This window comes from Poecile atricapillus, chromosome 10 (genome assembly GCF_030490865.1).
Source record: "Poecile atricapillus isolate bPoeAtr1 chromosome 10, bPoeAtr1.hap1, whole genome shotgun sequence".
NCBI classification, from domain to species: Eukaryota; Metazoa; Chordata; class Aves; order Passeriformes; family Paridae; genus Poecile; species Poecile atricapillus.
This window is the reverse complement of record NC_081258.1, coordinates 942,691-1,070,000: the sequence shown is the minus strand read 5'-3', so window position 1 is coordinate 1,070,000 and position 127,310 is coordinate 942,691. Positions and strand designations below refer to the sequence as shown.

Here is a 127,310-nt window from a genome sequence, read left to right as displayed (position 1 = left end):
TTATATTAATCTCCATGAAGATATAGGGACTGCATGCACATTTAGATGGCTGTGGTCTGTTTATTCAGGTCTTAGAAACCACAGAAAATTGAGTTTGCAATGGGGCAGGCAGCGTGTGTGGGTGGAGAGTGGATGGGAGTGAAAGGCGAAGTGGGAGAGCGCTGGTTGCATTATAAATGTTTCAGCAGGAGGTATTTGGAATGGCTCCCTCACTTGCATGTTGTGAAATCAGGAGGGAGTTCTGCTGCATCCCAAATGAGTGCTAATGAAACCTTTATTCCCAGCTCCATCGTGGATTCTGCATATGCTACATATGAGGTGGGGAAAAGCTCAAATTAAAATTGAGGGAGAGGGGGAACATGCGAGAGAGAGGCAGAAAGGTTTTATCAGCATGGGGTTGGGAGGGGGTGCCTTACTCACAAAGGCAAAACTGAATTTATTAATTCACATTTTTTTCTCTCCCTTTGAGCCCTCAGTCTTGGCACTCACTGGAGAACAGGGGCTTATGGGCACAGGCTGCAAAAATAGTCTACATAATCTATTTTAAAACTCCTTTTAATCTTTCAATAAATACTTTTTTTGACAGAATATATGAGATGGTTCAGGGTACAAAACTCTTACCATCACTTGTTTGGAATTTTCTGTATTTCTCACCCCTAATTTTCCAGTCTTTTGAATACTTTTGAACTCTCATATCTGAGCCTTGGCCTTTAATCAAGCCAATGGAAACAAAAACCTCCTAAGAAGGAATACTTCTTTCTCCACCTTCCCTTCTCCACCACTAAACGCTTTTTCCCTTTCCCTGGATGTATCATTTGCTCTTCCCCCCAAAGCTCCAGCAGCTGGACACTGTGCAGTTGTGGGATGGTGAGTTTGGGGTTGTGTTCCTGGGGTGATCCAAGGCTGCAGGGGCTCTCCCAGGTTCATGGAATGCTCCTGGAGCTATTGCAGCTCATTTGGTAAAAAGACGAAGATTTCTGCCTTCTCAGCCTTTCCAAGGTCAGCACAATTTCCAGTCATGCTGCCTTACAAATCAATAAGCATTTAAAATACTTTAAAAAACAGGCTAAAATCTATAATTATGAATCATTTGCCTGGTTTAATGATAGAGCCACGCACACTGTGAGGTACCTGTGCCATCCTGAAGTCCCTGTCTTCAGCTCCACTTTGGGAGATACTTGTGCTCCCCTCTCCCTCTGTCTGGGTCATTCTGCTTCGCCTGTCTGTGGCTGTAGGAGCAGAACAAACAGCAGTAGTGGGATCTTTTAATGCAGTGGCTGAATTCTGATTTTCCAACTAGAAATAGGCAGAAATAGTCTTTAATAAAGGTGACCTTGGTTACACTGCAAGATAAGCAGTGCCAGAGGGAGAGAGAGGACACCAGAGCATGAAGGGTTTGTAATATTAGTGACAGGAAAAACAGTGCAAGTGCTTTACTCCTCATTAAGGTCATGTGGTCATTATGTTCTTGCATCTATTGACTTGGAGCCTTGGAAGAAGAAAATCTTTCAGATTCCACAAGGAGGGGTCAGGTGGCGTGGAGGAGGATTTTTCCTCCCATGTCTTCTTCTCTTCCTGACCTGATGCTTTCTCTCAGCAGGAGAAATTCCTCATCTCACTTTCTCCTGTGTGCCCAAAATGAGGGTTCTAATTCCATACCCTTCCCCCCCACCCCAAACCATACTTTATTTACAAAGAAAAAAATAAAAAGCTGATAGGAAGTCCAGAAGATTTGTTCCTGTACCCAAAAAAGCTTCACCTTTTTTTTTTGTTGTTGGTCTTTTTTTTAGTGGTTGTGCTATTTAAATATATTTTCTCTGATACATGGATAATAGGGAGAAAAAATATCAAATCATGGAAAAAGAAATGGAAAAATGGAAACTATTCTTGCCATAAATCTTCCCTTTTTCTCTATTTACTTGAACAGAAAATTGGCTGAGAGTTGAAATGCAGTCTGTATATGTGTTTGTGTGTCTCTAAACCTCCCTTTCCAGTGTAGGAAGTGACATTTTCCTAATTTCAGTTTATATAAAAAAGGCTTTGCATGACTTTGATTTTCATAAGATGAAGGTCAAATAATTCAGAATAGAAACAATAATATTCTTTAGAAATTGACCCATGAAAATGTGTTTAAGTTGGGTCTGGAAAACTGCCCTTCAAAGCTCCTTCCCAAGTAAAGTTACAATGACATTTGAAAAACAGAACATGGACACCAGTAACTGTGGGCAATTTTTGGATTGTTTCTGCTAATTTGGCAACCCCACACAAAATACCTGTTACACAAATCAAACTCCAGTGATTTACTATCCAGGTGCTTGATCTTGCAACAGCCAACATGCTGAGAAACATTTGAGGATATTCAACTCAGTTTTATATATGTTCTGTATTGCTTTTTCTATTACTTTGATTGCTGATCTTACTTCCCAAGGTCTTCAGCAATGAGAGACATAAAGCTGCTGCCCTATTAAGGCACAAGGAATTGAAATATCAGAGTAATTTGATGTCAAAGGGGTCATTCAGTTAAGAATTAAGGTTTCATCATGGTTTGATATAATTTTTTTTATTATTATTTTTCATTAAGAAACAAAGTGTGGTGTTACCTGGCTGGGCTCAAGTGTCTGGGCAAGATAAATGTCCTGCCTGGGTGGATACAAGAGCCGTGTCTGCAGCAATAACGTGGCCAGGAAGGATGGTGACACTGGAAAATCACGGGGCTGCAGGGGCAGGGGTCAGCTCTGGCTTTATCTCTGCCAGGCCCCATAAATGAGGGGTGAGCACTGCTCATTCTTGTGCTGCAGAGCAGCTCAGGATGCTCAGGAGCCACAGCACAGCTGCCCCCAGAGCCCTCCTGGGGCCTGGCACAGAGGATTCGTGTGCCAGGTTCACCCTCAGCTTTCCTGGAATGTATAAAATCATTGGTTATTTATTATAGGTGTGGGTGAGGGGGAACGGGGTGTGATAGAAAATGGGAAAGAAATAAGTCTTTAATTAACTGTCTTTGGATGTTATTTGGCCTTTGTCTTGAGCTCTTTTTTCTCTTGTAGAGTATTACCTGATAATTAGGTAGTATATAAATATAAAGAATACTTTCTGAATATATTAAATAATGTGTTGGGAAAATGCAAATCCCTAGAGGGATGGAGATCTGGTGAGGGGTAAAAATCCCTATTTCTGATGGACTGAGCAGGGGTGTGGAGGGACTCACATGCAGAGAAAACTGTGCTGACAGCACAGGGAACCCAAAATACCCAATTTCTGGGGGAATTTTGCTTCATGGCAAAGTGGTTTTGCCTAGTACTGACCTAGTGATTCTGTGTGTGCAGTGCCTGAGTTCTGGGGAGGAATTACTTGGCATCAGCTCTCATTAGTAATTATCTTCCTGCTTCATGCTAGATAAAAATTGAAGAAGCTCTGTCGAATATCTGGTGGATTGTTATTTAATATATATATATATATGTATTTAAAGGCAAAGTGTAGCTGTGAGTGAATCCCCTGGCCTTTCAAAGCCATATCCATGTTCATACCACCCCACAGCTGTCCCCATGTAATCTTTAGCATTTTGGGAGTGATTTCACCATGAATCTCTTCTGCTTGTTTCTCTCTGGATTGGGTTCTTTAAATACAGGCCTGACTAAATTTATTTTCTTTTCACCCCTTCTGCATTTCTAAATATTTTCAGACTGAAACCCTTATGCCATGATTTCTAGAGGAAATACCATGTATTGATCTGGAGTCATGTGCTCTGTTGTGGCTGACATTGTTTTATTGCATGGGTTTAATGGTTTTTATTGGTTAAAGCTTTTAGTCTCAAGGCCCAGCAGTTACAGGGGAGCAGTGAGTGTCTCGTGGCTGTAGGAAGGGTATTAACCTGTCTGCTTTAGCTGCCAGCTCATTCCTCTGGGGGCATCATGTTTGTCAGATCATTTTTCAGCTGTGCCACACTGGCCTGGGTGTGATATTTATTCTCCCGTAACAAGTTCTTTAATTAATTTATAGACAGGACACTGAGGAGTTCCATGTTGTTGCTTACTATTGTTATTACCTTTAAAATCAATTTTGGTTAAGTGTTCATTTTGCAAATGTTTGTTTTTTTCATGGGAGGGTCTGTTCTGCACTGGGTAAAATCTTGTTATGATGACTCTGAGGGTTGCAGGGCTCTGCTCTGGTTTAGGTGTGAGCACAGCAGGACTGGAGGGATGGTAGGAGCCAGTGGAATTTCTTTTGCTGTTACTGACTACCAACTCAGCTTCCAGTCGCTTCCAAGACTTCTTGGAGTCAAGGCAATCCCAGAGTTATCCCATGGATTGTGAGAAGACCTCGGAATTTCCAAGGTTCCAGTTTCCCAAACTTGGGGCTGTTCAGCCTGGAGAAGGTTGTGTGGAGACCTCACAGCACCTTCCAGAGGGAAGTTGAAAAGGGACTTTTCATCAGGAACTGGAGTGACAGGACAAGGGGGAATGGGTTCACACTGACAGAAAATAGGGTCAGATGGGATATTGGGCAGGAATTGCTCCCTGGCAGGGTGGGCAGGCCCTGGCACAGGGTGCCCAGAGCAGCTGGGGCTGCCCCTGGATCCCTGGCAGTGCCCAAGGCCAGGCTGGACATTGGGGCTGGAGCACCTGGGACAGTGGGAGGTGTCCCTGCCATGGCTGGGGTGGCACTGGGTGGGCTTTGAGGTCCCTCCCAACCCAAACCACTCTGTGATCCTATCCTCAGGTAATTTTGCCTCTCCTCCAGACTGAAGTTCCTGGCTCTGGCTCTGTCCCTGAGCTGGGTCTCCATGGCACAGATGGAACCCCTGGAGCCCCAGCTGTGCTGGATCACCTGAAGAACCAGCCCTGCCAAGGGCAGCTCCTGTCCCTGGGAAACATTGCTGAGGTGAAGAGCAGGGGAGGACTTCTTCATCATTGGTTTTCTTCCTCCCTTCAGCTCCTGTCAGTCACCTTTATCAGTCCAGGGTATTCATAAGGCACAGATCACCTCAGGATCTAAACGACACACCTCCCATGGTTAGATAAAATAACTTTGTGGAATAATGAACTGACAGTCTGCAGAGTGTCCCCAGATGGGAATTAAATGCTGTGGGATGTATCCATTGTCCCAGTTGAACCGCTAATATATAAACTCAATTGTAAATATTTATACTCTACAGTATAACACAGAGTTTTGGCACATTGTCCATAAAATCTTGATATTTTGAGACAAGTAGAATTTAATTTTCATATATTTCATGCAACTATATTTTTAATCAGTTTTCTACTGAATTATGTCCTGAACTGCAGCAGGAGTAAAGTAAATATTAATGAAAACACATTTGAAATAGTATTTTAATTATTAAGATGTGCTGGAATAGTATATATACAGAAATATTCATGACTAAATCCTAAACTAATACTGCAAGATAAATGTCCAGAGCCTCAATTAGCAGATGACCAGTGGAAGAATGATAGGTTTGGGAAAGTAAATGTTTTTCTGTTGCTATGAGGTGTGATGGGTAGAAGCATTTTTGAGAATGCTGCTGGGGTATTACTGAAATGTTGCTTTCTGCAGCACTAGAATTCATCACCAGAATTCTATTGCTCTTTTACACTTAGCTTGAGTTACAGGGAGAAGTATTTCAATTTATCTCTAATATCTGGCAATCATTTTAGTGGAAACCGGAATTATTCAGAAGACGGAGGTTGCTTTAAGAGGAATATGGTATGGTTAAATTAAAGAACTCTTACCATATTATAGTGAAATTGCTCAAAAAAAACCCTAAATCTGTGCTTTTTAACCAGAAATTCTGGCTCACAGCCCTTAATTGTGCTCAAAGCTGTTCCCAGAAGTGCTGATTGATGTATCTGTAATGAATATACAAATAAGAAATAGGTGCAATTTATTTAGTTAAAATCTAGAAATTAAGAGAATTGAAAACAAGTTAGAAATTTCCTGGGTTGCCTGTTACTAGAAAAGCAAAAACTCTGGGGCTTGGGGGAGGTTTTCAGTTGCTTAGAATGAGTCCATTTCATATATTTGGGTGTTCTGCAGGTAAAAATACTGCCAGTCTCTGAGAGAGCTTCAATTTATTCCATCTCATGAGCTCTAAATCTGAAAAGGTGACAAAAATGGCTGTTTCAATGAGTTCTTTCAGTGTCATGCCAGCCCTAAAATTGAGAGTATCTATTACACATGCACCATGCTTTGAGCAAGGAGGAAACATGTTCTGATCCTAAAAAAAGTTCAATATTTTTCATCTGGACTTGGTTTTCTACTGTCAGCAAAACAGCCAAAACAAAAACAAAAACCCAACCATGGATGCAGTTGTGTATTTATGAGCAAGTTTTATCTCTAAACAGATTTGTAACTAAAAACAGAAATATCTTTTTATGGGAGACAGCTGGTTGGGAGATTAAAGGAACCCAGCAAGGGTGGGGAGTTCAAATTAACAAACATTCCTAGAGAAGGAATGCCTGTAAGCATTAGCAAGCTTTTAGCTTGCGACCTAAAAACATATCTAATCTGATCCATGGGGCTGCACTGAAGGGTTTCACTTGGTCATTTGCTGATAAAGAAATGTTTGAAAAGCCCAGCATGGAGCCATAACTCTTGGACTTCTTTAAGTATCAGACAGACCTTAAAAATCTGTGTCAGCCTAAAAACTTCCAGTTATGCCATGGGTGTCAAAGAGTTAAACCTTAGAGAGTTTTGCTGCTAGTTTTTGTTGGGACACACTCCTCTGAGTCTTTAGCAGCTTCCCTGAAAACTTCCAGATCCTGGAGCAGAGCATTGTCACCAGAGATGGTTTTTTTTCCTAGAGAAAACAAAATTGTCTCCCTGAAGAGTCAAATATCTGAAGATGGGCAGGCAGGAAGCAGTTTGTGCACAGCCTGCTCAGTGTGGAACTCAGAATGGCACATCAGAAACTGAACCCCCTTTTTGTCACAGTGTAATAAATTATTGTTTGTATTAAAAATTCGAAGTATATAAATAAGACAAATGTGTTTTGCAATGACATGAAAATATGAAATGTAAAAAGGCCTCTCCTCAGAGCGGAACGGGGCTCTCTCCGAAAAGCCACTGATTGCCAACAACACCCAGATAAACGAACTCAGGCAGGCCCATCAACTCGAACAAACAGACAGGACACGGACCATCAGGAAGACAATGGAGCTGGCTCGGGAAATTATCTGCCTCCCGACCCGAGCAACGCCCTGCAGATTCCTGTAGAAAAAAACTGATCAACGAAAGAAAGACAAACTCCAAAAGATAGGCTTCGCCAGACCTGAACATCCCGGTGTTGAAAAGGCAATCAGGAAAGACAAAGGGGAAAAGCACGGCCGAGATATCCATCGGCACCAGCCCGGATTCCACCGCCCTGCCATGAAAACCTAACGTTGCAATACATACAGAATCTCCTTTACATATGAGGAGATTCTGTCCGGACACTGGTTAATGTCATTATTCCATGTCAGGAAATCCATTCACTGGACAATCAAGGACACTTGGTGAATGGAACCTGCTTGGAATTTTCGCCTAAGGACAGAAAATCCCTATAAAAACCGAGGCTTGGGAACCCTCGATCGTGGATTTGGGAAACCTATACCTCTGGTGTAGACCCTGTCCACCCAGCGCTGCGCTGATCTTTTTATTGTGGGTTTTTATCGCTGTTTCGCTTGTTGTTGTTTATTAATAAATTTCTCTTTTTCAATTCATATCACGAAATTGCCTTTGCATTTATAACAACAGGAACTGCAGGACAATGTGTGTGATGTTCCTGTGGGTACCAAGGTGCCCCCTGGGACTGGAGCTCCTCAGCACATTTCTAACGGGATAAAGAAAGGCAGCTCTGCAAAATGAGGCCATTGCTCTGTGCAGAGAGGTCTGAATAGCCAGATCTTGAGTTATTTGACAAATCTCGTTGAACTTTCCTCAGAAAGTATACAGTAATATGTCAGTTAAAAATAGTTGGAGCATGCCTGTGAGTATTGTATTCTGTCTTTGCTTGTTTAAATATTATTATTGGGAATGCTGCCAGTTTCTAACAGAACTATTGTTTGTTTTTAAATCAGTATTGTTACATTTGGAATTGTGTTCCTCCTTCAGTCTGGGATGGTTTTTATATGATTTTTCAAGTTTGTCTTATAAGGGCACATCTACTGCTGGAGGAATCCAGCTCAGATTTACTGTCTCCCAGTTGCACCAGGACAGAGTCTTATCTATGCTCGGAAAATTCCCAGAAATATTTAGGCCAAGGAGGGAAGCAAAGTACCAGCTTTCTTAATACCAACTGCTTTGAAGCCTTTTTTTTATTATTATTATTTTTTAAGCTTTACCCAACGCAAAGACTATGTTTTTGTGCTGTGTCTCATAAATATCCCCTAAAAATTGAAGGGTGGAAAATCCTGTCCTCAGCACAGTTAGTTAAATCCAAGTTTCCCAGTATCCATGTTTTCACTTCTTCTTCTTGACTTGTTTACAAATCACAAGTTTGTGCAGGAAGAATGAAGAGAATAAGGCAGATTAAAACTAACTCTGATAATTAATATGTGTATGAAAGGAGCAAAATGGCCAGGATGGGACTTTTTTATGCTACAGGGAAGAACTTGGAGAAAAATTTGAAGGAAATTTGTATTTGACCCCAGCTCCCTCAAAGAGCTTCTGAGTACTGATATTTGGCCACAAAATGTGGCTCAGTGCAGGGGATGCAAGTGGAGATGAACAGAAATGAGGTGAGATACTCAGTTCCCTGATTTCTTATCTGTTTCATTTCTGTGATGTTATTTCACCCGCTCCACTCAGATTCCAGGTGCTACATGGAGAATAATTTACGTCTGACTTCCATATTTCTCAGCAGAGATCTCTTTGAAGACTTGCAAGATCAAATCTTCCTAAAAATTATTAGAACTAATTTGGGTGTTGTCCTCAACACAAATAGGCTCTGGGCCATTTCTGGTTCCTGTCTTTTAGCTAGAATAATAAAATGTGTGACTGGTGAAAAACATGTAAATTAAATTTTAAAGGGAAAGAGTGTTAAAACTGTTTAAACTGTTTAAACTGTGTTTTAGAGAATCAGAAATCCAATGGAGACTTTTTTTGTGTGTTTGTATTGGGATTTTTTAAACAAATTATTAAAAAATATTTAGCTACTTAGATATATTTTAAAGATATTTTGTTCCCTGCAAGATTAGGATTTAAACATTTTAGGGGTTAAATATGGAATTTTAGAGCTCTTCTATTTGCTTTTTAAAGTGGATTGAGTGCAGGTGCCTGTAGCAATTTATGCTTTCACCTTCCTAGTTGCAATTATGTACATACATTACCAAATCAGAATCCTGCCTCTGACAATCTGTTTCTTTCAGTGCTTTGTGAAAGTATCACCAGTTTAGATCTTTCTCACACATGTTCCTGATTATATCCTAAAGAGGAAACATTTTTCAAATTCATAAGTTAAAAAAAAAAAAAGGGGAAACTGTATCTGATTCTTGAACCCAAGAAAGTAACATGAGAATCATTCTATTTTGACTGGAATTCTTCCTTCATTATGTGCAACTCTAATCCAGAACACATTTTTATTGCCCTCAAAGTGACATTCTTTCAGCATGTGCTTGGGGGGAGAACTACAAAAACACTCAAATACATTCTGACGGCACAGATTTTTTTTACATAAAAATAATATTGGTGATTATCTATTCCATATATTTATGCTGGGAATATTGACTCCTTCCTGTCAGTTTTCCAGCCATAAAAATTGGGGTGGAAGGGATCCATGCATTGTTTTATGCATTTTTTTGCTGCACAAAGATATTCAGTGGATGTTTAGAAATTAGATTTGTTGGTGTGGTGAGTTTTTTTCTGGGTGTTGTTTTGTTGATTTCATTTCTTTCATTTGTATTTATGCCATATTAAGTAATCTTGGCAAGTCAAATCTTAGAGATTTCTGTAGACAGCACATAACTCCTGGTTTTATTAATTGTAAGAATTCACCTTGAATGCATGCTGGTCCATTCTTTTGTTCAGAAATAAAGATATTTTGGATTAGAAAAAAAGTAAAAATGGGTTATTTTTCATAAAAAAACATAAACTAAACCTTTCCTCTAAGCAGCATTCAGCATTCACCTTTGCAGTGGGAATGGCCTCTGACCAACTACTCCATTCACCCCTTTGCTGGAATATTCATATTGAAAATATCAGCCATAAATCCATAAGGGAGGATATGTAATATGGATTCAAATATATTATATTTTTTAAAAAAAATAATAGACCTCTTTTCCCTCCTGTTTCTTCTCCATTAGAAAAAAGAAAAAGGCAAGTAAAGGAGCACATGAAGGAAATTCCTCCTGCAGCACAGGCATTTATGAAGATATGTGTGTGTGTATAGAGCTCAGAGAGCAAGTAAATAAAAGTGTTTTTAATTTCAGGATTGGCTGGAACCATTAGATTATCTGTTTGACCTTTTATGTGCAATAACTCTTGCCCTTTTCCTTTTCTATGCTGGGCCCATGATATGAGGGATGCAATTGCACTTGAACAGGAGCAGCACCTCGATGGGAGTGGATGAAGGTTGTTTTCCTTAATTACTGCTGTGTTCAATTAGCCAGCACAAACCCATGCCTGGCTGGGATTTGTTTGATTTCAGCATGGTTTGTGCCAGGTATGTTTAGGATTTCCCCAGGAAAGTTTTCTGTCTGTGAGTCCACCATGTTTGCCAGACAATTTACGCTGTAAAATCCAGCATTTGTTCGTCACATCCTCCAGCTGTCACTGGAAGTCCCCGTTGTCACTGTGACATGAAGAGCAGTTGGTTGGTGCAGTTCTAGCTACAAACCAACCCCTAAATTCCAGTGTTGCTTTCCCTGTTGTTTCCCTGTTTGTGCAGGGGCTGGTCAGGATAAAGATTCCCAAGTCACCTCTTTGTGCTGTCTCCTCTTCTGGGGCTCACACCGTTTTCAGCAAGCACAGTCAGCTTAATTTAATTTCCTAATAGCATTCCTGCAAGTGAAATTCATGGATTTCCTTAAAATGAAGAGCCAGCAGAAAGACTCTTATTTAATTTCAGTTTGATTTCTCTGCAGCTGGTTTTAAATGTTAATGTTAATATCTTTAATGCTTTCCAGCATTTTTGCTGGTACTTTCTTAGCAGCCTTAATACTTAGAGTTATTAATTCTGTTAAGGTGATGTTTATACTCTACAGAACTGAATTCATGAAAGTCTTTGGTAATAGGTAATATAATAGGATATCCAGAATTACAACAAAACTGAGAAGTAGGTGTGTTATTTTTTAATTTAAGCTTGTACTCGTTCCCCTCTGCCAGGGCTACATCAGCTCCAGTGTTCTTGTACCTTGGTGTCACCTTAACAGAGAGAGGCCCAAGGACTTTTATGGAATTCTTATTTATTTGTTGAGGGATACAGTGGACTGAAGAGTTGCTGTCATGCAACCAGGTCTAGAGATCTGCATAAATCCAAAATAAGTCTTTGGCAGGAAGATGGAAATAAGCTGAGAGTCTCACTGCCTGGCACTGAAGTGTTTTTCAAATTTTGGGAAATAATTAGTACCAGGAGAAAGCAATTCAAATAGCAGAAGATACATCCATATCATGCTGGAAACACTAAGAAGTGATGTTAAAAAGAAGAAAACCTCCTGAGATTAATGTCAAAAGCAAGAAGATTATAGAGCACACTATAAAATTATTACTGCTGCTCAATGGTTACTTTAATGATGAGCTGAAGGTTAAATAAGAGTAGTAGTAAAGTGGAAAGAAAGAAAGAAGGAAAAGAAACTGAGACAAAGATGAAAAGATAAAGTGGAATTATTTTATTGATAGCATGGGTCAATTTTTTTCCCCAGGAGACTTTTTGAGATATCCTGTTATTCTCCATAATTATCTCCTGCTACTGGAACAGCTTTTTCTCTCCTCTCACAGCCAGTTCTGCATCTACAATATGCAATCCAACTTATTCTCTGTCCTATTCTTCACTGGAGGCATAACAAAATGGAAACATTTTGTTTTTTCATAGCATTTGCATTCCCAGTGAATTTTCCCAGATGGAAGCACTGTCCCATCCAGCAGAAGTCCTAGATGTGGAGGCTGTGCATGGTTTGGGTTTGGGTTGGTCAATGCTGCTGTATTGTGGTAAGCAAGTCAACACCAACACATCACAGATGGAGTCAGACTGACAGGAGATTTTAATCTGAATGTATAAACCAAACATTCCTGCACTGGATGTTTGAGTGTGTTCTGGTGGATATTTTAGTCCTTATAAATCTCTTAGCGCTGTCAAAGTTTGAGGAGTTTTTGGCTTCCTCTGGGGAATCTGTGCTAAGATTTTAACAAGTACAAACCCTCAAGATGCTGTAGGTTTGAATCATGACTTGTGGGGCTATTTATTCTCATAAATGAGTCCTTTTATACCAGAGAATTCAGAGTAGGAAAGTGGCCATGGCACAGCTTTTCCAGCTCCACAGGCTGTGTGTAATTCATGTCCCAGCATGGCCTGGACAAAAGGATGGAGTAAAAATGGAATTCTGTAACCCTGGATAAGTGCCTTAAACTTACCTGGTTTGGAATAAGTATTTCAGCTGAAATGGGATTGACATTTCAAGGTGAAGAACAGTTCCTTCAGTATTCCTGAAGCAGGAAAATTGGGTGGAAAACCCAAAACAGAGCCCAGTATCCCCACCTTTTACATTGTGGAGAGCTCAGTAAAAGTTAGAACAAAAGGGTTAGTGGCTTTGTAAGAATTTATCCCAAAATCTTGTGAAATACTGACAGAAACAAATGCTACAAGGATCTGGTGTTTATTTCTGCATTCCACACCACATTACTTTATTTTCCACATAGGGAAAAACAGCACAGACATGATTGTGTTATTTACTAATGCAGATTATTAATTCTGCTGGCCTTGACCTATTGGAATGGTTGACTTTAAACATCATCCAAATGTACTCTTGCCATGTTCAAAGCATCCATGGGGGGAAAGCAGAGCCAGGACTCTGCTAGATGAGGTTGGAGTGTGTGAGCACTGGGAAGAGCCTGGTGGGGTGGAGTTACTCCTGCTCCACAGCCCCCCAAAACCTTCCCCAAGGAGCCACCAATAGTGAACTCTAGCCAGTGTTTTCTGAGACAAAGGAGCAATTTCAGCCACTTCAGTTTGGGCTCTAAAGGTAGAGAAAGAGCACTGAATCTTCCACATGATCCATATTTCCATGGCTGGAATATATTCAGTTGTACAGCTCTACATATCCTTGGAAATTTCTGTTGACTAAGTGAACATGATACATAAAAATCAAGCAGAAAGTGCATTCTGATGTGTTTGATTTAACAGTAAATATAAACCCTATTTAAAAGCAAACTTTTCTGTTTCATAGTGATAGTTAAAGGTGAACCAGAACAGAACAGGCCCTGGGAGTCTTTAAACAGTATTTTCTGTATCTGAGATGATTGTGCTAAATGATACAAATAATCATGTTAACCTCCTCACTAAGTCATTACTGACAGGATGCTGCAATGATTAAACACTGAGGTGGGTTCTCATGTTTTGCTTTTACAAATCAGTGAGTTTTGGTGCAATTTGTGCAGAATATTCTGGGGGAATTGTTTTCTTACTTGAGGTTTGAGGCAGGTGATTTTGCTTTGTATTTGAAGTGTTCTACCTGAAATGTTGTTCTTTCATCTAACAGGAAGATGAGGGCTAGTTACAGTGCCTTGGAAAATTGCCTACTTTTAAGATGAATGGCAATTAGCACCTTTTTGTTTTAGCATTTTTGTAATGTCTCTCTTCTTTCACCTTTGTACATTGCCTTGTAGCTATTACTCTCTGCTGTTTTTTACTGTATTTGATGTCTTACCTAGGTTTCTTCTCTTTTGTGATTCAAACATCAAGTGTTTATGGTTTCTGTAGGTCACTTCAATGTTATATTCATACTGGATTCTTTCAGGCAGTCTGGGCTTTGAAGAGAAGCAGCAATATGCAGCTTCCCCCTCTGCCTTTCTTTTCACTTTATATTGTTTCCTTGGGCTCCCTGGACAATGTTTCAGATGAAGTTTTATTGGAGGATCAGCACTTATTTACACTGATTTTTTATAATCAACTTGTGAACTGGAGAGGGACAAGGATCAACATAGAAAGAACCAGAACATTTCTCTTTGCTGAGGGCAAAAATGCAAATGAGTTAAGTGGTGACTTGAAGAACAGCAGCACAGGAAGAGAAATTGTGTTCTGAACCAGGAGAATGATCCAAACGAGTAGCCAGGGAGAGCAAATGGTGCTCTAAGCCACATTATTTTCCCTGTGAACCCTGTGGCCTTTCCATAGAGGGCTGGTGGTCTGCAAGCCAAGAACCCAGCGTGGTTCTTATTCCTGGGCACAAGGATGGGAATTACAAGGCACTGTTGAGTTGGCACCTCTGGCAGAGCTTCCCAAAAGTGATGGTGTGGTCTCCTCTGATCCTGAGTGTGCCCCAGGTGCTGTGCACTGGCCTCGTGGGATGGGAGCAGAGTTTGCACTGCAGGGCTGGAGATGGATCTGTTCTCTGATTTGCCCTGATTTGAGGGAGGCAGGGCATAGATTGATTTTAGGTGTGTTTAAATTTTTGCATTGTCTTTGGGAATCATGTTTAGAAAGCTTTACCCCAGAGCCTTCCTGTCAGCAGAGCCTTCAGCAGGCCAGCAGAGGCAGACTGTGGCAGACAGGTGCTGTCTGCACTGTGGAGCTGTGGAACTGAATGACCCCAGGAGCACAATCCTCGATTTCCTCCATCTGAGGGGTTTAGCACGGTGATCACCACCTGGCAAACAGGATTAGCACCATGCTAATCATCCCTCAGGATGATGAGCAGCTCTGCTCGGTTTGCTCTGCTGGCAGGGCAGGGTCAGGAGGAAGAGCAGCTCCCCACCCTTTGTTCATGGTTTACTGTCCTTTGGTTTCCACAAACCATCCTCTGCTGAGACCTGAGAATGCTGATCATTATTTCCCAAGCCATCAAAAAAAGCAAAAGGAAAAGAAACTGCTCCCAAACTACTCTGTTAGTCTATTAAAAGTAACAAATGTGTTGGTTTCCAGTGTGCTCTTATGGAAAGCTTCTCTGAATATCTGATATGTTGTTTCCACCAAGAATTACTGACACCTTGAATGTTATCAAGGCAAAATGAACCCATCATTCCTTAGAGGAATTTACATCAAAAAGAACCTCTTCCACCCCCCTATTGTAAGTAATACAGTAATCTACTTTTTCTACTCCCTTGGCTTTTAAAGCCTTTTTTAAAGAGTTGTACAATACAATACACTCGATTTAAATAAACTTTCTTGATAAAAACAAGGAGCCTGGTAGAGCTGTTCTGTAATTGTGTGATGTCAGAAATAACAGGCAGAATATTCTGCACATGAAAACTGGCACAGTTCCATTAACTTCAAAACTGTTCTGTGAGCTAACAGCAGAATTAACAGCCAGAGGTGTAATTTGGGACAAGCCCCACATGTGACTGGTCAGCTGCAGAAGTTTGCAGACTGGTTTGGGTTTAACTGGAGAAAGACAAGGACAGCTTGATCCTCTCCAAGCAGGAACAAATTCCATCAGCAGCAATCAATAAAAGTTACTTTTTTTCCAGGAGACTTCCAAAATCTTTAATAGACATATTTTTTCTCTTCCCCAAAACTGTAACAAACAAATGCAAAGCAATTCAAGAGAGAAACAAAAAAGAAAAAAAGTTAATTATGATTTATAAATGTATTCACTTGTTGAATATTCTAATGAACCAAAGCGGGAATTTAATTTCAGGGCAATTCCACTGAGGTGTGCTGCCAAAAACAGCACCTATGGAAAGAAAATAGCATCTGTCAGATCGTGGCTTAAGATCAATAAAAAATGTAACCTTTTAACCATTGATGTCATTTGCTTACTCATAGATAAGTGAGTAAAAGTGACAGATTACCAGCACGGCACAGCCAAACCTTGCAAAGAATCATTAATATTTCATCAGCAGGAACAGCAGTGGCAAAAGGCAGAGCTTGTGAGGCTCCTGCAAAGCTCCTTACAAATTCCTCCGCCTGGGCAGGTGCTGATGTGGAAATCCTGCTGCTGTGTCATGGGGGATGAGTTGGTGTTGATGTATGGAACCGCAGTCTCTCCTTCAATAGCAGTACAGCCCTGTTATTTTAATGACATGGATGTCAAAGTGAGCCTGTGTTGCTGCCTAGAATGGCAAAAATAATCCCCAATCCTCAGCTAATACTGAAGAAATTTTGTGCAACTCTAAACTACTTGCTGTATTCAGGGGGTTGTTAAAATAAAAGCGATAATATATTATAATAATAATAAATATAAAAGAAAGGAACTTTCTCTTTTGCATATTAGGCATTTGCATATATTTTTATTTTGTCACTCACTGTGCAGTATTCTGCAGAACAGCATTTGCATGATCTCAAAAGAGGCAGACGATTTTCTGCCGTGTCCTGGAAGAGAAGAGCTCCAGAGCTGGAGCTGCTGCCCATGGAGGTGGATGCTGAAGAGATGCAGCACCCTGCTAAGCTCTAATTCAGATCCAATTGTCTGTTTAGCAGTCTTGGGGCTGGGAGTGAACCATTTATTCCTGACAGTTTCACTCCCTAGATGCAGGTTTGGATGTGATGGCAGCAGTGGCTTCCCGTTGGAATAAGTGAGGATTAAAATCCCCAAAGGAGTGCTGTGGAAAGTGCCCTTTCCTGAGGCGCTGTGTTTGATGGCAATGATAACACCCCTCCGGATCATCAGGGCGATGCTTTGCATGTCTTTGACACCTTTCATCTCAGGGTTTCAAAGGTTTTACAAAAGTAATGAACCACATTTTGTGTGAAGGGGATGAATGAAAAGTCTCATTAGAACTGCCTTGTTTTCAAGGCAAATTTTGAGCACTTTTGTTTAATGGAGTTGTGGCATTTTTTTTGGTTGAGGTGGCAATGCATAAGTTTTAATACATTGGCAAGCCTGTACATTCATTAGATTAAGTTTAATTTAAAATAGTAATTTTTTCCCTTTCCGTGATGTTGATCATTCTGTAGATTAAAATGTCTGGGAATCTGATAAGACTTGTAAGCTTTTTTTCCACTTGCCACTGCTAGTATTCTAAAATATTTCAAAAAATACTTTGAAATGATTTTTTTCTTTGGACAAAAAATCTTCATCTTTAGAAAGAAGATTTTTAACTCTTAGTGTCACAGAACCACAGAATGGTTTGGGTTAGGAGGGACCTCAGTGCCACCCCTGCCATGGCAGGGACACCTCCCACTGTCCCAGGTGCTCCAGCCCCAATGTCCAGCCTGGCCTTGGGCACTGCCAGGGATCCAGGGGCAGCCCCAGCTGCTCTGGGCACCCTGTGCCAGGGCCTGCCCACCCTGCCAGGGAGGAATTCCTGCCCAAGATCCAATCTACACTTCCACTTTCAGTTTCTCTTCCATGCACTGAGATGTCTCTTTCCAGATCTCAGCCACCATCAGCACACTCAGGTCATCCCTGTATTTAATGGCTGTTCTGCGTTTTGCCCCAGAAATCCCTATTTCTGTCATTGGGGAAATCTCTGGTTTGGACAAATGAATCAATTCTTTTTTTTTCGGAGTGCAGCTGGTGGATAAAAGCACAAACCAAGGCAGTGCTTTTATTTTCTGTGGGAGAACCATACTGTGTAGTTATGAACAACTCTTACTACTCAAATTTTCGTCTTATTTTTACACATTTTTCTAATTTTCTTTTTATACAGTATTTTATAAAAATGGATTATCTAACCCCTCTCTTTGCCATTTGAATGCACAGGTTCTCAAAGAGCTGCTTCCAAGGACTTTGATTGCAATACAGCATTTTGATCCTTGATGAGTTTTTCTGTTAATTCCATCCCAAAAGTGCAAAATGGAGTGATGACCTCGTTATCTTGAACATGGCACTGCTTTTGATAGACCCTCATATTGCCATCTTCATCAATCCTCAGGTGCCTTGTAATCTGCACCATGAATAGGGTGACATTTGTGCTCAGTCTTGATGATATCTTTATAAATATTTGGTTTTACACATTTTAACTGCTGTCTTATCACATTTCATTGCCTTTTAGTTGTTTAATATGTATGGAGATAGGTAAAAATAGACTGGTTTGGATTTTTGGGTTTTTTTGGGGGGGAGTATGTAAATTATAAAAATATATTGATGCTGAGTAAATTGACATGAGAGCCTATCCATAAGATCCTGGGGAACAAAGGTCATGGAAAGACTTTTTTTATCAAACCAGTGAACTTCATCATTTACAAGTTCAGTGGAATATTTCTGTGCATGTCATTATCATATTACTTGTTACCAACATTTATAGGTGTTCCCTTAAAACTTATTTAAACTGAAAACTATTTTTTTCCACTTTGGACACTCAATAGAACAATTTAAACATTTTTTTTTCATTTTTTTTTGTCTCAATCCCATTTGCACCCTGGATTTAATGTCAATTTACCAATAATTTGTTGTTAAAATTTCAGTTTAATATTTTAACTAGCCACAAAGAAAACTTCAAGTAAATCTATTACGGAAATGAACAATTTAAACAGAGGCTGATAAAAAAACATGTAAATTCAGACCCAAATTGCACAAAGCACTGAATATTTTGTGCTGAAAAGAAACATCCCTGTCATTAATTGGGGTTTTAATTGGAAAAGCTGAGGTGGCAAATGCTTTGAGAGGTGAGACTTTGGGTGCCACAAGGACTGTTTGATTTAGGCAGGGAGGTGGAATGCATGGAGGTCGTGGATATAACTGCAAATAATGCAGAAATAATGGCATTTAATGGGTTACTCAGGAATGTCATGTGGGACATGCTTCAGTACCTGCCATACTCTTGTTGGGACTTTTATTATAACAAATGAAAAATTCCATTTTCTATTTCCTAGTGGCAGTTTTGTTTCTAGAGAATGAAGTTATATTGACATCTGAATACTTTCTTTGGTCTTTTACAGCAGGTTCTGCCCTCTTTTTGTCTGATTCCACGCTGCAATTGCTCTGGGCAATAAAATTAAACTATTTTACTTGTATGTGTATTTCAATTCCATTTTATTCCAGAAAAAGCACTACATAATTGTATATAAAATATGAACTAGGTCACTGTTGCATCATAAAACACAAACCATAAAAAAAAAATATCACTTGTGAATTAGAGAAGATGCTTTCTTTAAGGATTTTCCTCATCCAAATTTGAGGCCAGTAGAATTCAGGGATTTCTTCTAATTAGCCCATTATATAATGTTTCATGTTTAATGTATCATGTCTGTATGTACTTTAGATTATTTAAAATTATTCTCTTGGTATCTTTAAAATCTGCATACTTTAGTTACTACAGCACATCCCTGAAGAGAATGATTTACAGTGCTTGATTTTCAGGGTTAAAGGTACAAAAAAATTTGTATGTCTGCATTGTGTGTGTTTTGTTCAGTTCTTTGGTGTACAGAACCATTACAGTTGGGCTCAAAAAAGCATCTGTAGATCTTCTCAACTTGATTTCTGGTCAGTTTGCACATGGCTACATAAGGAAATTTAAAGGACACGTGATGCTCAGAACTGCACACATAGTTTGAGAGTGGAGCATTAATTTTTTCTTATATCTCTTACCCCATAAACCATCACCAAACCAGGCTTCACTCTTTGTTTATCAGTTCTTTGTGGTTCTCATTTATTCAGGAAAATTTACCAACCGAGCCTGTATCAAAGTATCAGAAGATGAATATGGTGTTCTCTTATGGCAGATGAGAAATTAATTTGAATGAAATGAAACTCATCCTCTGTTTCAAGAATTACAGATTGGATTGTTGCACTCCTCTTGCTGATGCTCTGAGAGCTCCCTGCAAATTGCAGCTCCAGAGACCCAAGCACACAGAGAATCGTTTCCAGACAAAAATTGGCTTTTCCACTAAATTCTGTAGAAATCCTCTTTAATGAATGAAGAAAAAGCTAGATGAGGCATCAAGACTGAAATCAGACATGTAAATGCTGAATATTAGTCTTGTGCCTGGGAAAAAGCAAAGCAACTCAGACCAAAGTATTTAAAAGTTTTCTGAGTTCTTTCAGCATGAGTCTGTCTTGAACAGGAGTCAGGAAGCTGAATGATATCAAAATCTGATTTAAACCTGTGCTTTAAACCTAGACTCAAAGTGTTACTGAATAAGTGACCAGAGCATGAACCTATCCAATAACTGAGTAGAGTTAATCCAGGAACACCCATGTGCTCCCAGAAATGCTCTCGGACCTCCCTTCCCTCACAGCCTCCCTTGTTGTGTTACACTCTCCCAGGATGTTCAGCTCCTCTGCCAACTTCCAGGTCCTTAAAACAGGTTCTTTTGGCAGCTGCAAATGCTCTTATCAGCAACTGCATTTGAAATTTATCCAACTCTCAGACAGTTGTAAAATCTTGCAAATTGAAAATCCTTGGATCTCCTGGGAAATCGCTGTTTAAGATCATGTTTAATCTCCTTTTAATATCCTCTCAGCAGTTTGATCCTGATCCTACAGTGATGTAAATTCAAAGTAACTCTCCCGAAGTCAATGTAAAATCTAAGTAAGCCAATGGTGTTATTTTGGATTTATGACACTAGAACAGAATCTGGCATGGCTTCCTTATATTTTAGCTCATTGAGGAAGCAAGTGGGAAAGTTTCTGAATCCTGTGCTCTTGTTTCTTCATCTTTACCAGCCAAAAGGTTTGTTTTCTTTTTTTTTTGAGCTTGACATGAAGACTTGTGACATGAATAATTAATCAATCATGTTCTCTAACTTGTTTGCCTCTTTTTTTTTTGCCTCTTTATTTTGCAATTCTGCTACAGAGTCTTTTTCAGTTACCTTTTTAACAGAACAGGTGCCAAAATGGTATGGGGACAGTATTAATTTAATTGCATGAATCACTACAATGAAAGAAAATTAATCTCTCTTTTCACTGCATGATCAGGAGTTTCAAACATTCAGGCATATTTTTCTAACCTTGGTTTTGCTGGACAATTGTAACCATCATTAGAACTAATTTTAATATTACAATTAAAAGTCTAAAATGTCCCTAGATCCAGGCTTTAAATGTGAAAACATGTGTAATTCCTGGGGACACAGGGGTGTTATTTATCAATATTTTATTTAAATTCTGTTTCTGGTATCCTTGAGTCAAACTTTCAAATACTGTGTTCTACCACAAGCAGTGCAGTCCCATTAGATCTTCAAAACAATGCCAAGCTACATTATCAAACCAAAAAAGGAAACATGTAGGCCTATAATATAGTTTTGTGTACTTTATTATGAAACCATAAAAATCATGGACTGGTAGAATGGTTTGGGTTGGGAAGGACCTCAAAGCCCATCCAGTGCCACCCCTGCCATGGCAGGGACACCTCCCACTGTCCCAGGCTGCTCCAGCCCCAATGTCCAGCCTGGCCTTGGGCACTGCCAGGGATCCAGGGGCAGCCCCAGCTGCTCTGGGCACCCTGTGCCAGGGCCTGCCCACCCTGCCAGGGAACAATTCCTGCCCAAGATCCCATCTGACCCTACCCTCTGGCACTGGGAGCCATTCCCTGTGTCCTGTCCCTCCATCCCTTGGCAATTGTCTCTCTCCATCTTTCCTGCAGCTCCTTCAGGCCCTGCAAGGCCACCCTGAGCTCAGCCCAAAGCTTCTCCTGTCCAGGCTGAACCATCCCAGCTGTGGCAGCCTTTCCTGCCAGCAGAGCTGCTCCATCCCTCTGCTCATCCTGGAGCCTCCTCTGGGCTCTGTGCAGCAGCTGCAGCTCCTTGCTGTGCTGGGCCCAGGCTGGGGCAGCTCTGCAGGTGGGGTCTCACCTGAGGGCCAGAGGGGCACAATCCCCTCCCCTGCTGCCCACGCTGGCTCAGCTCAGGGCATGCTGCCAGGTCCATGACTCTATTGCAGAAGTCCAGATGGGACTACATTGAAATAACAGACTTTTAAAAGCTTAGGAAAGTAGGTGCTGGCTCATTTTAACATCTTGTCGGTATGTTCTTGAAATCGGGCCATTATCTGGGTCCCTTCAGGACAGGTCTCTGTGCCTGGTGTGAAACACTGAGCAGGCAGCAGTGGCAGAGAGCATCCACTCGATTCTGAAAGCTGCAGGACGCCACCCCTCTCCAAGAAGATGCTTAGGAAAGCTACGGAGAGTCAAAGTAATCAATACATCCCTAAAAGCAGAGGCAACTACAGAGAATCTCTTAGAGGTTTCTACATGGGAGAGCATTGCAGGTGCTGCTTTCCATGGAAATGAGTTCATCTAGATGCTAAACAGTTTAGTGAGGGCTCCTTGCACATTCCTGCACGGCAGTGGTGGAAAATGGAGAAAGATGAGGCTTTCTCTGAGTAGGTCTTATGGAAATGAAAGCATTTTCCATGGATTAAGGGCTCTGCAGATCCAGAACATATGTAATTTTCTCCAATGCTCCTAGGAAAGAGCCATTCCACTCTGTTAAATTGTATGAAATGCTTCTGTGAAGCGTTGCTTCGTGTTGTATAACCTGAACGGAGGCCGAAGAGGCCTAGTCCATGTGGAAATTCCCATTTGTTTCTTTTCTAAATACGTAGTTTTGCTTCCTTTGTTGATTAAATTAGCAGGAAGGGTGCATTGGATTCTCAGATGGAACGTGTTTGTCTCCTGGTTGCATTTGACAGTGTGGCAGCACTGTTTGGGCATGTTTTTCACGATTTCTTCGAACCTGCAATATTTCACTTGGAAAAAACCCTGACATTGTTTGATGCATTAAGCATCTGTGTTAATCTACCTCCTGATTTTGAAAAATGGAAGGCAAATAGCAACACAACTCCTCTGTGGAATAGACAGAAGATTTTTAGTTGTTTTTTTTGTTTTTTTTTTTTCTTAAAAACTAAAAACCATCACCACATATACGTAACAAATAAACAAAACCAGCAAATGACCAAGCAAAAGAAAGGCATTCTCATGATTTCTTATAGATGCCTAAAGGACACCACATTTTTCCACAGAAACATGTTAGATGATCTATCTAGGTGGGAATTAAAGGCTGAGCTTCCTGCCTGTCATTTTCAGGCATCCCTTCTCTGAGTGGGATTTATGACCCCTGACTTGCTTGTACATGGAACTACAAATGCTATTCAATATTTCATTTATATTATTGGAAAATAAGGGGAAAAAATCAGCAAACTCTTCAAATAATTATCTGGGCTCAAGCAAAATGATACCATATTATACACAGGATTTTAAAAAGATTGCACTGTGTGATCAATGAGATTTTAAACCCCATGGCAGATTTATAGTAAAGAGGTGCCATTTCTTTTTTTTTTTAACAAGTTTAATAACTGAGATTGTTTTCTTGTTTTGTGATTGATTATTGTGTGAATCATCTGATGTTTTGAGTTGTGACTAATCTGACAAATTCCAAAGTCTGTTACATTTTTATCTCCTGATAAAATCAATAATAAAGAATTATAATCTTGTGGACTTTAAATAGTGAAGCGAACATATTTCTTCTATAACTTTTTTACTCCATTAAAGCCACTGTGGTTTTTTTCCTGTAGCAGATAGATGTGCAAGTAGTGACAGCATGTGATTTATGGATAAAACTTTATAATTTTGCCATTAATTTGCTAGTCTATGCACAGTTTATAGCCATTTCCTGAACTTGAGAGTGGTTGGTCTCTTGGATCATGGCTATTCATGTACACATGTGAAAATGCCTTTGATTATGGCCTTGTGGAGAGATTAGCTCCCAGCTCCTGGTGCCTGGAATAGCGAGGGGACATGGACAGAAATCACCAGAAACAATCTGAAATGCTTGAGGCACATGCTGGGCAAGATTGACTATCTCAAGCTGCAGGCATTAAATGAAGAAAGATCTTTGTGCTAGATAAGCATGACTGCCTGGTGTTCATCAGCACAGGAGGGTGAGCAGGGAGATTCCAGGGACAGCACTCTCCTCTAAATCTTCCTGGGCACAGCCAGGGCTGTTCACAAACTGATGGCTGGTGTGCCCCATACACACGGAAAGAATATTCCCAGCAGCAGTACATGCTAACCAATCAAACATGATTTCTCCAGACAAAACAGGAAAATGGACAAAAATGAAACATAGTGAAGGTGATATATTTTTTCTTAGATTTTGGGAGAAATAGTCAATCATTAATTGTACAGCACATCCTGCACAAAATAACTGACATTCAGACCTGGAATGAAAAGACACGGTTATTAGCAGCTATTTAGCTGTGCTATATCTTACTGTCAGATGATGTGTGTACAAGCTGTGCATGCTCTCTAGGAAGATGCAGTGATTTTTTTAAACTTGTTTTCTAACAAGATAAATTAATAAGCTATCAGTTGACTACATTAGAGGAATATATTCAGAGGTGTTATCCTGCTTGGCAGCCTGTGCAGACAGTGCCTTACACATGGTTGGAATCACAGAGCCATGGAATTATGGAATATCCTGGGTTGGAAGAGACCCACAAGGATGATTTGTCCCTCCACTGCTGACTCAGATTCACCTGGCCATCCACCAGGACTACCAGGTCCCTTCTCATGGCTTCTCCCCAGCCTCTCATTTCCAGCCTGTCCTTTATTGTATGTTCATACACATTAAAAAAATGCATTTCTTTCTTTTAATGCACAGCATCAGAAACAAATGAGCCTCAAGTTTCTAACTAAATAATACCTTGTCTAAATGAGAAATTTAATTTTAGTGTCTGCATTTCTAAAGAACTTATTAGCAGAAGACATTGATACATTAAAAAGCTTATGAGGTCAGTCTGACTCACCCATGCAGGCCTTTTTTCCTCCTGGATTCTTCGTGTTGTAATTTTTGGATACTGGGTTGAAGCTATGAATAGTTAATAGCTGTGAATCTACACTGGGCAGCAGACCCTTTGTATAGAGCATTTTGGAATTACTGTCCTTACAAGTAATGTTCTCTGTGATAATCTACTTCAGTGTGGTCAAAATCACCCAGCTGGGGCTTGATCCCTGCATGAGCCAAGTGTGTAACTCAAGGCAACCAGAAGTGTCCCAGTGCTTCTGAAGACCTCCCAGGCTTGAGAGAGCTCCTCAGGACAAAAAAGCTGACCAGCTGAGTCTTGCCTGGCCTTTACTGCCTCCCAGCAGAGCTGAGGAAATGGGATGATGGCCAGAATGCTGCTGCACTCACAACAGTCACTTACCACATCATAAAACTGAATAAAATAGGCTCAAAAGATTCAGAGGATTGTATGAGGGTAAGATGATCTCAAAGCTCAGTGACAGCAATGTTTCAGTGTCCATACATTGCCAAACATCATCAGATTTTATAAAACCAAGTCATGAGGGAAGCTCTCCCACCAAAGCCTTAATGCAAACAGACATAGCTTTAAAAGGTCTCTGAACACTGGAGAAAAATAAGCTTTATTCTTCTGCAGCCTATATGAAACTGGACTCCATTCTGTTGTCCCCTGTGGACAGGAAGGTGCTGGTTCTGTGGCCTGACTCTGGATGCCTGGGTTTGGCTGACAAGAGGGATTTTCATCTCCATGGAATAACTTCCAGTTGGGATAGGTGTTTCCAGCTGATGGTTTTTCAGTGTAGCCTGTGCCCTGACAAGAAGCTCCATGTGCATGTCTGGAATTTAAAACCACCCCGAAATATTCTGTTTATGACTGTACTATTTCCATAGTTCAGTTTGTTTTTACTGTGATCCTTTTCCCACTTCTTCCCACTTCAAAATTTCCTTTTCCATCCAGGTTTCAATGCTTCAAATCTAGATAATCAAATCAAATATACATCTAACCCCCAGAAAATGTTTGCATTGCTAACTTTGTGGAGATTCTGTATCAGCTGTTTTGTGTATATTTGTTTTAACCTCAGTGGTTTTGCCTTTGTTCTAACCTTCTTCAAGTAAACATATGTTGTTGTATTCTTATATTTCTACAAAGAAGACATTTGTTATTGGAAGAAATGGCTTTAGGTAGCAGTTGCTTTGAGCTGTTCATTATTTATGGTTTAAAAGCCTTGCTGCCTTGCCACAAGAAAAACACTTTTGTTAGTTATACTCTTTTTACACACTTGTCTTCTCACTGGGCTGGCATTGTGGCTTTAATTAGTTTTCCTTTTTTTGGCATTATTAAGTATAAGGTTTTTTCTCTCCTTCAATCCTGGCCACCTTGCATTTTACATAAGATTCAAGTTTTGCTTTATTCATTAGTAAAATAACACAGAAATTGAAGGACATTTTGAATTTTGTTCTGACTTTGTAGAATATCCTTTCCTATAAACCTCTGCTTCTCCTGCTCCTTCCTGAGCTCCCAGCTCCTGCAGATAGCAATATGCTACTCATGTGCCTCTTAAATCTCTAATATTTTCCAGGTGAGAAGAAAAGTGAAGGAAATTGCAGGTCTGTTAAAGGGAGCTGAGAGGGAAGAGCATGTGTTGGAGAAGCCAAACAGGGCAAGGGAGGCTGTAGGAAACAGGGTTAAGAGATGGAAAGAAGTCACTCATTTCCTACTCCTTGTGTAAATGTGCTCAAGCTGGTGAGTAAATGGGGTACTGGTAAATTCTTTTGCATTGCTAAAGGCTTTTTGAAGTTCAGTTCCTGAAGTTCACAGTTCAAGCTTTTCCGTGCAACCCAATGCAAATGTCCAACTTAAGCTTGCAACTTTCTTACCCTTGTTTTCTAAACTCACCATTTCCTAGAACAATGATTCAATTAGAAGAAGTGCATGTATTCCTCCAGATGCTTGGAAAACAAAGCAGCCAGCTTCTTTCCAAATAAGAAATGGGTTAACTTACCCAGTAATAAGCATAATTTTTAAAAACTTCAGATTCTGTAAACTCAGTAAAAAAGAAACCTCTTTTTTTGTTTGTTTCACAGATCTGTTATCACAGATGTTCTTAACCTAAATATATGGATATGCAAAAACAAATACTGTTAAAAATATGTATAAACTTCCTTTATTTATGTCTGACACTGATTTCATTCTGACTCCAGGTTTCAAGCAGCTGGAAATGCTAACTGCAGGGCTCAATGTGCTCTCCTGCTGCTTCCCATACCTTCCTTGAGAGCAGGAGAGACCAGCCTGGTTTTTGGGGGTGAATCTAACATTTTGTGAAGAGAGATTACTGCTGTATTTAGAAAGATTTCCCAGCAGTGAGTGTGACACTGAGTTTAGCTTGGTTCAACGTGCCATTCATGGAGTGACCACCAGCTCAGGGCTGTGGAGGTGAGGAGTCACCAAAGGCAGAAATGGGGAGAGGCAGATCCTCTCTTCCCTGACTTTGCATGTGTTGGGAATATGAGGGTGTCCCTGGGCAGGCTGTGAACTCACAAGCACTGTCAGAAATCAGTGGGGCAGCTCTGCCAGGCTGCCCTTCGTCCCTGCCCATTCCTCCTCCGTGTGACTGCTGTCATTCCCTGTGCAGTGCTCTCCTGGAAGGATGGCAGGGCAGTTCAGTGCTGCCAGAATGGGAACTGCACTAGCTGAAGGGAATATTCCAAATGTCGCCATTTATCAGCATCATGGGCTGATTTTGGTCTGAGCACTTCTTCTTTTCTGTGTCCAACAGAAAAAGCAGGTCCTGCCTCATCTCCTCCAGCTGGCAGATGGCTGGAGATAGGATTTTAGCGAGGAAGTTGTCTTTGAGATACATAGAGGCATCTTCAGCTAATGGCCTGTCCCAGTTAGAGGGACTGTTTATTGACATTAACTGAACTTTTTCTACAGACAGCCTGTTAGAGACTCAATTTTAAAATGTCTTAAGGTAGGTGAAATTAATTCCACAGTGGTTATTCAGGTAATCAGTCTTGGGACTTTGCCAGAGGTGCAAACACAGATTCCAGCGGGAGTTCTGCTTCAATTTTGTTTGCAGATAAGGCTCATCTATCCATAGATCCTATGGGAAGATGAACAAATGAGAAAAATAATAGCAGAATCTGATTACTTTATGCTGAGATTTCAATGCAGAAAGAAGGGACCATACAAAGCTCTCTCCAGATCAGATGTTTCTGCACTCATTTGTTAACGGGCATCCTTGAATGGAATTAATGAAACCTTTCATTATAGATCAATATGCTCTTTGACTAGAGAATATTATGGGTACCTATTGTATATGCTTAATTAGATTAAAATTGCTTTCACATTTCCTTTATAGTCAAAAATATTTGATCTCAGCCATTTAAATAGGGAATTACAAAAGTCATCCCCTCCACCATGGTGCCTAGAGTCAGCAAGAATGAGAAAAGGGGAAAAACTCCTAAGGCAGCTCTCAGGTCTCAGTTTGGTGGCAGTTATGGCAGAGCCCACTAGTACTGTACTCATGACAAAGCCAAATGGTAATTCTTTCACCATCACCAGAAGATTAACATGTGTCCATTGAAGGCAACAGGTTTGGACTGGGTCTATATAATCAATTTTGAGACATACTTGACTTTCCTATTTTCTGTCCAAAACCAATTTCATTACAAAACTGATACAAATTAATCTGCACTACTCTCCTTCCTCATTCACATCTCCCTAAAGACATTCCTGAGGAACCCTTTCCATGTTTCATTTCTTGATGGCCTTTATTGCTCCTTGAAATGTCTCTCAAAACTCACTCTTGAAACATGTTGTCTTAGTCCCACAGCCATATTCTTAACAAAATTAAGCCCTTAGAACTTCAGGACTAATTACTCTGCTTTGCTGTTACCTCATGCTTTCAGCTCAGTCCCTGGGGTGTTTCTGGGTTTATTCCTGGCTATCCCAACCATGGCCACTGCCCTTGTTTCTCACCCTGTTCAGCTACCCGGCTCCCCAGGAGCGGTCCTGGGGCTGTGTCTGTGCTCCAGTCCCATCCTCCCCCCTTGTGGCACACCCAGGTCTGTCCCTGGGCCTTTCTGAACTGAAATGTCAACTCTCAACCATACTCTGAAGCAGATTTGTCCTTAATTCCAAGCCCCAGCTCTGCAGCCAGAAGGCTCCTGTTATTTTCCCAGGGCTCCCATCGGGCAGGGTTGGGGTTATTTAGCCTGGAGAAAAGGAGGCTCCCACTCCTCAGAACTCTCTACAATTCCCTGACAGGAGGTTGTAGCCAGGTGAGGGTCAGGCTCTGTTAAACAGGACAAGGGAAAATGGTCTCAGGCTGCATCAAGGGAGGTTTAGATTGGCTATTAGAGAAAATTTCTTCGCTGAAAGGCTTGTCAAGGACCTGTCCAGGGAAGTGGTGACTCAAGCACTCAAAGTCATGTGGATGTGGCATTTGGGGACAGCACGTAGTGGTGGATTTGGCAGTGCTGGGAGAGCAGTTGGACTTGATGGTCTTACAGGGCTTTTCCACTAAACAATTCTATGACTTAGTGCTCCACTGTGCTACGTTCAGCGCCCCTTGGGCTCCTGAGGATGCATTGTTTATCAGCTTTCCTCCCTCCAAATTCTTTGTTTGTACAGTGGCAGCTTTTGCGCCAATTTTTTTTTTTTTTTTTTTTTTTTTTTTTCCCTTTGCCTGGAGTTATTGGCAGAGCTAATTAACCACAGAATATAAAAGCCTTGTTCTCCAGGGCCGGGTGGTGAGGTCCCAGAGCAGCACCAGTGCTGCCTTGGGGCCTGGGGAACGAGCAGAGGGATGGGCTGCCTGAGGGTGGGCAGAATATCTTCACAAAGAGGTATCAGGTTTATTCCAGCACTGAATGCAATCCTTATTCTGGAGGCCCCACGTGTTGCATCCTTCCCTGCCCTGCTCCACAGGCACCCGGGTGGCACCGGCTGCGCTCACAGGCTCACACGGGTGGGGCCCGATGGTGCTGCTGGATCAGAGGGGGTTCGCAGGCCCCCCTGTGCCCGTGTGGGAGTGAGGGGGCTGCGAGCTGCCGCGGGGTGTGCGGGGGTGCCCGGGCTCGGGGAGCTCAGCCACAGCTGGGAATCACTGCAGGTGAGGAGAACGGGGAGTGGGAGAGGGGCAGCCGAGACGGGAAGAGACCCAGAGACCCCCCTCCACCTCCAGGCCTGGCCTCAGCCTCTGGCTGTGAGCCGAGAGACCAAGATTTTTCCACATTCAGAAATGCCTGAGGAACTTTCTCTTTTTTCTTTTTTTTGTCTTTTTTTTTTTTTGTCTTTTTTTTTATTCCTGGACAAATGTCTGCTCCTGACAGGAAACATGACTGGATTGAGTATAAAACGCTGGCGCTGTCCGTGCCGCCCAGCCGAGCCCCGTGTCTGTGTCCCCACGCACGGAGCTCTGGCGCGGCTCAGCCCAGCAGCCCCGGGCAGCTGCAGAGAGCCCACAGGAGGGGACCCGCGGCCCCAGAGCCCACAGGAGGGGACCCACAGCCCCTCGGGGCAGCTCGCCGCACCATGAGGGTCCCCGGCCCCCTCGCAGCCGTGACCGAGAGGGTGCGGAACGAGCCGTGGGGAGGGGACACCCGCCCCTGGCCGGGCACGGGTCCAGGGCTGCCCTGGGCTCCTTCCCCCGCCCGTTTCGCCCCTCAGGCCCAGCCTGTCCCCGCGGGCAGCGGCGCCGGGAGCGGGGCCCGGCGGGAGGGCAGGGCCGGGGGCTGCGCTCCCCCTGGGCTGGGGGGAAGGGACAGGAAAATCGAGACGAAGCAACAGCCTCCAGCTTTTCCCTTCCTCTAATCTTGCTTCACTCCCCTTGCTCCCTCTCCCTCCCTCTCCCCTTTCCCCTCCCTCCCTCCCTCTTTCTAATTCCTGCCACTAGCTCGGAGCCTCATTCAGCAGCCGCTGCCGCTGGAGTGTAATAGGCTGAAGATGCTGCCGAGCCCGCTCCGCGGCCACTTGTGAATGGGACTTGCCCGGTGTCCCCGCTCCGCAGGCGGCCGAGGGACGCTGCCAGCCCCGCCGGAGCCGCAGGTGAGCGGGGACAGCGCGGGGAGCGGCGGGGACAGCGCGGGGAGCGGCGGGGACAGCGCTGCGAGCCCCGCCGGGGAAGGGACCGGCGGCGGGAAGGGAAGGGAAGCGGCGGGGCTGAGCGTGTGTCGGCTCGGGAAGGACGGGGGGAGCGGGGGGTGCTCGCGGGCCCCCCGAAGTTGGCGGGGCCGGGCAGTGTGCGGAGGGGAGCCGAGCGGGGCCGGGCGCTGTGCGGGAGCTGCGGCGGACGCGGGGGCCCCGGGGCGCGCTCGGCTCTCCGGAGGGAGAAGGAAAACGCTCTGGTACGCGCTGCTTTTTATTATTACTATTATTATTATTTTTATTATTTTAATTTTTTTTCCTCACTTCATTTTTTGCTCGGGGGCGGGGAGGGGGAGGGCGACCGTTTGGCCGTTTAAAAATGTTCCTCCGGAGAAGCAGATGCTGAAAGCCCCGAACTGAAAATCTTTTACTTACGCCGTAGCTCCCAGGCACGAAATGGATATGCAGGCATTAGGAGTGCATGAAATGAAGAATACTCTAGCCAGAATGAAAAAGGCAAAGACTTTGATTTATATCCTTCCCCCCCACACCCCTTATTTATTTATTTAATTATTTTGCTGGCTTTCAAACGCATTACTATTCACAAGGTACCAAAATGGTATCTGTCTCTAACACGGGCTGGTCCAAAAAGCGTTAGACTCCTGGGTGATGCATGCATAAGCACATCCCCTAGGATGATAAAATAGATCAGGCTGCGGGTCCCCATAAATACCATTAAGTTTAGAATAAAAGTGCTTCCTGTGCAGCCCTTCGGGAGCACATATAGCAGTCTGACATCATGATACAAATGCCTTCACCTTCTATAGAAGTCCCCCTTTATTGTCTACTCTTTTAAATATTCATTTGGTGAGGAGAGAACCAGTATATGCTGGGAGAGCTTCTTTGTACCGCTGCTACAAAGGACAGAGTGGCTGTGTAACACAGTATTTACCTACCCAGATATCTGTGACAAAGGAACCTCTTTAGCAAATGAGGTCACTAATTCAGAAATTGGCCCTTTATGAGGAGAATGCTCATTTCTTTTTCACGTTCCAATTACTAGCAACTCCCTGGGAAAGACTTTCTTCCTGTTGATTTGTGATGGTGATACGATAAGGTTTTCACAGACTCTGTGCCTCTCTATTAAGAAATTAAATGTTTTGAATTATTTAATAATGGAACTGTTGAATAAGAGAGGCACCACCGGGCTCAAGAGCAGGGAAGCAGCACTCAGGCGCTGCTGAATGTCCATCTCTTTTCCCCCTCCCTTGCTCTTTCGTCTGCCTCAGTGTTTCCAAAGTCTGTATGGTTCTCCAGGTAAATACTTTGTTCTCTTTTTCCATGCTGGCTAACGGATTCCAATGAATAAATTGCCTTTCAGTGTAGAAGTCCTGCAATAATTAACCTGACATCTGCCTCAGCCAGGTCTGTCCGCTGAGGTTTGGAGCACAAATCGATGCTTGTGTTCAGTCCTTTGGCTGGTTTTATAAGCAGAGATATGTGCGAGTCCATGGCAGGGGAGCTGCAGATGTCTCAGGAGCAGCAGATCCCTGGCAGAGCTGCACAGTTCCTGTGGTTGGGAGAGGGGCAGTGAGAGCAGGGGGAGATTGGGAGCAGGAGGTCTGCTCTGATCTTCATGCCTTAACACACAAGGCATTCTTGGAGCATGTTTCTGAATCCAGAAGAGGCTGTACTCTAGAACACAGAAGTTCCTGGCTGCAGTTCAGAAGCAGTTCTCCTGCTTCTTGCAGAAGAACAAAATAAAGTTACAGAACTAAGAACAAGATATTTAGTAAAAGAATTGGAAATCCTTTAGGAAAATTTTACCTAAAGAACATCTTTCTTTGACAGGCTCTTGTTCTTAGGCCCAGAAATAGGATTTTTTTTTTCACCTCAGTCTTGTACATCAGAATGAGCATGGACAGAGTATGCTATTTATAGGCTTCTCCACATCAGCTTTAACTTTGCTACAATTATAAGTGTTGCCTGTCCAAAGAAATCAGTAGGAGCTAGATTACTTCATTAGCAGAAATGGTGCTACAATAGGACATGCCAGGGGATAAGTCATTGCAATTTATCAGCAGCAGTTTCAGAGGAAAATATGTATAGAAATGTTGATTGAGAGATAGGACAGCTAAATTAATTTTTCTTCTGCATAAAAATATCAGGAAACTGCAAAGATTGGAGTGATTTCTGTGATTTATCAGATAAAATGCTTTAAAGTATATCATGTGATTTCAGCTTCAATTAATATGCTATTCTGACAACATCTGACATATTTAATTTAGTGTAAGGAACATATGTGAAGTTCAGAGTTACAGTAGACTGAGACTAACATTCTTATTTTTTGCAATTATTGTAACATAACAGCATAACTTGACAAACAAACAATTGAGTGATGGGAATTCCACAATAGAAGCTATTTCCAGCTCAGCCATCATAGAGATTTCAAGTCATCTCACACAACTGGCATCTCTTCTTTTTGGTGAACCACCTAACTGAATTTTGAATTCATTTTGTGAGCTGGATGTTTAGCGAAATATTTTCAGTATGTGTGAAGCAGAGGTCTCATCTGGAATCAATTAATTTAAAACAGTTCAGCAACATACTTCCTGGACTTTGTATGTGTGTGTGTGTGTGAGTTCTTCTACAAGCATTTTAAGCTAAAATCTGTGTATAATTTCCTATGCCATGCCCATTTTTATGTTTTTAATGGCCCTTCAGCTTTCGTTGTTTCTTTGCTGGGGCCAGCCCAAGGTTTGTGGACAGAAACGGCGAGGTGGCCATTGATTTAAATGGAGGTTGGGTCGGGCACTTTGGGTGAACTAAGAGGACTTTATGGTCATTTTAGGCCATCTGTGTCTTTGTACGTCAGATACGCTATCTCTTACAGGTCAAGGAGCACTGTACCCATCTGCTTAGTTACATACCGGACTCGGAGTAAAACCTTTGATGGTATTTTAGGAGGAAATGCAGCAGCCGTGTGTGGGGTTTAGGGCTGAGGTTTAGTCTGGGATGAGCGGTGCGCGGAGTGCGTTCTCGGGCGGCCGGCAGGGGGCAGCGCTGCCCCGCGGGATGCGGGGATGCGGGCCCGGAGCGTTCCCGGAGCGGGTTCCGTGTAAAACCCCGGAGCCGGTTCCGTGTAAAAGCCCGGAGCCCGGGGTTCAGCAGCCCTCCAGGCCTTGCACCGCCTCACCTGCGGCCGAGCGGCACCGTCTTGGCTCTGGCGGAGGATTTTTGGCATGCTGGAAGTGCGGCTTGTCTGCAGACAAGCTGACTCCGCAGCTGGAGGCTGGGTGTGGAATAACAGCGCGGGCCCCTCTAGGAGGGGTTTTTGCTCGCTCCTTCGTCTCTTTCAAAGGAAGTGTCGGTTCATGCCTATGCCAAGAGTTTAAAAGCGGGAAAAAATGATACAGTGAAACAAAATGTATTTCTTTCAGTGATGTTTTCGGGCTTGAGAGATCCTAGACATCCTTGATTGGAGAAAAAAAAAATCATATTAGGCCAAATTGGACTAATTTTATCTGTTCACATCCAGGTCAGTGGAGCTTACAGCTGAAGGAATGAGAAAAGCAGATTGGTCCAAATTACTTCCATATATCCTGCAGCACACTGGAACACAAAAGATGTTGTTACTACCCACAAAATCAGTGAGTTGTTTGGGTTGGAATGGACCGTAAAGCTCATTTCCTTCCACCCCCTTCCACTATCCCAGGCTGCTCCAAAGCCTGTCCGTGCTGGATGCTGACCAGCAAGGATGTACGTGATCATATAGATTTGAAATGGTTGCAGGCATGGAAAGAGGCTTACTCCAGCTGCCTTCTGCTGATGTTCTTCTAGACATCCCCTTTGGGCTGTTCCTGCAGACTTGGTCTTTGATTTGACTCAGACCAACCACATTGCTGTGTATAAGAAGGATATTCCATAACAGTGCAGAACTCTACAATATTGCTGCTGCAGCCAGAGAAGTTCATTCACACACCTCATCCAGTTGCCTACAACTGATGCCAAACCCAGGCAGCACTCTGCCATGCTAGCTGTACAGTTTTCTATCTACGGCCTGAGAGAGGCTATTAATTAAGAATTATGTTGGAGGAACAACCCTTGGGGAGAGCATCAGTGGTTCCTGCACAGGCAAAAGGGCACGGGAGCCCTGTCAGTGCCCATCCTCTGCTGCAGGGCAGGGACCAGCCCTCTGCTGCTCCTTGTGCTCAGGCTGGGACGGAACCTCGAGCTGCCAGTGCTGCTCAGGCCGTCCCGAGAAGATCCCGCAGGGCTGGGACATCAGCGGGGACATCAGCGGTGCCTCGAGCCGGAATTCAGAGACAGTGAATGCAGCTCAGCGCTGAGCGGTGGCCAGGGGAAGGCGACACTAAGGCTCTTTTTGCTTTACAGAGGCATCGGGGCTCCTTCCTTCACTGCTTGGGTGGTGCCGTGGCTCGCAGGCATCCCTGTCCCACCGAGCTCTGCTGGCTCCACCAGCTCCACCAGCTCCCCGGTTTGGAAGTGCTGGTTTAAGAGAATTCTAAGTAGGTTTTGTGTGTGTGGTTGTTTTTTTTTCACTCCAAAATTTGGCAGTGAGTGAGAGACCTCTCCCTTCTGAATCAGGAAGAGTTCATCAGAATTCTTAATTGGAATGCAATGGCAGGCAGAGTTGGAATAGTAGAAATCAATGTAAATGGATTAAAAGAAAAGGACCAAGTAACCAAATGTAAAAAAGGAGCCAGGATTTTCCAGAGTGATTGGTGAACAGTGCAGCAAGAGGTTTCCAAATATAATTCATTATTATAATGATGTTTAATTGTTCATCAACAGGTAGACTGTAGCCACATTATAGATACACTAACAGAAATTGCGGATCATGGAGCATGATAATGCAGACAAAATTGGACAGGACTTTGATATGTGAATGGCAGCTGTAGGAAATGCCTGTCTAGACATTAATTATGTTTTTTTATTTTAAGGTTTCATTAAATGGTGTTGGTGCAGACTGACACTGTTGTGATGAGCCCCCAGTGATACTGTGAGGACACCTGCCTGTGCAGGGGAACACTGGAGAGATGAGCAGGAGGAATTTTATTCAAAAACCCTTGAAAACAGAGTTTTTGTGTTTGTGAGCTGCACAGCACCGAGCACTGAACTCCCCTGTCTTTGTATGATGTACCTGGTGCAGGTTTTCTTGCCCTATGAGCAAGGCCAGCTGGAGCTCAGCCTGGCTGGGTCAGGTTTGTCCCTGCATCCTGTCCTCCAAACCAGGACTGGGGGTGAATCAGTGCTGTGCCCTCTCACAGCCCCCACTCCCTTCCAGTGAGCCCCTCATCGCTCAGTCTGTGCTAGCCTGGGAAACCAAAAACTTCCTTAGCTCCCTGCCAATCCCACTGAAGGGCTGCTGCTTCTGCACATGTTTCAGTGCTCTTCCTTTTACATCAGATACTCCAAGGCAGGGAGTCACACTTAAGGTTAAACTGCTGCCATATAAACTCTGGTTCAACATAATTTTGATCCCAGTGAGGCTGCTGATATATACTTTTAAATAAAATCAAACTTCAGAAACACATTAATTGGTCTCAGTGGTTAAGTTAAATAGTTAAATACATGCATACATATCATTCTGCCAAGGCTAAGTCATTAGTTCAGTGGAAAGCAGAAATGATGGCTCTATTGGAATCAGGAGACTAAACCCTATTTTCATTAATGCTAACTGTTTTATTAATACATGCATGTGTCGGCATTAAGTCATAAATTTAAATGGTCTGCCCCTTCTTGATTTTAAGTAATTATCTCACAGATCTTGGCTGCTGAGTGAATAACTCTCTTACTCCTTTCATCTTTTATCAACTAAGTTTTTAATTTTTTTATGTGTATAGACATTGTAAGGCAAACAAAAGAAATAGAGTTTATGCAAAGTTGGCTGGCATTTAAACCAAAAATAAATGTATTTTCATTGCCCAAGCAAAATACCTTATTATTGCCAGCCCCCAAACAAGGGTTTCCAGACCTTTTTAGTCACAGACCTGCCTGCACCTTATGTGCATTTTGTACACTCATTTATAAAGGTGACTGGAGAACTTTGATGGAAGCAACAAGTAAAAATTGCAACCTCAAGGAAAATATAATTCAAAAAGTTTATTCCTAGTTTTTGGACGTAGTTTAATTTGATAAAGAGAGATCCTGAGGCAAATACAGGACTTTGAATGGCATTTAGAAATTAAGAAAAGTCTCATTAGAATAGAAAACACAGTTGAAATGTTGGGATTCAAGTCTAGGATTCAACCTCACCCTCCTCAGAGCAATGCTTCCTTCAGAGACCTGACCACACACTGGTGCAGTTGAGGATTTCTCAGCATCACTCAGCTCATGGTAGATCACCATTGAAGACAAGGTTTAGTGCATCTCTTGCTTTCAGAGCACTTCCTGGTCAGGCAGGAATGGCTGTGAGTTGTTTTCCAGGAAGGAATGCTCTTAGAGCAACTGAATGCTGCCAGATGAATTCAGCACATCCAGATCACTGATCAGACCTTCCCATTACATATTGCACGAGCCACAGGGATCAGCAGCCTGGTGGAACTGAGAATTACTCCAGCATTTATCCAGTGCACACAGACAACAGGTATTTTTTATGATAATGGCTCCTTCCCATTCTCTTTCATGATATTTTTCTTGCAATTGAAATTCCAGAGATCTTCAATATTTCACATTAGTGAAAAGTCTCTGTTCATTCAGTTTCAAACTCAATTTCTCCAAATGTAAGAGGTTCCAAAATTTTGAAAAGCAGCTGAATAATAATTTTACTTGGAGTCTGATTCAAATAGAAAATTTGGTCCAGTGCTGATTGTTGCCTTTTTATTTGTTACTGTTCCAATTATAGCTGGTATATCTGGGAGAATATGGCTGATTAGTATGCATTTCAATTCTTTTTAGCACAGGGGCAATTTCCATAGCATTTCTTTTTCTAAAGCAAGAAGAAAACAGAGCAGGCAGTGGCATTTGCATGCAAACAATTTGTCATTTACATAAAAAAGGGCTGATTAGGTAGCAATACATGTGGCTGTAGGTCAGACAGGATGGTCATAATTGTTCTTTCTGTCCTTAAAATTATGAATCTTGTAATATTTATATGAAAAAAATTAATAGTAATAAATTCATTATGTTTCAAGTGTTGAGTTACAAATCCTCTTAGCGATCTCTGGTTTTCTGTGGTGCTTTGGCTACAGCCCTGCAAGTGAAACTGGTTTTAGCTGATCCCTTCCTCAGTGCTGCAGGTCACAGTCCACTGCCCTGGACAAACAAAACTGATTTGGAGCATTCTGAGCTAATTGGGGCATCTGCATGACCTGGCTGACAACAAACCATGTACAACAGCTGAGATGTTGATGTCTCTGTGCCCTTGGAATCCTGCCTGTGCTCCTGGGCTTGCCTCAGGGTCTCAGGTTCCTACACTTCAGCTGCAGTTCTCTCACCTTGCTGAGGTGTGGATGAGATTCCTTGCCCCTCAGTTTGTCAGATCCTTCTCTCCCTGTGCAGCTCCAAATCTCCAAATTCAGTGAACATTTCACCCCCAGACTTGCTCACTTTGCAGTGCAAACTTTGCTCTGCCCTTCCATACCCTTACATCAACCTCTTCTGCCCATTCTTTTTTTATTCTCATATTTCTCCTTTACTCAGCCAGCTCTACTTCTGTTCAAAAGTGGAAACATTCTTCTTAGCTTCCTTGGGTCAGGCTTATCCAAGACTTGCCTTCTCCTCTGACTCTTGCTACTTCCTGAATTAAGCAAGGTTTTCATGTCCAGCCTGCAGGGCAATCACACTCCTCACTACAAGCTTGGAGCTGATGTCCAGTGACTTTCTGCTGACGTTATTTCACTTTTTAGATCCAACAGCAAAAACTCATTTATCTGTGTATTTTTCTCAGTAGATATCAAAGTGCTGGGGGGAGCTAAAATTAATTCTTGGTACATTCAATTACTTCAATAATTATTTACTTCATAACAAAGAAAACCCCAGATTTAAATGAGGCAAGAGAAATCTGAGAAATACTGAGCACTCTTCTGAAAGAGGAAGTGAGAACCAGCCCTGCTGCATCGACAGAGAAGTGCAATGTGCAGCTATAACATGGTACTAGGACATGATGAAATCCATGGAAAAGGTAGCACAAGGATTCACTCCAGGCTGCAGTGATGTGCTGTCATTCTGGAGCATCACAAATTACCAAGGGGCTGCTGGCTTGGGCTTTAAAGGAGCAGTCAAAACACGTGAGGAAAATCAAAAGTCAAAAGTCTAATTGCTGCTTTTTTTTTCCTCATGGCATGGACTTGACATTGAATTCCACCTTACTGTGCCCTTCAGTGCCCTTCAGTGTGGATTTGTACTTTTGGAAGGCACAGGGAATGTGCCTTGGTTAATACATGCTCAGAACTTTGTTACTGTGGTTAGCAGCCTTTTAAAATGATTTTTACTAGCAGTCAAATTTCAGCTGTTTATCTGATGTTTGAACTTTCCTGGTTAAATTCAGACTGGTGAACCTGATCTAAAGCAGAGAAGTGCTGGAGTTCATGGGGTTATTCCTTGGGATTATTGAGCAGCACCCTCTTGAGTTTTACACTGGGATTATTGAGCAGCACCTTTGATGTGACATTTCAGGGAGTTTTGGTAGTTACACTGAATTTGTGTTTGAGTTTAGATTGAGTCGTGCATCACAGGGCTCAGCCAGGTTTTGATCCTACCAGTTGTTAGGGATGCTGTCAATGCTCCATCAAGTGAATGAAATTGCACTAATATGTGTTTAATTATCCAATCAAGTTGAACACCAAATGAGTTGGGTTGAAATAACCAAGTCTGCAGAGGAAGCCAGCTCTCAGATTTACTGAGATTTGCAGTTGCTCCTTGTCATGACCTTGGCTTTTTTGGGATGAGCTGGAGGTCAGGGAGGGTGCTTCTGGAATTTCTGCTTTCCTGGCATCCTAAGGGCACTGACCAGACTGTGCACATCTCCCATCCCTGATGCACTGGATGCAATTCTGAATTTTGTTCAAAGAGCTGTGAAATACTGCTTATGACTATCCCCACAAACAGTCTGGGGAACAGCTCAGCCTTTATGGTATTTCCCTTCAGAAATTACTAACCAGCAAGTCATTTCTTGGAAGTTGTGTGTTATAGGCAAACTACCAAAACTCAGGGCTTTTTACTTCTATTTACTTTTTGTTCTCCCAAAATTCACACAAGGTCATTGATACTTTATTAAGAAAATAATGTAAATGAAATTAATAATGAATACAAAAGGCTTCTCCATTGGTATTTAGTCATTTTGCCTACTGGAGAAGGAGAATGTTTTTGCCCATGGGTATCTCCCATCTGGAAACCACATCCCTTTTTACTAGAAATGAAATAATTCAAAATAAACTGGAGTAAAGCTTATGTTTTAACTGTTTCCATGTTCTTTAAAGTATACTGTATTTAATCCATAAGTGCTTTGGGCATTTTATTACTTTAATGAGTGCTAATTGCTTGTTGAATTTGAGATTAGCAGCTCCTCCTTTAACGCTTTCACTGGTGTTACCAGAAGTGCTTGCTTGCTCAAAGAGGAAGGTTTCCCATTTCTCATGTTAGTTATATATGCAGATCATTTGGCTTTATGGAAAATGCATAAAATTATGCATACATTGACTTCTTTTCTCATTCTTACCAATTCATTATACACATTTCCTCTCTGGGCTTTACAGAAGGCCCCAAGTTTTATTTTCCAACAAATCAGAAACATCCCAACTTTTTAATAAATTATCAAGCATTTTAATGTAAATACATGAATTTCCATCTACATCCTCATGCCCCAAAATAATTTGCTTGTTATCTAGGGGAAGGCAGGCATGCTCATTATGCTTTTTGCAGCCTGTATCCCTGTGAATTGAGATGTCACTCTGCATGACAGGGATCCTTTCCCCAGCTGTGCTGTGAAGGACAGATGCCTTTCTGCTGTGAATGAGACCAGAAAAAGTCCTGTTGCAGAACTGTTTTTGCCACATCTCAGTAGTCTGGTGAGGTCATTTTCATAATCCATGGAACTGCTGCTAAAATTAGGGGTGTATCCATGGCTGTGTTGTTGGAGCTGTGCAGAGAACTGAGATCGCTATATATTAATTATGCCTTCTAATTATGTCTTTTTAGAACCCTCCCCATGTCCCAAAAGAATCTTAGAATGAATGAAGAGGAGCCTAATTCCTCATTTATGTGGAGGAATTCTCTCAGTAATCATATTCAGAAAGGCAAATCAGCTGAGAGCACAATGTCTGCATTGACTTTAGTTTCTGGTTTTCTGCAGGCACCACGACCGGGGCTTTGACTTGGTCATGACACAGATTAATTCATCCAGGTGCTTGTCTGTGAGGAGAGGGAATGCTTAAATCTACTTGATTTTGCTATTTGAGGAGTTCTTTCACCTGACTAGAGGAGTCCCACTAGAGTGTGCCCACTTCCATTTCTTTTGAGGGAAATAGTTGAGAAGCAGAGATGTGATGAAATCTCTCGTACTGCCAAGGCAAACCCCTTTGTTTCTCAGCAGTATTGTTATGTCTCAGTGTCTTGCCATCTAAAGAGCAGCTCCCAAAAATGCTTTTAAGACAGGTTGACTCGACTAGGAAATCATTTTAGCTTGTTTAGAAGAGGTTCAGCCTTTCAATGAACATCTCGTCAAGTGTGGTAGAGGGCTCCTCCTGGACCTGCCCTGCCTGCTGTGCTCCTCCTGGAGCAGCATTCCCAAATGATGCACTGGGGCTCGCTTGGCCAGAGCGCTGCTGCTGGTGCCGAAGGGGTTAAACCCCTGTGGGCCAGAGATCTGTGTGGAGCCTCAAACAGCCCAATCCACATCAAAAAGGGACTGCAGCGACTCCTTGATTAAAGCTCAGGTAATTGAATTATTTGCCTTCATGAATCAAGGGGTCCTTGAACAAGCTCGGGAAGCCTGGATATTAGAATATAGGAAATTTATTGTTTCACTCCTTCTAATGTTCCAACATCAAAGAGAGCCTGTTCCTATAAACAAAGCAGTGGGAAGTCAAAGAATTCAAGTAGAAGCTAATGTGGAGAGACTCAGTTTTCTAAGGTCTTTTTGAGCTGGAAATTAAGATGATTCTTGCGGGGTGAGATATTTACCACTGTGATCCTTTGTGTCTGTTTTATGTAAGAAAACATCTGTCCCACGCTAAATGCTCCCGCTGCCGGACAGCCACTTAGTTGTTGTTTTCCCTGATCCTCAGTTTTGGGCGATGTTTCGCATTTTGGGTTGCAAATGTGTCTGTGCCAAGTTCTGAGTGGCTCTCTGGCCACGTCACGCTTTGAGATTTTAATTAGCATGGTGCAATTAGACTGGGCATCGTTGTGCGGGGGCGGCGGCTCCCGCAGCATCCCGGCCAAAAGCCGGGATAAATTCCGGGAGGGGAGGGAAGCTCCCGGTGCCTCTCACAGCGGCAGCGATATTCACAATTCATGAGGCGAAATGGATCGGCATTTTTAAACCCCAGCCGTAGCAGAGAAGCGTGTGCTGCCACCAGAATGGATCCTCTGCCCGCAAAACTAAATGTCGCTTTATTTCTAGGAGAGATGAATTCTTTTGTCTCTTTCCCTTCTCTTTTCATTTGTACATTCTCTTTTCTCGGCCTGCCAAATTTTCTTTCGCAGCCGGGACCTGACCCCTGTTGTTTCCTTGTTCATGGAGCAAACACAAAATACTAGAATTTCTTCTGGTAAGTGCCAGCCTTGATGTGTGTCTTGTGTGTTTATGTCCTACGGCATTTCTGCATAAAAGCTCTCTCCTTGCCTGTGCCGCCCTGGTTTTGGATGTGGTTTTGGGTGCCTTTAATTCACAACCTGCACCAGTCCTGTGTGTGAAGCTGCTGCTGAAGGCACTGAGATGTCTCTGTGCTTCCTCATGTCTCAGCAGGAGCCAAAATAAATTAGTGGGAGACAAATAAGCAGAGAGAGGAAACAAATGCAGTCACTACATGCAGTGACAAATGTTTCTGAGAATGAGATAAAAGTTATCTAAATAGAAAAGAAAACAGTGGCTCATTCCACCGGCTCATATTTACCTGTGAGATAACAGCCACAAATTTCTAATAATGCAGGTCCTTTTGCAAATGAAATTTTTTTCTTTAAAAATGCAATGGAAATATTTTAGAGGAAGGGCTGCAAATATGATAAATAAACTACTTAATTATTTTATACAACATAGTGAATAATTAAGATAGCAATGCCGTATTCTGCAGCACCTTGGTGATGAGCTCTGTGGAGTATTTTGTTTAAAATGGTGAGAGGATGTTTGGAAAGATGTTCCTCTACTTGGTGTAAAGAAGGCATAACCTTCACCTATTGATTAATTGTAGAACAGCTCTATCAGATCTGTTCATATCAGGTCCCTACAGATGACGGAATTTAATCAAGTGAACTCCGTTTTAGAGACATTCCAAATTCCTACAACAACCCCAGGCAACTGTTATTGGACGAATGTTTCATTTGAAACTTTTAAAACTGTTGAGTCCCATTTTTCTGTTTCTTTAATTTGGACAGGGAACTTTTAAGCCCAAAAGACCTTGCTTTTAATTTCCATGAACTAAACATGGTCAATTTATTACCGGGTGAAAATCTAACTTATTTTAGGAGAAGTCATTCACAGAAAGGTGATTTCTCACCTTTCGCTTAAGGGGAAGTTGCTTGGTTAGGATTTCCAGTAGCATCCAAGATACCCAGGCAGGATTGCCAAAAAGTTTTCCAGTCCCAGTTGGATGGGGTTTGGAGAAACCTGATCTTGTGGAAGGTGTCCCTGCCCATGGCAGGGGGTCATTTTTAGGATCCTTTCCACCCAGACCCTTCCATGATCCCGTACGAGAACATGAATCCCTCCTGGGTGTGGGTCACAGAGTTCTGTGAATTCCTGGTGCAAACAGGAGTTCCTGGCAGCCTCAGTGTGTGCCCCAGAGCTCAGCAGCTCTGTGGGCAGTGGGTGATGCAGCCATTACCAGAGGAGGAGGAATTGATTAGCAATAACACACTTCATTAACGCTGCACTTTCTCAATCATTGTAATTGTGGCACTTCCCCCAAAATATCAAGTGGAGCAGGTTTTGTTTCAACCAAATCAATCTAATGTGTTAGAATTTACATAATTTCCTCTCATTTCGTTTATGGAGCAGCAGGAATTTTAATTTGCATTGTCTGTATAGACTATAATCAAAGTGTTAAGAGCACAAGGTTTATTCATTATGTATGGCATGTGGTGACAAATTTGCATAATGGGCCACATCTTGCTGAAATGTTCTTTCTTTCCCCACACCCACCTTGGCAATTTTGTCTATAACTGATTTTCTATAAACCTGGTAATTCAATTACACAGGACTTTGAGTCCCTTGGAATATTCAGTGGGGAGAAGTACCCCTATAAAAATTAAAAACTGAATAAAATATCATACTGAAGGATGAGAAGGGCTAAGGGAAAGCCTTGAAACCTGGGCTGTGTTCCTTGATTTAGGGAGAAAGCTGGTATAAACCCATTATTGCTCTTGCTGTAGAGTGAAGGTGAACATTGAGAGGATGAATGGAAAGGTGCCTTTTATGTTTCTTTAGTAGAAATTCCTGCATAGACTCTCTTCTATGAAAATTTTCAGGACTAAGTTAGGGACTAACTTAATTAAGGTGCTGTAAATGAAAACCTCCATCATAGACTGTTGTCTGCCAATGCCAACATTTGCTTTATGAAAATGAAGTACTTAGCACAATTTAATTTTTTTAATAGAAAATTATTATATTTTAGTGCATAGAGAAAAAAAATGTGGGGGCTAAAAATATTATCTAAATGAGGGATGTACTGCATCCTTTGGTTTGGCTATCCAGGCCCTCCATGGAACATCTCAGAGCACAAGATTTATGATTTAGATCTTCAGTTGGTGAGTTTTGGATGTGGCACAGTTTCATTCTCTCTTTTGCTGCCCAAGGATAGTCAGACTAAAACGTAAAAATTTATACTTACTTTTATTTCATCCAGATATCTTACAATCCAACAGTATAAACAATATCTTCTATGTACTAACATGAACAGAAATTCAGGTAGTACAAGATTCATCTACCTTGATCAAAGCAAAACTCCTGACAGAAATACAGAACATCTTTAGATGTTGACAGCCATGCTCTTTGTAAGAGAGTACATGGGCAGGTGTTTCAGTCTCTTTAGAAAACATTCATATAGATAATTTTATTAACACATCCTTAAATCCTCATCTGAGGTGAAGAGTTTAAAACTCCCAAAGTGCATTGTATTATTTTAGCTAAGAAAAGGGGCTGTGGGTGTAGTACATGCATGATGACTTGTGTTTGCAAGTTATGTAAGGAGAGGAGCAGACACAAATCTGACATTTGTGAATCTTTCAATCTCCGCTTGAAACTGGAATGAAACTTTGACAAGGCTGTTGGCACCCAAAGTCTGCCAAAAGGCGTTTAAACAGAGTTCAGTCACTGTGGATGCAAAAACTGCACACAGGAAAAGGCAAGGGAGCACTCTGAGCTCACATTACCAAGGTTTTAAGATTGACTACAGAGAGGGTTGCTCAGTTGGTTTAGAGAGGTGCAGGAGACAAATGTAAAGCCACTTAGCCTTTGAGAGAGAAAGAAAATCCCAGGAAAGGGGAGTCTCATTTTGCATGGGGCTCACCACTAAAAGGTCCTGTTAAGGTGATGAAGCTGTGACACCCTCAAGCCCTAACAGTGGTCACTTTTTTTCTCAGCTTTTTACACAAGTTGCTGCATGTGCTGCATGGCCTTTGGAAATGCCATCTCCCTCTGCTCTCCACCTCCTCTGGCAAGATCTCTCTTGCCTACTTTCCATCTTTTTACTTTCTTACTTGTTTTCCTACCATTTCTCCATGTCCATTAAATGCTGTTTAAAAATCTGAAAGGATCTCCCAAGGTTCAAAGAGAGAGAGACACAGAAAGGGCAAGTCAGTCTTGGTTGTCTCTTTGCCCAGCCATATTCTTTGGCTTAAACAATTGTGTGCTCAGGGTTAACATCCTTGGAGTGCTCTTGGATGAACTGCAGAGGTGGAGGTGAGAGGTGTGCAGTTTTTTTTAATTGCTTCCCCTCTATACCCATTATGGACAGCTGCAGGCACACCAAACTTATCCTGGGAGCTTTGCAGAATATTCTTGTCAAATTGAAATCTCTCTTGAACTACATCAGGTTCTGGAATTTGCTCAAGCATCAGCACATCTTGCTGGTGATTTAGCACCAGCTGAAAAACACCCAGAAATTGAAGTGTCCCCAGAGCTCCTCCTGCAAGAAGCCAGCCTGTCCAGGTGACCATGGCTGTTTCCAAGATGCCAAGAAAAAACAGGGTAAAGTTGAAACATGTGAAGATACATTAGGGGCAATACCAGTTCATCCCATCCAAGGATGTGCCCTCTCTGGGAGCTGCAGCTGGAGGCTGGGGGAACCAGGAGCAGCTCTGCATTTGTAGTAGTAACACAGGGAATTGAATCAGGGGGAACAGGAGCACTCCTGTATTTGTATTAACACAGGGAATGAAAGCAGCCAGGTCCGTTTGGGTAATGTCAGTGTGCAGCAGCACCTCTGAACTGGCTTTGTCCTGCTCTTTCTGGGGGAATCAGAGCTGCTGAAATCTGAACGCTGCACTTAGCCTGCTACTGCCATGAGAATAAAATGCAATAGTCAGGCAATATATCTCAACCCGGCTCAGCAGCTCCTGGCTGCTGCAGGTGCTATCGCTCCCAGCCTGCTCCCTGCAATTTCAGATACAGTTTTTCTTGTCCGTGACTTCAGCAGCTGTCATGTAGATCAGGCTCCAGCCCAAATCTCTGTCTGTGGTACTCTTTGTGAATAAGAAAAATGTGTTTTACAACTCAGTGTGAGAGATGAAAGCGAAATCAGATAAAGTTAAAATGCTTTACAAGTTTAGCGAGTTGTCTCTTGAAATGGCTGCAGAACTTGGGCAGCCGCTAAAATAGAATGTACATGAATCAGTTGAAATAACAGGAATTTGTTTTAAGTGCTGTTATGTACTATTAAACGGGACCACTTTTATACCTGTAAAAGGCTATAGCTAATCAAATTAGAGAAGTGCCTAGATTAGGGTACTTAAAAGTACCTAAAAGTGCCTCCTTTCTAACCCGGGGGAGGGGGAGGGGGGAGAGTCTGGCACCCAGGCAGGAGAGCAAGGGGATGGTTCATCTGTAACACAGATGCTGTGGTTTGGACAGGACTTAGACAGGCTTGGGTCACTCGCTGGGGTTGTTTTCCAGCTTCTACTCTTCTTCTCTTGGAACATGGAATTCTTATATATTTTAAAATTAGTATTATCCAGGGCATCCATTGCAAACATGTTCCTCTTTCAGAGCCCATGCTTGATTTCTCAAGCTCTGTTCTTATGGCACTTTAGGTTTTTCATCTTCTAGTGCACATCTGCAATTTCCTACACTCCAACCTGTATGCTGCTTACATATGATGGTGTTTTAGGAGCTGCACCTTTTCAATGTCCTTTGCCTGCCTGAGTCAAAGTCTAGAAATTCCAGGTGTTCCTTTTTTATTCAGTAGAGCTTAGAGGCAATTTCTTTGATAATTTACATGGTAAGACAGAAGTGAAAGTAGAAATTCCTTGTTTTAAGTGCCATTATTTATAGGGTGCTTTGAAACTCTTAAAAACATTGGTGTTGATAGCTTTCAAAGAAAATAGATCTGCTGCAAATAGACAAAACATTCCACTAATCGTTCTTTCTCTCCTTGATCCTGTTTCAATCCAGGGACTATACAAAAAATCCAGTAGGTTTTGACATATTAAAACCTATTTAATAGGTTTTTGGAGACTTAGTTTTAAATCAGGGAAAGATCAGCAACATGACACTGCCGGCTTGAGAGAAAAAATGAGATGTCTTGTACCTGAAATAAGTGCTACAAGTCTTTGTGAGGCAATGGCTGTATTTTTTCCCCTGCATGATTAGATTTTATAAATATCCTGCCGTGTTCAGGTGTGCTCTCATCTGCCCATCAGCAGTGCAGAGCTGCGCTCCTCTCGCAGCTGACAAGCAGCCAGAAGCTGTTAATGACAGCACTGGGATTTTTGGCACCTTTTTTACACCGCACTGACTCCGTGCTCACAGGGTAATTATCTCTCGGCTCTGTTCTGTTACACTGAGCACAGCGTGTGCATCACCGCTCCTTCCAGAAATTTCCCAATAATTTCTTAAGATTTGTGGGGAAAAGGACCCTTCACTCCAAATATGATTTATGCAGGGGTGTTACCAATAGCTGTTCCTTGTTCCTCTTTTCTGAAATGCTTTCAGTGAATTTTGGGCAGGTTATGGCGTTGGGATAGGGGATGATAAGCAGCTTTGTATATTCTTGGATATCAAAGGAGTCCTGGCACGTATTTGTGTGGAAGACATCAGAACTTTTGAGGATGGTTAATAGTGTTAAATGCAGGGAAAGGTAAGGTCATGGAGATGTACCTAAAATCTTTATTTCATGTAAAGTTTGTCCCTGCACTAAGCTCTCCATCATAAGAGCTGAAATATAAAATAAACTGAGCGGTGCCAGAGGCAAGAAGAACATGGATCCTCTTTGCTCCACATGCACTCTGTCAGATAAAAGACAGATATAAATTAATTCTTATTTATAAATTTTCATCCCAATGTTGCTTTATCTTTCACCTTTTCAGTGCCCGGATCTTTTAACTTATGTCTCTACTGCCTATTTTTCAATATCCTCATACCATGGATTCCCTTTTCACATTCTTGATCTCCTTCAGCTCCGTGAGATTCTTCCTGCTGAGCTGGCTCAGGTCTGAGGGTTCACAGTGCCACATGCAGTGGATTCCCAGCCTCAGTTCAGGTTTTCCAGCACACTTACTCCAGGGATCCACAGAGATCCCCCTTTTGCTCTCCTTCCGTTGTTGGGTTTGCATTTCTTTTCTTTCTATTTTTTTTTTTTTTTTAACTGTGATTCTAATTATTTCAAGCATAATTACGTACTTCAACATTTTGAGAGTTATAAATGTTGTACAAAACACTAGAACAGCCAGTTTAAATCCTCAGAACCAAAGGGTGTCAGCAGGATTTTGAAGAGGCTGTGGATTGCCCAAGGCAGCTGAGTGAGGAGTGTTGGATTTCTGCTGCCACAACCTTCAGGTGGCACCAGCCAAAGTGCTCATCAGAGGAATTTCTCCAGTTTCTTCTGAGGAATGGTCAAAGTGAAGTCGGCACAGCTCAGGTGCACAAGCTTTAATTACCTGAACCAGCACTGTCCCATCCAAACCAGGCTGTCCTGAGCCCCACCTGAAATAACATCCTGGGTGAGTTGTTCTGTCCAAAGTCACTTGGAGGAAACACCACTGGAATGGAGACCTTTGAGTGAAGGAATACCAAAACTTATCTTAAAAGATTCTGATAAAAGAATCAGATGAAGAGTGGAATTAATTTTTTATAATTACCCTTTTCAGATTTATTTGCGGTCCTTTGGATCAGAGAAGGCAAATTCTATTTGCAGTGTTTTTTCTGTATAAAATATCTGTTGTGCTCTTTCAAATGAAATATTTCATTTTTGTTAAATTCTTAAAGAGCCTGGGAAAACCAAGGGGTGTATATTGGATTAGTGGACCTCTAGTGAAATCCATAGTCTTGTCCTTATCATTTGAAAATACATTTTGTAAAAATTCTTCAAAGTGTATCTGTTCACAAGATGTTCCCTATCTTTCATTTGTTCTTTTCCGACTACTTCAATATGACTATTTCAGTTCTGATTATGTGTTTCTTCATTTTAAACAGAGGAAATGTAAAGATTTTATTCCTTTAGTATAATGTTCCTTGAGAAGGTATGAGAGTACCACAGAATGAGACAAAATTAAGATAAAACTCTGTAATAATATCTCAAGGAATCATTAAGGTCTTCAAAAGAAAGAACATTAAATTAATACAGGGTAGTAATTTATTTCAAGTATTTTCTTCAGATACTATGGTACAGAATTTCAATATTTAATTTTTTTATTCTTGACCTGTTATTATTTTCTCCAGTTTCTTTTAGGATAATGTTTTCAGTTATCTATTTCACTCATAAATTTAATAGTTGTAATCCTTTATGCAGAAAATAAAGGACATTTACTACCTTGAAGCGATGGTTTCTCAGATGCTAAAACAGGCAAAACTCATAAAGCGACAGACTTGCTGTAATTTTAGCTACTTATTTCCTGGAAGAAGAAAACCTTGAATTTTTAATTCAGAGGAAAATTAATTCCATCCCTTAGTATTCTTAGTAAATGACTCATGTAACAGTTTTCAGGCAGTAGCAAATCTGTCTTTGGGTAAGACAGAAGATTGAACTTCAGAGGAACTGCTGGCGCCCACATGGTGTCAGTTGGACTCAGCTGACACCACTTGCCAAATTTATTTCTTTGTCTGCCTCTTGTTTCTCTGTAGGAGAATATGTGGGTATCTTGGAGCATGGAATGTACACGCATTGATGGGAGAGCCTTTCCTTGGTGGAACAGCAGTAGTAGCTCTGTTCAGAGGGATGGGAACAGGGAAAATCCACTAGCACAGACTCATGGAGCAAGTCAGAGGTCTGAAATTATTCCTTTTTTAATATTATGATCTGTAATTAGTTTTAGGACAGTGGCAGGAAACAAAATTCTTTTCAAATGCAGATATTATCTCTTAAAGAAATTTACTCTCACCAAATCATTTGCTCCAGGTTTGGCGGGTCTTTTGTGCTTCAAACTTTAAAAAGAAAAAAAAGTTCTCGAGAAGAAGATATGTTTTGGGTCCTGTTCTGCAGCAGAAAGTGTTTGCTGATAGGGTTCTGCTAGGATAGCTGTACCAACAACGCTCCTTATTTTAAGCACAGTGTGTGCTGGCAAAGAAATGCTTTTATCTGTTCGTAGATAAAATTCATATGGCAGAAATGGCTCAGGTTCTGCTAGCTGAAAAACTTTTCAGGTTTTTGTCTTACACTGTCAGGAGGGGCTGAGGCATCTCTGATGTAAGCTGGACCCAAATTTTCAGGCAGCCAGAGAAAGTGAGACATTGCTAATTTAGACATCTCTGAAGTTTCTGCTATTTTTTTAGACATTATTTCTAGAGTCGCAATTTTAAAGAAACACTGTTACCAGCAACACATAGAGGTGTCAGTGCAAATGGATTTAAGGTCTTGTAAAAACTGACAGAAAGGATTGATAGACTGTATGGTTAATGTCACATTTGCTAATCTAGAGACATCTGAGTAAAAAATGTGGGTTTTTTTCCTACCACCGTGGATTCTTTTAGTGACTTGTTTTATGGCCTTTATACAGGGCCATCCCAGGTGGCTATGCACACTTCTTGGAATATGTTTGCACATGGTTTTAGAAATCTAGAGGCTTTAGGGAGATAGGTCCTTCTGTCAAACCAGGAAGTTTCCATCTAAGTAATCTAAAACAGATTAAGACTTCTTTTACATATGAGTTTGCTAACCCAAAAACCTGTGGATGTTAACAGTGACCAGCAGTGCCCTCTAGTTCAGAACCTGCAGGAGCTGTAGCTCACTACCTACATCACTATTAAATTAGCAAAATTAAGCACTTAGTTTGGAAATGCAGGTAATTCATTGCTGGTGAACAGCGTGTCATTCATGCACAGTGCGACACAGTCCCCGGCACAAAGCTCCATTTCCATTTTCCTCTGTATAAGCTTATAAATGCAGAATGTATTTACTCCAGGCCAGTGGTGTTTTTCTGAAGGCAGGACTGTTTATGGAGAGGTAGGACAAAAAATAAAACCTCTGTCCCAGATGTGTGTCTGGGTCTGCCCACAGCAGTTACACGAGGGTACTGCTGCACCCTCTTGCTTCTTGCCCACCAAGAAGTTTTCCAGCAGCACACATGGCTCTCAAGCTCTGCTCTACACAGCTCTCAGCTGCGCCCAAAGCCCTTCATTATTGCTGGGAACTGAGGGAACTGCCAGGGCCAGCTCCTGCTTCCTTCAGACTCAGTTGCCTGACTTGTCCTTAGGTCAGAGCTGTGACTTGGCTGGTGCTGTGGGTGAGGATGGGCTCGAGCTGCTGCTGAGACACTGAAGGAGATGTTCAAGGGGAGAAGAGATGCAAGGGCTAGGAGATAAAAATGTCAGGAGCATTCATTTCCATGAGAGCCTTTGTGGGGTTATTTCCTTTTCAGCATTTTTGGTTTGTAAGCAATGAAACTGTAAGTTTATACTGCTGGGGTAGAGTACAAATACAGGATGAGGATCTGCTGGCACCAGATAATTTCTTTGTTGGTAGGTTGAGAAAAGGGCTTGATAAACACATGATTTATATCATAAGATATTGTATATGTTACTGTATAGTATGTATAGTAATACATACTCTTTTGGCGGTATTGCCTTTACCACAATTTTCTGTGCTGTTCTTTTTGTTTGTCCTACTTTGTCCAAAAGTTACATTTAATGAAAATGGGCTGCAGTTTTGGTTTCTACTTTATGTATATAGGAGAGAGATCTGACTCAATGTTTTAGGTTCTATATTTTTTTTACTGCTCTGTATTTCATAGATTGCTTTGGATTTTATTAGTTTATCAGCTTCTCAACATACAAAAGTCACATGAATTAAGAAAACGTGTTCTATGCTTTTGGGATTTAGGACTTTGAAAGTGAGTTAGGTCAAAACAAAAGAGTTACCAGTGCAGATGTACAGAAGATACTTTAGGCTATGAAAATTAAAAGAACATGAAAATTTTAAGGCATTTAAAACTTGCTGAGATTGGGATTGAAGGCAGGTGATGCCTTGGCACAGCAGCTGTACTGAGGAGATCCTGGCAATGGCATTTTGGCCATCCAGAAAAAGCTGTGCTCTTCCTAAAGACACTGTGAACCCCATCCTGCCTTTTCTCCAGCTGGAGCTGGTTCATCCAGAGCCCTGCTTAAACAGGGAGAAGTTACAGGATTTTTTACCTCCTGGTAAAAATCTGACCTGAAACTGGTACTGAAAACATATTTAATGCATGGCAGGAAAAATGTTAATATCAATTTATTGAATTGGAGTTCTTCCTTCCCAAGAACAGGAAGAATTTACTCTTTAGCTGTGTACTGTTTATTTGGAGAGGTACTAAATGGTGATGAAGGAGGTTGGAGTGCTTGCTAAATACTGTAGAGATCTCCAGCAGCAACCTGAGCTTCTGCTCACATCTTACCAGGAGTGCAGAATAATACACCAGCATGGCTTCAGCTCTTAATAATTCTTCTAATGAGTTGAACTTGTGCTCAGCTTGTCTCCTTTTCCCTAATTTTGTGTGCCTACAATCTGAGTATAAATCAGAAGTCACCTGATTGCCTCTCATGATGATGTTTCTTGTTTCTGTGCAGCAAAGCCATTTATTTTGTTGGATAATAAAAATAATGCATGAGGTGATATAAGGCTTCATATCAATGGAAGTAATCATGACCAGACCTGCATTTCAGCCCAAGTGGGGAGAATTACAAACCCTCACTGTGCTGTTTGTGATCGAGGCAGCCATCATGTTTGCTAATTGGAGCTAATGATTACGGTAAATTGGGATACAATTAGTTTGGATTTGACAGCAGAAGTGTTGGGTGTTCAACTGGATGGAGCTAATGTGAAATTCTAACTGTGATTATTACTGTTTATCCAAACAGATGCTCCTGTCTTGCCATAAAATCATGGTCATGCGTTCTCTATTCCTTAGCATTTATGAGTTAAAATTAAACAGGTGGATGTAACAGGACACAGGGAACAGCTCCCAGTGGCAGAGGGCAGGGATAGATGGGATATTGGGCAGGAATTGTTCCCTGGCACAGGGTGCCCAGAGCAGCTGGGGCTGCCCCTGGATCCCTGGCAGTGCCCAAGGCCAGGCTGGACATTGGGGCTGGAGCAGCCTGGGACAGTGGGAGGTGTCCCTGCCATGGCAGGGGTGGCACTGGGTGGGCTTTGAGGTCCCCCCCGACCCAAACCATTCTGTGAGTTATGACTAAGAAAAATATGCTTATTTGGTGTAGTTAAGAACTTAAAGTAATTCTTTTTAGATTATTTTAATAATGTTACTTAATTTTGTTATAAGAATTCATTTAATGAAGGTCATCTTGCTTTTTCATTTGCAGTATGTTCATGCAATAATTACATACTAACATTGTAATTGAAAATTAGTTAATCTCAGCAAAATACTCAGCAAAGACTTGTGTATGTCGTCAGCTTTCCTCACCTGACTTAACCATTTGCCCTGGCATGCACTGTTGGTGGAATTCTGTTTATTTGTGGGGTTTTTTGTGGGCTGTTTGGTGCATTTTGAGCTGGGCTGATGATCAAGCAATGTGTGATTACGTTCAGGTTCCTAAATGGATCTGTAGTTCTTGGAGTTTGGATCCTGACAGAGATATAAGAAATGACAACTTAAAAGGTAGCTGTGAATAGTTACACAAAATATGCTGTTTCAGCAAATGCACTTGAAAATCTGGATTCAGGGAAGCATTTGCAGATATAGGATCTGAAAGTACATGAATTTGATCAGAATGTTTTAATGAAATGAATATTTATAGTGTTTTGGCAATATTTGCATAGCTTTTATAATGGCTCATGGGTATATCAGACTACTTTCATTTTCTTATAGTGGAAGAAGAATGAATTAGTTGGGCTAAGTAGCTAAACACAGACAAACCCCTCTGCTTTCAGGGGGTTGGAATGAGGTTCTCATCACAACTGATGGCTGAAGTTCTATCCAGGAGCCCAAGGCACAGCTGCTCATCTCTGTAAGGCAGAGCAGTGAAATCCATGGTTCTGCTTTTAGTCATAAAATCACAGAATCATTAAGTTTGGCAAAATCCTTTAACATCGTCACGCTTAACCAGCACCACCGCCATGCTCACCACTGTGAGAAAATCCTCAGCATCCCAACAGAAATTCCTGTTGGATCCCCCACTCAGCCTTGCTGTTCCATGCTCACAATTATTTTTATATTTGTTTATGTTGTCTCCAGATCCAGAACTGAATCCATCTCTTTTTTTTTCCCCACTTGAAAAATGTCAGTGGACTTAAGAATCTAACAAGCCTTTTTTCCATCTCACTGGGGCACTTAAAATACTTCCATGGCTTCTCATACCTAAAGATGAAAATGGACTTGTGGGTCTTGCCTTTTATCATGAGTTGAGAAAATGTGGACTTAAGACCAAGTACTTGTAGAAAACATTAATTATAAAATTTTTTTCAGAATTCCCAGCTTTTGTTTAAAGCTGTCCACCCTTGCCATTGAAGGCACCTGAAAGCTTGTAGCTAAGTCTTTCTGATGGTTTTTAAATACATAAAATTTATTTTTAACCTTTTATTTATTGTTGTAAGCTGATGTTTTCGGGCCTCTGATGCCATTTTCTCCCTGACATCTGAATGAGTCATATGGTCCTTTTATTCATTGTTTTGTTATTTTTCCTCTGCTGCTGATACATCTTTTGATCTACCTGGCTAACAAATTCTTAAGCTTGGAATTCAGCTGCAAGGTTAAGCACTGCAGCCTTAGTCTTGTTTTCATGCTCTAATTTTTATTTAATTAATCACATGTGCATTTAATTAATACTTTCCAGTTATTTCCATCGACATCACCGGATTCTTCATACCCTTCAATATCTTCTGTATTCAGGACCTTTCATCATTGTCCAATTCAGCTTTTAAATCTCTCCTATGTTTTAGTATTTGTTATGTGGTGACTAAAAGTCAGTGGGGTTTTGGTTTTGTTTCCTCTGGAGTTACTGGAACTTTCTCAGAATAATCTTCATTTTCCTGGTTGTAATCATTGCTGATAACTGGATTCTGAAATTCAGCTTTTACCTTCCATTAATGCCTCATGCATTTTATTACTGAAGAGCTTAGAATAAATGGCAATTTTGAATAAAGGTTAAATGTAAGCAGGTAACTTTCTGGAAATGTCAACTTAATTTTAGCAAGATTATAAAAACTTATTTTTTTCCCCAAAGCTTTAGAAGATGGGGCATGCTCTGTTTCTTAAGGGCTGCACAATCTGCAGTATTTTAGACAGTGACCCCTATAACCAAATTTGGATGATAGTTTGGTTGAGGCTATGAAAGCTGGATAAAAGTAACTTGACCTGAAGTTTTATTCACATCATTTTTATGTCCACACAAACTTGTTATGACAGAAGTTTGTCCTCTGACTAATTTTAAATTTCAGAATATTTGATGATTTTTCCAGCCTATAATTGAGTCAAAATAAGGCCTATAAGGAACTTTCCTTTATCTGACAGACAGCACAGGTGATGGACCTGAAACCCTGCCTGCTGCCAGCTGATGAACCCCCAAGGAAGTGTTGCCTCTCTCTTTTGAACATTCTCATCCAGAGGTTTTACTTATTTGTACAATTTACTTTTTAAAATCAGGCATTTTTCTTTTCTCTCATAATTCCTATAAAATTTCTGTATCCATCTAAGTAATTTATATATTAATTTCTTATTAATATTTTCTGCAAAGTAATCTTGGGTTCCTTCTGAGGCCCCAAAATATTCAAAACCAGAGGGGTTTGTCCTCTCCTGTCACCCTGAAAACTCAGTTTTCTGATCTTGTTGACATAGTTTCTAAAAACTTTCCCAAGACAGTGACTGTAAACATAGATATGTACACATTCTTTCTGATACACATCTTTTGATAGACATCTCTCATGGCCAGTGTGGTTGGAAAAGTGTTAACCTGACCATCCAATCCCTGGCCATGGTCAGAAACTTATAAATACTAAGAAAATAAAATAAAATACTTTCACCGCGCCTCGAGCTACATCTGTGTGACTCATTTCGTGTCCAACAGTGAACTAACACTCTCCTGGTTCATGTTAGTTCATGTGTTAGAGTATATGTTAATTAAGAGGGCATTTGAGGAAGAGCATAATTTCTGGATCCACTCTTCATTTTAAAAACCATGCCTGCTCTATAGTTTGGGGGAAAAAAAATTAAGAGTGGCTCTTGCATCCTTGTTTGCCATGCAAGATCTTCCATTTCAGCTGGCTCATTTTAAATATTGTGCTATACAGTTAACACACAAGATTGTGGAAGGGAAAAGAGTGGCAGGAACTCCTTTGGTTGTGAGCTGCAATCCCAGAATCCCAAAATAATTTGGGTTGGGTGGGACCATAAAATCTATCCAGTGCCACCCCTGCCATGGCAGGGACACCTCCCACTGTCCCAGGCTGCTCCAGCCCCAATGTCCAACCTGGCCTTGGGCACTGCCAGGGATCCAGGGGCAGCCCCAGCTGCTCTGGGCACCCTGTGCCAGGGCCTGCCCACCCTGCCAGGGAGGAAGGGAAGAATTTCTCTCTCATATCTCTCTAAACCTGCCCTCCTTGATCTTTGTGTTGGAGGAAATCAGCAGGGAAGGAAAAAGAGGCTGCACCTTGCCTTGGTCCTTCCCTGCCACTGCAGCTGAGTCAGGTGTGTTCCCAGTGTGGTTTTGAGGAAGTTTAATATTGTAGTGCCCTTTTTACATTATTTGAGACAAACTTCAGCTCAGCTCCTTTAGTGCAATGTATTTCTTTTACCACCAAGATCTAATGAGTGCCAGCCAGGGAGCCACTGTGCCTTTGCTAGCAGCTGACTGAGAGCAATGGGAGCTGAAGAACAAGACAAAGCCTTGCAAATCCCATTTTTCTGCCTTGCAAATGCATATGTACTGCCACTGAAAAATGCAGAAAACCCAGTTAATTTTGTCATGTGGTTCAAAATGCAGAGGTTCTGCGTCCTTTAAGTGTGGGCAATAACCTTCATTCCAGTGCTCGTATTATCTCTTCTTTTCTCCCCCTCTTTAGGTCTAAACACATATCAAATCTGTTTGATCTGCATCCCCAGATCAAGATATTATTTTTGTGGAGGGCAGTAGAAAACATTGTGAAGTATCTCAGTATTTCTCAATACCAGCTCAGCGGGTAAGCTGCTGTTGCTTTAAATATATAATGTGAAAACTATAATGAGAAAAAGTTTGGATTTATGCCAAAAAATTTAAAACCTTTATGGTGGATTAAACTGTTTTGCAACTAAATACCGCTTTTCTCCGAAGCAACCCATTCCCTCACGCAGCTAAATACTGCCATATGTTTAAATTCTTGCAGGCCTCCTAAGGCTGACCCAGAAGAAATGTCAACAAATGTTTGTGAGTCCTCGTGGCCTTGTAACATTTCCTTTAAAAAGTGAAGAATGGAACAGCAGGAGCTGTAACACTCCCCCAGAACAGACATACGAAGGCATATGGCTGACATGGGAGCCTGCTGGCTCTTCCAAGATTGCTGGCTTCATTCTTAAGGATCCTTTTTTTTTTTATTATCCCTCAAGACAGCTAAACTTGTCTTTCTGCTTGCTGAGTTTCTCTGTTCTGCTCAGAGCTGATTTTGGGATGCCCGGGGTCCTGTCCAGCCCCTGCTGCACCATGCTCACAGGTTGTTCCTGAAGGTGGCAGATGGGGAAATCCAGGGAGGGTGAGATGTGGTGACTCCGAGCTGGGGATGTCCCAAAGGATCTTCAGGCAGCTCTGTACACACAGGAGTTTGGGCAGCTGGCAAGGTTTACTCTGTAGAGCATAAACCCAGTGCTGCCTCTAGTTCAGACAATCAAAATAAATTACATTTGCTGGATGGTGCTGAATAGTTGCACTTAACTTTCATTGCAGATGTAGATTTATCACTACTTAATTAAAGGGTTTGAGTTTACTGATATGGGGGAAAATCTTCAAATGTATAGTATCTCAAGTTTTTTGCAGGTCAAAGTGATTTGTGTTTGTTAAAACCATTAGACTTCCAATAGAATTTGTACTGAAAAAAATATTTGATGCCTTGGATCACTTTTCTTCTTCTCTGTAAATTTCCTATTCTCCAACTATTATTTATAATTAATTGAAATACTTCTGTGCTGTACTGAGGTAACTCCAGTCCTGGAAATCTCCAGGACACAAAGCAATCAGCTTTGTGTACAGGGTATAAACATCTCCACAGCTCAACTTCCAACTGCCCCTGCATCATCTTCTTGAGAACATGCATTTTTCCTCCCTGTTCCTAAGGCACTTGGGAATATCTGTGTCCGTAAGTCCAGCTCTGCGGGTTTATGTGTCTCAGAGGCTGCCCCAGGCCAGCTGGGTGAAATTGTGCATTATCACACAGAGAAGGAAAGCAGAGTGTGACTGTGCCTTGGGTGCTCATCCAGATTTCTTTCTCTGATGAAACACCAGATCTTCCTCTGCAAGTTGCAACTTTTGATAATTTTTGTCTCAGTCCATTGTACTGTGTTTGTGGGTATGCAGTGCTTTAAACCCTGAAATCTTGACCTTTTGAGTTACAGCAGTGGGTGTTTCTCAATACCACAAGATATTTCTTCACAAAGTGTTTTGGAAGATAGTTTTTGTAACTGCTCATAAAATTATACTGTCTTGATGTGGGGGACTGGTGAGGTTTGTTTTTTCCAGTGTGGCTGGGGCAGTTTCTGTGCTCTGAAAAATAAGGGCATAAACCCAGCATTTGAATAAAATGCAAACTATAAAAGGAAAAATCCAACATTTAGTGGAGTTTCTGTGGTTTATTCCTCATGCTCTTTTTTTCTCTTGGCACTGCAGTTACAGTAATAAGAACACAATAACATAAAAACAATGAACATCTTGCATGAGATTGACAGGATGAATAATTAGATTTCTTTGTCTGAAAGGGTGTGGGGAAGCTTATTATTGCCATTTGAAACCTCTCAAATGAATTTTGTGAATTGTTCAGCCATAATTTAGCATGCAGAATGCTGGCTGTTAGAAAAGGCTGCAGTGTAATTACCAATTCTGTGACTGGAGAACCAGCGAGGTGTTGAAGCTGAGCTGTCCACACTCTCAGGTAAACTCCTTAGGGGGCTTGTTTCCCTATAACTCAGGCTGACACTATCTGAAAACTAAATAACAGGTTTGTTTAGCCATGTTGAGCTGTCAAGTACTCATAGTCTCACAAACTCGAAGCTGATAGCACAGACGTGAGTGTGTGTTTATGTTCTCCAAGTAGAGAGCTCACCAAACTGAACATTAAGTGTGCAGACAGCCTCGGGTTGGCTCAGTTCCACAGCACACATATGGAAAAAGGTTGGCTGCCTGAAGAAATAATTATATGGCCATCTCATTCTGGGCTTGGAGCATCTCAGCATTGGTTGTGAGAGTGAAGTCTGTCACCTTTGCGGCCGTTCCCGGCTGCAGGTGTTAGGGGCTGTGTCCGGAGCTGAGGAGCAGAGGCCGTGCTGCCAAAGGCCGCAGCTGGCAATGGCGCCTCAGGCCCGCCCCACAGCGCGTTCCCGCCGGGCCAGGCTCAATGGGCAGCTCTCGGCACCAGCCCCGTGCCTTGGCTCGCTGGGGCCCGGCAGGCCGGGCACGCTGTGCTGTGCTAAGCACATTTATTCACATTTATTCACATTTATTCAGCTTCAGCTCGGCCTGCAGCTCGGGCAGGAAGAGCTCACATCTGCCACAATGCACCGTGGAGATACTCCCAGCAAAGCTGCCCAGGGCCACCCAGAAGGCTTCGGTTGTGGCGTGGAACATTCTTCCACCCCTGTCCATTTCAGCTGAAAAGGGAAAATGTTACTGCTGTATAAAAATTACTGCATTTATCTATTTTAGATAAGCTTTTGGCAAACAGACTTTTCTGTGCTTTTGGGGAGAATCGCATTTCTGCAGAGCTGGTAAAGCCATTCCATTATTATTATAAAGTTATCTTTTGATTTTTATTAGGAATTAAAATCATGGAATCATAAAATCATTTAGGCTGGAATATCCCTGCCAGCCCAAGGAGTCCCAGCTGTGCCCAATCCCCACCCTGTCCCCAGCCCAGAGCTCTGAGTGCCACCTCCAGCCCTTCCTGGGACACCTCCAGGGATGGGCACTGCAAACCTCCCTGGGCAGTTCCAATCCCTGAGCTCCCTTTCCATGGGGAAATTCCTGCTGCTGTCCACCCTGAGCCTCCCCTGGCCCAGCCTGAGGCCGTTCCCTCTCCTCCTGTCCCTGTTCCCTGGGAGCAGAGCCCAACACCCCCGGCTGTCCCCTCCTGCCAGGGACTTGTGCAGAGCCACAAGGGCCCCCTGAGCCTCCTTTTCTCCATTCTGAGCCCCTTTCCAGCTCCCAGTGAGATTATTTTCATGCAGTCTTCCATTTTCTCTAGGGATGTTAACACTGGGCACTCCTTGCTCAGTCCCAAAAAAAGCCACTGAAACTTAAGATAGTAGTTGTGCTCCTGAAATCTGGTGAAATAGTGAAGACAGGTTCTCAGCTTTCAGCCAGCGAGGGCTTGTTGCTTTGTTAGTGTTGTTTTGTGTGGGGTATTTTGTTTGGTTGTTGTTGTTTGTTGGGTTTTTTTTTTTGGAGTTTTTTTTGGGTGGGGGTTGTTTTGTAGGTTGTTTGTTTGTTTGTTTGTTTGTTTGTTTTTATTAGGAGCCTTTGATTTTCCTAAATGCATGTTCTTGTTCACTGAATGAGTTTACCACCTGATTGCCAGTGGTAACTCGGAGCTCATTTATTGTTATTTAGAGAACTGCCTACAGCACCTAGGACTATCTCCACCAAGCAATATCACTGACAGATACCAGCAGGAATTCTTCCCTAATTGTGCAGTTTCTCTGGAATATGCAGAGCACTTGCTCTGTTATTGTTTGGTTGTGTTATTTCTACTACACAACCATTGTTTGGAAGAAACTGCCTAATGCATTTGCTTGTAGCTTTTAATAATTACACCACAGAAAATTAAAGCCTTGGTGTTATTTGGGCGGCATAATAAAGAGCACACAGATGTTAAATATTAATATTTTCAACTATTCTGGTTCATTTTGGCTGTGAACTTACTTCAGTATTATGAACACTTCATTACCTGCCTGCAGCTGAAATACAGATCTGTGCTCAAGTTACAGCTCCAAGGAAGGCAGGTTAGCAAATAACAAAGTAACTTCATAAGTGTGTTGTAATTTCTGGAGTGATATCCTGAAATGATAGCAGGTGGAAAATTATGTCATCCTTGCTAAAAATATTGCTGAAATTCTGCAAGACTCTATTAGTTGTGAGTAGGAACTGCACAGCAGGCATCAAGAAGTGCTTCTAGTCCTTCCTCATCTCCCAAGTTCTTACTCACTGATATTTAGATCTGCTTTTAATGATATTTTTTTAAATTGTGTATATATACATATATATATATGAAAAATATACATAAAATATATGTGTGTATATGTTATATATACACAAATATATTATATTATGACAGTATCAAAATATCAGTTACTCAGTATTGTTCACTCCTGAAAACTGAAATTACCACTTAAAGAGGATTTGGGTTTGTTGTTTATTTTAATCAGTAATATTTATCTTGTCTGTCTGCATTTTCCTTAGGCTTTCTTTTGTCAACATTTAAAGACTGCTTCATGGACAAATTAATGTGCTTGACATTGCTTTGTCCTTGATTGAGAAGCCAAGTGTGTAATGTCCTTTGAGGAAACACAAAAGGAAATGAGGAAAAGCCAGCGAGGAAGGACAGAGACAGAATGGCTTCTGGGTGACCTAAAATGAATTTACAATCCATTTTCTCTTCCTGCCACCCTCCCTAGATCTAGACAAGCCGTGACCTCTGGGAGTAGAATGGAATAGGAATAGGCAAAGGGATCTATTTGGTCCAGAAATAAGACTGAATGAAACTTTTTTAAAAGCCTTACAAATGTTTGAAGAGTCATTGCTGGGTTTGCAATAGGCTCCCCAGAATGAATCATGAATCTTCCTGGGCTGACAGAGATATTCAGTGAGTTGAATGAGGCTCACAGAAATTCAGAAACATCAGATCTCTGTGGTGGCTTTGAACAACTCCTCTTTATTTATTAATAAGAGGAAGAAGGTAGGAAAAAATGTCCCTGAGACCAAAGAATTCTGTCTCTCTTGAGTCTCTTGGACGTATTCTGAGCTATTCTCTTTTATGGTGTCTCTGATGTCCCAGAATTATTCTTCCTTGGGTGTCTCCAGTGGACCTGGAACCAGCAGGATGATTTTGTAGAACATTTATATAAAGATTTTTCCAAAGGTTAGTTGAATTTATTTTCTGTGCTGAGTGTCCCCTACAGCTTGACTAATGGGGGCATTCAGCATATACTTCAGTGGCTCTCAATTTTTAGGCTTTCTTTTCAGGTCACTAGAAAAGATTGATAAAAGAGAGCAGAAGAAAGCCAGAGGAAAGAAATAGAGAACAGCCTCCTGAAAGATAATATAAATAGAGCGCCAAATGCTACTGAAGACAGCCTCTGCTATGAATTTGCTCTAGAGGAAGGATCTGGCCATTCATGTTTAGTGGAAGAAAAGCACCAAAGAATAGGAAAATGGTACGGGGAAGAAGCAAACCAGAAGAAATCCCAAAACTGTAGGGCAAATTTGCCATAAAAATCTTTCAGAGCTGACAAGCTCCCAGTCCGTGGTGTCTGACATCTGCTGCCAGTGGAAGCTGAGCTCCACCGTGACTCAGAAGGCTTCAGAGCAGCTCTGTGTGCCTCCTGCTCTGGCAGGAACTGATTTGGTATGCTCTGCATGTAGAATTTGCTTTTCCAAGAGAGAATATATACAAGCCTTTTACTGGTAGCAGCTCAAGAACAAAGGTTTGAGATAATCTGCTAGACAACGAAAATAAAAAGTCAAGTTTTAGAGTACAAATGAAGTGTTTTTCCCACATGTAGGTAATTTGAATTATATAGAGTCTGGTACATAGAAATATTTATTTAAGCATGAAAAAGTTATATAGTCTTTAATTCATATTTATTTACATTCATATACATCTATATAATGGTGCATGCACAAAAAGCCTGTAGCTGCATGCTGTGGATCCAAAATGCTTCCAAATTTAGATTTTAGAGGAAGCTCAGGGAACTTGGAAACATTGAAGCAGAGGGCTTGATTTATGATATTTAAAATGACAGAACACACCTGCCTGCAGGCCTCCCAATCCACTTGTCTTCCTGGTACCTGGATAGGATGGGGCTGCAGCAGCATGAGGATAATTAATACAGACTTCGTCCTCCAGGGCCCATTGTTTGCCTCCGGGCCCTTGTGACCCAAAAGCAAGAAAAAGCTGATAAAGTCATATTGTACTGGGTGAGCAGAGGACTGGGCACTCGTGATTTGCAGAGGGCTTTTGGAGGGAGGTTAATTTGTTCCTTGTGGGCCCTCATGAACCTTTTCTGTCCTGCTGGGTAATTTGGCTTTAGATGGGTGAGATTTGGGCTGTAGTCTGCAGACTGTTAACATTCTGCAAAGCACTGAGATGTGGTTTTGTCTCTCAGGAGAGCACACAGCTATTCTGCTCCTGAGTTTCCTTTCTGCCCTGGTTTGTGCTCTCCCAGCTGGGTGTTGGGCTGGTGGATGGGGTTTGGAACAGCATTTGGCAGAGCTGCTCTCCTCTCCCTGGCTCCTTGCCTGTGCCACTGCACTCAGCAGTGTGGATGGGCAAGGGATGGGAACACCAGGGAAAATATTTGGGCAGAGTATAAAGTCAGAATAGCTCACAAGAAAGCGAAACAGGCTGTTAACCTGCTTAGAACAGAACTTTGTTTGTGTGAAACCTTCTCTGCAGCTCTTGTGTTTTGTCCTTCTCGCGTGTGTCCTGTACAAGGCATCCCCCTCGAGTGGAGAGGTCCTTTCCTTCTGGATAAAGGTACAGGGCTGTACAACTTCTTGAGTCAAATTCTGGTTTTGAGCCTCATTTTATGTCAGGCTTCTTGGGCTGAGAACAGCTCCTGCAGGACTGAGCCCTGTGTGTGGCACAGGCATTAACCCTTCCCTGCCTGGGAAGCAGAAGGCAGCAGAGCTGATCTCAGGTGCTGCAGTGCTGTGCTGGTGCAGGGCAGTGAAGGGACAGTGTGTGCTCAGCACAAGCACACTCCTGCCTGCTGCAGGGCTGTGGGTGCTCAGGAGCAAACACAGAGCAGGGAAGGCACCTCCAGCTCTGAAATCAGAGTTATTTACCCTGTCACTGGGTTTGGGGGGGAAGGCAGATTATCCAAACTCTGCTTTATCCTTTCTGATGCAGTTCAGTCTATCAATGCACATGATGCATCTTTCAGCACAAGATGGGGAATCCTTACCTGTCCATGCCCACAGAGTCCCTGCTGCTGCTGCTGTCAGCTGTGGACATTAATAAGGTGACAGTCTCAATTACCTAAATGAACTTTGAATTTGGAGCTGCTTTTATGGAGTGCAGTTGGACCAGGTGACCTCCAGAGCCCCTTCCCACCTGAATTACCCCGGGCTGCTGTTGCTGACTGTGGGATTCCCATTGCTTGGCTCAGCTGCCTGGAATAAGAGGGAAAAGACAGATTCTCCTGCAAGGTGATTCCAAGCATGAGCTTATTTAGTTCTAAGATAAAGGCAAGCAGGAGCAATTTTTATACAGCCATTCTGCATTCATCCTGGTCAAGGCCTCCAAATCCATATTCTCCAAAAGGGTTAAATAATCCCTGTTGTACACTGAGATTTAAAGCCCAGTGCAGATTAAGTTTTTTCTACCTAAACAGAGATTATTCTATATAAAAGTACAGTGTGGTGCTGTGGTGTGTAGCAGGGACTAGAATAAAACTCAGAGAGCTGGCAGGAAGCAGATTTTGTTGAAGCTGTGTTCCTGAAATACAAATTGCAGAAATAATCAGAATATCTTAATGCAAATTGTATTTGTGCAGATGATCCAGCTTTGGGAGAAAGGGGAGTTTGGGCAGTGCATAGCACAGAACAGCAAACACCAAAAAATGGCATTGAGGAAATTGCGTTTAAACTTTATTTTAAGACAGAACTTACACCTACATCTTTAGAACAGTTAATTATTCACTGAGGAGAGAAGTGAGAGAAGAAATGGGGAAGCTCTGCACCCAAACAGCAGAGATCCTCAGCTGGCATGTGTGGGAGCTCTGCGTTCCAGCCTCTTTCCTTGGAGTTTTATATGGATTAGTACATTTTTCAGAGGTGAAATGTTTTATAGTGTGCCTTTGTTCACTTTCAGCAGTGGTTGCAAGGTTAAGTGATGTGTGGTGGGGACAGAGTGCAAATTCATGATAGAACCATGGAAAGCTCGCATATTCCTAAACCTTTGTGATGGTGAGCTCAAGCCTGCATAATTTTTATTTTAAATTACATTAGCTTCCTTTCTTTTTCCTTTTTTTTAAATTTTACCATTATTGTTGTTTATTGCATACACTCCGAATATTTAATATGAGTGATCTGTTTAATATGCAGGTTATGAATTTCTGCATTTCTTGCAGGCTTGTAATAATTAATCACGGGGGAAAAAAGCCCTTCAGCCACTCAGTCCATTGGCCTGGGCTGTGTAAAAACCTTGTTCTTTGGATTTGAATAAGTAGTTTATGATCAATAATTCAGTCAAGAAGTTTTGACTTCTCCAGGTTTTAATTCAGCCATACAGATGTCTCTGGCACTTTGAATATGATCAGCACTCTTTGCTTGAGTAATAATTTAGGGTTTTTCTTTAATCATTGTGTGTGGTGTCAGTTGTGTTTCCATAGGCACTTCTCCAGTAAATTGTAATCAAATAACCATTTATTTGGAAACCTGAGGCAATGCAGTTCTGACTGGGTTAGAAATGCTTTTTGAAGTATCATATCTGTCGTGTTGCTTACGACAATATATATGGACTATTTTAGTCTCTTTCAGGCATTTCTGTGATATTTACCAGAATTTCCATTCGGCTTGAATAGAGTTGCAAAAATCTGGCACCATTTCATTTCAGAAACTCATCCCTGATGTTTTTGGATCTCTCAGTAAGTGGGACTTAAACATATGTACTTAGAAATCCACAGTTAAAATCCTTTTATGATTGTGAGCAATTTGTCTCTATTTCACTTTACACTCAGATATGCTCCCATGTTTATATCTGGAACTGCTCTTCTTGAAATATTTAATTTTAGGGACACAGTGGATACAATTTTTCTCCAATTTGAAATCTTTGTGGATTTCTAATATTTTTCATCTTTTTGATAAGAGTAATGTACCTGTGTGTTTTCTAGAGGGACAAATGTGTGTAGAGTGAATCAGGAAAAGGGAAAATTAAAATAATCAGAGGTTTGGGGTGGTTTTGGGTTTCCTCTGCATAAATACCATATTTTGCATGCACCATGATTGTATTGGTTTATTCAGTTTGCTAAACGGCCCACAAAGCTGTGAATATTTATTTAGTGGTATTCCTAATCGTTTTTCTAATAGGGAATTATTTGGGTACAAAGAAAGACATTTGTAAATGAAGCAGATAAGCCCTTTGGCAGACAAGGAGTGTTTTGTCCAACACAAGAATTCTATTGTCCACTGCTTTAGTTGTCAAGTGCCTGGGGAGCCCAGGATTTATGATGATGTTACAATGGCCCTTTCAGAGGGGACTCTAAGAAGCTGTGAGATTCCGTTCCTCTGCTTTTCAGACTCCCAAATCTTTTTATCGTGCGAGGACAATGCCGGATTCAGCTGCTGCTTCGGCCCGTTTCACATCAGGCATTGTGCAATAATTTCCATAGTGACAATGGGCAGGGGGCTCCTTCCCCTCTCCCCAGCCACATTGCCAAACTGCTCCACTTGTCACTTTGCATAAACCAGCTCTGAAGCCACGACTTCTTTTGCCCCAAAAAGTCTTGTTAGGCCGTGTGCCTTAAAGAGCCGCCCTGGCAAATCTGTTTGGAACATTGGAACTGTTTAATGGATTTTTTTTTTTTTTAAGCTTTCTTGTAATTGTAATTGGACTTTGAAACGGCCTTCTGTAAATACAGTTGTTGGAAGGGTTTGGCTTTTCACCCTTTTGTAAGCATTATAAAGTTATTAGAATTACTGAAGGCATATTCAGCTGCAGAGAAAAGAGGAAAATAAAAATGTTATACAGTAAATAATAGGCATCTGATAAATGAAATGGTAATAGGAAGTAAATAGGTATCTGGTACCTAAATATCAATTCCTCAGCTAAACTGTTCTGTCTACAGTCAAAAGGATGAAAATAGTCTTAAACTATGTTTTTAATGAAAATTGTCATCTGGAGGATCTTCTTGCTTGATATTAAGATGAAGATTTATTTACTTCTAGTAATGGTTAATGCTACAAAAAAATCTGTTTGTAACCCCTGATATTTGTTGAAATGCAGTGTGACTGAAGAATAGAGGCTGTAATTGGCAGTGATTATTTATTATAATTTATTATCCATTATTCTTTAAGATGCTTCCAGCCCAGCCCACTCTGGTTCCATGGTTGGTCCTTTTGCAGGTGGCCAGGTGGATGCACAGGAAGAAGTTAATGGAGCTGCAGGTCAGGTGGGGACTAGCAGTGTCTGTTATCAAATCAAAAGCTTCTAAAAGCAAAACAAGAGCTTAAAAATTGGATGGTAGGGATATTTAAGACGATATTTTGAGAAGTCCTTATCCAAGGAAATTCAAATGTCTTGGGCATAAAGGAATCTTGAGCTGCAAAGTCATCAATAAAGATGTTGTTTTCTGTAAAGATATTGAACAAATTATCCAAATGAGGGAGTTTATTCAGTTTCAGTCATTCATATGAATTGTGAATTAGTTCAAAAGGGTCCTTTATGAAAAACAAATACTTACAAAATGAATATATTTCAAAGTGCCACAGGGACTTACTTTATAGCATGAATGTGTGGAGTACTTTTACAAACCAAGTATTTTATATTAGTGGTTCAGTCATCACACAAATCATCACTCCACAGAGCTTAACCTTAGCAAAATCCACTGTCTAGGAATGTGCTTTTATGGCACAAATTTGTATCCCAAATGTATCCCAAATTTTTAAAAGGGACTCAACATATTTGCAGTCGTCAGAGGCCACGGAAGCCCTGTGACTTTATTTCTTCCTTTGATGGAGCAAGAGTGAAATATGTTTGTGCAATATGAATATAAAACAGTCAGTCAATGCCTGTTTCCTTTTCAGCACTTGTGCTAGGAGCTCTGAAATTTTGTACTGCTGAACTAGGTTTTTTGCAATTAAAACTTGATTAGTTTAGTGAGGGTGAAAAGTGGATATAAGGTGAAGGATTGATACAGATGAGGTATCTTTAACAATTAAACACTACAGAAAATTGCTGCTTTGGATCTATCAGCCCAAATTAGAGAGGGTATTTTTTAATAATTAGTTCTAGAAATTTTCTGTTAATAAATTTGGAGGTACTGGGGAATCTAGCCTGATTTCCTTGGGTGGAATGAATCTTAGTCCTAGAATTCAGTTAGGGCTCTTTAAGTGTCTGTCAGGGTCCCAAATGAACCTCAGGAATGCAATGTCTGCACCAGTAGGTAACAACAGATCACACTGAGTATTTCCTTTGCATTCAGCCACATTAATTACACTTTATCTATATTTTAACTTGTGTAGGGGCATTGTCAGAAACACCTGGAATGATGAGCTGTGAGGATGACTGCTCTGTGAAATTGTGACCATCCTTAACTTACCAATTCAAATTCAAGACTTGTCATGAGAAATGATTCAGCAGGTTTCTTTTTGTTTCTGCTCCCTTTGTCCAGACTGACTCAACTTCCTGCCCCATATATGAAAGAATTGTAACCACTGATACAGCTGTAGATGAACTTCTTACAGGCAGAGGCACCTCTTACTTGGTTTTGTTCTTTTTGCTTCAGATGTTTTATCTTATGTATTTTTTCACTACTGTAGTGGCAGTTCTACTTCCTAAAATAATGTTCTCCCTTTTCCATCATCCTGATAAACCCACTAATTTTCTAATATGCCTTTGGAGCACTTAGAAATGGTCAAAGCACGTCTTGCTGGTTAATGGCATCTGCAGCTGTGCCTTTTTTCACTACAGTGTGTCTTGTCTTGGATAATGTTGCCAGAACAGATTTTTTCCATAGATAACACAAAAGAGATGTGAAAGAATTTTGATACAGCCTCAAGCATTTTAGTTATGGGAACACTGTAGCAAAAGTGAGTCTGTTAAATGTTCCAGGTTGGACAGAGCTGGGATGGTGGGAGGTGTCCCTGTCCATGGAAGAGGTGGCACTGAGTTATCTTTAAAGTACTCTCCAAACCTGGCCTTCTGTGATTCTAGGTAAAGGCTATTTATTAGTTATAAGTAGTATTTAATTACTTGTCTTTAAACTCTCTTTGGGCTGCTCTGGTAGTTTATAGGCAGACTTCAGTTTCCTTTTATTATGGTCCCACCACTGGTTTGGATTTCAAATGGCCTTTTTTCCTTCTTTGCAGCCAGAGCTGAAGTAGTGGCTGAGTGGCAGTAGAGGGCTGACAGGTGTGGCAGCTCCTGAAGTGGCACTTCAGATGTATGGAATATGCTACATCAACTGGCAGCAGGTTTCCAGTGGGTGAAGGTAAGTCCTGCATCCAACCCTGTGATCTCCTGAGGGATGTCAGGGATCCATGGCTGGGACCTTGTTTCTGTAGTGTCCACAATGTTTGTGCAATACAGGGAACATTTCTGCAGGCACTGATCCCCCAGAGAGTTTAACCAGAGCTCCTGAGAGCTCTCAGCTGTAGGACACAGACCATCCTTCTACCTCTGTACAGCACAGTTTGATAAGGGACAAGTTTTGAATCCCTGTTGTTGAATGTCTTGTTTAAAACATCAGAATATCACTTGAAAATTCACAGCAGTGGAGCACTGAAGAACAGGAATGTAAGAATTTTTCTGATGTTTAGGTTGACAGCTGGAAGTGATCAGTCAAACAGGTTTATACTTTCTTTATTCTAGTGAGTGAGTAATTAATTCCATGTTTGGACTCTTTCTCTGATATTTTGTGCAATACCATTGAGCTCGATATAATTACTCAGACTTGGGTTGGGAAAGGATCTTCCTGGTGAACCTTAGGCTTTAGAGAAGGTGGAAAGTGTGGAAGTAGAGAGTATGGGAAATTCTAGACCTAAAAATAGTTGGATCTGCTGCTCTTATGCCTTTAATTTTTCAACTCCTCTGTGATTCTCAGTTGTGCTGTTGCTGTGATTCCACAGAGGTGAGAATTGCTCACTTACATAAGTGTCTATTGTTTGTTTTTAGGTTTAATACAGAAACAGATTAGGTGTAATAGATAATAAATATATAAACACTGTCATTTTTACAGAATCAAAAGCAGAAGCCCACCTAATTTGTGTGGGATAAAAAGTACAATGCCAGGATATTAAAGCTCTTTGTCTTGCTGACTCATTCACAGTTTCTACATTCAATTCACTCAGGTCCTGTTTGACAGATGATTCATTTCTGTGAAAATGCCCTTGAATGACAATTATCTTATTTCTGGCAGCCAAATGGACCAACACTTCAACATCCTTGTGAGCAGCTCTATGGGCTGTGTGTGTGTGGTGTCCTCAGAGCTGGGGACAGGACTGCAGCAGCCAGGCTGGGTGACACCAGCAGAGCTGGGTTCAATTAACTCCTGAGCAAGGGCAGAGCTCAGCATGGCAGATTCTTGTCCTGTCTGAACACAAAAGCCACATTTTGCAAACAGTGCTTAGCTTTTGTGCAGATTCAGTTTCTCAACTGAACGATTCTAAAGAGGGTTTGGTTTGAAGCTTTCCTGACTAGGCTTCAAATTCTTTCTTGGATATCAAGAAGACATAAAGAAAACATCTGAATTAGTTCTGTATGTCTCTGTTCCATGCACAGTTACATGAATTCACCTCTTTAGACATTTTCTAATACCTCAATTCATGATTTAGTTCAAGCCCCTTTCTACTCTGCTTGTTCTTGACTTCAGAGTCACTTCCAAACAGACTTAATTTTTAGAAATTAAAATGTGAGGAATAAGCTTAAAGGAAAACATCCCATCACTCTCACTAGTATGTGAGATAAGTGAATTTTAACTGGGTCCCTACCCCAGTTTTATCTGACAGTGTTGTGTCTTTTTTCATAGACTTCTTTGCATTTCAGAGTTAAAGCAAATAATTTGTGAAAGCTTCCTGCAGAGAGACTGTGGGATGTTCCCTCTGCTTGGAGTGTGAAGTGTCTCCCTGCAAAAGAGGAAGAACAAGAGCTGCTTTTGTTGATTATCATGTAAACCTGTGATTCCATATGCTTCCTAAATTCTCTTCCCTTCTTTTGAAGAATCTTTCTTAAATTACTTCCAGCTGTGCCTATTCAGGAATGCAAATTTGCTGTTACAGTATCTGGATAATGATAAGAGCTGAGAAGGTAAAATATTCATGTTTAACTGTTGTTGATGGAAGAAGGAGCAGTGGGGCAGACAGCAAGGCCTGCTGAGCTGCTGGGGGCTGTGACACAGCCTTGACTCACTCACTGCAGAAGGTGACCAGGAGCTTCAGGAGCTGGGAATATCCTGACTGGACATTTCCTTCCTGTGCTACTTGGACTTTCTAGACTGAATTTCAAGAGAGACTGAGGGTAAGCATAATAGATAAATTTCTCTATGATTATATTATTCTTTAAAGCATCCCACATGAGTAAAGGGTCCTCAGGACACAGAAAAAGAGTACTGTCATAGAATCATAAAATCAGATAATCCTAGAATGATTTGGGTTGAGAGGGACCCTAAAGCCCATCCAGTGCCACCCCTGCCATGGCAGGGACACCTCCCACTGTCCCAGGCTGCTCCAGCCCCAATGTCCAGCCTGGCCCTGGGCACTGCCAGGGATCCAGGGGCAGCCCCAGCTGCTCTGGGCACCCTGTGCCAGGGCCTGCCCACCCTGCCAGGGAACAATTCCTGCCCAATATCCCATCTAAATTTCCCCTCTGGCACTGGGAAGCCCTTGCCCCTTGTCCTGGCACTACAGCTCCTGATGCAGAGCCCCTCTCCAGGCTCTCTGCAGCCCCCTCAGATCCTGGAAGGTTGTGATGAGTTCATCACACAGGATGAGAAACTGAAGTGCACTACCTGAATATAGAAATTAGTGCTGGATAATGCATAATTTGACGCTTTCATATATAACATTTAATTCCTATGTAGAAAGACCATAATGGGAAAAGCAGGCTGTTCCTGATGTACAGAGCAGATCTTGGAAGGAAATTCCTCTATAGCTTTGTTTTTGCACAGATGCCACGGGGAAAGAAAATTAATTTTCACTTGGAATTCTCCTGTCCTGCATGTTGAACCCAGCCTACATGTCAGAGCACAGTGTTCCCCCTCCAGCTGCCTGTTTTATCATGTCTCACACCTCTCACTTTGCTTCTCAACAAATATCCGCTTCTGCAGGTTTTTAAAACCTGAATTTTGAATTCTCAGTGTCAACCCACAGAACAGACACTCAGTCTACCTGCAGGATTAGCTCATTACATGTATTTTAGGATGGATATTAGTAATCTAAATTAAACAGGCTCACATGGGAGGGCAAAAGCTTTGATTTTTGTAGGATGACACTCCAAAGTACAGGGAATCCCTAGATGGCTCTTAAAGAAAGGCATGAGAGTGAACTGTTAAGAAGAGTGTCATTTCACATAGTCTGTGCAATGAGATGGAGTCTGAATTTATTACTTCTGCCTTTTCGGTTTCCTTCAAGACCTTGGTTGACCTGAAAAACCTTTGGAAACATTGTTAGGATAATTATAAGACAAGTTCTGGTCAAACAGAAGAATGATTATTTTGTTAGAAATTGCAGAGGCTTCAAGACATCAAGTGGGGAAATGCATTGACACTGTCCTGTCTCTGATGGTCTCAGTACCTCCTAAGATGGACATTTCTAGTTATTATCTGCTAATAGAAAATTACTTCCATGCTGCCTTGAAAGAATCTTGAATGTAGAAGAACGTTGAAATGAGTGATTTGTTTTTGGAAACAATGAACTTGTACCTGAGCTGAAATTTAGCTTTTCGTGGCAAAACATTTGTTCCACGTGGAATCCTGAAACAACTGAGTCATCCCTGCATTTTCCCGATTTCTGGGGAATCCCAGCCCTGTCTGGGCTACAGGGTGGAGCTCTGGAGCAGGATCTGGAGCAGCCTGGCTGGGCTAAGGAATGGGAAACTCCTGAAATCCCCCACCAGGATGGGATTCCCTAAGGAATCTGCACTGCACAGCCTGCAGAGATTGGCCAGGAGAGGAGAAAGGGCATTAAAAATTTGATCCATTGACTGAAAAGCTCCCCAAAACTCCAATCACATCTTGGTCAAAATAAGCTCAAATACTTGGAAATTGTGCTCTGATAAAATGAACTTCTGACAAAAGTTCCACAGTTACTTCAAAGGTAAAAAGTGGGAATTTAAAGCTAAATCAGAGTCTTTCTGAAACAATTTTAATGGAAATTTCTGGAGAAAACTGTTGTCAGCTTTAACAGTAAATATATAAATATACAGTGTGTATATATCCACACACATATATACCTATATACATATATATGTGTATATATATATATATTTGCTTACTTTGTGTTTTAATAATGACAATAATGGCAAGGAGGAGAATAATAGCATATTTAAAATTTATACTATAGTGTCTCCAAGAAAAAGTACACACAGCCAGGGCTAGAAAAATAAACCCAAGAGAAAACTAAATAGTGTGCCTTTCACATGTATATTACATATGAAAAGATGGCTGGGCACCCAGCCTTTCAAGGTTTCATATGCAATAAAAGTTATTTGAATTCTACTCAGATGTTAGTTTGCTGTCTCAAAAAATTGATGTATTCTGTATGCCATAAAATAAATCAAAATCTAGTGTATTTAATTCTTCTGAGGTGTTTCACCCAGGCAATTACTACATTGTTAGTCACAGTTGAAGAAAAACTTCTTAAAAATGTGTCTTGCAGGAACACTTGCTGATATAATCATGCAGCAAGTGCAATTTATGTGGCTTTCCTCATCTGTATAAATACTAATAAAGACACACAAGTGGTGATTGGTAAAATCTAATGTAATGCAAAGATTTTTCCCTCTCCATTCCTGACAACCTGCATTTGCAACCACTCAGTTACTTTTATTTTTAAATGGCTTTTCAGTTACATTCTGCTGCTGTAGGGGAAAGCTTTTTGACAAAGGCATGACATAAACCATTTCTATTGCAGCTCCATCATAGTTCCCACAGCTAAACTAGACTGGACAGTTCATTAAAAAGAAAAATTAATAGTACAAGGTTGTAGGGAAACAATAACAGATTATGACTGGCCTGTGGCAGCCCACTGAATTCATGTAGTGGAACAAAAATGATTCCCTTGTCTCATAAATGAAGGTTTGTTCCAAGGTTTTAGGTGAAGTCTCTCCTTCTGTTCCTTTACAGGAAAAAGCTGTCCAGTTTGTGGTCTATAAAAGCAATACTTGTAATTACTGCAGGAGAGTTATGTGGATTTTTTGGGATTGAAAGCACCCATTTGATAATCATTGAATACATAATAATAAACATAACATCAAAGAGAATGGCATAGAACACAACAACTAAACAGATACATTAAAGCAAAGAAAATATCCTCTCAGGGCTGCTCGGAGCAGGAGGGACAAAATGAGAATGCAGTCAGAACTCAATCCTGTTTTTTCTTTTCTAAGATAGTAACTGCTCTAGACCAGGCTAAATTTCTAAATTCAGTGTACCAAAGACAAAGTGTTTGTGGTTCCATGGCAGTTCTTTCAGGTCTGCTGAAAGATGCTGCCTGTGTAGCATCATGTGTGATTTATCTCTTGCTTGAGGCTGTTCCTAAAGGTGCAACCAAGTCCTAAAGACTCCCTCCAGATGGGAGTGCATATTTTCCCCAATTTCCTCAGGGTTCTGTGGCTCAAATTTTCTGTGTATTTCTGGTATGTGTGGCAAGCAGACAGACACAGACTTTAATGCTGTAATCTGAGTTTCATTATACTGATGCTATAAATTCCTGTCTCAGAAGATATTTCAAAGAATATGGGCTCTGGGATGCATTACCTGCTTCTTTTGGCCAGTAGCCACAGCCTTCTAATGAATTCAATGGGATAACAGGAGAGGCCAAGAAAGGGGAAGTCTGAGCCAACGTAACATTTGGAATCAAAAGAAGGACTGACCCTGAAGGATATTTTCTGGTTCTGTTCATGAACACAATCTTTTAGAAATAGCAGCCTAAAATACTGAATATTCATGGTCATGGCATCTGACCCCCTGTATTTTGCAGCTTCATCCCTACTTTTACAGAACTTGGCCATTTAGCTTCCAATTCTCCCTTCTCTTCCCCCAAGATAGAAAAGCAGATTACATAACCTGCACAGCCTGGCCACTGTGAGAGGCCTCCTGGCTCAGGTTCATGCCATCAGCTGTATTTTGTGAACCAGGGCTGCATTGAAGCAAAAATAACCAACCAACCCAAAGGCTCTGCCTTGACCTCCTGAGCTGCTCTCATACTTTCTTACTGCAGGCAACATGTGTGACTTGCAGGACACTGGGGAGAAGATATTCCATATTTATTCCAGGGAATGTTCTCACACAAACATTTAGCACTCACTAATGAGGTGCTCATCCCAAGGCTGGGAGCCAGCTGCAGCTTTCACTGCTCTGCTGCTCTGTTCATGAGCTCAAAGGTGCCACCTGTGTCTCCTGTCCCCTCTGCCATGTGTGAGACCCAGGACAGAACAGCTCCATCGCAGGAACAGGCTCACCCCAAGGACAGCTCAACAAAGACTGTGCTGTGCTGTCTCCCAGTAAAGCCACTGACCCACTGCTTATCACCCCTCCACTGCTCCCAGCAGCAGCAAAATGACACCAAAGTTGTGTACTCAACAAAAGGAACGACCACTTTTCTCCTTGAAGGTCTGTAGTCATTTGATTTGCTCTATATTTAACAAACACAGCAATAATTAACTGTTTAAGTGGGAAAACTTGCCAGCTAAGAATAGAATGATAATGACTTTTTAATAACTGCCAAAACTCCTGAGCAGGGGCTGGTGCTTTGTTGCGTCAGGGTTATCCAGGTTGCCTCTGCTCCCCCCGTGCTGCTGTTCCATCTGTTTCCTCTGCACAGCTCACACAAGGCTGACACACTTCCCTTTGTCCTGCCGAGTGCTTTGCCCCTGAGCAGTTAAGGAGTTACATCTAGGTTCCTTGAAGTCCCCACCAGTTCAATCTGCTGCAGCTTGTTGAGCTCATCTAACCTAAAAGAACAGAAATTAAAAGCCAACAATGTTCTGCTGGCCTAAATTCTAAAGAGTGTAACCAGAGTTAAATTATTACTACTTGAATTATCAGTTCAGTCACACTGAGCTTTTATACAAGCTATGTACAGTTAAAAGTGATAGGGAGGAGCTTCCCAGTCCCTGCCTTTTCCTGGTGGTAAGAAACCATCAGCTGCCTCAGGCAGAGATCTTGAGGCAGGATGGGAGCGGGACTTTATCCCAGAGAATGCAGGGATGGATCTTTCTCCCTGCACCCAGAACCATTACTATGTTTCTAACACGTTATTTTTCCAGAGCCACTGTTATGTTTGCAGCTATGAGGCTGCACTTTCGCCTCGGCTCTGCAGGGCACATGCCAGCCTGTGTTGCTGTGAAAGGTGATTTTCTGGGTGTTGAACAGCACCCTCTGCTCCCTGTGTTATCTCTGCTTTGTGCAGCTCCCAGGCTGCAGTGGTTCCACAGCTGAAGCACTGCTGGGAGCAGTTTCCAGCCCCACCACCCTCCTGTCCCTGACTTCCAGATCTCCTCTCTCCTCCTGTGCTGTCTCCTGGCTGCACAGGTACTTCACTGTATGGACTAATGCATTGTTATTTTTACCCCTTCACTTAAGACATAAACATAATCCCCCTTTGTGTTACAACACAGAGTCAGCCTGAGCTAAGCAAAAAGCCTAAGCAAATCAGGCCAGGCTCCTTGGTCCTTAAAAAACTTGTTACAGCCAAATAAATTAACCAAACCCAAGGCCTGGGCAGGCCAAAAGTGGTGCTGATGCTGCCTAAGAATCTGGCTGGGTCCTGCTGCCTGTGCAGGCAGCTCACTCCAGCTTGGGCATGTCACAAGCAATGGTGACACTGTCCTAAGGGCTTACAAGGTGCTGAAATTTTAACAAGTTCACGTTAACATGTGGAAAATTATTTTTTACACAGTTTATTTAGGCTCCATTATTAAATAAGCATTTAGTAAACATTCCTATTGGCAATCTCATTCTCACACCATCATTCATGTCACGTATTATAGCTGGGTTTAGTTAAAGCTGTGTTTACAAACATAATACAAGTACCCATGCTTGACCTTCATAATTATTCATCCTTCTTATGATATGGATTTTGCCATTCCTTGGGTCTGGTTCTAAGCTCACTTGCTGAAGCTTAAGCCAGAAGGGGTTCAAAAGATTTGCACAAAGAGTTTAAAAAAAAAAAAAAATCATGTTAAGTTTTTTATAGCAATGTTTACCCTGTCAGCCATCCATTGGAACAAGAAATATGTCTGTCTGCTCAGAAAGATGTTCCCTGTTCTTGGATGAATCCCCAGATCCAGTTTCTCCAGCTGGTGCCTGTCTGGTGCTTTATTCCCTCTGACCGCTGGATTTCCAGGAAGCTATTTTTTATTGTCCTTTTGCTCAGCCTTGTGAGTTCTTAAGTTGAAAACACTGTCTTTGGGTCTTCAAAGTGGTGAGAAAACAGAGGGTTAGCTTTGCAGACAAGTGCTGTGTCACTGTCCTTGGGTGGGATATGGTAAAGGCTCCATAAAGAAATTCAGTTCTGATCCACACGAGTTCTCTTATGCAACATTATCTCATACCAGAGAGATTTAAAGGAAAAGGAGGATAGGAGTTTCAGCATCACACATAAAGTAAAACATAGCCAAGGAATGAAAAGCTTTAAATGGAAAGCCCCATGTTCTTTGCAATGTGAGCAATACCAACAAGCACACAGAATTTAAATTCCGTGAAGTCTGAGGTACCAGACTAAGCCAGAGAACAAGGTGAGGGTTAGCTAAGCTTGTTCTGAGGGTTAAATCAGTGCTGCTTATCAGGTCAATGGCAAATCTCCACAAATAAAGGGGAATCCTTAGCAAAGGCAAAAGAACTTAATCTGGGAAAAAAAACCCAAAAACTCATGGGATGCTCAACATGCTGCATCTAACAATTTTAGTCTGACTTGGAGCCAAAGCCAGAGTACAGCTGGAACATAAAGTTATGTATTTGGGAACTCATTGGAGCTGATGAATGGCCACACACAGAACCCCCTCAACTGCAGCAGCCCAGTCTCCAAGGGCTCCAACACGATGGATTTATGGACTGTTCCATTTTGTGCCCTCCACTGGATCATCAGTCCTTGGCTCTCCATCCCCTTCATCTTGTTCACTATTCACTTGCTTTAACATTGCAATTTGGCCTTCCAGTTCTCACCAGCTCTCTTGGGCTTAATATTATAGAATGTAAAAGCTTTCTACTGACACTACTTCCATTTTCTTTCTCTCTGCTCTCTCAGGACTGTCAACAGTCATTTTAACTTGGTGCTTATTTCAGCTGGGAGGTCGACATTTCCTTTAGGTCCAAAGTTTTTAAGTATTCCATCCTTCTTCCAATAAATGTAGCAGGTACCAATGTTTCTAGAAAGATTATGTTTGGTGACAGACTCTCTCATCTCTCTTTAACCTAATAGTTCACTTTCCAGAAAAAAAAAAACATAATTACTCCAAGAGCAATTTATTTAATTACTGTTATGGAAGACTTCAAAGGAAATTGGTTGAATTGAAATAGTGATATCACCCTGGCAACATTTTGAAAAGAACATTTTGGTAGAAAATATGCTGAATGTAAGGGCATGTTTAACGTAGAGAAAAAAGTGCCTAATCCTCTTCTGGTGAATGGAGCTTTCAGTATTTTTATGTGTATATTCGTACATGTATGGCGATTTTTTAATTATTGGTTTTAGGATTTATTTCACTTTGATAAATGTATTTTTTTCCCCTCTACTTGCCTCATATTAAGGTTATTTAATGAAAAAAATAATCTAACAGTCCTACCAAATGTTAGGTTTTCCTCTTTCTTTTCCTCAAACTCATTTTTAAGGGCACTTCAGAGATTTTCGTTAATGAGAAAATTGTTATTGATGTGGAAGGTGAAGCTTTACCTGCTGGACAGAGGTTCATTCACACTGCAGTACTTTTATATTGTCCTGTTGATTAAAGAAGATGCTTCTGGTGCAAGATGCAGAAGTGAGGTTGGTGTTCCAGGACATGCAGGCACACCCCACCAGACCTGATTATTGCACTCTTAAGGCCAGGACTTGCCCTTGGCACCAGAGTAAGGGTGGCAAAAGGTATTTATAGCCTCAAAACCCCTAATGCATTTCCAAAATGCATCTAATAAAGTTGATTCATCGATTCAGCTACGAATATCACTAATCTCATTTTCAAAATGCCCATTTTTGGCCAATTTCCCACAACAAACTCTGTGAAATATCAGTTCAAGTTATTTAAAATTTGCCTTTTCTGCATTATAACAATGACACCAAACACCATCCCAGCTGTAGCAAGGCACTGCCTTAAATCTGTTGTTGTTACTGGTTCATGTTACAGGAACAGAAATTAAATGTTTTGTCACTATCATCTGTAATTACAGGTCAGAAATAGTTCCAAGCTAGGTCTGGGATGTGTTTGTGGTTCATGTGATCATTTAGAAAGATGTGATGAACAGGTTCAAATCCAAATGAGCTATGCTCATGAAAAATATGCTGAATCATTTGCCTTTTGTTTTTAATGGGTCAATTGAATGAAAAACAAATTTTAATTACAAGCTGACACCGGCCTGTATTTTTGTGCTATTTTTTGTGCTATCATTGCATTTATTTGTATGCTTAGTATCTCTTTGCATCATCATAGCACCTGTTGCTGGATTTTTGGGGTTTGCAATATAAAGTTGGGAATTATGCCTTGGTCCTTACAGCCTTTGAGCCCTATAAATCCATATAATTCCTCTGATTTGTGCTCAGAGCAGATCAGGAAGCCATAAAGGAAATTGTTTTAATGAAAGTAGTGTTTTCTTTGTGTTTGTGTACTTGGGGGTTTTTAGGTTAAATGGAAATATTCTATGATGACTAATTGCAGCAAGGCATCTCAGAAAAGACTCATGCAAATATTATTTTAATTAGAATCTTGTGATTTAATAGGTTGCAAATAATAATAATAGAAATGTGAAGATTTGGTCTTTTCAGGTGTAGCCTCCCATTAGGAATTCAAACAGTGATGGTCTCCTCTCTTAGTGCCACTGAAGCTGATTTAAGAATGTGTTTGAATATTCTAGGGTTGTTCTCTCACTTTTGAGCCAAAATTGGTCTCCTCACAGACAATCTTTGCCTAGGCAAAAATTAATTATTGATTCAGTTTTTCATTCAGAAATCTCAAAGTGGCTTTTATGCTCTTTATGGAAGAAATTTGCACTAAACTGGAACAGTTAAGCAAGCTATGAAAAAAAGAACCTTCCATGGGCATGGCTGAAGGATCTGAGCTCTTCCTTCTGCAGTTCCAAGAAAGCTGGGGAAAGGAGGCAGCTTTTGACTGGTAATTTTGCTCTCACCTTTCTCTCGTTTGTGAAGGGTGACTCTCAGTAATTCCCTAACTTGTCAAGTTTTATAAAGATAAATGTTCCAGGGACTACAGTGTGAACCTCTCTAAATGAGTCATGATGTGGAAGTCTTTCATCAGGAGCGTTCCTGCTAGAGGGAGACCAAACTGAGGGGGACATGGAGATTGAGGAGTCCAGTAGGATTAAATTCAAAGTGGAAGAATGTTTTGTAGAGGAACACACTGGCCACACAAAGACCACCCAGGATGCTTTAGCAGTCTGGATTTGGGCAGCACTGCTGAAGCTGCCTCTGGAAATGAAGCTGTAAGTGCAGAGCCACAGACTGAATTTAGATTTCTGCTTGTGTGGGGGCTGCCAGCTCTTCAGCAGGAGGTTATGGATCCAAGCAGAAATGGATTGCTGCCTGGAATTCTGTCTGCCTTGGTTTGGGAGCTCAATAGACCTGCCTGCAATCATTAGCTTTTTGATAGGTTTTCACTCTTTAATCTTGACTGTCTGTCTCATTTCTGGCACAAACCAAAGAGACCATCAGTCACAGCACAAGTGTTATTCAGATATTCATACATATCAATTCCTAGGGGAAAAAATATTTAGGGTTGGCTTAGCATGTAATTACAGCGTTAGTAGCTGCAAGTAAGTTGGCTTTAGTTGTCATTTGTGTCCTCCTCAGGGTGTCACTGAGAGCCACTCACATAATAACAAAATGACTGAGACTAGCATGGGCTGGGCTGCAGCTTTGCTGCCCTTGGAGCATCCAGGGAATTAGGAGAATTCCAGTTTGTCTGAGAAGCACAAGAACACAATTACTATTTAAAATAAACTCTACCAAGAGCTTAGACATTACTTGAAATGACTCTATCAATCACCATGTTCTTTAATAAGACTACCTTTCTTATGCTGGTTGTTTTCCTGTAGAGTTTATGCTTAAAACCAGACAGCTTCTGTCACATTTATCTTAAGTGGATCTCCCCAGGGCAGCAAGTAAATGTAAAACTCTGTTTACAGCCATTTTTCCTTTCCCAAGCCTTTTAATATCACTCTCTCAGGCTTATTTCTGTGTCATTCACTCCATAATGTACTAAGTTGTCTTCCTGCTTTCCCCTGCTTTATATGAGGTACAGCGAGCAGCAATCTCACCCTCACGAGCACAAATTAGATCAAAGCTTGAGGAAAATGCTGTACTTCCATGATGAATCCAGAGGTGGATGCTGACAGATAGCACATCACACTGTTCAGGGGGTTATTCCTCTTCCCTGCACAATGACTGCTGTTTTCAAAGGGCCATCATTTTCTGGCTTTGTCTATGGTTTCGTAACACTGAGTCTCAAAGCTGCTACAGGAAAATGTGGCTACATTTCAAAAACTCTTCTTTGGAGCAGCTGGGGATTATTGGCTTTAAACATCTCAGTAATCCAATACAGTGCTATAAAACATAATTTAAAAATGCAAAGGATTAAGATTTCCTTTCATAGGATTCTACAGAACTCAGAATAGGATTCCACAAAACTTGCTTAGCATTTTTGAAGCAACTTCTATTGTCAAGATGAAAATCACCAGTTCTGTAAATATTTCACTTCTGTATTTAGTACATACAAATCTTGTCATGACCTAGAATTCCTCCGTGGTAGGATACCTCTAGAATCTTGGCTGTTTGCTAACCAAATATAAAGTTATATATAAGTTACATAAATACTTATCTCTGCAAAACTGCAGCCTCAAATTCTAATCCTTTACATTGCAGTGTAAAGTGCTCCCATGCAAAAGACAGAACATGAACTGGGGGAGTGTGAGGTTCTCATTATTCAGTGCAATAACTAAGAGAATTTTTTTCCCCCAAGTATCTTTAAATATGAAGAATTTCTCTTTCTGGACTAAATACTTTTGTCTCATAAGACTAATTATGTTCTGTGAATGGCACAGAAAACTTTATACCAATTTGCATTCAGATGAGGATTGTTTGCTGTTCTCTCCAGTGAGGACTGGAATGTGCTCCAGCAAGAGGGACCCAGAACTGCAGAGGGGCTCACAGGGAGTTACTGGCTGCCAGTCTGCTTTGGAATCACACACTGGGAAAACTGAGATTTACCAGCTACATACACAGCAGGAATGTATAGAGATCCAAGCTCATGTCATCTAAACAAAACATTTTACATGAGACCAGTGCACACTGGCCTTTATTAAAAAATTCCAGGATGGTTTGGGCTGGAAGTGACCCTAAAGCCCATCCAGTGCCACCCCTGCCATGGCAGGGACACCTCCCACTGTCCCAGGCTGCTCCAGCCCCAATGTCCAGCCTGGCCTTGGGCACTGCCAGGGATCCAGGGGCAGCCCCAGCTGCTCTGGGCACCCTGTGCCAGGGCCTGCCCGCCCTGCTAGGGAACATTTTTTTCTCCCTAATATCTGTTCTAAACCTTCTCTCTATCAGTTGTCCTGTCATTCCACACTCCTTGTGCCTGATTCCCATTAAACACAGATAGGCATAACCAGATTCTGGGTTTGCTCACAGGCATGGAGTCAGTTTGATGCAGAGGGAGTCCTTCAGTTTTTAATTCTCCTATTTCACATGGGATGAGTGAGACCTATGGCACTGAGAGGGAAATGTGCTGGTGCCGTGTCCCAGTGATGCCCTGGGAGAAGGGGTTCATTTGAGGAAGCAAAACTTCATCTCTGATCATCATCTCATCATCTGGGGTGATTTCCTGACTGGAAATACCCAGGAAGCCTGAAACTGCTGGGGCACAGCTGAAAGCTGATGTTGTGTCATCTCACAGTTCAGCTGTTCTTTTAAAGGACGCCTTGCAAATTTTGACACACCAGTGTCACACTTCCCTGTCTGCCTAAGGGTAAATTCAGCCTGGCCTCTAGTTCCAGTGGAAAAATGTAATAATCCAAATTTGAGTCTTGTCCAAATTTAGCACACCTAGAATTTAAAATTTCAGCCATTTTCAGGACTAAAGGGTTTATTTGAAGAACTGGCTTTGCCATATGTGTCATGCAGCTGAATGTGCTGCAAAGCAGTTCTTGATATCATAATATTATTTTGTATAAATAAAATGGGAGGCCCTCTTTAGTACAAGTTTGTCATGAAGTCCAAGCTAAAAAACTGTTTTGGTCGGATAATGCGTAACACTTTAAAATCAAAAAGTAACTGAGAGAATTAAGTTAAATGTGCAAGGCACTGATTCTTGTTTTCACTTGTTCCATAAATAATAAGGAAAAGGCTATCAATTCACTCTTTTACGTCATTTTCTTGAAATGACTCAAGGAAGAGAACAACATTTTGTTAAAGAGGAAAAAATCAAATTAAATGTTGAATGTGGGAGACCGGCAGGTTAGGGCTGAGTAGCTTTCTGCAACAAGAAATTTGTATCCTTCAAAAATCTTTTCTGATTAATGTACACCCAATTTCTTGAAAATTGGTAGGCATCAGGGGTTTGCATGGAGCAATCTGCAGGAGGATAAAGATCTGTGGCAGACTGAACTCCTCCCACACTCATCGATGCACAGGAGGAATGAAACCCTTGTGCACAGGACTCTTCCAAATCCCTCACCTCATGTGTTTTAGTAAAAACAACCAAAGCAGTTACATTTGTGATATGTCCTAAAGATTTACTAGTGGGACTCGACTGATTATTGGATCTGGAGATTTGTTCCCCACTTGCTTTTCATGAGAGCTGCTGGTTTTCCATCAGCCCGTGGAAATTTTAGTGTCTGGGGAAGGGACACACTCTGTGCTGAGCACTGAGGTTAAACTGTGCAGTGGGAGCCCTGGGGCTGCTCAGAACAGCCCCAGCCCCAAAGCAGGAGTCTGTCCAGGTTCTGGGGAGCTTTGCAGAGCCCGCTCCCATGGGGGAAAGGTCCCTGCCCAGCTGAGGACATCACCTGGCCACTGCAGGTCCTGCCCTGCCTCCCAGGGCTCTTCCAGCTGTGCCCCACCTCCACCTCTCTGCCCAAAACTCAGGCACACTCAACTCCAGAACTAATAAGATCCAATATTTATTCTGTCATTAAAAAGCTATTCATTTCCTTGTCTGATGATAAAATTATCGTAGAATAAATCCTTCATCTTTTCAGCTAATTCTAATTACAGCTAAAATATCATTTAGACTGGGAGTTTGCTATATTTACTTGATACTTTTGCAAAACATTTCAGAACATAATCATCCATTATTATATTGCAACACTGTGATCTTGTCTTCCTTCTGCCAAATGTATTCCTGAGAACAATTGCTATTTTAATGCATCATCCAGAAGTTATGGCCTAGACAAATCAGAAAAAATTGTTTAGTCTATTATAATTTGGCTTATGGTCATTTAATAGCATGCAGGAAATCATCATGAATGCTGAGGATTATTGTTTCCATAAAAATAATGAAAGGAATTTAAAGTTGGCTAAACTTCTGCCACTGCTCTTGTCATTGGAATCATCTCTGGTGCCTCTTCATTTTTTGCTGTTGATGTCTTGGAGCAGTCATTCAGGTCTGTGTGAAGCTGTGTGGAGTACAGTGACTTTGCAGAGTGGCTGCTTGCAGCATGGTTTCCACATGGACATGGATTTATTATTTTCCAGGTGTTAAGATATGTTCTTGATTTAGTTCTTAAATGAACAGCATATTTCCATTAGGAATATCGATGGGTGTTATTTTCTAACAGTCAAAGAACAGACTTTTCTTATGTTAAAATTGAAACTGGTGAGGTTTGTATTAACAGCTACAAGCACACAGCACAGCCATGATGTCTGTGCAGCTAGAAATGCCCAGCATGCCTGTTCTCACAGCTATTTAGGGACATATTTTATTTCCATGCAGACATTTTGATATACACCTCCCCATGCAGGTGGTGTTTCAGAGTATGGACTAGACTTTTAAAATATTTCTTTGTCCTGCATGCCTCAAATGGTATTCAGGGATTTCACTGCATTCATATGCCTTGCTGATGAGATCAGACCTTGCGTAGTGGCTAATTAACTCTTGTTCACCCTTTACCCCCGATAATCTGTTATTCAATACCAAAATAGCCAACATTTGTTTGTGTACAGTTAAAATATATTCATGGAATTCATGCTTTTGAATACAAGTCCATCTTGGTTCAGCCAGAGTCTGAGTCTTTCTCCCCAGGGGCAGCTCCGATCTCTGCTCCCTGTGATGGAGACAGCACCCAGGGAGCAGCTGGAGCTGGGCAGGCTCAGAGCAGGGAAAGGTTCTGCTTCCCCCAGAGGTGCTGGCACTGCCCAGGCTCCCCAGGGAATGGTCCCGGCCCCGAGGCTGCCAGAGCTCCAGGAGCGCTTGGCCAGCGCTGCCAGGGATGCCCAGGGGGATTGCTGGGGGGTCTGGGCAGGGACAGGAGCATCCATGATCCCTGTGGGGCCCTTCCCACTCAGGATATTCTATGTTTCTATGAAACTTGGAATCTACTATGCTCAAGGAAGTGGGAAACAGCTTTTCTTACAGATTTTTTAGGAAAATTTGGGATTTCAAAATTATACGTCACAAACTTCTAAACAATAATGTAAAAAAAGTCAGGATGTGATTTGTGGTGAATTAACCCCAGCCAGCAATTGCTCACTCCCTGCTCCTCCCCCGGGTTGGGGCAGAGATTTGAGAGAGTAAAAGTGAGAAAACTTATGGATTGAGATAATGACACTTTAATAGGACAGAAAAGGAAGAAAATGGTGATAACAACAATGAAGAAAGGATTTGAATATACAAACAAATGATGCACACTGCAGTTGCTCATCACTCACAGACTTCTGCCCAGCCGGCTCCTGAGACACCCCTGGCCAGTTCCCCCCAGTTTATGTGCTGAGCACAGTGGAATGGTCTGGAATATCCCTCTGGCCAGCTTGGGTCAGTTTTCCCAGCTGTGTCCGCTCCCAGCCCTTGGTGCCTCCCCTGCAGCCTGCTGACAGCTGAAAAGTGCTTGACTCCGTGTAAACACTGCTCAGCACCAACTCAAACTTCAGTGTGTGATCAGCATCATTCTCTTCCTAAACCCAAAACACACCCCTGGAGCAGCTACCAGGAGGAAGATTGGCTCTGTCCCAGCCAAAAGCAGCAGGGCTGCAGTTTGGCCAAGTGTCCACTGAGACTGGCTTTGCTGCAGTTGAGGGTTATAATCTGTAGGCAGAAATACCCACATGCCTCAAAGATTGTGACTTTTTAAAAAAGGCTGCAACCATTCATGGCAAATCAGTCTGACAAATCTGTGCAGTGTCTGAACCCAAGTGCTGCACACAGAATTTTTAGATGCTTACTGGAGCAGCAGCCCAGCAGCTACAAATGCCATCCTCACACCTGTATTCCAAACCCTCAGTATTATGAGGTATTTTTCCCCAAGAGAAAAAGGAATTGCTTTATAAATTGTTTAGCTCTTTTTTCATGTTTTCTGATTGAGGTAGAAAGAAACTGTAGGCATTCAGCAGCTGAGTTATTGATGAAATGTTTGAAATGTTTTAAATAGATTGTTTGGAAAATAAAGGAAAAAAGAGATTTGGGGGTTTTTGTTTTGTTGTTTTTTTATTTTTTTGATTACTGCTACTGTTTCATTTTTAATGAAATTTATTTTAGCTTTAACTTAAGAGCATCTTGTGCACCTTGTCTTTTGTAATACAAGTAGTTCATGAAAATCCAGACTGTGGCTGGTTTGAATTTAAGTAATTTCACAGCCTTCAGTGGAAGCCTGTCAATTTATGCTATTTTAGATTTTCTGAGGATAGAAGTCAGAGGTTTTACTGCTGGAGTGAACATGATGTGAATGAGCAGAGCATGACCTCCAGGAGGGGAGAAGGGACATAAGGAGGCCAGGGACACTTTGTTGTAGTTCCAGCTTTCCTGGCAGCCTGTCTTACCTGGGAGTCACTTCCTAAAGAGCCAGCTTGAAACTGCTGCCAACACAGAGCCCTTTGACTTTATAAACCAGAAGCAAATGGCCTTAGGGACTTGTTTTTAGCCCAAGTGGGACCTGACCCAGCCAGATCCCCCTGCCCTGGGCTGAGCCAGCGTGGGCAGCAGGGGAGGGGATTGTGCCTCTCTGGCCCTCAGGTGAGACCCCACCTGCAGAGCTGCCCCAGCCTGGGCCCAGCACAGCAAGGAGCTGCAGCTGCTGCACAGAGCCCAGAGGAGGCTCCAGGATGAGCAGAGGGATGGAGCAGCTCTGCTGGCAGGAAAGGCTGCCACAGCTGGGATGGTTCAGCCTGGAGAAGAGAAGCTTTGGGCTGAGCTCAGGGTGGCCTTGCAGGGCCTGAAGGAGCTGCAGGAAAGATGGAGAGAGACAATTGCCAAGGGATGGAGGGACAGGACACAGGGAATGGCTCCCAGTGCCAGAGGGCAGGGTCAGATGGGATATTGGGCAGGAATTGTTCCCTGGCAGGGTGGGCAGGCCCTGGCACAGGGTGCCCAGAGCAGCTGGGGCTGCCCCTGGATCCCTGGCAGTGCCCAAGGCCAGGCTGGACATTGGGGCTGGAGTAGCCTGGGACAGTGGGAGGTGTCCCTTCCATGGCTGGGGTGGAATGGTTTGAGCTTTCAAGTCCATTCCAGCCCAAACCATGCTGAGATTCTGGGATTCTCTGAAGTGGTGGATGAGAGAGAATAGTCTGCTTTAGCTTGAAGACATGGAACCTTATTGCTTCATCTCTGTACATGGACATGTAGAGGACAGAACAAAAGATAATAAACAATTTTTGCTTTAAATCCTTTTTAGTAAATAAACATTGATCTGTGATTAACATTTTTTTCCAGCACTTCACACTTGAATAGCTGATAATAAGCACTGTGTGTATCAGCTTGGCTCTGCCATTCTAGTTAAGCAACATTGTAAAGTGTTTACTAGTTTACATAACAGTATTGAGGAGGTGGGGAAGAGTGGGGGGATTTGTTTACTTACGTCTGTAGCTGAGATCATTTTGTGATGCTAATGGTGAATGATTATCAGTGAGTTTAATTTTCAAATGCACCCCAAATCTATTAACATAAGCAGTTTATTTACAGGTTTTTTTTATTTTTTATTTTTTTCACAGCAGGTTTAGAAATGCACAGCTGTCTATGAATATCTTCATATTCCATGTTTGGAGTATGTAGGTTCTTTATAACATTCCAGGAGCCCAGTCCCCTCTAGCTGCTGCACATGAGTGATCCCTACAGCACAAATCCCATAGCTTTTGTTTTTTTTTTTTCCTGTGCAAAGCTGGGTGCAAGACAAGTGCCCAAAATAGGTGAAATCTCAGTTTTCAAGCTCTTTAAGTCTTACATTGTTTTTCTCCCTCAGCAAGATGGAGACATGAAATAAAAACCACAGACCCCATGCTCCACACTTTACACACATACATTGTGTCCAAATGAAAGCATTTTCCTAAGCAAAATCATAGGAATGGTTTTCCTTTTCACATCTTCCATGCTGGTGTGAGTAATCAAGTAAAATGTAACAATAGGAAAAAGTCAAATGGATACAACAAATCTATTTAATAAATATGCTTGGGAAAGCCACACTATATTTGCATCTATGTGTGAGAATGTCATTTCACTCGTTATGCTGGAGCTAGTTTGGTGCTGTGGTTGAAGTGATTTCAGTTTTCAGTAAAATAAAATTGAAAGCTGATCTTTTTTGGGGAAATAAACCCAAATATGTCATTCCTTATTCATGAACCCCTGTCAGCCAATGTACTTTTATGTAACTGTAAAAGGGATGTGGAAGGAGGACATGACTGCTTAGGGTGTAAGAAAGACAACCCCAAATGAGTGGGTTTGGGACTAGTGAGATGTTTGCCCGTGGCTGAGTTACAGAATGTGCTGTAGCTTCAAGCTTTTGCCTATATTCACATTTTCTCTGCTGAAAATACGAGTAAGAACTCCTTATTTAAAAAATAATTCTGTTTTACAGCTGATGGTAGCACATATTTATACATTTGCCTGTGTAAATATAGCATCAAGATCTTTATCAGTATATTGGAGAAGAGTAAAGTTGAATCACACCAAAAACTAAACCAAACATTGTAGGGACCTTGTAAAATTTGTTGTTGTGCAAAGATTCAAGGAGAATATGTTGGAAACCCCAGAGACAAGTGAAAGTGGCTTTTGTGATAGATTGAGGGCTGCTTAGTTCAGGTTTCATTTTATTATGCAATTTCTCCCTCAAATATTAAATCTGACCTAGTGTTTTAAGAAGTATTAGAAAGTAGGAGATCAATGTAATCCTGGTAATTTGTCGCCCAGGGAAAGTAGGAAAAAATAGTTAAATCAATTGTTATCAGAAATATCTGAATGCATTTTTATTAGTTTGTGGCATTTATTGTGTCCAGCCCAGAGCAGCACACTGGCAATCAGTGCTGATGGTTCCTTGATCCTCTGAGGCGCTTCCGGGGTCTAAATCCAAACTGGAGCTCCTTGGAACTCTGCCAGCCCCTGCTCCTGCCCAGAAAAAACAGAGGTGGTTATGTTCAGCACAAGGATCTGTTAATCATGAAAGGGCTGGTGGAGAAATATTGCATTCCTGATAAGTCTTGGGATCTCCCTTGTATCTGGACCTCTGCCTTAGCAGCTTATATCTAAGGTTTATATCTAAGTTCCAAAGAGGGATTAGGTCTAAATTAGGTGTTTCTAGAGTTACCTTGCATCTTGGCCAAAATCTATTTGAAAGGATCAGGAGAAAATAGGATCCCCTATCTATATTTCAACTTCCAGCCACTAAGTGGCCAAACAAGCCAGCAGGAGATTCTGCAAGGTGGCAGCTGCATGTAGCAAAACACCAAGTCTGCTCATTACTCAGGATTTCATCTGTATTGATGTATTTATTTTAATCTTACCTTGATATTTACCAAGGAAGTCCTAGTTTTGTTTTGCTAAATAAAAAACCCTACTACATCCTGAAAGAATTGACAATTTTTTCTGTTTTCCCTTCTTCCAGGAGCTGAGTTGGGAAGCTGCAGAGCATTAAGGTGATGTGTTTAATGTGTGGTGGCATCCTATGTGCACAACAGTTGGTCTGAAACTCCTCAGTGGCCCGAGACGTTGTATCTTCCAAGGTGGAAGGGGTAGATTCTCAGATACTCCTGTGCCTACACAGTAACCAAAAATGAAGGAGGACCATTGTTTACACGCTGCTCTCCTCTGCCTGGGGGTGCTGTGCTACAGCCACGGCCTGACCACAGAGAGGCTCAACCACTCCCGGCCCTCGCTGCACGGGCACCACGACAAGGGCAAGGAGGGACAAGTCCTGCACCGTTCCAAAAGAGGCTGGGTGTGGAACCAGTTCTTTGTTATAGAAGAGTACACGGGACCAGATCCTGTGCTGGTGGGAAGGGTAAGAAAGAATTCCTTTTTCAGCCATTGATTAATATTCTAAATTTTTATTGTTTTTTGAGGGGGGTTTGTGGGGATTATTTTGTGTTTTTTGCTGTTGCCTTTGTGCTATATAAGATGTATCTTAATTTTCTGGTAGGTCAGTTTAGGTGTTAAGCAAAGTACTACCTAAGCCAATACTAATATTTCCATTGACCTCAGCAGTCCTTGAATGAAGGTTCAGGCTGTTACTCAGCAAAACAGCAAGAACCCCATCAACAACTTGAGCAAAAATATATCTCAAGAATATAATTCTCAGGTCTTTAAAAACAACAATTAAAATTTGAATGTCTAACCCAGCAGCTCGGTAATATAGGTATCTTTTGATCCTCTCATTTTCAAATTAGCAGTAAAATATATTGAGGGCTATGTATAGAGGAAGGTAAATATCTGTGTGCATGTGGCTGTGTGCACACTTCCTGGAATTATTTTTGATTCTGCTACTGTCTAACACTAGTAAAATACAAACAGATAAATAAACCAGTGTATTTGCCAGTTTGTAAATGGACAGCAGACCGGTGTTAACCCCAGCACAAAAAGGGAGGAGAAACAGGATCAATGTCAGCAAATACCATGCTGGGTATTCTGGTTTAAAATGGTGCAATTTGTAGATGTCAATATAAAATGAAATTTGGCTCAGTGTTTCCCCCATTTGTCAAACTGAAGTGTGCACTGGTTGTGGAATTAAGAATGTTTAGTAAGCATTTGTTGCTTCTTTTATATTAGAAAGGATGTAATTAAAAACTGGTTGGCTGTCACAGAATCAGACAGAATCCCACAATCTCTGAGGCTGGAAAATCCCTCCCAGCCCAAGGAGTCCCATCTGTGCCCAATCCCCACCCTGTCCCCAGCCCAGAGCTCTGAGTGCCACCTCCAGCCCTTCCTGGGACGCCTCCAGGGATGGGCACTGCAAACCTCCCTGGGCAGCCCCTGCCAATATTTAACAACCCTTTCCATGGGGAAATTCCTGCTGCTGTCCAGCCTGAGGCTGTTCCCTCTCCTCCTGTCCCTGTTCCCTGGCAGCAGAGCCCAACACCCCCGGCTGTCCCCTCCTGGCAGGGACTTGTGCAGAGCCACAAGGGCCCCCTGAGCCTCCTTTTCTCCAGGCTGAGCCCCTTCCCAGCTCCCTCAGCCTCTCCTGGGGCTCCAGAGCCTTCCCAGCTCCATTCCCTGCCCAGGACCTGCTCCTGCCCCTCCGTGTCCTTCCTGAACAGGGAGGCCCAGATCTGGACACAGCCCTCGAGGTGTGGCCTCAGCAGTGCTCCCAGTACAGGGGACAATCACTGCCCTGGTCCTGCTGCCACATTGTACTTGCTACAAGCCAGGGTGCCCTTGGCCTTCTTGCACACCTGGGTACAGCTGGGCTCACTCATTTATAACTTAAATCAATCAATTCGTCATTTAACAGCTTTTTACATGCAACCCAGTAGAACTTGATTCATTGCACTGTACAAAATCTTTGTAAAAATTACTCCCCCTACCAGCTTCATGCGAATATAGATCCTGCTGTAAGTATCTTTTTGTGTATTCTCTTCTTTAAATCTGAAACTTTGGGTTCAGCAGCACCCTGCATGTGGCAAGAGGCATGTCTGGGCTGGCACTGCCCTGGATGCAGGGTACATGTGGTCACAGCATGTCCCTGGGTGTGGATTATTGCCTGGTGGAAGCCACAGTTGTTGAAAACTCTGAAATTATAGCAATTTCCTGTACTTCTTTGTTTCATAAGCACATCCAGGAAATGTGTGCCCCCTTGTTAAAGTGTGTCTGTTTCTCCTTTTGTAGCTTCATTCAGATATTGATTCTGGAGATGGAAACATTAAATACATTCTCTCAGGTGAAGGAGCAGGAATCATTTTTGTTATTGATGACAAATCAGGGAACATCCATGCAACCAAGACACTGGATCGGGAGGAGAGAGCTCAGTACACCCTGACTGCTCAGGCTGTGGACAGGAACACGAACAGACCTTTGGAACCCCCTTCTGAATTCATTGTCAAAGTTCAAGACATAAATGACAACCCACCCGAGTTTCTCCATGAAAACTACCATGCCAATGTGCCCGAGAGATCAAATGTAGGTGAGTAGAAAGGTACTGTCCTTGTGGAAGGTGCTGCACTGTCAGGACATCTTGGCTTTATTTCATTCTTATTGTCAAAATAAAATGTAAAATTTACTTCGTGTTCAGCCAGTGATTCACTTGATGTATTTAATCTGCTGCCCAAATCAAACCCTGCACAGCTCCTAACTGAGAGATGTTCCTAGAATAGAACTATTTTTCCTCCTAGGAAGGAGCATAAGAGTCCCCTGGAATTTATGGAGTGTGAATCCTCTGGGGTCAACACGAAGATCATTTCTTTGGCAGGGGTGTGTAATAAAGCTGGGAAGTTACTGCCTCACCATCTATTTCATTTTCATCTTCTGTTTGAGCTTGTGTCTGTCTCAGAGATTTCTACGGGAATGATTTGTCTGAAACTTACTGAGAAAAATGTAAAGGAAAGCTCCATTGTTTGGCTGTCTAACAACAAAAGCAATATAAGGCTTAAACTACTGAGGGGAAAAAGCATAACGGTGCAGAGTGGCTGCTGACTTTTATATCTTCGCTGGTTAGAACATTAATCCACTTCACAGCAGGTGACAGATTGTTTTGGGTCATACAAGTATATTTTGTTATATAGAAATTGTCAAGTAATTTTGATTTTCATTTACCAAATGTGGAAATAAAAAAATTTCAAGAATAGCTCTGCTATGACTGAAAGCATCTCTGCACAGTCCTTCCAGACATTTGCCACTGACTCTCCCTCCTGTGTTTGTTCTCCATTTTTAGGTACATCAGTTATTCAGGTAACAGCTTCAGATGCTGATGACCCTACCTATGGGAACAGTGCCAAATTGGTTTACAGTATCCTTGAAGGTCAACCCTACTTCTCGGTGGAGGCTCAAACAGGTATTATTAAAGAGTTTCTTTGAGCAGCACCTCATGACCAGAGTGCATCCAAGTGAACTAAATGTACTGACTGGGTACAGCTACTGCTGTGTCTGAGCAAAGCTTCCTGCTCTGCAGCACACTGGTCTCCTGGCATTTGCTGGAGCTTCTGTACCAGAAAGCTGATGCTATTTCTGTGTGTTCTGTATGCTGTGATGATTGAAATGCTGTCTCTGTGCTCAGCTCTAATTCTCCAGGCCTGTTGTCTGTGTGGAAAATTAGGGCTGCTTTCCTTACAGCAATGCTCAGGGAAAGCAGAACCACCACCATCACTGCAAGTATTGCTGTGTTTAATGCACTCCAAGTGCAGCAGCCAGGTTTTCATTAAATCTGTGTGTGCCACCTTCCTTTGTGCCTGCAGGAATCATCCGAACTGCCCTTCCCAACATGGACAGAGAAGCCAAGGAAGAGTACCACGTGGTGATACAGGCCAAGGACATGGGAGGACACATGGGAGGCCTCTCAGGGACAACCAAAGTGACAATTACACTTACAGATGTCAATGACAACCCACCAAAGTTCCCACAGAGTGAGTACCAGCAAAATATGTCTCGTATCTCCTTCCAGGACTCATGTTTGTGAAGTACCAGACACACCCAAGGCTTGAAGAGGCAATAACTGATGCAGCACATGTGAATAAAGAAGTATTAGTTACTCATTTTTTGCTGGTAACATATGGAACGTTATTGTCTGGATTATTTACTTTGTGTTGCAAAGTGAGACATTTTTAGAGCCAGGATTAAATTGAAAAGATTCCTGACCCTACACTTCATTTTTGACGCTACTGGGCCATGCTGTATAATTTACATGAGAAGACAGACATATATATATATATATTCTCCAAGACTCATATTTACCATGACAAAACAAACTAAATTTAGCACAATTACATTTTTTAATTGTTAAACTGTATTATTTAATTGTTAATAATGTATTAATGGAGGTCAAATACAGCAATTTTTTTTATACCTGAGCAATTTACTTTTCACATATAAAATTAATCAGGCTTGACATTACCAGACTCAGCCTTCACAGCTGGTTGGAAGTACATTAGTGGGCCCACACATCTGTTCTGCAGCTCATCTCTAGGTTTGGGGTTTTTTGAGTGCAGTGCAAACACCATCTCAGTCCACCGTGTTTCTCCTCTGCGTGGCACTTCTTACCCTGGCACATCCTGGCCATGGCCATCCCTCTAACAGCTCTGACACCTCTTCTTCCAGTGCTGCAGCTCCCTGGCCCCTCATACAAGAGCTGAATGTAAAAATCTGTCAGCATTACCTACTCTTCAAACAGAAAAGGATTAAATCCTAAAAAATCAGGGTTTATGTACCTTACAAACAAGCCTTTTTACTCCAGATCATGACCTGGGACACCAGGATACAATATTTTGTTAACTCTATCAAATGATGGATTTACCTCTATGAATTCAAGCCCCTTTATTGAGTGTTTTGCGAGAACATTTTAAATTATCAGAAATGCCCAAAAGCAGTTCCTCTACTTGATCATTCACCCCCAGGTTAAATCTGAATTGGGAATGCTTTGTAACTCAAAACTAGGGTTTAGCTGTCTGTATAAACAGACAAATTATTGATATTTATGTTCTTATTTTCCTTTTTTTTGGTTATTTTTAATGTTCATTGCTCAAGCTGTTAATGAGTTATATGCTTAAATTTTGGGGCTCTTTGTGACTGGAGTTAATGACCTATTTCAATGACATGTGGCAATTGTTTTTATGAGTAATGAGCCAAGTCCCTGCCTGGTGTAAGTCTCCTGATGTTCCTAGGGTGCCCATGGAGCAAAAAAGAGCAATTAAAAAGGGAAATAAATTATATTATTTTATTTTATCATCCCTTTTTTTCTTCCCTCCCCAATTTATTACTGCTAATTATGTGGCAAAAAATGCTGATGTAGATTTATATATTTAGGATCAGGTTATATTATCTGAACTCTTGAGGGGGTTGGGGAAGTTCTGGAATCAATAGTTCCTAAAAGACAGCTATTGGAGAGAGAATTATTCAGGATCAGTGTTGCTCTCCTCTGGTGTCCCTGAATACCCAGGGATTTCCAGTAGGAAACTCCTACTGGAGTTTGCTGTGGAAAAGCCATTTTTGTTCGGCATGAAATCACATCCAAATTGGTACATACTCTCTGTGGTGTGAAATTTTAATAATCACTGTTGCTCTACATTCAGGCTCCAAATTCAAGCCATAGAAAGCAGCAGATGTATACTTAACCCAGCACAGCAGCCAGGATTTATCCAATTCACTGTATATAATTTATGGCTTTTGAATGAATGGGCAGAAATGAGAAACAGAGGTGAAGGTTTTACCATGAGCCATGTGAGAGTTTTCCTTCCATTTTTGTAATAACATCTCTGCTATTGATGGTAACCATGATGCCACAACAGTTCCTGCATTCTGGGTGATTGGTTGTCCTTTTCAGCCCCTCTCTGAGCAGAGGGTAACAGGGAGGAGATCATGTTCTACACATTGTCCATGTGGGCTAAGCTTTCACAGCTGACTTGCTGCTCAGAGCTCTTTAGAACAGAACAGAGCACAACACAACACAACATTCCTTCAGGGGGGTTGAAAACACCAAAAATCACTGTGTCTGTTTGAACTTCTGAGTTCAAGGGCTAAACACACAAGTGGGGAGCAGCCTGCTCACTCGGGGCACACGCCTGTTCCCCCTGTTCTCCCTGCCCCAGGTGTGTACCAGATGTCGGTGTCAGAAGCAGCTGTCCCGGGAGAGGAAGTGGGGAGAGTGAAGGCCAAAGATCCTGACATTGGGGAGAATGGCTTGGTGGCTTACAGCATCATCGATGGAGATGGCATGGACATGTTTGAAATCACCACAGATTATGAGACTCAGGAAGGGGTTGTGAAGCTTAAGAAGGTAAGTGTTGCCTACTGCTATGTAGTGTTTGTTGCTGACAGAATATTTGGTAATAATGGATTACCACCTAAGCTAAAATATTAGTAAATGCAAATTTCACTTAATTAATTTCTCAAGGTGTGATTAACTCTTAATATTCCATTTCCCCATTAGCTGAATTGGAATGGAAGAAAATAACCAAGAAGAGTTACATAAATACTGTACAGTGGATTAATTGCACAAACTAAATGAATTCATAATAAAAAGTCACGGTAAAATATGATGCCATCAGCTTCATTGTTAATGAAGTTTTGCCTAGTGCTGATAAGTAGCAGACATTCACTGTTGCTTTATGTTCAGTCTGAAAAGCCTCATGCCCTATAGTTTGAATTCTTCAGCTGTGCATTGTCCACAATAGTGTTCTGAAGGAGTCACAGGCTATGGGAAAAGCAGCAGAGGGGATTTCACACACAGCCCATCAGCAGCAGCTTTGAAAGCGTTATCAAATTAATTTTAAATTGCAAATTACAGAACATAAATATTATTATTATGCAAGCATTATCGTTTTGCCCTTTGTATCTTTAGAGCTATTTATCTCTCTGGGAGATAATCAGAACTCAGAGGAGAAGGCCTGGGCAACTTCTGGTCAGCCTTGTCCTGCCCTTTGGAGCAGTCCCTCAGGAAGGGACCCAGAGGTCTCTTCTGCTCAAAACTGCCCTGGTTTGATTTATGTCTCTGTTCTAGAGGTGGGAGTGGATTTTTGTTTTGAAATGTGGGTGAGCTGTCATTCCACCCAGTCTCTGGTGCTAACATACTTTGTGAATTGTGGTTGGCACCTGTGTCATCATTTTGAGGTGCAACCGTGCAGCCACTTCATGCCAGTACAGGTGTAGAGGTGCTGTGGCTTTAATCAGGATCCCAAAAGGACTTGTCCCATGGGGCATTATTCCCCCTCCCCTTTAGAAAGTGTATGAGTTCTGTGGCTGGAGAGAACTACAGGAATGAAAACACTGCAAACCATCTTCATATTTTCCCCACTACCTAAATAATTTAACTTATCTGTGTGCTGTCTCATGGTGCACCCAGGAGCACTTCAAACCACATCCACCTGGAATGCCTGCCAGCCTGGATAAAGCCAGGCCTCTTGTGGAAGCCCCTTTACCATCTCTTGCACTTTTGTGCTGCCTGGAAGGCTGCATGGAGACAAGGTTAACTTTCCCAGTGCAGATGGTTTCCTCAGTGATACAGCAAGCAAAGAGCGAGACCAGTACTCTGTGGTGATATTTTGAGTGCCCTCCTATGCTGCTCCACACATAGAATGTAGCTCCTTCCATTTGAGTCTTTATGTTTTTAAATACACACATTTCAGTCCAAGCTTGTTGACAGATGCTCACATTTGTTTGATGTCATTGAACACTAGGGCACTGCCTGCTGCTCTTACAGCCTGGTTTCCCTGACTCTGGAATGCACTGTCTTCTTTTTTCTCACAGACCTTAGATTATGAAACCAAAAAGTCCTACAGCCTGAAGGTGGAGGCAGCCAATGTCCACATTGACCCCAAGTTCATCAGCAATGGGCCCTTCAAGGACACAGTGACAGTGAAAATAGCAGTGGAAGATGCTGATGAGCCACCAGTGTTTTTGAAGCCAAGTTACATTTTTGAAGTACAGGAAAATGCAGCATCTGGTACTGTGGTTGGAAAAGTACATGCCAAAGACCCGGATGCTGCCAACAGTGCTATCAGGTTTGCTGAGTCCTGTTTCCTTCTGAGCATTAGCTTTAGGGATTATTATGCAAGTTCTGAAGAAAGTATGATAGATCTACAGACACACAGATAATTGAAACTTTCACCATCCAGCATTGGTTTTGTGCCTTTGTTCCATAAACTGCCAGTATCAAAGCCTGTATATTCTCAAAGCCTGTATCATACTATAGCTGTGTCTAATTAAAATACACTTCAGGGCATCTTTGGGAGACTCTATTCTAAATTAAATTTTCCACAAATATCTTGTCCTGTTATCACAGCATGGATTTTTATCAGAATATCAGACTCTAAGATTTAGATTGGGGATTGGGCTGGGTAATTGTTAATTGTTAAAGTGTTAATTGTTAAAGCCCATACAGACCCCTACTTTCTGCAGTTACATTGGATCCTCTTGGAATTACAGAATCATGGAATGGTTTAGGCTGGAAGGACCTTAAGGTTTATTCATTTCCACCCCAGCCATGGCAGGGACACCTCCCACTGTCCCAGGCTGCTCCAGCCCCAATGTCCAACCTTGCTTGGGCACTGCCAGGGATCCAGGGGCAGCCCCAGCTGCTCTGGGCACCCTGTGCCAGGGCCTGCCCACCCTGCCAGGGAACAATTCTGATATTATATTAGCCTTCTATTAGCTCAATTTTATTTGTCATGTTCTCAGTGTAACTTAAATTGTGAAGACCTCTTTTGTGGGTATACTTAACATTTCAAAGGATTTCAGCATGAAGTTTTGAAAGCCAGAGCTTTATAAAGCTGTAAAAATGTGTAGAATGGATAATATTTGATAAATTGGTATGATCAATTAATATTCTGAGTAAGCCAAAGATTGGAAGACTTAAAAGATCACCATGATTAATATGAAACAGAAGAGAAAACATATCTCAGTAGATATTTTTATCATGTTTTGTAAGAGAAGAAAATAAAGAGTACATTAGGGCTTTGATATAGAGACTTCAAAGACCAGCAATTTTCACTTATTACAAACATTCTGATGTACTGTTTTTCTAAATGTAGAAACCAACCAGGTGATTCTCCTTTTAAAAGAATACATATTGTCCTTTTGACAATGGTATTGAGGGCAACAATAGCTGTACTACTTACAGTTATTTAGAAATAATAAATATATTGAACAAATCTGGATGCATGAAACTCCTAAGTCCTTTTCTCTAATTACTGACTTTCAATCTTCTTTAGATACTCAATTGATCGACACACCGATCTTGAAAGATATTTTGTTATTAATGCAGAAGATGGCAATATCAAGACAATAAAGGCTTTGGATAGGGAAGAAATGGCTTGGCATAATATCTCTGTCTTTGCAGTTGAAGTCCGTGAGTATTTCACTGAGCTATTTTAGAATCAGTGGCACGAATCCTGTAATCCTCCAATTGTCTCAGTTTGATAAACTGCAAGAAATCTCAGCAGAAATACCTCAGCATATTTGATCTTTCCTTGGATGCAGCTGGGAATTTGTTTGTTTAATGGGTTTTCCTGCTTCTGTCTCATCTCAGTGTTGCCTCTCCTGCAGACAAACAGCACCAGGAAGCCAAAGTTCCCGTTGCAATCAAGGTCGTTGATGTCAATGACAATGCTCCCAAGTTAGCGTCAGCCTATGAAGCCTTTGTGTGTGAGAATGCCCGAAGCAATCAGGTATGGCCTGCCCACCCTCTCCTGTGCCCACCACCTTCCTCTGCTCCACCTTCCTGTGCCCACCACCTTTCTTGTTCCCACCACTTTCCCTTTCCTCTGTCCACTACTTCGCTGTTCCCCCCACCTCTCTGCACACACGGCTCTTCCTTCAGGGTGTTAACCCAGTTTTGTCCTGTCAGCTCCAGTGAGAGGGAATAAATGAACATTTGTTTTGAGGTTTTGGTCAGAAAGCCTCGAGCACCCAGAAAGGCACTTTATTTCTGAACTGCTATCAGCAGTTATCCAGTGCTTTGTGCACAGAGCAGTATTGGTGTTGACTGGGAGTACCCACCAGCACAGGGGCAGTAGAGCTGGGTGGGGGCAGCTTTCCCAGTTGTGAGACTGGTTTGGATATTATGGAAATACTCAATGTCTTATGGGAAGAATCCTAGTGTTTGTAGAGTTTGTAGAGTGCTTGTAGAGTTTGGCCAACAGATTTATTCCTGGCAATCTGTGAGGAAGAGGGGTTAGGATCATAGGGAAATAGCTCTGCACATGATCTGTGCCTTTGCAGTCAGTGTAGCAGTTTAAAAAGGACTTTATCAGCTGCTGAGTTTTCTGCAGAACTTTATTTAATCTATTGTGTTACCATTAATTCATGTTTGTGTATAAGAATGTTGAAGGTGTGTGCTTGTACAGCTGTAACTCTGGGGTGGTTAATGCAATAGTAATTAAAGATTGCCTGTTGTAATTTGGAGTCAGCTCTGTGTTTGTAATTACATATATTTATATTTGAGGGGGGGTTCTGCTATTTTACAATTCTTAGTCAAGGGCTGTCTCAGAATGCTGCCTGTATGTGATGTACCCAGAGAAGGAGCTGTTTGTTTACAGAGCGCTTTTCTTTTACAGCAATTTATTACAATTAGTGCTGATGACAAGGATGACTCGGCCAATGGACCAAGATTTATCTTCAGTTTGCCACCTGAAATTATTCATAATCCAAATTTTACTCTCAGAGACAACAGAGGTTTGTGTGAAGATTCCTACTCTACCAGAATCCAAAGAAATGACAAAGTAGAACAAATGGCCAGTGTAATGTCATGCAACAGCAGTCATTAACTTTGGTAGAGTGTCTTTCTCCAGGATTTATGGGAGGAAGGCAAAAGCATACAGCTGAGATGCAAGGATGTTTTTGGGAAAGTGGGATGTTTGTTAACTCACTTGAATTTTCTTGAATGCTTGGTTTAAATTATATAATAATACCCATCAGGATTAGAATCCACTGCCATTTTATCTCCCAGGAAGAGGATAAAACCACTGCCAAGCACTCAGTAAATGGAATTGGCAGATCTCCTTGATTTAGAGAAACCTAAAATGAGCTGAGACAGCATAAATTATTAGGCTACTTGTATTTGTTCACCACTGTGCATGCCAGCTTTTGTAAATTATGGATCACAAGAGACATGGGCTAGATTCCCAACGGAATCAAATCATTGCCCGGTGCAGGAAATGAATCGGAGATTTGTGCTATGGAACATACCTGTGTTGGCCATTGGCTGTCTCAGGATCTGAATATCCTGATCCCTTTGCCCATTTGGTATTCACAAAATAAAGTAGAGCTTTGCATTCAAATTGATGGCAAGATGTAAGAAATTTGTAAGCAGAGAACCTCAGGCCTGGGAGAGTGTCAAAATTCAATTGATCACAACATAATAACATCAGCAACCTGAACTTGACAGAGGTTGAGGGAGCCAGAGAAGGTGGGTAAGCAGAATAAAAAAGACAGTCTTGGCCGTTTTACATATTTACTCAATTTATTTCATTATATTATGATTCAATGTTAATTTTTTTATTTCCATTTTACGGAAATTCCATTCTATTTTCATTTTATTTCCCTTCACAGGGCAAAAACTGTTTCAGCTTCTAAGGAATTGGTTTTGATTAGCAAGCTTTAATGTTTGAAGGAAACTTGACTGTTTTCTGAATAGTAAAACTCGGTTGAACTGGTTTAAATAATGAATCCAAGAGTGCCAGAAGTACAAAAGACAACACAATCCAGATACATGATTTGAGTAAAAACTGTTCTGTTGAGGCACACTTTATATCTCTCAACATCTGAAGGGAGGGTAATTATCATCAGAGTTCCCAAACAAAATCTCTGTTATTGCTGACTGATCAAAGTAATGCTGTTGCCTAGTGCTTGACACTTGTACATACACAAGCAATTCACAAAGGAGCCAGTGAAGGGCATATATTTATTCTCTTTAAAGTAGTAAAACATGAGTTTTGAAAAATTCATATGTGTATTTTTAGGGAGGAGTAATAAAACATGTATTCTTTGCTTGAGACCTGGAGGCCAGGTTTCACCAAAAAGTACATTTTATGGTCAACACATCAAATTGAAAATAGATTAGCAAGATTATAATCTATCATATAATCTAGCAGAGGAAGTGTAAATCAGAATGGAGATAATCTCAGTGGTGTTATGGTTCCTGACTCCAGCCAATCCCATTCATCCTTCATTTCCATATGCAGCAAATTTGTTACTGACAGAATTAACCTAGATAAAAGTGTGTTGTAGTTGAAATTATGATGTCAGTTTAATGTCATGTTTCTACCTGACAATACTGCAAAAGGTTATTTCAACAAGACAGTATTAAAGGACTGAATCTTCCCATATAATTTTTTTTTATGTATAGTCTAAGGAAATTCATCCATTTCCATCCTTTCTTTAGTTCATTTTGTTCAATCCTCAGTGCAATGATGTTGTTAATTTATGTATTTCCTGTGAGTTTTTTTTAAGTAAGTTTTACGAGAGCAAAGTAAAAAAATTGAAATTCTGTGGACTCCCATATAAAAAGACTTCTCAGGGAGAGTGTGTTACCATTTGCAAGTCAAATAATGTCCATGGTCATTCAAATTTATTTTTTTCAGTTGTAAGTCTAAGTATTCTGTAAGCCATGCCACAGCTTTCAGAGGGAATTGCTACTTTCAGAGAAAAAGGGCTTTATTAACTGTGGAGAGCAGTTAATGAAAACTCTACTGTTTGGGCCTATTACAGAACTTTAAAGTGAATACAGTCCCATAATTATCATTTAATAGAGTTTCTTTTTACCATCTCCTGAAAGTAATCACATATTGCAGTAATCCAAAAAAGCATAATCACATTCTACATCCTATTAATAACCCACTGTGTTACCAAGTCTTCAGCTGTGAGCCCATCTCCCATAGAAAACATGAGATAATGGCTTAGCCCATGCTGGGATAAAACACAGAATTACTTCTGCACTGTTTCTTTATATTATAGCTCATAAACAAGCAGCACTGTCTGCCTGGGCTCTGCTCAATTCTGCTCCCACTGAAGTCAAGCCTTCAGAAGAGCAGCAGAGGCTCATGGCACTTCACAGCAGAGAGGCAGATTTCGAGTAAATGGATTTCCTACTTTTAACCCTGCAGGGTCCTGTGCTGAGATGCCCTTTCCTTGGGTTCCCTCAGCCTGCTGTTCCTGGAAGGGCTGCAGTCCCAAATTCACAAGATAGAGCTTTACAGAGCCTGAAATTAAACTTGTGAGCCCCTGAAAATCAATTACTAAAGTCCTCTTTTAAACTCAAACATATTCTTCACACATTTTCAACAACAAAATTTTGAAACACACAAACAATCAAGTCAAAGGATTTTGCCATGGATTATCCACAGTGATTGCCACTCCTGGTAAGGTAAGGATTTTAGATAGCTGGACCCTTGAAATTATTCTGTTTTCTGGCTGAGTCAGCACTCACACCTGATATAGGTGATAAAATTCACACTGCAATCAGCTCCTGTAATCTAGAATCCTCCTTACGCAATCTATGTGTTAACAAGCCCCCAGAAGCTGAGCTACATTTGCCTATGCACACAGGAAAAATTGGAAGTCATCAATAAGATCACCAGAGAAAAAGACAAAAATCAAAGGTCAGGGAGATCAGTATAGGGATCACCAATAAATAATGCAATTTTAGCTTCTAATTGTGAAAATTTCATGGAGAGCACAGGGAATCTTCACTTGCAACACCTTTGGATATTAGATAGCCAAGGCAATAATAGCTGGAAAAATGTGAAATTTTGGGAATGGCCTTGCGATGACTGTTCTCCTTCTTGTGTTAGCCCCCATTGTGTTCATTAGACTGACAGTCAGGTAGTTCTCATATGTGTTAAGTAATAGTTTTAAGCTGGTATTGACATTTAACTTCTGTTGGCTTAAAAAATGCCATTTTACCAGGATTATAGTTCTACTCCTGGGCCTTGAAAATAATAAAAAAGCAAGGATGAGAATATTAGCTAGGATTATATGTTATCTTTTATCTAGGTAAGAAAGGATTTTTTTTCCTCTTATGGATATTATGTTTCTTCTAAATATGAGAAGTGAACATAAACAGTAAAAGAAAAAGTTTAAAAAATGACCTTTTAGGCTTGATGTATTGTAGTCCTTTTTAAAATTGAACCAGGCATGTTGATCGGATTTTTCTTTTTAAAAATTTATGTTAAGTTAAAAATCACTTCCCATTAAAAGAGATAAATCAGCCATTGGATCAAAATCAGCTTTGCTGAGTGTAAGTGACAGCAGTGGACCAGACCAGTCTGTATAACAACTGAATAATTTGCCATCCTTTTCTTATTTCTAATTAGGAATACTATTTCAGCTGGCAAAAAGGCAATAAAAATAAAAAATATAAATATAAATATAAATATAAATATAAATATAAATATAAATATAAATATAAATATAAATATAAATATAAATATGAAATGTGTAGCCAAAGACTAAATATACTAATGTATGGTATTGTCATCCATTACACAGTGCTTTTGCAGCCTCAAGGCAGCTGTAGCTCAGCCCCCTGTAGATGTTCATATTTTTTGCCACAAGGATAATCTGTCCTGTTGTGATTTTTCATTTAATGGAACAGATCTTGGTTGTTCCATTGAGGAAATGAATTATTAGTTGCATTTTTAGAGGAGTCTGTGGAATAATTTTATTCTGGATCAATATATTAGTTCAAGTTAGCTGATAGGTTAATAGATTGTATTCCTATTTGTACCAAATTGTTACGGGGACATTAATTTAAAGTCCTAAAATAAGGCTCCTGTCATGCAGACATTGATATCACCAAGATCCTGTAAAAAATTGTGCCTCAAAGTTTAGATGGTTCATGTAAACATTCAGGAGATTAGGAGGACTCTGATGGAGACAAAGGGCACCTCCAAGAGCCACAAGTAATAATCAGATTTTTATCAGTGTCTCTGTCCTTAGCTAATGTGACATTGTGCAAAGGAGAACAACTTGTTTTCTACCCAGTTGTTCTTTTTGTGAAACTCAACACCAAAAATCAACAGTTCTGTCAAGCCCAGGGCATCAGGAGTGTGGGCTGGCAGGACAGGGGTAGATATGGGGGATGGATTCATTTGGTGTGTAACAAACAGCTCCTACCTAAAATATTCATCCTTTCTGGTGAAGTTCCTGGGAGAGTCAAGCAGTGCAAACATCCTTCTCATCCCATAGATTGACCAAATTTGGGGACAGTTTCAGACCTTGTCTTACACCAGGGGCACTGCCTGCAAGTGTAGTTAATACAAGGCAAGAACACTTCTCTTTGGGTATAATTTATTCACAAAATTCTGTGGAAATCACAGTGATTAGATCATTAGGAGAGGTTTTATGGTTTGCATTATTAAATTCTGGGATTTATGCTGACTCTTCAACAGGAAAACAATTAATCTGCAGAAGCCTGAGGCAGCAGTAAAGTGGGTACCTTTGGAGGTGAACAGCCCTCCCTGAGCAGATAAAATAACTGCTCTTCCCCCCCGCCCACCTTTCTGTTATCTAGTGAAAAATGAAGAACATGGCAAACCAGGAAAGGTTGTGAGGAATAAATCTTCAATATAAACTGGCTTTTGATAGTCTGAAAACCACAGATATGATTGCTTCACTTTATTTACTTTGGGATGTCTACAACTGTTATAAACTTTGGTTCAGGCTGAACTGAGAGAGTAAGAGAGGAGGGGCACAACAAGGGAGCCCTGTTGGTGTTCCCCTGGGAGTGGGAAGCACAGGCTGCCTCAGCCCAGGATGTCATCCCACACTGTCACCTTTCCAAGGCTTCAGACAGAGGAAGTGTGCAGGACCATCCAAAATGTCCTGTGCTGAGATGGCAGCTTGTTTTCTGTCCCCTGCACTAAGGCAGGTCACCTCTTGTGAGGACAATGGGAAGAGAGTTACAGAAATACTGCCAGGAGTTGGACTCATGGATCCCTGTGGGTCCCCTTCCAACTCAGAGCATTTTTGATTCTGTTATTTAATGCTTCCTCACATCCACTATATTCAGAATGTGCCCAGACATATTGTGAGTGTATGATCTAGCTCTCTGAATTCTGGCTTTGGAAGTTTGGATGAAAATCAGATTCTGATAAAACAGTGTTACCTTCAGTATTTCTTACTGAAACAACAAGGGTCAAATTTGCTCATACTAAGCAAATACTGCTTTTGTTTTGGTGGGAGGCTCATTATCAGAGCCCATCTGGGGACAGATCTCTATCTACCATGCTTTTAGGAGTGACTCCAAGAGTACATAAGGAAGATATGGGTTTTACCCCTCCATTGAAAGCTTTAATTGTGGAGCAACAATAAAACCAGCTCAGACAGCAATAGGAAGGTCCAGCCATTTGGGTAGCAGAAAAAAATATAGTGACTTTCTTAGAAAGTTACAGGTAATAAAGGATGCTATCAGACAGAGATTATCTGTGTTGGTTGTGTTAATTAAAGAATTAAAACTAATTGTGGTGATGTGTGAATTAAATACAATCCTATAATTGCTCGAGTCATTTGAAAGATGACACTTTCTGCTGGTGTATTGTAGAAATAACGCTAAAGCCCCTGAAAATTGAGAGCCATTGCAGCGAGATAATATCCTTTGCAATATCACCTAAGAGGACGACTCTGGAAAAATTAATGATGATTTTCTCTCTTCTTCACGCAGATAACACAGCGAGCGTGCTGGTCAGACGGGAAGGGTTCAGTCGCCAGAAGCAGGATTTGTACCTCCTTCCTATCGTGATCAGTGACGGCGGTGTGCCCCCGCTGAGCAGCACCAACACGCTGACGATCCGCGTGTGCGGCTGTGACAGCAGCGGCTCCCTGCTGTCCTGCAACGCCGAGGCCTACGTCCTCAACGCGGGGCTCAGCACCGGCGCCCTCATTGCCATCCTGGCCTGCATCGTCATTCTGCTGGGTAAAAAATGTTCCTTCCTTGCTGCTCCTCTGGACTTGTGTTAAAAAATAATCCTGCCCTCAGCTCCAAGATGGTGAAATTAATCTTAATTTTTATAGGCAGTATTGATGTGCTGTGAGAGGTTTTGGGGTGAGCTCAATGTGGCCATGCAAGGTCTGAAGGAGCTGCAGGAAAGATGGAGAGAGACAATTGCCAAGGAATGGAGGGACAGGACACAGGCAATGGCTCCCAGTGCCAGAGGGCAGGGATAGATGGGATATTGGGCGGGAATTGTTCCCTGGCAGGGTGGGCAGGCCCTGGCACAGGGTGCCCAGAGCAGCTGGGGCTGCCCCTGGATCCCTGGCAGTGCCCAAGGCCAGGCTGGACATTGGGGCTGGAGCAGCCTGGGACAGTGGGAGGTGTCCCTGCCATGGCAGGGGTGGAATGAGATCGGTTTATGGTCACTTCCATCCTTTACCTTTCTGGGCTTCTATGGTCTCTTCAATAGTAAACACCAGTGAATTTCTGTAGATGTGCTTGGAGAATGTCCTCCTGTGGCCTAGTGCCAGCTAATCAGGGACACTGCTTAAAGGAGGCCATGTCTTATAGTTCTAAGTTCTGTGATCTTCCCTGGATGACAAGTTCCTTATTGAGGTCAGCCAGGATTAATCGCCCCTGCCAGTTATTTCCCTCAGACCCATCTTGTGTTGAAGACAGATGAGTGGCTTGGAAGACCTGCTTTTAAGAAAGTGTTTTCTGATGATTTAAAAAAAATATGCAATATTTTCTAATTTCCCTGTAGTATTTTATAGTGTTTCTTTTCTTATATACTTTATTTTATAGAAATTTGAAGTGAGAACGCAGAAACAAATATGTCTTTGGAGGTTTTGCTTAAAAAAATTCCATTTTAATGGAAATGCCACTTGGAATTAGAGTTAAGCTTTTGCAATACGTGAGAGGATAAAGATTCATCTTTGTTTTGTTGCAGATATTCATGTGCTTGGGCTGCTCAAAGGCAGTGTCACAGTGTTCTGCAACACTTGGGACCCCACAAACACATCCCTTGAATTAGTGTTGCAGCAATGAGCAATTAGTAAGAGCAGTGGCATGCAGCCCAGACAGAAAGCCTCAGATCAGTTCTGTATACAAACATCACTGCTTTTACCTAGCAAGGAGCACTGAAAATGCAGAAGTTTGCAACTATCCAGCAGAAAAGCGGAGGGCTCGGGGGTGCAATAATTACTTACAAAGGGGCTGCCGTTCGACAGTGCAATCTAACCGTGCTTTGTTTTCCCCAGTCATTGTGGTACTGTTTGTAACCCTGAAGAGGCAGAAGAAGGAACCCCTGATCGTGTTTGAGGAGGAAGACGTGCGGGAAAACATCATCACGTACGATGATGAGGGCGGAGGCGAGGAGGACACAGAGGCATTTGACATCGCCACGCTGCAGAACCCTGACGGCATCAACGGCTTCATCCCCCGCAAGGACATCAAGCCCGAGTACCAGTACCTGCCCAGGCCGGGGCTGCGGCCCGCGCCCAACAGCGTGGACGTGGATGATTTCATCAACACCAGGATACAGGAGGCTGACAATGACCCCACTGCCCCTCCCTATGACTCCATCCAGATCTATGGCTACGAGGGCAGGGGCTCCGTGGCTGGGTCCCTCAGCTCCTTGGAGTCAGCAACAACAGATTCTGACTTGGACTACGACTATCTACAAAACTGGGGACCTCGATTTAAGAAACTTGCAGACTTGTATGGCTCCAAAGACACTTTCGATGATGATTCTTAACAATAAAGTTTAAGATTTGGCCTTAAGAACTGTGTCCGAAGTTCTGAAGAATCCAGAGGAAATGTAAGCAGGTATTTTTTTAAAAATCAAGAAAAATCTCATTTAAACATTTAAGTTTGACAGAGAGGATTCCTTTGATATAAAAGGACATGAAAGTGGTAAATACTGTGAAGTACCTTTTCATACAAAAGGCAAATCTGGAAGTTGGCTGCCAGCTTCACTAAAGGAAAAAAAACCCACATAAGAAATGCGAAATATTTAAATGAAGGAAAATGCTAAAAGCGAACCTACAAATGAGGGAAATCTTTTATGTGTTATGAACATCTAAATCTTTTATGTCAAAGAAGCTTCCACAAATTAGAAAAGACAACAGTTCTGAGCTGTAATTTCGCCTTAAACTATGGACACTCTATATGGTAGTGCATTTTTAAACTTGAAATATATAATAATCAGCCAGCTTAAACCCATATGATGTATGTACAGTACAATGTACAATTATTATGTCTCTTGAGCATCAGACTTGTTACTGCTGATTCTTGTAAATCTTTTTGCTTATTCTTTCATCTTGAACTAATACGTGCCAGATATAAAAACTCTGTCTTGTCGCGGTGGGAGGCGCCCTATTTCTATGTCATTTTTAATGTATCTATTTGTACAATTTTAAAATTCTTATTTTAGTATACATACAAATATCAGTATTCTGACATGTAAGAAATGTTACAGCATCACACTTATATTTTATGAACATTGTACTGTTGCTTTAATATGTGCTTCAATATAAGAAGCAGACTTTGAAATAAACTGATTCTTTTTTAATTCTTGTTCTGGTTATTAAACATATAAAGAAAAACATAGTGTTTCTAATGTCCCATTTATAGTTCTGACTAATTTACTACAATTGTGACCTTTTAATAGCCTTATTTATTATGTGTTTGTAGTTGGTTTGTTGACTTGTTAAGTGATTATTTAAAAATCAAGTACATTTTACAAATGTTTTTTAGATTAAAACAAATGTAACGTCTGGTGAACATTTTGTACCCTCTCTATCTACAGCGTGTGGCTGCTCCCAGAACACAGTAAGAATCATCATATAGTCTTACTGTGTTTCCTGGATTAAATTAAGTGTAATACTTTTCAGTATTTCCCATGTAATATGCATTTATCTTAGAGATTCCCAAGGTTTCAGGAGTGACTTTGTGAGTGGATGGGAGTACTCTGTACTTACCCTTTACTCCAGCCTTGTGAGTTTCCATATCTGTGCTGAGCTTCTGCGGGTTCTAGAGACTAAAATCTGACCCAGTTTAGCTGTGACTTCCCTAAGGACTGTTCTACCTGACAATTACCTTACCTGAGTAGTAATTAAGATTCTGGCACTTAATTTTTTATTTTTTTATTTTTTTTTAATTCCAGTAGAAAAGCATCATCTGCGGATAGGGAGGCATTTTAATTGGTGACAACAGAAATAGAGTACTTTCAGAGTTATTCTTTGTGATGCATGTTTTTTATCCAAAAAGGGATCTATAACTTTTTTTGTTTTTAAATATTAGTTCAGAAGGAGCAAGGGATTGGGATACGTTCTGCACATCAACATTTTCTGCATCTGCATACAGCTGTACTTCTGCTGAATTTAAGACAGTTGGCTGTTTAGGGTCAGAGATCAGCAGCTACAGTATGGGAAGAGGCAATAAACAGAAATTATCTACAGTTTCCTACAAAGTTTGTTTTACAAACCCTGTCCTTCATTTGCAGTCAGGTACCAAACTGCTTGATCTGAGAGGAAATCTGATTTGTTGGTGTGTTGCTTTTCTGAAGACCCCCCATATATGTACTTAGATTAAAATTTAACTCCTTAAAATGATGACTCATGTTTCAGCTCTATATCCATAACATATTCACTTTTCCCTTTATATCCCTATGTTTTATAAGGCAGAGTTTGCTAAATTGGTAGATTTGCTCTACAATGTTTATTGTAATATTTCACTTTATTATAGCTGTATTCATTCTATATAATTCTATAGTTTATTATTAACTTTGTTCAAATTTCTTTGGTTGTTTATTTTTCTCTTGTTTATAATCCAAAGAATATTTTGCTAGATTTGCACATTTCTCCATTAAAAATTTAAATAAACATTAAAAAAAAAAAAGAGTATCACTTTACAAATTAACAAATTGAAATAAAGTAAAAAAAAAAGTAATTTGTAGAACTCCATCCTCATTGATGCTATCTGGATTTATTTCACTTTTAAGCAAGTTTTAGAATTAATAACTGCATTTTCTACATTTTTATGTTTAATTTTTAAGAAGGACATTGTCAACTACATTTTTTAATAGTTTCAAATGCTTCAAGTTTTAGTCTCTATTGTTTGTAGCACTCTCGTAGATGCTTGGAAATAAATTTTTTTTCCCTGCTGGTTTTGTCCTTTTTCATTTGATTATTTTTCCCCTTTCCAGTGAACATGCAATTACGGTAGAGCTTTTTTAGGTTAGGTTGCTAATCTCAGCCAAGGCCAGCCCCGAAATGCTGGAATTATCCTCACTGCGGACTGTCGGCAGCACCTCGGATGAGCAGCGTGTGTTGGCACCACAACAGGACGTAGCTTTGCCTTGAACTTCACCACAGCCCTTGCTGGAGCCTCAGGTCTTTAATCTGAGCTTGGTAAAACCCAGCCCAGAACTGCAGCTCCGGGTCAGTCCTGGCACACATGAGAAGGCTGTGGGCCGTAGGTTGTTGCAGCATTCCCAAAGATCTGAGCCACCTGGCAAGGGATTGACACGCTCCAGTTGCTTTAGCACAGTGGCTCTGCCTTCCCCAAGGACAGAGCCTCAGACCCATGGAAGACAGCTGAACGGGCGATTACAAACTCTGTAGGTCTGGAGAAAGCCCTGATCATGAGGAGGATCACCACGGCTGAGCCAGGTAAGGCAGGGGACGGTGGCAAGTGCAGGTGGTGATTTGGCCAGTTTTCCCTCTTGCAAGTCCTGCCTGAGGATCATTTGAGGGGCTGCAACAATGCCTCTCCAAACACCATCAGTAACAGACAATCTGACCTTAGCAGAGGGATGTTTTCTGTGAGCTGAGCAAATACTGAGCTCCAGCTGGCAGAGCTGCTCAGCTCCAGATCTAGCTGGGTGTCACCAGGAGAGCAGGAGGCTGAGGTGCCGCTCCCTCCCATGTCTCTGCAGTGCTTTGGAACACAGTTCCTCCTCCTGGCAAGAAGCAATTAGGGAAGTGTGTGCAGGGCTGGTTGCTAAGGTAGCTCTCCCAGCTTGCACTGAAAGGGAAGGGGAGAGTTTGTTTGGGAATTCTCAGATCACCTCTGCTGTGTTCCAGCCACAATGTCAAGCAGTCTTTGATACCATGTCAAGGGGTACAAGCTTGCCAAGTGAACCACCAGCATTTCTGTAATCTCGGGCGAGATCCTGCCCCAGAGCCTGCTACAACTCAGATGAGAAAAGCTTTTTAAAGAGCTTGCAGGTTCTGTTGGCTCCATGTTGTTAAATGACTGGCAAAATAAAATGCTGAAGTTTACCATGTTGCTGCTTGTAAGCTCAGAGAGAAAGAGAAGAGTAGGAATTTAAATAAGGCTCACAAAGGGACAATCTTAGGGACCCAAAAGAGTGGAATTCTTGTATGTCTTCCCCATCTAGCTGCATTGTCAGAATTAATTTTGTAATGAAAGGGTCAGTAAGCAAAAACCCAGGTAGGAGTTGTACAAGTCTTCCCTTTGTCCTTTGATCTAAATACTGAGCTACTGTAACCAAAACAGATGAATTGGCATCAGAATCACATTCTGTATCAAGGGGGGAAAACTGAAAAGGAAAAGGAAAAGGAGGAGAAAAAGAAAAAAGGAAAAAGAAGAAGAAAAAGAAAAATAAGAAAAAAAAATATTAGCGGGAAAAGCAAAAGGAGTGACTTGGGAAACAGACTGAGTGAGCTTTTCCAGGAGTGAGCTGCAGGTCTCTGGAGCTCTACTGTTGTTTTCACTCTTTTAGGCTGAGACTGGGGATCAACCATCTTGACCCAGTTCAATTCCCTGCATGCAAGTGCAAATTTTTCCATTATTTATTTTCACTGACTTCTGTGTTTGATAAGAAAGGTTCCTTCAGACCTGGCTGAGCTGGACTGTCTACAATTACGCTAGTCATACAACAATTTCAGCCCACTCCAATTCATGGATTCCTAGTCATTTGAGAAACCTTTTTCTTGTATTTCTGCATGAAATCTTGGGCCTAGCCTGCTCACCAACTTTAGATCTCTGTTACTCCCTCCCTTAATGAACTGCAAATCCCATGTCCACAGTGGGTGTCCTGCCCTGTCCCACAAGAAACTTCATGTGTGTGAACACACAGAGAACTCTGCTGATGCCCCAGACCTCCTTCTCCTGCTGGGGGAATGTGCATGTCAGGGACAGCTCCTGATCCATGTGGGGGTGAAGGTATGGAGCATTTCATGTTTCCCTGTGGAAAGAAAACACCCAACACAAAGAGGGAGAGACTTGCTTGGACTGAGTGGCTCTCAGAACTCCTTCCAGGTCTCTCTCAAAAGTCTTTCAGACTTCCCAGTGAAGCCAGTTTGTGTTTTATAAATAAATATTATCCGGGACAAGGAATTGAACTTTATATTTTCAAAGTCCTTGTGAGTTCTCTAACTACCAAACACAAAACCTGATACTTTTTTCCCCCCTTTTGTTTTCTGTACTTGTTTAATCCATTTGCAGTAGTTCTTAACTGCATCAAGAACAGCAACAACTGAAATACCAACCAGGCTTGCGGGTAAAGCATTCCATAGCTGGGGGAAAACTGCTCTGGAATGGCAAATTTATAGCTGGTGGTGATAGGGAATCAGTCTTCTACCCCACACTGCCAGGAGATGGAATAGCCACATCTCTTGATTTCTGCATTTCTTCTTCCTTTCTTGTTTGTAAAATCAGGACCAACACCTGATTGCTCAGCTATCTAAGCTGAGAAGACTTTATCTTGAGTCCTCTTTGCTATGGCTGTTTGGCAGACTCTTGTTCAAAGAGGTTCTCTTTTAAAATAAAACAAAATCTTCAAAGTTTAACCTTTAGCAACTTTAAAACTAGAAGGTTTCTTTGAAAAAAAAAAACCAAAAAACTTACCCTGTAGTTCTTTTAAGAATTCAATTTCAATTGAGTTTTAGAACATGCCTTGCATTTTTGGTGGTTAGTGAAGGAGTCTCGGACCTTGTGACTGCTTTGGACTGAGGTTGCTGATTGCTTTCCCTTTTTGTTCTACTTCCAAACAAGGGAAAAACATGTTTATTTTAACTGAATAAATCCATATGCTGTTGTCCAGACCTAGCTGCAAGTAAAGGCTCTGTTTTGTTGTTGTTGTCTTCTTTTCCAACCTAAATCATTCCATGAGTCCATGACTCACTGCATTGGCTGCCAAGGGAAATTTCCTGCAGGTCTGTCTCCAGCAGGACTAGCAGACACACCACTCCTCCCTCTTGCTGAATATGAAGCTCTTCTGTATCGTTCTGTGTGATATATGGAGGGTTTAGGGGATGAGGATGGGATTCTGGTTGTTCCTTGTGATATGTGGAGGACTACAAAGGCTGAGGGTGGGTTTTTGCTTGTTCTCTGTGATGTATGGAGGGCTTTAGGTGCTGAGGTTGGGTTTCTTGGCTGTTCTTTGTGATATATGAGGGCTTTAAGGGGCTGGGAGATGGATTTTTTCCACCATTGTTTTGGAGCTATGATGTTTTTACTTCCATAATTACAAAAATGGCTTTCATGCTGTTCTCAGTGCCCTGTCTCTGGGTGGTAAGGAGAAGTTTTTCGTTGAGTAATAAACTCCCTCCTGCTTGGCAGGGAATCTCTAGAAAGCCCCATTGTTCTCCTGCTGCCGCCACTGACCTTCCTTCCAGAAGCCCATTCTCCCTGCTGCAGCCTCAGCTCACATTTTCCTTCTTCTTATTAGCACACTGGAGAAAGTCATCATTAATCAAATGCAAGCACATTTAGCAAAGTTCAATGTGTATGAAAAATTTATGTCAACCTTTAGGCTCTATGACAGTCCCAAGGCTTCACTTAATAAGTTCCATAATGACTTACTGTTAATGGCCAATCTACATTATCTCTTTGAGGTCTGCTGGGCTTTTCAGGAATATTTTCTGTTATTGATTCTGGACCTGCTGTACATTGGCCAGACATAGAAACAAAACTGTTGTTTACATTCTTTGCTTTCTAAAATGGAAAGTTGGATGCCTTAAAGTATAAAACCTCAAAGAACACAATTTTCTCTCCTGTTATGTGGCTCTAGCACAGAATGAATGAAAGAGTTTGTGGGGTCTGGCAGAAGCTCTGGGAAATGACTGAAAATTTGATAAATCTTGTCCATTGATTTAGCAGAAATCTACGCTTCAAAAGCTCTCCTCATCCATCCATCACCCTTGCTAAGAGTCTTAGAGAAGCTCAGGTACGGAATGGCTCAGCACCCCAAGTTCTGCAGTTTTGTTCACTAATGAATCATAGTTCATTATTTGTTCATAGTTATTATCTCAGACATTTAATTTTTATCAGAACTTTATCTGGGTAAAAAGCTTCGGAAAGGCTCCTGAAATCCAAGGACTGCCCATTTCTGTGGCTTTACACAGTGCTCCAGCAAGTGCTTTTCACTAAGCACACTCTCTCAGGACTGTTCAGTTCTCATAACTGTATCATTTGGTAAAGCCTGGATCCTGTGAACACGCTCTAGCACGCTGTTTACTGCTGTGAGTGAATGGTAGCACTCAGAACAGCCAGTGTAATGAGGTAGAACTGCTGGAGTCCAAGTGCTCCCACAGTCCTAGAGGCTGATGTGTCACTCTGTGTTTAAACATCATTAGATGAAGCAATATGGACACTCTCTGTGCCCACCAAAGCTGCCACTGCACTGCAGACTACTCTGGAGTGTCTGGTGTCACAAACCACTCCTCTCATGAGGAAAATGCCTCCAATAGCACCTATGTCCCCCACTAAGAACAGCTAGAACAGGTAGAATTTTTGTCATGGCATCCCAAAGAGAACTGGCTGTTTCAGTCACCTAAGTAAAAATACACAGCTGTAATAAGGGTAAAAACAACAACAATAACAACAACAAAGACATAAGAGCTGCTTTACAATATTTTGAAAAAAGAGAGAAAAAATCAGCAGAAATTTGTTGTATTGAGAGATGCTGTAAGTCTCCAGCAAGGTCAGCCTCTACTGCCCAGTCACTGTATTAAAATATCAGAGAATGATTTGGGTTGGAAGGGGCCTTGAGGATCACCCAGTTACCAGCCTGTGCCGTGACCAGGGACACATTTCACCAGACCAGGTTGATCAGAGTCCCTGCCCAGCCTGGCCCCGCACACGTCCAGCACACAGGTCAGAACAGGAGCTCTTTTTCTTCCTTGCTGCCCTCTCCTCCCCTTTCCTATGCCTCCTCTTTGAAAGCAGCAAGGCCAGCACCTTCCTACAGAGCACAGAGCCATCCTACAGAGCACAGAGCCATCCTACAGAGCACAGAGCCATCCTACAGAGCACAGAGATATCCTACAGAGCACAGAGCCATCCTACAGGACACAGGGCCATCCTACAGAGCACAGAGATATCCTACAGAGCACAGAGCCATCCTACAGAGCACAGAGCCATCCTACAGAGCACAGAGCCATCCTACAGAGCACAGAGATACCCTACAGAGCACAGAGCCATCCTACAGAGCACAGAGCCATGCTACAGAGCACAGAGCCATCCTACAGAGCACAGAGATATCCTACAGAGCACAGAGCCATCCTACAGGACACAGGGCCATCCTACAGAGCACAGAGCCATCCTACAGGACACAGAGATATCCTACAGAGCACAGAGATATCCTACAGAGCACAGAGATACCCTACAGAGCACAGAGCCATCCTACAGAGCACAGAGATACCCTACAGAGCACAGAGCCATCCTACAGGACACAGAGATATCCTACAGAGCACAGAGATATCCTACAGAGCACAGAGCCATCCTACAGAGCACAGAGATACCCTACAGAGCACAGAGCCATCCTACAGAGCACAGAGCCATCCTACAGAGCACAGAGATACCCTACAGAGCACAGAGCCATCCTACAGAGCACAGAGCCATCCTACAGGACACAGAGATATCCTACAGAGCACAGAGATATCCTACAGAGCACAGAGATATCCTACAGAGCACAGAGCCATCCTACAGAGCACAGAGATACCCTACAGAGCACAGAGATATCCTACAGAGCACAGAGCCATCCTACAGAGCACAGAGGTATCATAAAGAGCACAGTAGCACCAAAAGCATAGGCTCAGGGCATGGTTTGTGCCATGCCCACTGGCTCATTGTAAAATCCCCTTAATGCCTTTTCCAGCAGCTTCAGGTTCCCAATGCTGGACCAGTGGCTGGGTGCTGGGAGGACAGGCACGTTCAGAAGTCTGCAGGCTGCTTTTCAAGTGAGATCATAGTGTACACAAGCTATTTACCGCCAAACTCTTTAAAGAATTAAAAGCTGTGCATAACCCTGAATATTCCAAGGAGACTATTGCTGGCAAAGTGCTCTCAGCCATAGCAGATAATCAGAAACTTTAGCAAAAAAAGCTTTGCTATTAACTCTGCCTCAAAATAAAAAGGGCATCTGTACTTGACTGTAATAAAAAACTAGTGCAAAATGTCTGCATGGTAATAACAGAGACCACAGTTTTAATGAGAGTTGGGGAAAAAGAAAGAGTAGAATTTCTGACTGTTTATTTGCCCTTGGTGGATTATGAGATGAAATGAAAGTCTCTGCTTTTTTTAGCATGGAGGTCAGCATGGAGTTGTGATAATAAAAGAGCATTAGACTCCCAGTGCACTTATAAAACTCAGAACCTAAACCAACCCTTCTCACACAGTGTAGGAAGCTGGATGCCAGCAATTCACTGGCCCCTTCCCACCACATGTTCCAGGGGTGAGCCAGGCCCAGGAGCAGTCAGCTGCTCTGTTTGTTGGTGCTGGGGAGGTTGCCAGGATCATCCATCTCTGCCAGCCCAGGCTGTGTCCTTTCCTGTGACCTCCCTCACACCCCACAGGTGTCATTGGCCTCTGCTCCCAGTTTGTGCTGGCTGCACACTCTGAGGGCAACATTTCTGAGATATTCCTGGGAGTCACAAGCTGGAAGAGCCACTGATGGATGAGAGATTCAGGGCTCCCTGCCCAATGGATGGCATACCTGGGCTGCCCTGGCAGCAGTGGTGAGCCAATGCAGACCTGCATCTGCCAAGAGAATGATGTGCTGTGACCACACCACCAAAACCACTCCCTTGCAGCCAGAAAAAAAATATCTTTTAGTTTGGGGAGTCAGGAAACAGGGAGATAGAAGCATTTCTAAGGACAGGAGCCTGCCTGGAAATGCCAGACAGCAGGAGAAGGAGGAGGAGCTCACTTTAAACCATCCTGGTCTCCCAAGCTTTACTCTTTGTCCTGAAAACTCTTTCAGAGAAGAGTGGGAGCAGAAAAGATTCAGGCAAAGTGCTTTTGGTCTGATTGGCTCAATGTCCCATGGGGTGAGAAATCAAAGCCAACAAAGCAAGTGAGATAATGCGAGTGTGTGTGAGGGAGTGAGAGGGACTCAGACCTTGGTGCTCACCTCAGTCACCACTTTGATTGCATGGCCACGATGGAGATCCAGCTCCAGACACACAGCTATGGGGAGCAGGTTGGCTTCTGTGCCACAGGAAAGGGCTGCTCTACACCCTGGTGAGTTGAACCAGCTTCACTGACAGGCCCTGCAGGTCTGTTGAGGGTGCAATATTTGAAAGAATCCAGATCCCTGCTGACTTCAAATGTTACCTTGCAGCTCTTAATATCCCTTTCTCTCACAAGCCCATTGATCTTTAAGAAGAATGACAGACCCCTGAAAACTTTCATCCCCCCTCTGCTGGGTTCCTTCCCAAATCTCTTGTGCTCCAGGGCTCCCCATGGGCTCAGCACATCGCTTCTGTCTGAGCAGAGAGTCAGGAAGGTCAGGAAACAGAAAGCAGGATAAATCCTTCCAGTCCTTCCTTAAGGAAAGCTTCCGTGCTCATAGTGGAATGGCAGAGAAGAAGCTCTTGGTAGCTGGAAGAAGGCTCTTGCTCCTAATGGGCCAAATTTAGAGTTATTTATCTGGCAAAGAGTTTCTATCTCTCTCAGAAACTTCAAAATGTGTCTGTCAGGTTGAATTCCATCATCACTTAAACTCAGAAGACTGAAACGTTTGTGTTGTTTTCTTAGCTCTGAGTTCTGACACGTGAGCTCTTCCTCTCCTCCTCTCCTCCTCTCCAGGCAGAACCCAATGTACCTTTTTTGCTCTACTCATGCTACTCACAGCAAAGGTTAAATGCTCAATTTCTCTGGGTTTCTTTTTGTTGTTGTTTTCTCTGAAAGATGGTGTTTTCTTTCTTGATATCTTTTAGATTCCATTTAAAATGTGTTCTGTTTGCCATCCTAAGCACTCTATTAATATCCCTGTGACAAACATCCACAACTCTGTATTCTCTCCCTTAAGAAAGTTTAATTTGTTTCAGTTAAACACCAAGTTGTCATGGAGGAGCAAAAGATCACCCTCACCAGTTTAATGAATAAACAAGGTAAATACTAAATCACTGTTCACTTCTGCAGGTCCCTCTGGTTCACTTGCAGGAGCTGTGAGGAGCATGGGGATTGTCTGTGAGGGCAAAGTTCCTGAAATTTAGGGCCCTTATCCACCCGAAATACGGTCAGATGAATCACTGAAGTTACTCTAAGCAGAAAGGTAGCCATATGCAAATTTAATGCAGAATGGCCTCGCCCTGCCAAGGAAAAGAGAAAGAAAACCACAGAGGGTTTTAGGGGCTGCCAGTGCATATTTTTCAACTTTCATTAATTCTCCTAAGAACAAGCCAGAAAATTGAATTTGGATTCTTGCTACAAAGCTAAACTGCAGCCCATCTGTTTTCCATCCTAGACAATGGATAGGCCAAAATTTATGCAACAAAATATTGCCTAGGATTTGAAGGTTTGAACAGCAGTTACCTAAAAATCTGGTGCACCTTCACTGCTTCAGGGCTGTATTTTAGGGGAGACCTTTCATGTTCAGGCTTCTCCTGGCTGTATTTGAACACTGCCTGAGATGATTCAGGAGTTTTGCTTGACAAACAGGTGCTGTGATCCAAGGCCCATCTGGCTTGTTTTGGAGTGTGTAAAGGTCAGTGCTTCTGTTAATACAACTCGTACAAATACTTCCCTGCCATCTGACGTTCCTCCTCATTCAGATTGGCAGCCATTTTCCTCCCCCCACAATCTGGAATCTCCTCCCAACGTGGGCTGTTGAAGTGGGGATGATCACAGTTTTAAAATCAAAGGTTGAGTGCTTCTGTTGAGTTATACTTGGAAGCAACCATGTTCTGTACAGTGAGAACATCCCATATGGAAAGGACATATGTGTTGGAGACAATAATACATAAATAGTGGATACAATTTTATATAACCTTTACATTCTTATGGCTCTTACATATAATTCTCTAATGAGACAGGTGAAATAGATGACTTCAATACTGATATTTAGGTCCATATGTTGAAAGCTTACACAATAAATAGGGAGTTTTAAAGACAGATATAGCTGTACATAATTTTTCAAACAATTGCACTGACATAACTTGAAAACCCTGTTAGGCTATCCTTACACAATAACTGGAGACAGCACTGGAACCTCACACTGAAGATCTGCCTTGGACAGACACACACACAGAGGCATTCATAAATTGTCAAATATAAACTATTTAGACTAATTTTTTCCTGGTTTAGTTCAAAAACCATCAAGTTTTGGAGGAATAAAGCAGATGAAAAGTCTCAGCGAAAAGGTAGAGCTAAGATGAAGAGAATCCTGGCAATAGTTTTGTTATGGCATGTCAGCATTGCTCAGGGGCTGGGCTGTGGGTGCTTGCAGGATCTTGGATAACCACGTCCATAATCACTGATCCTGCCCTAAGAAAACCCACCCCAGTGTAGAGGATGCCTAAGCCTGGGTGGGGAGGAGGGGAATAAAACTCAGTTTACAGATGGTCAGTGAAGACCTGTTAGCACTTGGCAGCCAAATTCTCTCAGGAGTCTGGGCAGACAGTTTTCCCATCCTGTCCCTGTCCCCCCTGGCTCAGCATCAGCGCCCACAGAGGAGCCTGAGCACTGAGCTGTCTGTTTAAGGCAGGAAAGGGGAAACCTAATGACATTTCTGCTTATCTGAAAGGAGATTAAATAGGGTTTTTTTTTTTCCTAAAAAAAAAGTTATAGTAATTTTATGAATTTGTATTACCCAATTTCAGAAGTGAGGGAATAGTGATGATGCAATTCATACATTAAGTTAGCTGCAATATTTTTTTCTTCATCACCACCATATTACTTCACAGAACTTCCCAGAAATTTGGAAAATATTTGATTTCCCTCTAATGACCAAACTAGTTTTTCTGAAAAAATTATTCTTCTGATTTTTCATCTCAGTTTTTTCTTCATTTTTTTGTCAGTAAATACAAAACACTGATGTTGCTTGGTGACAATCTTTTGGAGAGGAAGTCTGGGGATATATGTTATTCTCTTAACATATGTTCCCTGGAAATTAATCACCTATGAGATGAAGAACCTAATGGTTTGTGGTCATGCAATATTATGGCACATTAAACACTGAAATGGAGCTGCCTTTTTCCAGCACCACTCTGATAACCAACAAGCCTCAGAAAAGAAACCCACATTCTTATTCTATGCTTTTCCATATATCTGATTAAAAATTAGCCGAGTGCTTTAACTGAGCTTGGTGACAATGGCTTATAAAATAACCATTTAAGAGACTCCAAAGCTCTTTGGTGCCTAGTGGAGGCTTCAAAAGACCCTGAATGTTGTGTCCTTTTTCCTCAAAGCATTTCCCGAGATCCTCGTTGCAAAAGGATCTTTCTGATTTTCCATGAACATTTCTGAAAGTTTCCATCCAACAAAAAAATTTTGTTTGCTTGGTTGTTTGGTTTTTTTTGTCTAAATAATCCAAAATACTGTGAAATAAACTGGGTGAAAAAAAACCTAGAGTGAATTTCAATGGCCAAAAGCCAGGCTATTAAAGAGTAGCTTAACACTGCAGAATGGGTATATTTTAATCAGGATGGCAAATCTGAACTGCACTCAGGAAGGAGGGTACTTCTCACCCACCAAGTGATTCCTTAATCAGCAATTCTGTAGCTCTACAGCCCTGAGAAACAAAAAATCCAAGTTCTTCCTAAGCTTACAGACTGACTTACCTAGAAAACCCTTCAGTGATTTTTATAGCAATCTCATTACAGCCATTATGGACACAGTCAAGCCTTTACATGAGTTTAACAGGGATTTTCACACTGTCCAAAAATCAAAGAGCAAATTTCCAAAGATACCCTCTATCAACCATTAGAAAAGCTATGGGGGAGGGCTGCAGAGCTTTCTTGGACCCTCCTCTTCAGCTCTCAGTGTGCCAGATCTTATCCAGCCTTCTTCTGTATCATTGAATATTTATCAATTATTTACTTTTTTTGTAAATTGAACTTCACTCTGGCTGGTTTAATGAGCAGAAATGGTAAAGCAAGAAGCAAACAAGCTAAATGAGATAATTTCCTGGAAGCCACCCAAGCTGGATGCAACATTTTACTCACTGTGATGAAGACCCTTCATTCTTACCACGTCTTTGGAGCCCTGCAGGAAGGAACTGCCACTCAGTGACGCACGGAATTCCTGTGGCCCTCAGAGCAGGCATGGCTGAATCTGCAAGTCATTCTGTGCATTATCTGGTAACATCTTTCCCTTTAAAACTATTCAGAGATTCTGTGAGACTCCTTCCACAAGTCATTCCAAATAAAAATTTTGGGCTTTTTAAAATTTTTTTTAATTTTTTTTTTTTAATTTAATGTACATTGACTCACTCTGACACAGGTGCACAGAACAGGTTTCCAACAGATTACTGTATCTTTTGGCAGCTTTCAGCAATTAAACTGCTTGTGTTTTTATATGTGGTATTGATAGCCCTTTAACATTGCTCCTATACCAACTGCTGAACTTGTGGGGTACTCCAAGGAAACAGGAATTAAAACAGCAACAGTGAGAATTAATCTGTTATTGAAAAAGTTTGAATTTGTGTGGAGAGAAAGAGGGAGGGAGGGAGGGAGGGAGGGAGGGAGGGAGGGAGGGAGGGAGGGAGGGAGGGAGGGAGGGAGGGAGGGAGGGAGGGAGGGAGGGAGGGAGGGAGGGAGGGAGGGAGGGAGGGAGGGAGGGAGGGAGGGAGGGAGGGAGGGAGGGAGGGAGGGAGGAAGGAAGGAAGGAAGGAAGGAAGGAAGGAAGGAAGGAAGGAAGGAAGGAAGGAAGGAAGGAAGGAAGGAAGGAAGGAAGGAAGGAAGGAAGGAAGGAAGGAAGGAAGGAAGGAAGGAAGGAAGGAAGGAAGGAAGGAAGGAAGGAAGGAAGGAAGGAAGGAAGGAAGGAAGGAAGGAAGGAAGGAAGGAAGGAAGGAAGGAAGGAAGGAAGGAAGGAAGGAAGGAAGGAAGGAAGGAAGGAAGGAAGGAAGGAAGGAAGGAAGGAAGGAAGGAAGGAAGGAAGGAAGGAAGGAAGGAAGGAAGGAAGGAAGGAAGGAAGGAAGGAAGGAAGGAAGGAAGGAAGGAAGGAAGGAAGGAAGGAAGGAAGGAAGGAAGGAAGGAAGGAAGGAAGGAAGGAAGGAAGGAAGGAAGGAAGGAAGGAAGGAAGGAAGGAAGGAAGGAAGGAAGGAAGGAAGGAAGGAAGGAAGGAAGGAAGGAAGGAAGGAAGGAAGGAAGGAAGGAAGGAAGGAAGGAAGGAAGGAAGGAAGGAAGGAAGGAAGGAAGGAAGGAAGGAAGGAAGGAAGGGATCTCTTCCTCGCTCTTTTCTCTCTTTCTCTCTTTCTTTTCTCTCTCTCTCTTTTCTCTCTTTCTCTTTCTCTTTCTCTTTCTCTTTCTCTTTCTCTTTCTCTTTCTCTTTCTCTTTCTCTTTCTCTTTCTCTTTCTCTTTCTCTTTCTCTTTCTCTTTCTCTTTCTCTCTCTCTTTCTATCACTTGCTTGCTTGCATTCTAGCTTTCTTTCTCTTGAGACCACAGAGAAAACAAAATCTGACTGTAAAGGCTCTTAAGAAAAAGACCCTATATTTTTAATTTTTTTAAATCTCAGGGTTTTCAGCTCAGCAGTTTAGTAGGTCTGACTCACTGCTTTTATCTCTTGGGAGATGGCAGTTTGGGAAGCAGATTTCATTACAATAAAAGAACAGGTGCCATTCATATTCTTAACATTTTTTTTTATATCACTGCATAACATGCATCTGTCTCACTGCTACTACACAAAACTGAAGCCCTGAGGACTATTTACTGATTATTCTACACTATTTTTCAGAAGAGCAGGACTGTTCCCCTGTTCTGGTCAAACTCTAATTAATAGAGCGATAGCATCACTGTAATATTGTGCAATTCCTATTTTAAGTAATGTTCAGTGTGTACCGCTGCCCTTTTCTCTCAAAGTATTACTGTGTGCTTTGGCACAAAGATATCTGCATTTCTATATCTTCTACCAGTTTTACAAAGGTTTTATAAGGCTTAATGAATGGAAAATGCTTTGAAAAGCTGTAGATAAAAGGCAATTTTGTAGGCAGTCATTAGTAGTAAATACCCTCATCAAAATTTCTCTTGCTAATCCTTTCTGCTCTGACTGTGCAGGCAGCGCTGACAGACCATTCCTTCAAGGTTATTCTGATGTCACCTTACAGACAAGCACCCTGAAAGTCACTTATATTCACAGCTCTGCTGGCACCAATATCACCCAGCTCAGTTTAAATTGTTCCATCCTAACACCACAGAGTAACAGATAAAAAAATTAAAAAATAAAAAAGAAAAAATAAAACCAAAACCAAACCAAAACAAAACAAATTCATGGACCTTCTATGACTCCCACCATCAAAACTAATATTGTGTAACTGGAAATCAAGTGCTTCAATTAATGGGAATATATGGCTTCATTTCGTAGGCACAACTTTGCCATTTGAAATCTGCTGACATATGGGTTCCCACCGGCGCTCTAATTACACCTAATGCCTAAAAGTCATCATTAGTTTAAAATGTGGAGGTTTTTTATATATACATATATAATGAACAGTCTTGGTTACAAGCGCTTTTCTTTCAGCACCAGTGGCAATGGCACGGGTTCTCTGCGGTGCTCCAAGGGGGAATTCCAGGCTGGAATCACCTGGGGGTTGCGGGGTACAATGCTCCTTTGAAGCGCTCAGTGGCTGTAACACGGTGCAGAATTATTGTTCCTGGGCTCGTGGCTCACGCCGTTCAAGCTCTGCACCCCACAGTCCTGCTGGAATGGGAAGGTTTAACACTGGATAATTGCGGTTTCACAAACGAGGCGCTGATGGCAGCCTCGGGCGAGCGACCATCGGAGAAGCAAGAGGGAAAACTATCCTCCGAGAGCCTAACTGCGCTGAGTTACCTTGGAACTTGCATTTCCAAGGTAATTTTTAACAGCCATTCCAGTGAGAGATGCTCATACAGTGCTGTGGCAGTGGGAGCTTCTGGCTCAGGTTGATCAGGAGGTTGCCCATGTCGCCTCCAGATTAAGTTTTTACCTTGCTTTTCTTTAATTAGAAAAAATAGTTAGGTTTGTAAGAACAATATTTTTAAAGTTAGGGGAGTGGACAAGTATGTATTTGAAGCCTTTACTTTGATCTGCACTGAACATTTCGTTTTGGATTTTGGTATTTCAACACTTGTACAGTTCAAAGAGAAGGTTTACCTTGTCAGGAAAATTAATCCACAAACACCAGAGGTTTATGTCCAAAAAGGAGACAGAGGAGTCCTTTTTCTTTATTCGAATAAAGGGGGAGGCCATGGGGCATTCCCCTGGGGTCTCTCAAATTCTTGGAGGGCGCAGCCTCCTTTTTATCCTAATTCCCAGCCGCTTGTCCCTTCTCTCTTTCCCCATAGGCTGAGGTACTTGAGAGGTACAGACTTCCCGGAATGCCTGATACCGGCGGTGATACCTTTCCCCCCCCCCCCCCACCCCCATGCATAATCCCTTCTTAACTTTTATAGAATTTATAGTGTTCTTTTAGTGCCCCTTTGATCTTCTACTGGAATCCATCCCATTGTTTCTGTCGTTTCTCACTGATAGCTGCATCTTATCAGCAGACCCACAGCTTGTTTGTAAAGACAAACTTGTCATTCCTCTCAATCCCTCCTCTTTTAATTTTTGTTAATAATTGTCTTTACAAACTTTAGTTATCATTGACTTAATTTCTTGTTCTTGGGTCTTTTTTGGCTTTGCAATTATTTGCAGGGGCATCACTCTGTGCCCTTTTGTAGCCATCTCTGGGTCAGTAGGCACTGCTACTGCCTGCATTCTTTTGATCACATGTTGAATG

General features: G+C 41.8%; 1 protein-coding gene across 1 annotated transcript; it reads left to right on the top strand.

Annotated features, from left to right (window-relative positions):
* The first annotated feature begins 30,193 nt into the window (after positions 1-30,193).
* Positions 30,194-110,704, top strand: CDH11 (cadherin 11). Its single transcript, XM_058845755.1, has 14 exons — positions 30,194-30,323; positions 30,646-30,797; positions 70,084-70,205; positions 91,173-91,568; positions 93,389-93,683; positions 94,431-94,550; positions 94,951-95,118; positions 97,297-97,484; positions 98,954-99,207; positions 100,417-100,553; positions 100,751-100,872; positions 101,761-101,878; positions 107,865-108,116; positions 109,394-110,704. The coding sequence occupies exons 4-14, from the start codon at positions 91,341-91,343 to the stop codon at positions 109,888-109,890; spliced, it is 2,379 nt and encodes a 792-aa protein (XP_058701738.1). The 5' UTR covers positions 30,194-30,323; positions 30,646-30,797; positions 70,084-70,205; positions 91,173-91,340; the 3' UTR covers positions 109,891-110,704.
* Positions 110,705-127,310: the final 16,606 nt, after the last annotated feature.

Excerpts from the sequence above, each read along its gene's own strand:
- CDH11 (XM_058845755.1), top strand. The coding sequence starts at position 91,341 with ATGAAGGAGGACCATTGTTTACACGCTGCTCTCCTCTGCCTGGGGGTG. Across the intron at positions 95,119-97,296 it reads CCCACCAAAGTTCCCACAGA|GTGTGTACCAGATGTCGGTG; the intron begins GTGAGTACCAGC and ends TCCCTGCCCCAG. Across the intron at positions 100,873-101,760 it reads AGAATGCCCGAAGCAATCAG|CAATTTATTACAATTAGTGC; the intron begins GTATGGCCTGCC and ends TTTCTTTTACAG.